Below are 144,179 nucleotides of genomic sequence, written 5' to 3' on the forward strand. Positions count from 1 at the left end.
TAGTTTTTCAAAGTATGCTCAAGCATATTATTTGAATTCCTTGGCATCAACGGAAATTGCTGACAACCTACTAAATTATTTTTCACATCATGGTATCCCTAAGCAAATTATAGTGGATAATGGTACAGAATTTAAGAATACAGTGATAACTGAACTTCTTACTTTACATAAAATCAAAATTCATTTTTGTTCGCCGCATCATCCTGAATCAAATGGAGTCGTTGAACGACTACATTCCACTTTAGCGGAACATATTCGATTATTAAACAATCAAGAATACGGCGATACCCCAATCAAAACAAAAATGATTTACGCTATTCTCGCTTACAACCATACCATCCATTCTGTTACCAATCTGAAACCTATTGACGTCATCCAAGGACACATTACTACCAACGACCCTTTTGATATTAAATTAGATCAAATTTTAATAAATGATTATGTCAATAATCACAAAGAAAAAACTAAAGCTTCATATTCCCAAATAAATGCTAATTTAGTCAAAAGAAAAGAAAATTTAGTTGAAAAATTAAATAAAAATAAAGATGATGTAAATGAAATTTTCAAACCAGATCAAAACGTGTACCTTAAAAAACACATCAGACAAAAACATACTGATAGATTTTCTAAACCTACTAAATTAGTTAGCATAAATACTAAGAAAAAGACAGGAAAAACAGAAAATCAAGAAAAGGTACACCTTTCTAACATTAGGCGACCGTTACAACAAAAGTATAGTTTCTAATAACAGTAATTTTATTCCAGATTTCTGCACATAGTAATTGCAGTGGCAATCGAAGAAAAAATAACTGTTAAGGAAATAACGGACAATCCTGGGTTAATTTCAATTAAATTGGGGCAAGCAAAATTGGAAGAATATTCATATACACTTTTGCACTACTACGACATGAATCCCATAATCGAAGAACTAAATAAACTGAATTATAAATCATTCAATCTGACTGAAACTATAACAAAACATCCAGAATATAAATTCGAAATAATAAATTATTTAAAAATACTAACTCTCACTCAAGATAGGGCGGAAACAAAACTTAAGGAAATAATTCCGCACCCCAGAGGTACAAGCGTGGCTTAATAAACGGTATAGGTTCAATTTTCAAAGCAGTCACTGGGAATCTAGACGCCTCAGATGGTGAGCGTTACGAAAACTTAATTAGAGAGCTACAATTAAGTCAAAATAAATTAACCTCAAACATTAGAAAAGAGAATTCCTTATCTCTCAACCTTTTAGAGAAATTTAACAACACAATTGAAACAGTCCAACACAATGAAAAGTTGCTAGAAAGTAAATTAAATCAACTCGGACTAATTGTTCAAAAAACCACACTACGGGAAAACACAGCATTTATAAAAGATGTTTTAAACCAAGTCATAAATCTGTATGAAATTATTGATGCAATATTAACAGATATAGAAAATGCAATTACTTTCTCAAAATTGAAAATTTTGCATCCAAGCATTATTAAAACATCTCTATTTTGAGCTATTAAACGTAAAAAAGGTGATTGATACAAATCGTATGCCACTGGAAGTAACATTGGAAAATACAATATTGTATGAGAAGCTTATTAAAGTAGAAAGCTACATTTTTAACAACAAAGTTAACTTTTTACTAAAAATACCAATAACTTATCCCGAAAAGTTAAATTACTATCATTTTTATTCAGCTCCAATCTATGCACAGAGTCTCTTTAAGGTTATTTTGCCAAAAAGTAAATATTTACTAAAAAACAAATTGCACTATTCATATCGTAACACTGAATGCACCAAAATAAAGGACCAGTATTACGTGTGCGACAAAATGGAGTTGCAGACCTTGGACGTAAACAGCTCATGTGAGGTACAGCTATTGGAAGCCAAGTCCCATCATCTGTCTACCTGTCGTCAAGTTCAACTAGAACTAAACCAACCGATAGTTAATCCACTAGACTATTCCAGTCAATGTCTAATAGTACTTCCACATATGGAGTCATTACAATTGACTTGTTTCAACCAAGAAGACCATTTGAAATTAATCGGGACGTATGTTGCTAAAATTCCAATGGAGTGTCAGATAACATTTGGAGGCAAAACGATAAACAATCTTCATTCCACCAATAGCCAGAATCAAATAGTGTTATTTCCTGACATCGCCGGTGACATCAAACTAATGCCCAAGTTGAACTTAAGTGTTCATCTCGACGATATTCGACTCGATGATTTATATAAACTTAAAAGGGGCATCATTGATAATGAACCCAGATTTGTGATTCCTGATAACATAAAAGTCCCAAGTATTTGGACTGTATTCATTTACGTATCACTAATAATAGCGCTGGTGTACTTTATCTTGAAAAAGATAAATCTCAGAAGAAAGCACAATCCTAGAAGACAAGGTGAAAGCATCCCTAGGGAATCTCTTCAAGACCAAGATATTCAACTACCCAGTCGGACCGTGTAGCTGAATCTACAGGGGGAGGAGTTATGAGGCCACCTATTCCGGGAATACTGCTAGCTAGCCATTATATTACTGACTAGACCTGGGAATCCGCCATAATTCGGTTTAATTCATTTTATTGTATTTTGTATTAAGACAGTCAGAGTCTAGCCTTCTAATTGTTAAGACGTATTTTAATCCTTTAATTTGTAGTTTACAATTTTTGTAATAAAACTTAGTTTTTAAAAACGGCTTCGTTCAATCACAAATCTTAAATCGTGCGATTCTTGGCCTTCAAAGATCCATTAATCTGCTTTTCCCAATATTTGAGGTTAGGAACGAGATTTAAAAAAACTGTTTTTACTAGCCTATTTGGATGTTACTTGGGTCCTTTTTCATAAAGAAAAAGTCATTACATTTAATTTTTTTGATTAATTTGGGATTTGGGTTATATGGTGTTAACTCTAGCCTCCTGGCGGCCCTGGCGGAGTAAGATTCAACTAAATGAACTATATTTTGGTTGATTCTTTTTGCCCAAAGAATGCTCGCTTCAACGATACCAAATTTGTTAAAATTAAAATATACTGCTCGCCACGTCAACCGGGACAGTGATAGACACGATTTGTATATTTTCGCGTTTCGTTTAATAAGCTTGTAAAAATTCCTTTTGAAATAAGTTTTTTGAGAAGCAAGAGTGTCATTCATCATTGATTAAAAATTACTAGTTGATTAAGTGTATTTATCACCTCTTGAATGCTTCGTGATACTGCTGATTGACTAACAGCAGTATGAATATTACAACCAATATCCATTGGATAACTACCACTTGCAAACTCTAGTAGGTCTTTGAATAAATTCAGACACTATATGTTTATCAGATCACGTACTAGGTACTTCGGTAATTTAACGATCTTTATAAATTTCTGATCAATCAAATTAAATGCATTTAATTTTGGATAAAAGTGACGAATTATAATAGAACTAAATAAATAGAATCTCGGGATGGTTATTTCAAAACCTTTTCTACGTTCCGGTCCAACATAGATAAACTCCATGGTAATACAGCTGCAGAAGTGAACACAGTTGACAGCACAGGTACCCACAACTCAGGTGTAAATGAAAATTGTACAGGTGGGCGTAAATTTAAGTTACCTCGAATAGAATTTAAACACTATGATGGGAGCATACGAGGCTGGCTGGCTTTTTGGGTCCAATTTCGGAAGGTACATGAGGATGAGTCAATTGACAATAACGATAAGATTGAATATTTACTTCAAGCGACAGTTCAGGGCAGTAGGGCTAGACAATTAGTCGAAAGTTACCCAGCCATGGGCGAAAATTATAACAAGATGGTGGAGAGTATGGAAAGTAGGTTTGGCAGAAAGGATCTGCAGATTGAGTATTATGTTAGGGAACTGTTAAGGCTCATTTTAAGCAATTCTGCATTTAAACAAAAAATAGAGATAGCCAGCTTGTACGATTCCATCGAGACCCAGCTACGAGCACTGGAAACCTTGGGCATTACCTCAAAGAACTGTTCAGCAATTTTGTTTCCTCTCATAGAATCGTGCTTACCATATGATCTGCTTACAGTTTGGCAACGGTCATCATCCTGTCATAGCCCTGAAAAAGATGCTGCTTGTCCTGTTTCTCCACTGGAAATTCGCCTCAAAAAACTGTTGCTCTTTCTTCAACATGAAGTGGAGAATGAACAACGAGTTTCATTGGCTACTGAGGGTTTTGGTTTGCAGAGACCCTCATCATATGGCGACACTGACCATAGAGGTCCTTCTAGGAACAAATCAACTCAGAAGAGGTTTTCAGATTGTCCTACTGCTATGGGACTGGTAAATTGTGAAGTCGTCTCAAAAATAACTACTTGTGTTTTTTGTTCTGGGTCCCACCTGGGTGGAGACACAAACGTTCTATTCTGTTATCAAAGAAAGTCTGTTTTCGATGCCTAAAAGGTGGACACCCAACTAATAACTGCAGGACACGTCTCAGTGCTGTTTGTAGTAAATCTCATGTTGTTATCATGTGCCCTGATATACCTTCAAACAAACAGACCGAAGGGGTTCCTGACAGCTTACATAACAGTCACTATAGCATTCCTCCGGATATTCCTAAAGATCAGAGTTTAGCTAATCAGACAAGCACCCATACTTTTTTGCAAACCCTTCAAGTGCCCTTGATAGGTGGGAATGGCTCTAAAACAGTCCGCGCTTTAATTGATAGCGGATCCCAGCGGTCCTACATTCTCAAAGACACGGCCATGGCGCTTGGTTTGCAGTCAAAAGTTCAGGAAAAGCTTATCCATTGTTTGTTTGGTGGTTCAGAGATATTCAACAGTCATCACTGCTATGATGTTACCATAAAGCATGGGAGGTTTAATTTTAAATTTGAAGTACTTGATCAACCTTCTATTTGTAGTGAAGTAGCATCAATTTTCCAAGGTCAGTGGACTAGTGAACTAAAAGATTTGGACATTGAACTTTCTGATGTTAACGGGACAGGCCCAATTGAACTTTTACTAGGAGTTGACGTGGTAGGGAATTTATACACCGGAAACCGTCGGCAACTGTCTTGTGGATTGGTTGCAATGGAGACGCAAGTTGGATGGACTCTCATGGGCAAAGTACCTGTCAGTTCCCCTCGTTCCGATGTGACTATGACAACGGTGAACCTTCTGATCAAGAATGCTTCCATCAGTGACTTATGGGAGCTAGAAGTCATTGGAATCAAAAATCCGACTGACCGACTATCCAAAGAAGACATGGCCTTGGCAGCAAAAGAACTTTTCTTGCAGACTGTAACTACAGACAGTCATGGGCGCTATGAAGTTCGACTTCCCTGGTTGGAAGGCCCACCCACCTCTCTCAAATAACTACACTTTGGCGCAAAAAAGGTTAAGTTCAGTCGTGCGCAAACTGAAAAATGATGGACTTTTTAATCAATATCAGGACATATTCAATGAATGGCTAGCAGAGGGAATAATTGAGGCTGTTCCACGCAGTGTCCTAGATCTGGAAAGTGGACATTTTCTTCCTCACCGTCCAGTCATTAAAGAAAGCAGCCTCACAACCAAGATTAGGCCCGTTTTCGATGCATCAGCCCACGAAAAAGACAGACCTTCCCTTAATCATTGTTTGGAAAAAGGACCCAACCTTATTGAGTTAATTCCGTCCTTCTCTCTTCGTACTTCTTAGATATCGTGAAAACAAAATAGGTGTTGTAGCAGACATCAAGAAGGCTTTTCTTCAAATTGGTGTCAACGAAAAGGACCGCAATTACCTAAAGTTTTTATGGATGGATACCCAAGGTCAAGAAGTCGTATTTCGGCATAAGTTGTTGTTTTTGGATTAATTAGCAGTCCATTCTTATTAGGGGCTTGCCTGGAATACCATTTAACTTGTGCACTGAATAGCTTGTGACAATAACTGTGTGACTGTGTGACAAGCCTAGGCAATGATGAATTTATTAAAGAGGCTCGTGCAGGTATGTCCGAAGGACAATTTGATTTACGAGGGTGGGAGCGAACCCAAAGTTCTGTTTCAGAAACGGGTCCCAATCCCTCTCCCCCTCTCCTCAAACTGACGTTTTGAGACTAAGTCAGCATTTTCTACACGATGACTGTTCAGTCGCGAAAGAAGAGGAGAAGAAAAGGGTGACAGCCGAGGAGCAAGTGGACGTGAACTTAACCAAACAAAAGTGACATTGTTTTTTAGAAGTGTTTTTCGACAGATTCTGGTCGGAGAGATATATTTTGTCTAAAAAGCATGTGGTTTGACCATTGTTGGTGTGTTGAATAAAATAATCAAAAAAAAGATATACAGTCCACTTTTATTTAACAACAACTATAAAGAAGAGAGAAAATACTGGGTCTAGCCTTTGGATTCATCAATGACGATGACAATCAGAACATGGTAGTCACAAAACGTTTGATCTTATCCATAACACAGAGGGTGTTTGATCCTATTGGTTATTTATGTCCAGCTCTTCTGGTGCCTAAACTTATCCTGCAAAAACTGTGGAGTGAAGAGCTTACCTGGGACCAACCGGTAGACAATAGTAGTTAATTAAATTAAATTAAATTAATGAAGCCAATGCTTTCATTAATTGGTACAAGGAGCTAAATTACCTGATGAAAATAGAAATTCCTCGTTGGATCATGGCAGGTGAAGCCGAATCAGAACACTACATACTGTTACGATTTTCCCGTGGGTTCACACAAAGTCAATTTAACTCAACGATTAATAAATTTATTACACTTCAAAACACTCCGTACAATAATTAACACAGCTACTAAAAACACTACTACAATTCCACAATTATTCCGCTATTTAAACTTATCCGCGTTCCCAAATTCACTAATCCACTACACTACTAACTAACTACGCCGTCGTCAACGCCGCTTCTTTTATATTCGCAAACCACGTTCTAGAATGACCGCGAAACGCTTCGCGGGTTGCCTTGACCATTCAAGAATATTCCAGGTAGCGCTTCCTAACTGTGGCCTACTTTAATACGCGCCCGGCCAGATATTGCGGCGCATCGGTTTCATCCCGAAGCGAGCGCCCGTTAAGAAGTATCGAGCATAGTAGGCCCAGACCGTAACACTGCCCCCCTCTTAAAGCTGATCGTCCCGATCCGCTTCATCTAGTCCCTGGTATTTCTTGAATCTGTCCAGATGGACAATTTTCATCTTGCCTTTGGGGCTGCGTTGGACTCTGTATGCGACGTCGTTTAACCTTTTTACCACATTGTAAGGTCCCTCCCAGTGTCGTTGCCATCTTTGACTTAATCCTTTGCTCCTCCTGGGTTGAAACATCCACACAGCATCACCTTCCTTATAATTGCCACCAGTTGGTCTGTGGTCCAGCGTCATCTTCATACGGTCGTTGTTTGGTTTCATCTTCTCTCTCTCAGGTTCCCGAATTGTGATGGATTCCTTCTGTAACGAACACTGGTCACACCGTTTACACCATTCCTCAACGTCCTTTCTGAAGTTAATCCAGTAAAACCGATCTCTTATTCTAGCCAAAGTCTGGTTTACTCCAAAGTGTCCTCCTCCGCGACTGTCATGTAGTTCTCGCAGCACATTCTCTTTGCAGGAATTGGGCACTATTGTTTGGTAAACAAAGCGTTTTCCGTCTGGACTTTCCCATTTGCGAGTAATTAAGTCATCTCGCAGTCGAAGCGAATTCCACTGCAACCAGTAACCCCTTACTGTTGGTCCATATCTGGAAATCTGTTGCCAATCCGGTTTCAAATCCTTCTCCAACCATCTTCTGATTACTTTCAAATCAGAGTCTGAGCGCTGTCCTTTCAATATGTCTTCCTTAGAAACGCTGCTCTTCATTCTTTTTGTAGCCTCTTTATCTGTCACCATCGCGATTTGACCAATCCTCCAACCATTATGAATTTGTCCTTTCCGGTACCTTAAATCACTATCCAAAGCTTGACGATCCTCTACATATCGCGGTAAATGTCTTTCTGGATTCTTCATTTCCTGCTCCTGGTTACGCCAGTTCTGCGGGGTCGGTAAACGAGACTGCTGTCTGCAATTCCATTGGTAATGTCCTTTACGTCCACAAATATAACATGTAATATTTCTTTTAACAGAAGAGTTCCGGTGATTTGTTCTAATGTCCTGATTTCGTCGGCACTGCGGGTTTGGGGAACAAGACCGCTGTCTGCAATTCCTTCTAATGTGTCCCGTACGTCCGCATCGATAACACTCCACTCTCGTAATCGGACGTGACCGTTCTAACTGTCTGGACTGACCATTTCCTAATGCTGCCATTCGTTGCACTAATTGGCCGAACATTGATTCAATTTTATTTATTGATGTAGCAACATGATCGGCTGGCGGTACTCCTTCCTCTTGAATAGGCTCTGGCTTTAAATCATTGCACGCAGCTTCAATTTCCAGCGCTCGAATCAGTAATTCGCTGTTGTTGCTCCCTTTGAACATCTTCAGCCATTTCTTTACCTCCAGATCTCGAATCCCATCTACAAAATACTGTGCCACAAGTTCTTCTTGGACTTCATCCGGGACGGCTGGGTAAGCCAGATACACAAGGCGACGAATTTCGGTTTCAAACTCTTCTAGATTTTCACCAGTTTTCTGCTGTCTTGCCATTAATTGCGTTCGATACAGTCCTTTCTTATGTTGATCCCCATAACGACGTTCTAATGCAGCTACTAATGCTTCATAGTTGCTTCGTTGGGCGATAGGCACCGTCTGTAACAGCTCCAATGCAGGTCCTCGTAATGCCACTACTAGTGCTACAGCCATTTCCTTGGTACTCCATCCATTTGCATTTGCAGCGGCCTCAAATTGGAGTTGGTACATTGCCCATGAAGTTTGACCGTCGTATGTGGGAGGCTTGATCTTGTTGAGCCCGTTTCCGGTGATCACTGTAGAGCTGACTCTTCTGCTGTCAATTTTCCGCTCTAAGTCGCGTAGCTTTATCTTGACATCATTCTGAATTTTATTAATGTCCTCCCGAACATCATTATGAATTTTATTAATGTCCTCCCGAACATCATTCTGAATTTTACTGAGACTATGGGTTACATACTCTTTGATTTCTGTCTTGGTCCCCGCTAGAACGTTCAATATTTCTACGTTACGCTTTTCATGCCGCTCTCTGTCTTCTTCTTTGTCTTGTTGTCGAATTCTTTCTTCTTCTTCTTTGTCTTGTTGTCGTATTCTTTCTTCTTGTTGTCGAATCCTTTCTTTTTCTTCCTTTTCTTGTTGACGAATTCTTTCTTCTCGTTGTCGAATCCTTTCTTGTTCTTCCTTTTCTTGTTGTCGAATTCTTTCTTCTTGTTGTCGAATCCTTTCTTGTTCTTCCTTTTCTTGTTGACGAATTCTTTCTTCTCGTTGTCGAATCCTTTCTTGTCCTTCCTTTTCTTGTTGTCGAATTCTTTCTTCTCGTTTTTCAAGCATTGCCATAATAGCTGCAAGTTGGGCCTCCATATTTGCACTTTGACGTCTTGTTATTGGCATAAAATAAATTTAACACACCACTGTTCCGAAAATCTCTAGTCCGGTTCTGAACACAAGTCTCTAACCCGAAGTTTAGTTCCAATTCACGTCGCACTAAAATCTGATCGCACTTCTGACACCAATTGTTACGATTTTCCCGTGGGTTCACACAAAGTCAATTTAACTCAACGATTAATAAATTTATTACACTTCAAAACACTCCGTACAATAATTAACACAGCTACTAAAAACACTACTACAATTCCACAATTATTCCGCTATTTAAACTTATCCGCGTTCCCAAATTCACTAATCCACTACACTACTAACTAACTACGCCGTCGTCAACGCCGCTTCTTTTATATTCGCAAACCACGTTCTAGAATGACCGCGAAACGCTTCGCGGGTTGCCTTGACCATTCAAGAATATTCCAGGTAGCGCTTCCTAACTGTGGCCTACTTTAATACGCGCCCGGCCAGATATTGCGGCGCATCGGTTTCATCCCGAAGCGAGCGCCCGTTAAGAAGTATCGAGCATAGTAGGCCCAGACCGTAACAATACGTTTTGTGATGCCAGTCAAGAAGCCTATGCGTGTGTTGTGTTCCTACGCGTACGCCGAGGAGACGAAGTTAAAATCTCCCTCGTAGCCGCCAAATCTAGAGTCGCCCCAATCAGAAAAGCTGACTCGAAGATGACCATTCCACGGTTAGAATTATTGGCTGCGACAATAGGAGCTAGATCAAACTAAAGAAAATTTGAGAGGCCCAATTGACTCTTTCTTTTGGAGTGATTTCTCCCTCTGATTACCGTGGTGTCCTGGATACAGCCGAAGGTAGAATGGGGCATTTTTGTCTGGAACCGTGTCTCGGAGATACGCAATTTGACGCCTGCGGAAAATTGGAGGCACTTACCAGGGGTCCACAATCCAGCTGATCTACCTTCACATGGCTGTAATCCCAAGCAGCTATCGCGTTCCAGATGGTGGGAGGGCCCGACATGGCTGTATAGTGAACCTAAAGACTGGCCTTTACCTCCTGAGTATAATGAACACGATATATCTGTTGAGAGTAAAAAAAGGTCTGGTTACCGTGCTTTCAAACACTCAAAAACACGGTTTCGACACATCATCAGATAGATGGAATCTATTGTATTTTTCCAAGTACAATAAGACAGTGAGAATGTTAGCATGGATGTTTCGCTTCCTTTACAATATGAGACATCCTAGTGAAAAACGTACTGGAGATTTATCCGCTCAAGAACATGACATTGCAGAGAAGTTTCTGCTAAAAATCGTACAAGAGAGGGTTTCTCTGAGAAGGAGGTCAGAACTCTTCATACTTTAAACCTTTTCTAAGGCGTAGATAAGCTTTTCCGTATCAAATCTAAGATCTCGGCGAGAGAGGACACCGAAAACTTCCGATTTCCTATAGTCTTGCCTTCAAAACACCATGTGGTTCGATGTCTCATTATGGATTTACACGTTCAATCATGCCATGTGGGAGACATAGTATTAATCGGCAGTGACAACAGGAAAAGATTAGACTGGCCACTTGGACGTGTAATTGAAACATTGCCGGGTCGAGATGGACAAATACGTCTTGCCAAAATTGCTACGGCCAAAGGGCAAATGTTGAGACCACTGCAACGGCTTTTTCCCCTGGAATGTTGCACTGTTCCGGAGTTCAAATCAAATGAAGGGACCAGTCTGCAGGAGTCAGAACGAGTACCAGACGTAACCGAGATTTTGGAAATGAAAGAGACTCCCAACAATGGCGCTTCTCGGTCAGAGACTGTTCTTCAAGAGAATGCAGAGTGTCTTAGTGCGGGAGTACCAAAAGTCAATGTTACTCGATCTGGACGTGCGGTAAAAGTGCCAAACCGTTTTTTATAGTTTAATATGTTTAGGTTTTAATGATTTTTCTATGGCGTTTTGCAATACTGAGTATTGCCTGTTTGTAAAATCTAAATTATAAGTTGAAGTTGTATTTTACGCCTCCTAACTTTGGTGAGGAATGTTCAATCTCTCTCGATGTTATCTTAGAACATCCCTCAGGTGGGAGAATGTCGGAGCCAGCAAATTATTTTTAAAATGAATAGATCGTTGTTTGTGGCAGCTCTCAGTTCATTTTTCATACGGTAGGCGGCGATTAGTAGACGGCGTGTGTATCGGGCGCAAAAGAGAGAGAGAGGTTAAGAAAAGAGGAGAGTAGTTGTTGATATAACCAAGAAAGGGGGATGTTTGGGGTTTTCCGAGTATTTTTAAGGACTCTTGCTATTAAACCAGTGTTCTTTTTGAAACGGGTTGTTTTATTGTGCCCACTCATCAAAGACTGGACAGTGATTACCAGGATCACCTTACGTACGTGGCTTCAGGAAGCGGTGTTTTCTTGAGATGGCGCGATAAAAATACTATATAATACTCACAATGCCTAATTATTTATTCATGTCCCCGGTGATGGACTTGTACCCCAGAAGGTTCATTAACCGTTCCTCCGTTGTATTTAGAGGTGGGGCAATAGCTGGACCTCCTCCAGTCTTATGGCACTGGCTTTGGCCTTAGTTTTTGATTTCCATCTTCCAACTGCCTGGAGAAAATTATATTTTATATTCGGTTAATCATCATTCTTATTCCCAGTCCCATTGAATTTAAGTGGGTTGCAAGGTTTTCCCACAATTTTTGGTGTTTCTCATAATCACCATCTGAAGATTGAAATTTGTTTTTTAATAGAATGGAATAGTCTTCTAGATATCCTACTATTATCTTCCATTGTTCTGGAGACGTTCTAAATTCCCTTTGTCTAGTTTGGTCCTCTGCAATGAGTTAGTGCAATGTAAAGTGATATTAATTTAATAATTTTAAGTGATGTTATCTACTACCTACCCATTTTGAAAAACTTTATTCACTTTGATAAAATTCAGTACGGATCAAACTTAACCAAAACTAAACACAAAGTCTAAAACAAAAACCACACAAAAACTAGTAAATAAAAAAACAAATTCTAAACACAATCAATAAATCAATATAGCCTATATAGGGCACAACTCACAACATTTATTATTAAGATGGGTACTTTAACCACACTTTTACGTCTAGGGAAAAGACAACGGAAAAGAAAGCTAGACATATGTAAAACTTCATGCCCCAAAAAGAGATAAAATCAATAAAATCATAGCAAGACCTTATTTGGTCATTCTATTTTGCACATCCCGAATAGCTACGTTAAGTGCCGATCGAAACATAGAGAGTGCCGTGTTTTACGATAGAGAAGAGTTTGCTATAATAGTGTCACGTTAAGGGTTGGTTGAGGGGGAAGAATACACAGGATTCCACAGGTAACCCACTTTTATTACGTTATAGTGCCTTATAGTCTAGATAGTTATCTCACCCCCAGATGGCCAAGATGGCTGGGAGCATGATGTGAAACTGGCTAGGCAGAAGATACACGGAGGGCAGCGCTTTAGCGGTGGTGAATGAACCCTAGACTTAGGTCCGAGGGCATTCACCGAGCCGGCAAAGACGTGAAGAACCTAACAAAGGGAGGTAAGTAGGAACGGCAACTTAAGCTGCTCGCCCACACTATTTCCTTTGCTAGGGCTGATCTAGGGTGTGGCACTTGGTCACCTACTGCTCCACGTTAAGTTCCACAATAGGCATACCCAGACTAACCCAGAGATCAGTCAGTGACCTCCCTCTGGGGAGACCCCAGAGTTCGGTAATCTGTACGTGCTTTTGGTGCAGTATTTATACCCACATCATGACCCCAATTCGCCAATATTGCTGACACAAACATTGTACTGGGGGAGACCGGGGCAACTTAGGGTAACGGCACCTAGTGTAATCTTTATGTTACAATAGCAAAGAAATTTCCTTGGTATTCGTTAAAGAGTTCGCCTGCAGTATTACTTGACATACTTTTAGGCAGATTATGATGAATACAGAGTGTTCCTAAATATCATGTACAAACGAAAGGGGGTGATTTCATGGCATATTTAATTGCTAAAATATCATATAAACATGTGTCCGCAAACGCTTGGTTTTCAAGATACAGGGTGTCAAAGGTTTTTTTAAAAAACAATTTTTTAATAATATTTCAAAGACCATTCGGCCGATTTTATTGAAATTTTGCAGTGTTTTGAGGTAATGATAAGATGTCAAGTTTTGCGTAATTGAATGATATTTATGCCTTCCAGTGGCGTCCCGAGAAGTCCCGATCACGAATAAAAAAGAGAAACAAAAAGTGCGCCACTGACTTTTTTTTAAATTATTTCTTTTTTTTTTTTTTTTTGATTAAGCAACTAAAAATACAACTTTTGTGTCTCTTGATATTTTTTCGTATCTTGCTTCGTTTTTGAGAAAAAAAATAAAAACCATTCCCTTGCATGCCCTTAAACAACATAAAAAATAAATAAAAACAAAGTAATTATCAAAAGCTGAAGCGAACTTGCTCTTTTTTTGCAAAAAAATGCAAATAAGCTATTAATATATGGCATGCAAGAGAATGGTTTTTATTTTTTTTCTCAAAAACGAAGCAAGATACGAAAAAATTACAAGACACAAAAGTTGTATATTTAGTTGCTGATTCCAAAAAAAAAATAATTTTTTCCACTACTAACATGATTAACATATCATTATTGACCGATTAGTAATTAGAGAAATTCGTTTTCTCTACCTGAATGGTCATTGTTGACCTAGGTAAAAAATAGAGTCTAATCTCTAGTTCTAGTCTGGCACAAACAACAAAAAAGGAAATATTATTGGCCTTGGTACATAATAATGTCATTGTCTATTAATACATATGAAATATACTTGACTTGACAGAGACATATAAATTAGGTTGACTTTTCATGTTGTTATCTTAAGTTTTTTAATTTTCAATAAAAGGGCCATCAAAAATATGGTAATAGTGGAAAAAACGCTATATTATCCACGGTTTAGACAGCTAGGTCAATAAAAGCTTCTGTCTAAACCTAAATAATATACTATTAAAAAAGGCAGTGGCGCACTTTTTTTTATCTTTTATATTCGTGGTACTGCCCCTCGGGACGCCACTAGAAGACATAAATATCATTCAATTACTGAAAACTTGACGGCAGAATGGTCTTTGAGTTATTATTAAAAAAAGGTTTTTTTAGAAAAAACTTTGACACCCTGTATCTTAAAAACCAAGCATTTGCGGACCATGTTTATATGAAACTTTACCAATTAAATATGCCAAGGAATCCCCCTTTCGTTTGTACATGATATTTAGGAACACCCTGTATAGGCACATAATATGTGTGTTTATTAAATTTTGCTCTATTCTGGGTCAATTATTCAACGCTTAGCAACGATTTAAACAATCTTTTATTAACTAGTGATTTAAAATTTTAAATTTAAGATTGTAAATCACTCTAAACAACATTCGCTTATTCATTTCTCGCTCACATCATTTAAAAGTAAAGCAAATAAGAAAACTTATTATTAAAACGTTTAATTTGTACAGTTTTTTATATAATAGATACACATTTTTTATTCCTTATACCGGGTGTAACATTTAACTTGAGACATCTCAATATCTCGAAAAATAAGCACTTTTCGAAAAAATGTTTAGTATCAAAGTTGTATTTTTCCGCGGGGGAAATACATTGATGACAAAATTTGTGTTCCTCTGCCCCTCCATGTGGGGGGAAAGGGGGGTAACTTTGATTTATTAAATGGCACCCCCAATTTTTTATTGCAGATTCAGATTCTGCGGCTAAAAACACGTGGAATTTGTTTAAAACATTTTTTTGTATTAACGATAGATGGCGCTATAAACGACAAAAATCTGCAATAAAAAATTGGGGGTGCCATTTAAAAAATGAAAGTTACCCCCCTTCCCCCCCACATGGAGGGGCAGAGGAATACAAATTTTGTCATCAATGTATTTCCCCCGCGGAATAATACAACTTTGATACTAAACATTTTTTCGAAAAGTGCTTATTTTTCGAGATATTGAGATGTCTCAAGTTAAATGTTACACCCGGTATGTAACATAGAAATTGCAATCTTTCAAATTATTAAACTGCAGTTGAACTCCACCACCTACTGGAAAAATAATATCTTTTTCCAAATGGGTTTCTTTAAGGTTTGTTTTTCCTCTAAATTTACTGCAGTTGATTCAGTTGTTTGTGGCGATGTTGAACATAATAATTCAACTTTGCTGTTAGCATCTTTTCTTTCCCCAGTTTCGCCTAGTATCTTATGGGAAATGTTAATTTGGTTGGCCATTGAGTCTTCCACGTAACCCTCTGCTACCGTATTTGATCGCCAACCCCTATGTCTCTTAAGAACTGACAAGTCGGCACCAGAGTCTGCTAATAGCGTGGCAGAAGAACGTCGAAAGCTATGCCCCGTGTACAGGGTGATTGATTGAATTTTGACCACCCCCTTAACTTTCTTAATTTTGATTTTAGCAAAAAACGTTAAATACAAAACCAGTAGATATTTAGGTCTACTTTATTTTTAGGTAAACAGTTATTATACAGGGTGTCCCAATTTTGAGTAATAAGCCAAACTTATGTTTTTTTAAATACGATGACCAACTTTTTATCCGATATTTGAATTCTACGTCAAATTCTAGGCCTAATTGATGTAAAATGTCTGTATCGATATTCAACTGTTTCCGCAGCAGCGTCGTTGATTGGTTGAATTTTGACCACCCCCTTAACTTCTTTAATTTTGATTTTAGCAAAAAACGTTAAATACAAAACTAGAAGATATTTAGGTCTACTTTATTCTTAGGTAAACAGTTATTATACAGGGTGTCCCAAATTTTAGTAACGAACCAAACTTATGTTTTTTTAAACACAATGACCAACTTTTTATCCGATATTTGCATTCTACGTCAAATTTTAGGAATTGATGTAAAATGTCTGTATCGATATTCAACTGTTTCCGCAGCATCTGTTACTTTAACAATGTTTCCTCGACTATGTGATTAAAGTTTAATTTAGTTACTCAAATTTGGGGCAGCCTGTATAATAACTGTTTATATAAGAGTAAAAGTAGACCCAAATATCTATAACTGTTGCTACAACTAGTTTTTTTACTAAAATCAAAAATACGAAAGTTAAGGGGGTGGTTAAAATTCAATCAATCAAGGACTCTGCTGCGAAAACATTTGAATATCGATACACACATTTTACATCAATTAGGCCTAGAATTTGACGTAGAATTAAAATATAGATTAAAAAGTTGGTCATTGTATTTAAAAAAAAACATGTTTGGTTTGCTACTTAAATTTGGGACACCCTGTATAATAACTCTTTATCTAAGAGTAAAGTAGACCTAAATATCTATTAGTTTTGTATTTAACGTTTTTTGCTAAAATCAAAATTAAAGAAGTTAAGGGGGTGGTCAAAATTCAACCAATCAACGACGCTGCTGCGGAAACAGTTGAATATCGATACAGACATTTTACATCAATTAGGCCTAGAATTTGACGTAGAATTCAAATATGGGATAAAAAGTTGGTCATCGTATTTAAAAAAACATAAGTTTGGTTTATTACTCAAATTTGGGACACCCTGTATAATAACTGTTTATCTAAAAATAAAGTAGACCTAAATATCTACTGGTTTTGTATTTAACGTTTTTTGCTAAAATCAAAATTAAGAAAGTTAAGGGGGTGGTCAAAATTTAATCAATCACCCTGTACTCTTCAGGATTTGATGATCCAAGGAATTTTGCTATCTTTTGTGGTATTTTTGAAAAAGTATAATAAGTATATAGTATAATTTAACTCAACAAGAAATCAATTTATTTACACTTCAAAACACTATGTACAATAATTAATTCAACTACCAAAAACACTACTACAATTCCACAATTATTCTACTATTTAAACTTCACCGCGTTCCCAAAACCACTACTCTTTACCGTCGAAACCGCTTCTTTTATATTCGGTAAACCACGTTTTAGAACGACCGCAAAACGCTTCGCAATTTGCGTCGAACATCGCTTTCAAATGGTGGATTCATCCCGAATCGAGTGCTCGTTCAGAAGTATCAAGCATAGTAGGCTCAAACCGTAACACTATTTAGACTCATATTTCCTTATTTAACATCTTATTCATTTCGTAGCTAAATGTAATTTAATACTTTTAGGAAATTTACCGTGCGATTCTTGGCCTTCAAAGATCCATTAATCTGCTTTTCCCAATATTTGAGGTTAGGAACGAGATTTAAAAAAACTGTATTTACTAGCCTATTTGGATGTTACTTGGGTCCTTTTTCATAAAGAAAAAGTCATCACATTTCATTTTTTTGATTAATTTGGGATTTGGGTTATATGGTGTTAACTCTAGCCTCCTGGCGGCCCTGGCGGAGTAAGATTCAACTAAATGAACTATATTTTGGTTGATTCTTTTTGCCCAAAGAATGCTCGTTTCAACGATACCAAATTTGTTAAAATTAAAATATACTGCTCGCCACGTCAACCGGGACAGTGATAGACACGATTTGTATGTTTTGGCGTTTCGTATAATAAGCTTGTAAAAATTCCTTTTGAAATAAGTTTTTTGAGAAGCAAGAGGGTCATTCATCATTGATTAAAAATTACTAGTTGATTAAGTGTATTTATCACCTCTTGAATGCTTCGTGATACTGCTGATTGACTAACAGCAGTATGAATATTACAACCAATATCCATTGGATAACTACCACTTGCAAAAAGTTATATCTACAGCCAAAACTCTAGTAGGTCTTTGAATAAATTCAGACACTATATGTTTATCAGATCACGTACTAGGTACTTCGGTAATCTAACGATCTTTATAAATTTCTGATCAATCAAATTAGATGCATTTAATTTTGGATAAAAGTGACGAATTGGTAGTTCCTCTTCTGCTCATCAAAATTTGCCATTATTACAAAGAAATAGAATTTACTTTGAAAAGTTATAGTAGTTTATAGTTTCTTGTTAAAATCACCTAAAACGAAACACGAGCTTACAGAACATATCCTATCAATTAAGTGTACTATAATTTCTTCTGATTTTTGAATGCGCTGTTGTTTATGCGCTTATATCGCAAGAGACTTTACATCTCGAATGGTCAACCACCGCTCGATTCTCACCGTTCGACAAATCTCGAATAAAAAGTTTCAAGAATACGGATATCGAACGAACACGGTCAAAATCGATATATGGTCGACGGCACTATTGGGAGCGATGCACGTCATCAGTGAGTTTGACGTTTTGAAAATGCATTCGTATTTCTTAGCGATTAGTTGCGACCTGTAGGGCTCTCTTTCTCACACGCGCTTATTAACTGAACGCAATTCTGATACAAACGTAACCTTCTCGATCTCGACGTTTAACGAGTTGTGTGCGTTGTTGCCAGATTGCTAGTTGACCGTTTCCTGTTTTTGTTTTTGTTGTTGATGACTTGACTAAAACTGCTTACAGAGAGAGACAAAAAAAACTCAATATTGACTAACATTGTTATTCAAAATTCTCTGTTAAAAAACTGCGTCGACTTCTAAATAAGAAGTAAATAAAAACAAAATTTATGTAAAGTTTGTGTTTTAATGAAAAAACTAAACATCTGGCAACGTGGCGCGTTAAACGTCAATGACGTGCATCGGCCGATATATTGCCGTCTACTGTATATCGCATGCGACATTGGTCGAGCGAACTCAAGAATACGGCCCCAGAGGCATTTTGACCTTCACCTCATTTTGAGGGTTTAATAAATATATTGTGGAGAAGGTTGCGTGCTTTTTAACCACTTTTACGATTTTACCTCCACTGTGACTCCAATAACCTGAAACCAGGGATGTAAAATTTCCGAAAAATTAATTTTATGGAAATTAATTTTACGGTAATTTTCCAGAAAAATTGGAAAAATTTATACTTCAAAAAGTTTGCATTTTTTAGGGTGTTGTAATTAAGTACAGAAATAGGTTATCAAATTATAACATTGCTATTGAAATAATTTCATCAAAAATTCTTAAATTAATCTGATTTATTAGGACTCAAAACCAAACATGAAATTATGTGAACATATAGGGTACTTAGGGACCTTAGGGTTAAGTAGATACATTTTATTATGGTAGTGATTAGAGAGAGTATTAGTGCTATTTCTTTGCCATTATTCTCCAATGATATATTTTTTTAAACTTGATTTGGCATATGCTTGTTTCTGAAAAACTTAATTACTTGCCGGGCCTGATGATACACATTATTAAAGAACTCTAAATGCATTATGTCCTTTGACAATAAATTAAGACTATGTGCCACACAACCATAGGTTAATATATGAGGGTATTTCTCCCTCACTTTTTTCCAGGACAGCTTAGCATTGTCAGTGCACAGTGCAAAGATCTTTTAATAATAATAATAATAATAATAATGATATTTATTTAGCCCAATGGCTACATAATTTCACAAATATATCATCAAAGAACAAAATAAAAGAACAATTTAAACACAATTATTACTAATTAAAAACAATGAGCTTGTATATGTCGACGAAGTTGTTTTTTAAAAACGTTCAAACTCTCACAGTCTTTGAGATGCGGCGGGAGATTATTGAAATCCAATAATCCTCTATACAATAACGAGTTTGAAACAATATTGGTCCCTGGTCTCACATTAATAATAAAATCAGTTTTATTCCGAGTATTGTATTCATGAGTATCACTAAAGGTATTTACCTTATTGCACACATAATCAGGCAAAATCCTATTCTTAATTTTAAAAATAAAAATAAAAGCGTTGAAAACTATTTTTTGCTTAACAGACAACAAATCAGTACAGCTCAACATGTTTCTAATAGGCGTATATCTGTCACACTTTATCATTATCCGCATCGCTTTGTTTTGAATCCGCTGGAATTCATCGATAATGTAGTTTGGCATGTTAAAAAGCAAAGTACTGCAAAACTCAAGATGTGGTTGAGCCAGGACATTATACAGCAGTCGCTTTGAATACATTGACAGAGATTTACCTATTCTTGCAATAAAACCTATCTTACGCGCAAATTTCTTCATACAGTATTCTGCATGGGCCCGGAATTTCAACTCTGCATTGAGCACTACTCCTAAATACTTTATTTCCTCACAGCCTTCTATCTTAAAGTTATTTATCTTAATCTCTATTTCACTTTTATTTAGCACCGATAGTTTACACTTTTTTCCGAAAACACAAAATTTGCATTTAGCAAGATTTACACTCAATTTGTTAACACAAAGCCAGTTAAATATCAATTTTAAATCCATATTCATGTTTTGACGTATTAACAACGTTTGCAATATCGTTGATATAAACAAGAAACAACAAGGGGCCCAAAATAGTACCTTGCGGTACACCATGTTCAACTATCATACACTTAGATACAGCCTCTCTAAACTTAACTACTTGAAATCTATCGTCTAAATATGACTTAAACCACTTTGATACAGAACCATTTAGACCTATTTGTTCTAATTTTATTAAATGAATGTCTCTATTTATTGTTTCGAAAGCACGTTTAAAATCCAAAAATACTGCCAGAACATAGTTACCATTATCAATCTCATTGGCAAACACACTACAGATATTCATAACAACTGATTCACAGGAATGATTCCGACGAAATCCAGATTGATTGGGCACTAGAATGTCATTCTTTTCACAGAAGTCAAGCAGTTGGTCCTTGACAGTCACCTCCAACAATTTCTCGTAAACAGGAACGGTATTGATTGGGCGAAACCCGTCATACTGAGCAGTATTGGTCACTTTCGGTATGGGTAAAACAACAGATGTTTTCCATGATTGGGGGAAGACTCCTTGGCTCAGTGATGCATTTATTATATCCAACATCCGGTTTCCCATCACGTAAAATGCATCTTTAAAAATTTTAGTAGAAACACCACTTGTTCCACCACTGACTGCTTTCAAATTGTTAACCGCTGTTTTTGGTAACTTTTTCATTTAAGAAAGTGATGTTTTCAGGTAAGTTAGCTTTTTTGTCAGGGAGTAGTATCTTCAAGCTTTTCCATAACTCTCGTAAATTACTTTTATTATCATCTATTTTTTGTCTGAAAAACGCTTCCTTACTTTTTCTCAATTCATTGACAACTATGTTTCTAACATTTTTGTATTGACTCCATAAACCCTCCCCCCCGTCAAATACTGCTCTCCTATAAAGTCTGCCCCGTTCCATCATCATACTCCTTATGTCTTGATTTATCCATTTTATCTCCAAATATTTTTTTTTCAATGTAATTGTATTTACTGGACAGAGTTGGTTTAATTTTTCGGTTAGTGTATTTAAAAACAAATCAGCCATTATATTAACATCACTTAAATTAGTGTCCCACTCAGTATTCATGAGCCGCTCCTGAAATACTTCTGTATTGTATGCTCTCATGTTTCTTCTAGCAATATTTATTACATTGTTAGAAGAATGGTATTTGTTGACAGCCACCGACAATATATTATGATCACTTATTTTGGGTGTCAAATGGTTTCTATAACAAAGATTTTTATCGTTTGTAATAATATAATCTATCCGAGTTTGACTCCTTTCTGTTATTCTTGTTGGTTCTCTAACAATTTGAAAAAAACCTTGACGATGAATACCTCTTACAATTTTATCACCATAAAAAGTAGGTTTCGACAAGTCGTAGTTGAAGTCTCCGTAAACTATATTTACACCCTCAAAGTCACTAATTCCGTCCAAGAACTCGTCAAAGTAATCCAAGAATCTTGCGTTCTCTTTGTCAGGCGGATGGTATAACACACTAATCAAACACTTAGTACCCATTAGATTTAATTCAACAGACAGCACCCATACAAATTCCTCCATTGATTGATTAACCAGTACCCGACAACTCAGACCCTCACGTAATAATGCTAGTACTCCTCCAGTTCTTCTATTGAGTGTCACACATTTTTCCAGCCTGTAGCCGTCAACATGCAACTCCTTCGGCTCAATTTCGGAAGTTACGTGTGTTTCCGCCAACAATACAATATTAGGTTTCCATTGTTGTATCAGCAAATCTATCTCATCCTTATTGTTCAGAAACCCCTGGCAATTAAAGTATACCAAGTTATTATTGTAGTCCATACTGCTATTTAGTTGCTATTTTTTAAATTTTTTCTGTTGTATTTGTTCCATTCTTCTATACGATGAGCATTTATTTACATCCCAGCAAACATGGTTTATGTCCAGAGACAAACCAAGTTTCTTATTCGAATCGTCGCAGTTACGGCATTTAAACATTACAGATTTACAGTCTTTTAAATCATGTTCTTCGGCACATTTAGGGCAGGTTTTCTTGTCCCGACAATCCTTTTGCATGTGACCATATCTACAGCATCCATAGCATCTAACGATACCAAAATCATTGAATATTTTGCATCTACTCCATCCTATATTTACTCTTTCGTTAGTCATCAATAAGTTGTGGGTGTCTGAATCAACCTCCAATATTAAGTTAAATCTCTTGTTAAACACATTTGTCCTTATAGTTGTGTGCAACATCTGGTGACATCTGTACTCAACTCTATGAGTTAGAAAGTACAGATGGCGTTCCAAAATCTAGGAACAGCACCATTAATGCCGCATCATTCGGTAAACACCGATCTGATTGGTTGAAAATGGTGAGGTTTTGTTTTTTGTTTATCAATCCCAATCCTCTGACCGGTTTCGCGGCTCATCAGAGAGGCTATAGGGCTTGATAACCAAAGAACAAAACCTTCGTTCCAGTATAGTCAACTGGATGCCAGAAATGATAGTTGTGTGCAACATCTGTTGACATCTGTACTCAACTCTATGAGTTAGAAAGTACAGAAAAAAGAAAAAACGCCAAAACGCCCCTTTGGAACGCCATCTGTACTTTCTAACTCATAGAGTTGAGTACAGATGTCACCAGATGTTGCACACAACTATCATTTCTGGCATCCAGTTGACTATACTGGAACGAAGGTTTTGTTCTTTGGTTATCAAGCCCTATAGCCTCTCTGATGAGCCGTAATACGGCGAAACCGGTCAGAGGATTGGGATTGATAAACAAAAAACAAAACCTCACCATTTTCACATTTGTCCTTCTTACAATCTTTACAATTATGTTATTTTTCTGACCCAAATCATCTTTATTAAATTCTTCCTCTCTTACTCCGACAATTTTTAACCTATTGCTCAGAGACTTCGGTCTTTCCACCTCATAGTCACCGCCCAATTTTGACTGGATTTCTTCTTGAACGTATTGAATATCTTTTTCCCTTCCACAGTTGACTATAATTCCCCCTTTTCTAGTCGAAGGTCCCATCAACAAACCGACAATCCCAAATAGCAATCAAAGAAGGGGACAAAAATCGTTCAGTATGGCGGCCGTAAACTGTCAGAAAATCAGTGACGCTAATCAATCTGCTGTTGCTCACTATTCTCACAAATCCACTCGTCAATATAATTCAACTAATTTAATTTTGCAAAAATTAACCTTTATCGGACCGAAAAGAAAAACAAACAAAAACAACAAATCTTTGCGGTTTTTAGCTGACTTCACATACCACCAAATATAAACAAAACCGGTTTACGTAGGCGAATGTGGGTGACAAAGATGACGACTTCCGTCTCGGTCGCTTAATGCACAAACGGGGTATTTGCTACCTTCTGATTCTTTTTGCTCGAAGATACTTGAATTTTGTATTTTTGATTTTTGCATGCTCTGTGATTATTGATTAGTGTGATTTTTGCCTTTGCATTGATCGTTCCCTACACAGGCGGCACAGGCCTCATATATTCAAAACTGTCTTCCAGAGTGTTTCCAGTTTCTTTTTAGCAAGTAAAATGACTGAGTTAAATGGTGGTGAAAACTTGTCAGACCTTGCTAGTTATTTTCATCAAATTTCACAAGTTAAGGGTATGTATATTTATTTATTAACCACACCTGTTGATTTTTGTAAGGTTAGGCTGCTATTCATAGTGAGGTTAGGGGTTATATAGGGGCTGACAACGCGCAATCGATTGAAGTGGAAGATATAATCTCGGATAAAATCGAAGAATTCAGTGATGATGATATGATTCCTCTTGCGGAATTGGCAATAAACCTCAATGTAAACAAATTTGTCTGGAAAACATGCGTTTCCAATTATTTGGCACCAGCTAATTTTTGTGAAGATTTTGGACCGACTTGTATACCACCAGAGGTCGAGACTCCTGTTGAAGTTTTTTCTTGTTTATTTCCAGATACCTTACTTGAACAGATTACTTTGAAACGAATTTATATGCTACACAGGCCAGTGCAAAATCTGGAAAACCATTCACACCCACTAACATTCAAGAAATCAAGTGTTTTTTTGCCATAAATATACTGATGGGCATAAAACGTTTGCCTAGTTACCGAGATTTCTGGTCAACAAAATTGGAGCTTAGAGACAGCTATGTATCAAAATTAATGCCAAGGACCAGGTTTGATTGGTTATTGGGTAATATACATTTGAATAACAATGCGCTGCAACCTAAGCATGGAGAAATTGGCTTTGACACGCTATACAAAGTTCGTCCACTTTTGAGTGTACTGACTGAAACTTATGCTAAATATTACAAGCCGTCCAGAAATATTTCCATAGACGAATCAATGATTCTTTTCAAGGGGCGCTCGACATTGCGCCAATACATGCCCAATAAGCCTATAAAGCGAGGATATAATGTATGGGTCCGGGCCTCAAAAAGTGGCTATATTGATCAATTCCAAATCTACACGGGAAAAATTGGTGATAAAGCAGAAGCACACTTAGGTGCTAGAGTGGTCACAGACTTATCCAGATCGCTAGTAAATAGACATCATATGGTCTATTTTGATAATTACTTTACCTCCCTACATCTCTTGAGACAATTAAATTCAGAAAAGATATACACTTGTGGTACAATCAGAGCGAAGCGTATAGGTGTGCCAGTTGATATAAAAACAGATAAGGAAATGAAACGAGGCGATGTTGATTGGCGAATAACTGACGATAGAATTAGTTTTATGAAATGGAAAGATATAAGCAATTTCCATAAGCCTGATGTCATAGGGACTGTTGAACGAAAACGAAAAGATGGAGAAAAGGAAACTGTACCATGTCCAAACATCGTCAAAGACTACAATGCCAACATGGGATACGTTGACAAATCAGATATGCTCAAGAGCACATATGAAATTGATAGAAAGAGTAGAAAATGGTGTCATAGAATTTTGTGGCATTTTGTTGATGTCTCCATTGTAAACTCTTTTATAATCTATATAGCAAGATGTGATGAATCCAAACTGTGCCTGAAAGATTTCCGGTTGTCTGTAGTAACCGGACTAGTAGGAGCAGGAACTGAATCGCCGCGAAAAGGTAGACCAAGTGGGGAAAAACCTGTCAGTCATTTCAAACCAAATGTTCCTCTGGAAAGAAGATGGGATAGTGCTGCTCACATGCCAAAACTTTCAAATTCAAGAAGATGCGCATTGTGTAGTTCCAGAGCAGAGCAACATCGAACCAAATGGTCCTGTTCTAGTTGTCAAGTAGGCCTTTGTCTGAATGACAAAAAAAACTGTTTCGAGAAATTCCATCAAAAAAATTATTAAATGTTCATTTTTCTTATATTTTCCTAGAACATTAATAAAAGCTTACTTTTCAAAGGATTGTGAGTTATTTGCCTGGTGGTATCATGGTGATACCACTTCCTAACACCAGTTTTTATAACTTGGAAAAAAATTAAGTTAGATTATTTAAATTTGACGCTAAATAAGCCTAGCTTTAAATTCAAACACAATTAATTTTTATTTTAAAAAAGTCTGCCTTGAAAGGGTTAATAAGTATTATTTAATAAGTATATTTTCGAATAGTAGGGTCTGATTTCACAGTTTCCATAGAATAAAAAAGTTATTCTGATGTGAAAGTACCGGCCCTTAGAATTGTTGTATATTACCTTATACATGAACGAAATCATTTATTCTCGCATTTAAATTGCGCAGCATAAAATAGCCTGACAACCTTGAATTTCTATAAAAATCTCTCGAAAGACTAACCGCGGTTGCCACTGTAAAATTTCAAACGTTTAAAGACGCGTCCCTGACAAAAACACATGTAACAGCATATAGGTTATGCATTTCACGTTTCAACCGGCAACTCGGTATCACTCGGTGTCTTGTACGCAAGCTCCAGACAACTGCGCGTAGAAACAGGGCATAAAATTTATTCAAAGCGCGGCAAAGCGGTCGTTTAAACTTTACAATAAAATGACAGAACGCAGCAACAAAAACTGAGAAACTGACAAACTACGTCCTGTTTCATCATGAATTCTAAGTCTTACCCCCAATCTCAATTCGAGAACTTTTGCCTTCAGACTGACCTACTGACCAACCCCTTGACGACTGACTTAGAAAGTACAAATGTTCAATGTATTCCTTGTGTAAATAAATTCTTACAATTTCAAAACGAGCGTCATTTTTGTTACCCAGCTGGCGCCAACAGTCTGGCGCCAACCCCAGATTTCAACGGAAACCTGGGTTCCTCTTATTCAAAAAAGTCTTTATAGGACAACCAAATCGTAATAATGCGCAACAGAATGTTAATTATATACAGGCCGTCCCATTTAAAAAGGATATTATATTTTTGATTATCGGGTATTTTGCAGATGTACTGAATTTTTGATCGTATTTCATGAAAACTTTAAAGTAAGTAAATAAAACCTAAATTTCTACGACCAATAATAATTTTGAAAAGGGTAGATAATCTTTATAATTACTAACCCTTTAACTTTTCGGTGGTTCTCCTATTATGTTAAAGATACAGAGGATGGCGGTTTATTCAAAATAGTGTGGGTACTCTTTCATGAAATTGAACATGGGTCAAGCAAAATCTTCGTAGTACTGTTGGTTCTTAAGATACAGAATAAATTTGAAAAACACCAAACTTTAGGCCCTTCCGTATCTTCGGTATCTTTACACATTTCTACAAGCTCAATCGTTTTCTTTTAGATTTTTCCGTAAAATTCAGTGACCCAGTTTGTTTATTTAGAGTCTTCTATTTTTTAATTATAACATAAAAGTACGTTCTTACATGGAACGCTCTAAATATTTTTTAATTTTTATTTGCTATAATTTTTTGCTTTACTCTTTTCAAATATTTCTTATAAATGCAGCCAATGGCAATATGTTAAAAGTTAATGTAGTATTTAATAATCCCATCACTGCGAATTGTCATCCTCTACGAGTATTGTTACGTTTCAATTATTTCGTTTGCTCTTCATACCGAACGACAGACTGCAGGGCTTCCGGAAAAATGCGTGTGAATACTGAACAGTTTCATGTTCTCAATCCACACCACAATCATGCCAGAAGGCACAATGCAGTAATTGCAGCAAATTTCAAGAAGGAACTAAATAGGGCTTGGGCTTCTGAAAGAGGAACTCTCAAAAATATTCATGAGAGAATGGCTATGAGGTAAAACCAACACCCTTAAATGTTCGATTCTACAGCAATTATATTCTTTTAACTATAGTATACAAAAAAAAATTATAGAAGCTATTTTTGTTTTCAGTTTCTATTAAAAGCTCCTTTTATACTTCCAATTGTTATATATATTATAACAATTTGCTATTATATTATATTGCATTCTTTTTTCAACCCAGAGACTTTGCTGCTGCAGTTCAAGTCCCCTTCATTTCCGTTCGGAGATCGATGTTGAGGTGGCGACAATCATCTACTCCGAACATTCCCAGTTCACTACCAGATTTAGGAAACTTGTTGTCTTCCGGTGATTGGCCCAGATTTAGTACCTGCAATTGTGGTCAGTTTTATTCTGGATCTGTGGAAGCAGATGGCAGCCATGCTCTCATATTTGGAAGCATAGACTTCACAGATTCCCAACACACATTTGTGGATGGGACTTTTAAGGTGGTACCGAGAGGACCAGGTTTCAACCAACTGTTAACAGTATTTGGAACTTGCATGGACCATGTAAGTTTTTTTAATGAAGGGTATTCACCATAATAATGATTACTGGTCGTTATAAAATTTAACAGTAATTTAAAAGCAAAAATTAAAATACACTTGCAAAAATGTTTAAATTCAACAGCACTTTTTTAAGAAGAACTTTTTTCTCAGGTAGGAAAGTACTTTAATAATATTGAAATATTTGTCCTACAAGGATTGTGATAATAATTAAAATTAGAAGGGTGTGATCATGGAAAAAAGGAAGTTGTTCTACAATAATTGGTAAAGCTCTGTCTTGAAGAAAAAGGATTTTTCATGTTGCGATTTCTAAAAAAAGAAATATTTCTTTATTTATGGAGCTTAAATCCATTGCACTATTCTGCCATAATAGAATTAGGGGGTTTCTAGAAATTATGTTTTTCTTACTGCTGGAAGTTCATTATAACAATGATCAGTCGGAGGAAGATTTTGAAGAATTAATTAACAATTTTTGTATAATACTATTGCTATTACGATAAATTTAAAAAGAATAAATAATTACAAAAACAACATCGATTGTTGTTATTAAAAACATTTTTTTTACATTAAATATTTATTGAAGCTTAATTAAATCCATGAGGCTTCGCTTCTCTGATGAGTAGTTCAATATCTTCAGAATAATATCTTTTAAAGAGTAAGTACCTATTATTCATAATTGTAATGGTTTTGGTTGGTTTCATGTTTTGGTTGCAATGTAATTTAATCAGTTTGTTTGTTCTCCTCATTATTTTCCTAATAACATTCTAATCTCTCCTATAACGAAATCATAATTAATATAACTTATGTATAAGAAACAGGTTAAAATTTAAGTTGGAAATGAATTTGAGTGTTGAGCCTATTTGGTTTTATCATAGCTGTTCTGCTAAAGTAATCATGCTTGTTAACGTATTGGGTTAAGTTTACGTAATTTTTTTTTATTTTTGTTATAATAAACTTATTTAGATATAACAACAATTAAACAACGCCGTGTAGACGCAGCAATGTAACAGACAAATAGATCATTTGTATAGACCAGGTGTCCAAGAGCACCCTGGACATAGGAGATTAACATGGGAAAACGGTTTTGATTTTTTTGCGCCTGTACGGTTGATTTGATTGAAAAACCGTATTAATGAAAGTTGTAGTACCTATCACGGACTAGTTTTCTGTATTTTTTTCAGATCTCTAACTTGACCCCTTTCTTCGTAAAACACGAACAAAAATGCAAAAATTTAAACTTTTTACCTGCACTGTAAAAGCGGTTGTAGAACAACCGTATCAGCAACAATGACCTGTTTACCCGTTGCCCGACAACCGCCTATACAGTGCAGGCCAAAAGTTTAATTTTTCTCATTTTTGTTCGTGTTTTACGACGAAAGGGCTCAAGTTAGAGATCCGAAAAAAATACAGAAAACTAGTCCGTGATAGGTACTACAACTTTCATTAATCCGATTTTTCAATCAAATCAGCCGTACAGGCGCAAAAAAAATCAAAACCGTTTTCCCATGTTAATCTCCTATGTCCAGGGTGCTCTTGGACACCTGGTATAGGTATAGTCAAAAGATAAATACTGAAATAAAATACCATTAATCAATATACCTATGTTTGTGTATTATTATTTGGACTATTGCAAGAGCAACAATAAACTAGTAGAAAGATAGATGATAAAACTAAATAAAAACATTAAAATAAAAAATAAACATACTACATTTTAATTATTTATTACATTTAAATCAGTTTCAAGTCTCATATCTAGTAAGTTTGTATTAAAAAATACATACCTATTTTGTTTGAACAAAATATGACTTCGAGCATGGTTATAAAGCTGGTCTATTCTAATGAACAATATGTTTTATTTCAATAATCATTAGCCACACTTAAAAGTCAAACAGTCTTATTTGAATAGTAATTCTGCTATATCTGTAATACTGTCTGTGGTAATACCTATATGTAGGTAAGGATTACACAATGTAAAAAAATATTTTTTTATTGTTTGGTTTAAAACAAATATAAAATTTTAAATTATGATACAATTTTTAAAGGAATTCTTGACTTGACTTTTTTTTGGAAACAATATTAGGTCTTATGTATTGTTGTAAATTCAATGCAAGTAGCGCTAAGTTGTAACTGCTTTTTTAAGAATTATTACTTTTCAGTAATAAGTAAGTAAGACTATTAAGAATGAAATAACTAAATAATAATGAAAGAAATTGTAAAATTCCGCAGGGATTTTTGATTACATCATTCAATGTATTTACAGTTTGTGTTGTGTATATGTATTTACAGTGTTTTCCAAAAGCGCCATCTGTGTGCGGCGAGTTGATTAAGTTGTATTATATGATGTATATGAAAACATGAAGCGTTATTTTTATAGACACTTGACAAGTTAAAGACAAAACAAAGAGAAGGAGAGAGGGAAAATAGTGATGAGTTGTTGAGTAAAATAATAATGTAGTATTTTCTGCGTCTGCGCGTAAAATGTCTCTACTTAATTTCTCTGATTTAATTATGCCAGATAAATGGTCCACATTTTCGTTTCAAATGGCGCTACGATCTCAACTTGAAACGCCAATTTAGAGCAAAAAATAGTTTTATTTTATTATGTGACACTTAAAGGGTGGTCCAAATTGATTGTAGAATACTTGAAGGGTAGAAAGTACATAAAAAATAAACTCCAAAGTGTCATATGGTTGAACAATGGTTGAAAAATGCCCCCTTTCGGAGCTAACGGGCCCTAAGTGTATGCCCTAAGAAAAAAATACTTTTATCTTAATTAATGAACTAAAATAAAACTCATATGAAATTTGGCATGCTTGTTCATCATTTATTTGAAGTAATCATTTGGCGTTTTTTTTTTCAATTTTTTTAAATAATCTGGACAAGTATTAATTTTTTCATTATGGATTAGCGTATAAAAATGACGGTATTTGAAAAACTATGCAAAATGAAAACAAATGTTCAGACAAACTTTTATTAGGAAAAAGTATGGGCTACTACATGTGCCTCATCATAGAACAGGAGAAATTTAAAGCTGTCAAACTTTTTGAACAGCACCCGTATTTGTCCACATTATTTTAAAAAACTAACAAAAATTTTAATTTTTAAAACTAAAAAAAATTCAAAATGACTACTTCAAAATGGTGAACATGCATGCCAAATGTCACTTAAGAAACTTTTTTCGTCTAGGAATAAAAAATAAAAAAACGTTTTGTGGTTCGCCTTTAAGGTGCTCTAACTCCGCGAGAGGGCACTTTTTGACTACAGTTTATATGACACTTTGGAGTTTATTTTTAATATACTTTTCACTCTTGAATTACAATCAATTTGAACCACTGTGTATATTTACGAAAAAGGTTTTTTAAACCTATATGGATATATGGGTTATCTTGAAACCATTTGACATTTTATTTGACATAATATATTGACACTTTATTCTGCTAACGATTTCAAGTATGTTTCATGAATAATAACTATATAATATTCTATTTTTATTCATAATATGTATATTTACCTGCAACGGTTTTCGAGATATTGACGTATAAAAAATGACCTTTTTACATTTTGGAATATCGCAGCTCCGAAGCAGAGCTCCTGAGTTAGAACAAAATGGCTTGCATGTTCCTATCTTAACTATTTCTGGTGTATACTGAAGGTCATACTGCAAAATTTGACAAATGTCAATTTTCATAAAAGTAAGATAGAAACATATGCAAGCCGTTTTGTGCTAATATCAACCGTTTACCTGCTACGGCCTTCCAAATACTAAAAATTTCAATTTTTAATGGTAAATATGTCAAAAACGACAAAATGTACGACAAATAAACTTTTTTGAAGAAAAATTATCGAGACCAAGTAGCAGAATCGGTTTTAGGAAGAAAAATGATGGTATCTTTTGCTTTATGTGACGGAGTATGAAACTTTAAATGCCAAGCGTAGCAAAACTGTGAATTAATAGTGAATAGTACAATAGCGACTATTTACTTTATTCCCTACTTGCCAAAGTATAATACGGCAGAAGAGTGACTATTATTTATTACATTACGTTCACGAAACGGCCACGATAAAGTTATAAGGTTAAAAATAAAAATATATGTATTTGCTGACGTCAAACAATGTGCACCGGCTAATCGCTAAAAGCACCCTCCAAACTTCAATTCCAACACCTAAAAAATGATCGGAGGGAAAGCGATTAGCGATACTAATTTCTTGCATGCTTGCATCCTTGTTTTTTAATTCTTCTTCTCTCGAATCTAATAGCATTTTCTATTGGTGATCGTTTAGAGTATTTCCGTCCTGCTCTATATAATTTCATTAAAACAGTGCAGCACAATACGAGTATCGCTATAAACATATTAATGGAAAACGTCATCAATTTCAAAAATTTAGAAAATTATGGGACAATTTTTAATACAAAAATCACTAATGGAAGCAAACTGTTTTTTTGCCTGATACCTGAAATCTTATTTTTCTATTGTTAGTTGATTTGGTTATGAATGCATATTCCCTTTTAAGGTAACATTTCCGGAAGTAACTAGCTTCAGGGTTTTCGCGCCAAGCATCCAGCAGACGTAGGAGAAAAAAGACCGACCTGCAGTCTGCAGTTTGAAGTAACGGATAGATCAAGATGGATAAAAAAGATGGCGCCGACTAAGGACGCGCTTGTAGTTCGCTCCAAAAGTGTAAGCGATATCCAGTGTAATTATTGTAATAAAACTGTGGTTAATACGGTAAAGTGTTCAAAGTGTCTGGAGGCTTTCCATCCTGCCTGCTTAATCCAGGCGGCATCTTTAAAAAAAGCTATTTGTAAACATACAGCTGTGGAATCCGATGAAGTTAAAAATGTTATTGGCAATGAAACATTCTATCTATTGAAAATTATTAAGGAATTAGAACAAAAGTATTCATTATTGGAAGAAAACTGCAATTTGTGGAAGGAGAAGGCCAATTACCTGGAAGGAAAATTGAAGAAATCAGATCCAATCACTATGGTAAGCAATCAAACACAACAATCACAAAAAACCGTTAGATTACGACCCGATGATAAGAACGGCCGTACAAATGCTGATAAATCCGAACGTTTGCCATCTCTAAGCGTCAACACTGAGAATAAACATAAACACAACGCCGCAAAGGAATCCCGTACATGTGAAAATAATTGGAATGACCAAAACACCGGTAAAACATCGAAAACACCCGAGATTGACGTTTTCAATGCTGATCAGGAAACGGGCGACTCTGAATTTGAATTTCCCCGGTACCGCGGACTAAAAACTAATCAGAAGCGGAAGAGAAATCCTTTCGTAGGTTCCAATACGGATGCAAGTGACTGCGAAACGTTTAACACATCACCTTCGAACAATAACAAAAAGATTTGGCTTTTTGTACACAAAATAAATGAGCATGTAGGGGATACTACAATAAAGGAATACATTGTAAAACGTACAAACTCAATCCCTGAGAATGTCGTAGTAAAAAAGTGTATTCCAAAAGAGTCAAAATCAAGAAAACAATGGGGACTTTATGGTAGGGGTACCACCGGAGTTCAAGGAGGCTATTTATGCAGAGCAGTTCTGGCCAGCAGGAGTTGCTTATGAAAGATTCAACTTTGGAAGGGGGAAGAATTTTTTAGACCAGCAACACAATCCAACAACCCAGATAGGACAGGTAATTTGAATGAAAATTCTCTAAAAATCTTTCACATAAACGCTCAAAGTATTAACAACAAAGTGTTGGAATTGGAAGTTCTTTTGTCTCAAGTAAAGCCTGATTTGCTCTGTTTATCTGAACACTGGCTTCAACATAGTGATATCGAAAAGCTCCATTTAAGTGATTATAACCTTATAAGCTACTCTTCTCGAACGGTGTAGAGAGGGTGTGGGACAGCTATATTTTGTCAGAATGTAGTTGCGTCTGAGGTATCCACTAGCGTTCAGTCAAAAGAAAGAGTATTCGAGTTTTGCATTTCTAAATTTAATATGTTGGATAGCGAGTGTATCCTTATCTGTGTATATAGGTCGCCTGCTGGCGACACAAATTACTTTCTCTCTGATTTGGACGAACTATTGCGTGGGGTATGCGTCGCACGTGGGCATGCAGTTGTTTGTGGCGATTTTAACATTGATTTTTTTCATAATTCGAAACTTACTGATACTTTACTGCTATCACTCATGCTATCTTACGGCTTGAAACCTCATGTCGTGGAGCCGACGAGGGTTAGTGCCGTCTCTTCTACCCTGATTGACAACATTTTTTCGAATATCGACGTTGAGTTGATGGAGTGCTCAGTGCTCAAAACTTGTATGTCTGACCACTATGGCCAGCTATTGGCGATAAATGTATCAGCGGGTAACTTTCCCGGATTGTGCAAGGTGAACAGAAGGGCATTTAAAGAAAAAAATATTGCATTATTTGTACAATATATGTCGGAAACTTCTTGGTCGGATGTTTTAGATCTGGATGGCGCGGACGCTAAATATGCGAGTTTTTTCGAAACAGTATTTTTCTGGTTTGATACGGCATTTCCCGTAGGTACCATAACAACTCTAATAAAAAGTCTAAAAGTTGGATTGGTCGAGAGATAAGTGACTACTCTGACTACATTAAAGATCTTTATGTATGGTACAAAGAAACAAAAAGCCCATTAGTCTACCAGCAATACAAAAGGGAGCGTAAACAATATAGACACTTCCTTTCTAATTATAAAAAGGCTCTTTTTGATAGTCAAGTCTCAAGCTCAACTAATAAAAGTAAATCAGCCTGGAATATTTTTAATAAACTTACTAATAAAGTAAAGCAACAGCGCGGGTTGACTCTCGTTGACAGTGGCAGCGTACTGTCAGACCCTGGACGAATATCTGAATTGTTCAACTCTCACTTCAGTGCCTCAAGTACAAACCTACAGTTTGTCCCGGTATCAGATTTGTTCCAATACCCTACAATATTTTTGGATCCCATAGATGAGCGTGAAGTATTTAGACTCTTGATGAGCCTGCCAAATAAATTTTCTGCAGGTCTGGACGAGATTCCCGTTAAAATCCTGAAACATGTAGCTCATTTTATATCAGAACCACTGGCTGACATAATCAACGAGAGTTTCACCACGGGTATCTTTCCAGATAGTTTAAAAGGGGCCAAAGTGGTTCCCATCTACAAGAACGGACAACCTACATCAGTTGAAAACTACAGACCCATCTCAATTTTACCCTCTCTCTCGAAAATATTCGAACGGGCACTGTACGACCGGTTGTATAAGTATTTTAGCTCTTTTAATATTTTTACTACTCATCAGTATGGTTTTCTACCAAAAAAGTCAACAGAATTGGCCATATATAATACAATAAATTATATTATGGAAAATCTAGATAATAAAAACAAGGTAGCTGGTATTTATTTCGATTTGTCAAAGGCTTTTGACAATATTAATCACGAACTTTTAATTCAAAAACTGGAGGGATACGGTGTTAGGGGAGTCTGTTCTAGATTGGTTCAGTCTTATCTACAAAACAGAAGTCAGTGTGTTTCAATAACGTCAAATGGCATTACACATATATCTCAGGCAAGAAAAATTACACAAGGAGTCCCGCAGGGATCCATTTTGGGTCCACTCTTATTCATAATTTATGTCAACGAATTGTCCAAACGAGTTGACGACGGAATGGTCTGTCAGTATGCTGACGATACTTCGGTCATATTGGCATGTTCAACTAACAAAACCCTATCATCTTTTTGCTCAAAAACGCTACAAACCATGAAAGAATGGTGCGCGGAAAACTGCTTGAGATTGAATGTTGAAAAGACTCGGTTGCTAAACTTTGATAAACAAAAGCAAAACTACTCCCTTTACGTTCCCTGTAAAGGTGGATCTATTCCAGTCGATAGCGGCACAAAATTTCTAGGAGTTTATCTGGAACCACAATTAAATTGGGAAATAAACAGCAAAGTCCTTGTTTCCAGACTAAGCAGCATCTGCGCTCTTTTGCGCCGACTCCGAGATGTTCTGACCTTAGATTCGATTAGAATGTATTACATTTCCTGTGTCCAACCATTAATCTCATATAGTATCCTGTTCTGGGGTTCTTCAGCCGGCGGCTCATCGTCGGTATTCATAGCGCAAAAACGCATCATTCGTACTATATTCAATTTAAAACCTACCACTAGTTGTAAATCCTATTTTAGTAGTTTTAACGTTTTAACTGCTCCGGCATTGTATTTCCTGGCACTGGTGGTTTTTGTGAAGAAAAACCCTGAGCTTTTTAATAGAAACTGTGATATTTATACCCCCGAAATGTCGATGGGCACCAGGTGTGCTACTGATCTTCGCGTACCCAGACATCAGTCAAGTTTCTTCGACAAAGGCCCTTTTTATAGAGCGATCAAAGCATACAACATGTTGCCACGTGATATTCGACGGGTTCGGGTTGCCGCCTCGTTCAGAGAGAGAGTCATCACTTTTCTTAAGGAAAAACAATATTATTGTTTGAATTTTACTAAGTGATTGTCATATTATTAAATGTTGTATTTTAAATATGTACTGTCACTTATACATCAATCTAGTTTTAAATTTTTAAAAAATGTTAACTCTACTTTTACTTTAGGTGTTTCAAACACCAACATGTGACGTTGCTTTGTGATCGTGGTATCATTTTGATGGCCAATAAATTTATTATTATTATTATTATTATTATTATTATCATTTCTTTCCGAATTGTCGAGCTTTATAGATGTGATAGATTTTTTATCCATTAGCATCCAAGCCACATTTTGTTGAAAGAGATTTTTTGCCCAACGATTTCGATCTGAAAGCGATTCCACACGATTTGCGATTATTATTTTTTTACAGAGTCTATTTAGTCGATTTTATTTTTATTTGTTAATAATTTGTTGTCTAGATTTTTTTCTGTTAGATTCAGAAATCCCCCCAGAGCCATGGAACCAGCAAGGAGGAAGCGACCAAGGTTTTGCAATAACGGCTACTTCTACAAATTACGAGCAAATCGTAATAGTAATCGGTGAGTATTCAAATATTGGTTCAGAATCATAGAACCCCCACAAACTAATATTAAATTAACCATTGTTTTCTTTGTATAGGTACTACACCTGTAGCCAATACCCTCACACTGGATGTTCAGCTTCAGGAAAAGTACAAGCCGAAGGAGAATTCCAGGATATCAATCCCCACCACAACCATCCAAGAGTCGACGGAGCAGCAGCAGCCCAACTTTTGAGGACTCAGCTAAGGAATGCCTGTACTGTGGAGAGAGGAAACCTCAAGAACATTTACGATAGAATTGCCTTAAAGTAGGTGTACATAAATTATATTTTTATATTATAAATAAAGAAAAAAAAATAGTAATAATCTGATTTTTATTGCAGCAATGTCGAAGGAACTGAATTGGTGACATTCAACTCCATCAGACGTTCAATGAGGAGATGGCGGCAGATTAACACACCACACATTCCCCAAGCGCTAGCGGACTTGTCCTAGATTTTGAATACAGGTGAGTGGCCTAGATACAGCAACTGTGCTAGTGGTTTGTTTTTTCAGGATCTGTGAGTGCTGGAGACGCTGAAGCTATTATCTTTGGAAACGCCGACTTTCTACAGAACTTCGTGGACTCCCAATACACCTTTATAGATGGCACCTTTAAAGCTGTACCGAGAAGACCAAGATTTTCCCAGATACTAACCATTTTTGGAACATGCATGGACCATGTAAGTTTCATTAAGTTTTTTAAATTGAATTATTTTTGTAAGTGTGTTTAATAATAATATTACTAAAATATTACACACCTTGCTTGAAATGTGACATAATTCTTAAAATTTAAAAAAAACATTTTCTGTATGAAATCAAAAATTACTTAACAGCATTCTGGTAAAAATAATAAAATAAATTTTTTTTTGTCACATTCTAAATGTTAATATCCCAACAAGGCTGAATAATATTGGGATATCAATTTCATGTAATATACACTGTATTACAAGACTCACAGATAAGCCCACTGGCATGTTATGTTGTCATTGTCATACAGGAAATTTTTCCTAGATACAAAATTCTTGGTTAAATATTTTATTTTTTATGATTGATTTTATGGATTATGAACAACTTACCATGAATATGATTTGTGTCGTCTGTTTGTGCCATGTTCATTGTTTTATCAAATAGCAACAAAGCCAGTGGTGGTACAAATTCTTAGTCAAACAACTGTCTGCCACACCACATCAAGTAAATATAATATGTTACTTTATTGCTTATATTTTTCCTTTACAGTACAGTAAATGTAATGTATTAGCACTTTTTTACACAGTGCAAGGTAACTGATGAATTGAACTGATTCACTTTTACTATTCCATATTATAACCTTTAATAACTTATTGAATTTTTTTTATCACTTTGATAGATTTAAAACTAATTTAAAGATTTTAAACAAAAAAATAATATTAATTTTGATATTGTGATTATAGAAAAGCAACTTTTAAATCCTTTAATTTCTGAAGTAAAATATAGGTCAAAACACTTTCACCTATCACAACATCACTGCCACTAGTACCATTATCTATAGTATAATTATTATAGCTGGATACACATACACATACATACACACATTCTATTTTAACAGTAAATTTGTCAATCGAAATTGGTGCATGTATGGTTTATAAATTAAGTTAAATTTAAAGCCAAAATTGGAAAACCTGTCCTTTAGGAGTACAATAATGGGAGTACCATTTATTGACTCTGTTGACAGGGGACACATGACAGTACGGTACTGACGGCAGTGACGGCCAGTACTTACTAGTGCTGTTTGGTTTTGGTTTTTGTATCTAACTGAACTATATGATTTTTATAGTATGTTGGTTTTGGGGTTTATAATATTAACACATTTTATTCTCTATAGTCTATATTGAGATCTTGGAAACACAGCAACTACAGAGGAGTTAATTATGAAAAGTTTTGGAGGCTTCAGGCTTAACAAAAACGAATTTTTGACAAGCCCTGGATAAAAATTTAATTATACTGTATTATCTGATGGCCTAGTGTATACTTCATAAACCTTTTATTATTGAGTATTTTCTGTTTTTTAAATAGGCATTTCCCTTGGTCCATGTATTCATGGCTAACCGGACCAGGACACTCTATGACGCAGTATTTGACTACATCGCGAGGACCTTTCCAACCTGCATCCGAGGGACTGTCGTTACGGACTATGAAGTGGGACTATACGAATCAGTGAAGGCAAGATATCCAGATGTGACTCTACAAGGTTGTTTTTTTATTATTGCCAGGTATGCATAAATGGTGTCATTATTTGCTGTTTGTAGAAAAATTAGGAACTAGGTGTAACCCGGCAATTCAAGAGGAGGCAGCCCATAAAGTTTACCTGAGGAAGCACTACGCGTTGACACTTCTACATGCGGACAGGATTATAGATGCATTTAATTTGTTACAGGTTCTGCCCATATAACGGATATTGATAAAGAGCTACTTACAATTTTATCTGTTATTAGGATCGGGAACGGGAACCAATTTTCGGCGAATTCAGGAACTACATCAGACGACAGTGGTTGAACGAGTCACCCCCCCAACATTTCAGCGTTTACGGACAGAGGCATCCGACGAACAAAGTGATGGAGGCTTACCACAGGCGGCTAAACAGTAAGCTGGTGAGACATCCTGGTGTCTGGGACTTGATAGGTATTTTTGAATACAATGTTTTTCACATTTCTGGTATACATTCAGCATATTTTTGAAATTTAGAAGTCCTAATCGATGTTCAAGATATCGCCACTTTGGAGCTAGGTCAATTGGAGCGACATCCGCAAGTTTTCAGGGTCTCCAGGACTTACTGTACTTTTCGACGCACGGATAAGGCAGGCATGGGACAAATTGGCCGATGGACGTTTTACAACTGGAGATTTTTTGAGGCTAGTACCTTTAGTTATATTTTAAAGGGAATAAAAATATTAAAAAATGCACTGTTTAGGCAAGCGGTACACTTTGTACAAGGCATGGAGGGACAGCTACAAATGTGGAATAACGTGGATGAAGCCGCTGACATCGAAGAAGCAGGACAGCAATTAGTGGATTTGTATCAACAATTATTTAATAACCCTATTCCTAATCAACTTCCTCTTCTTGTCCCTCTCCAACGCCCAAATGTCCCTCAAAACCGTTACCAAATCCTACATGATTCTCCGCCTCTCATCCCTTTCCAACGGCCAAATCTCCCTCAAATCCTAAATAATCCCCCTCCTCTTGCCCCCTTTTTGAATGAACCTCCCCCTCTAGCTCCTTTCCAACGGCCAAATCTCCCTCAAATCCTAAATAATCCCCCTCCTCTTGCCCTCTTTTTAAATGAACCTCCCCCTCCAGCTCCTTTCCAACGACCCGTCGTTCATCCTAATCCAGTTCCAGTTGAACCCCTAATACTTAATCCCGATCCCGACCTAAATCCTGATGAACCTTTAAGATCCCCATCTCCTTTTTATCTCCCCGATTCGCCTCATCGCGAGCTTCTTCCTCCCGACCCAATTATTCCTCCACCCAGTCCTCCTCCTGAAATACATAACGTAACTAAGGCACAATTTTAATTTTCCAGAAATACCCGCCGAAATTGGAAGACTTTTCGCCGCCTTAGGAGATGACGACCAACCGGATGAACTGCCTAGTGTTGACGGCCCATGGGTTCCAGCCTTAGAAGCCACACCCTACGACGACGAGGATATGACTCCGGAACTACAGTGTAAGGTATGCCTATCTAATAGAATCCAGTATGTCATTGAGTGTGGTCATGCACTTTCCTCAATGTGTACTGCGATTTTATTCAATGCTCAATCTCCACGAATTTGACTTTTTAGTTGTACATATGTTTTTGTAGTTTGGGTGGTTTCAAAAAATGTTTATGTGTCCCCTATGTACAACAATTTTTAAATTGACGTACATAGGAATGAGCCAAAGTAGTGTAATACATATAGTTATCAGTCAGCTTTCTTATTATTTTGGCACTGTAATTATTAATATCATTTAAATATTTAGATTATAATTGCAAAATTTTTAACTTAAAATTTAAGTGAACTGTTATTATGTATCGCAGTATTGGGTGAATAAATATGATCATTTGATCATATAGTGAGAAATTCGGACATTATGCCGTAAGGCATTTTTTTTTTCTTTGTTTTTTGTTTCATTTTTGTTAAATATTTATTATACATTATATTATGTCATACATGTTTTATTTGTTTATTTGCTCATCCATTTTAATTAATTTACACCACATCCTTCTCAACTATCTCCTAACGAAGAGAAAGATATAACTGACCTTCTAAATGGTCCCTGTGCAGCCGAACATGTGCGTCATCGGAAGTTCAAGATCGCTGACATAAAGCAAACAATTATGAACGAAATTAATACACAAAAAGCACTTGGTTTTGACCTAATATCTGGAAAAGTTTTACAAGAGTTGCCCGAAAATTGTTTTAAACTAATAACTTATATATTTAATGCCATATTGCGACTCAATCACGTTCCTTCCGCCTGGAAAGTTGCCCAAATCATCATGATTCCTAAACCAGGGAAAAAGCCTGAGGAAGTTTCGTCATACAGGCCCATAAGTTTACTACCGATGCTTTCTAAAGTCTTCGAAAAATTATTTGCCAAAAGACTAAACACTGTAATAGAAGAAAGAAAAATTATTCCAAATCACCAGTTCGGATTTCGTAACAAGCATGGAACAATAGAACAAGTACATCGTGTGGTATGTCATATCAACAGAGATCTAAACGCGAAACGGTACTGTTCCGCTGCGTTTCTTGATATATCACAGGCTTTTGACAAAGTGTGGCATACTGGGCTGCAGATAAAAATAAAGAAACTATTTCCTTATTGTTACTATCTGCTCTTAGAATCTTATTTATCGGAGAGGCACTTTCAAGTCAAGCATGGCAACGAATACACCAAGTTATATCCCATACATTCTGGTGTTCCCCAAGGTAGCGTGCTCGGCCCGATACTATATTTATTATACACTGCGGACCTACCCACAACAAGGACGACTTCGGTGGCGACATACGCTGACGACACTGTTGTCTTGGCCTCCCATACGGATCCTGTATCTGCTTCAAGAAACCTCCAACTGAACCTTAACAAGTTGCAAATCTGGCTAAAAAAATGGCGCATAAAAGCCAACGAAACGAAGTCCGTTCATGTCACATACACTCTACGGAAAGAAACCTGTCCGCCAGTAAAAATCAATAACTGTCAGCTCCCACAAGCAGAAGAAGCTAAGTATCTTGGCATGCATTTAGACAGGCGTCTTACATGGAAAAAACATATATTCACAAAACGCAAACAACTAGGACTGAAACTGAGTCAGATGTACTGGTTGATAGGCCGCAAATCGAAACTCTCTTTGGACAACAAACTGTTGCTCTACCAATCCATTCTTAAGCCCATCTGGACTTATGGTATTCAGTTATGGGGTACCGCTAGTGACTCTAACATCGCTATACTTCAGAGGTTCCAGAACAAAGTATTGCGTATGATTGTTGATGCGCCTTTCTACATTTCCAACGAAATAATATTACACGACATTCCATTGGAGTCCGTATTGGCAACTGTCCAACGATACAGTGTGAGATACAGCGAGAGACTGTCAGTGCATCCCAACGCATTAGCTAGACAAATAAAATCGGACGAGGCTAGGGAACAGCGCAGGCTGAAGCGTCTGTTGCCATCTGATCTGTCCAAACGGGTGGTCTAATCAACAATAAGTGTAATACTAAGACTCAAATAGTTTAATTAGTTAATTAGTTTTAAACATAGTTAGGTTGTAGCAATTGAATCTATTTATAAAGAGATCACTCACTGGAGTGAAACTCTACATGTCATTCATTAACTTTGTCAAATGTAAAGCTCATTGCCTTATTGGCAGATTGCTGATGTATCTAGGAGTAATAAAAAAAAAAAAAAATTTTAATTAATTTTATAGTTTATTTGTATGTGATAATAAAGTATTTTATAATATATTTAAATAATGTTTGAATTTTCTTGTAATATTTAAAAATTTTGCTTGATTAGTTGAGTCACTCACAGTAAAAATAACCCAAGCTTCAACTTAAGTACCTGGACTGTTAACTGAAAAAGAAAGATTGATATCTACTTATTTGCATAGGTAAAAAAGTGATAGGGCTTACTTCAAATTGTTATTAAAAAGCAAATTAGATAGAAAAAAAAACAAAGTCCTGGCATTTTTCATCTAAATTAGTGGGTTCCTCTGACATACCTAACAATCATGTAATGGAAAATGTATAGTTCAATTGTATCTATATACATGAAAAATAAGTTAGCACCAAGAATATACCTCAAACAATGCCTTTTGAGAGGTTTGGAACACTTCAACAAGAAATCCTTTAAGATAGTTTTTTCCTATGAGTGTGCCCCAGGATATGCATCAGTAATTATGTCTATAAAAATAACTTTAACGCCTTCCAAAATATGTTTATGTTATTTGGGTACAGCTTGTAGGTATATTGATTATGTATTTTTGGCCTAAAATATATCTACTAATATTCAAAATAATCGTTTTCTAGGTTTGCTCTCATAAACTTCCTAGTTATAGGTATATGTTTATAGTATCCCGTACTTATTTTGTAAAAATTAGTAAAATGAGCATTAGCCCATTTAGGACACAAAATTGCATAGTAAACCTTCCTGTCTACAATATTCGAATAGGTACTTGTTAAGAGCAAAAGTACGAAATCCACTCATACACATTTAAACTGGTTGACATAAGAGGTTAAACCGCACATATTAATTATCCCAATAAACAATTATATCACAATCAAAAATAGGCAAAAATCCAAATTATAAACATTATATTTGTTTTTGTTTACATTTATGTATGTCATGTCATACTGAAAAATGTGTGACCTATAACCTATAAAATTCATCTGTCGTCTGTGGTCTGTATAGCTAACCTCAACATCGTTCATATACTTCACATAATTAAGATAATGCAGAGGATAATACCATTGTTTTTATAATACGTAATACTCAGTCCATCACACCAAACATTAAACACTACATATCAATCTCATAATAGTAAACAAACAAAATAACTATTTTAAAGTACATATATGATTATATTTGCAATCTGTCCATTCAAGATAATATTTGAAAAAGCATTTGTCTTTATTTGCAGGAATGTTTATCATATGCACAGCAATAATTACCTAGCCCTACCTTTCATGCACCCTTAAATACACATATGATCAATAACTTGATTTTGTCAAAAATAATAAGATGTTGATTTTGAACCTATTATGTATGTCATTACAATAAATATATGCATATTTTTTAAAACGGTTTACTAAACTAAGTTTGCTTATTGGAAAATAATACAACCATTAATAAATAATAATTTATTTGTATTTGTACTTAATTTTTTAACAACAATAATATTAAGTAGACAATATAACATTTCAAATTACAAAGCAAGTATAATTTCTAATGTAAAGTTGTACAACCCCAGACATAAATTACATTTAAACCAACTTACAATACTGTGATACATGCCTACTTATTTCTAATGTGTAGGTAATAGAGACTATATATAATTTTCATAGATTCATTTAACTGTTAACTAAAATATTACATATTATAAGTCCTTATCACAGAAAAGTATGTATAGAATTGGAACGTATATACAAACCTACTATACCATAAAAGCAGGTAACATTGGTTGGTTCCACATTGGTATGACCTGTATGCAAATAAAAACAAATCATAAGTATTCACTAGAATAAAATGTAGCAACTTTACCTTGAAAACCATATTGAACCACTACCTAAGGTGTCCCCAAGGGTGTCCCTATATACCAAATACTTAAAGAGTATTATTTTTGGTATTATTCTTTATATCAGATACTGGTAAATCTCTGGGTAAGAGTTAACTAAATCTAGAAACAAAAAAATTAAATGTACACAGAGAATATGAGAAGTAGGTATTAACTATGTAACATATGTATACTTACCATATTAAAGCATTGTGTAACTAAATCAACTAGATTTATACCTCAACAGGTATATGCTGAAGCTGGATGCAGTTTTTTCAAATGTATTTGCCTCTCTGATGATTTAAAACTAGGTAGATTTCAAACACGGTTTCCATTTGGTTTTTATTAAATACTGTCTTTGATAACAATTGTGTTACTTAATAAAAGTTCCAGTATACTTCATGCACATTGGCTATATGAGCTGTGTGGGCAGATTATCAAAGATTTTCTGAAACAAAAACGAAAATGTTGAAATTATAAGTCCTACATAATACCATTCCACTTACCTGTTGCAACTTTCCTTAGGAAAACTCGGCTGATGATAAATATAACCATGCCCAACTATAAGTAATCGATTTAACTCTGATTTACCAGTCTAAAACTGTCCAGTAATAAAAATCAATCACAATTTGAGTAAATTTCCAATTAACATGTAAACAAAGCCGCCATTATTAAATATGACTTGTTGTCCGCATTCCACAAATTCCACAAAACCGCGGCCTGCCGAACGCCATTCGGATGACGTCGCGATCTCGCCCGAAGCGACTTCGGGTCGGTTCCGAACCGTCGCCCTTCTGGCCGGTCGCTGTTTTGCGCGTTTCCCCCTTCTGGCCGGTCGCAGTTTTGCGCGTTTCCCGGAGCCCCGGCCCGAACACGAGGAGACCCTTGATCTAGTAAAATAGTCGCCTTAAACTGTAATCCTGTATTTAGGATGAAAACAGAAACAGCGGATATTTATTAGCCCGACTTATTAACGTAGTTTGAGTCGAGACAAGGGCCGCATTCGTTTTCAAGCTTAATGGAGCGAGCAGAGCGTCTTTGACGTCACAATGACGTAATTTGACAATTGGTCCTTCGTTCGTCTGCTCGAGCCACTCGGCCTGCGTTTATTTCGCTTGCTGCAGCAGTTCTTGGAAGGCGCAAGGTCTCGACAGTTTCGATAGGCCTACTATGGAAAGTATCGGCCGTGTCTGAACTGTTGTGTTCATGTAATAATGAATTTATTGGTTTCGAACATATTCTACATGGTTGTTTGTAGCAATTTTCAAATGTTTTGGATTCAAACAGTTTAGATACAGTTTCAGCCTTACCGCTTCGTGCTTTCTTTTATTAGGATCAAATTTTAAAAATGAAGTGCATTTAAATTTATTCAGCATTTTAATATATTGCGATTTATTCAGCAAATATATATTGAATACAGGGAACTTGCCGGGGTATCATTTACTACCTTTACATGGCGATCCTGCTAATTTTTCGTGGACTTCTAATTAAATAGTAGAAAGTAAAAGTTAAAAGAAAAATGTAGTGCCATTGGTTGTGTTTCGTAATGTATCCGATGCCGACAAATCTGCTTAGGAGCTGAGCGTGGTATAAATGTGAGCTAAGATGGGGCAAACCAAGTCAAAAGATACCAAGCAAGAAGTAACGGCAAATGGCGTAGTTAACTCCAATTTTATAGTACAAGAAGCTGAGTACAACATCACTAAAGACGTCAAAGTGGTTCGGTATCTTATTTTCGCTATGTTGGCAATGCTCTTATTGTGGAGAATTATTCGGGCTGTCAAGAAAAATATGAAGAAGCAGATCCGCCGCGACATGGCAGCAGTCTCTTTAGCATCTATAAGAGAAACGTAATGTTGAGTAAGTAAACGTAAGAGCTGTTCCGGTAAGCGTGTGCGCGTATGTACGGTGATAGTGATGTGCTGTTTATTGTGCACAAACTCAACAAACTCAAGTGTCTTCAGTGTTAAGTTCTTATGTGTAACTGTGCAAAAGAAAAGTAAGCAATAATTAGTCGTAGTAAATAGTTTATTAAACTGGGTTTTATAATGGAACTTTTAAGTTGATTTCAATTCAGGCGTTTAAAAATTTTATTATAGGTATTATTGTCTATATGACTATTCTGTAGTTACTATCTTTAAACTGCAGTATTTGGATCAATTTTATTATTTTTGATAAATGACTAGTAAAGGGTTAACAGAAAATTTACGAAACTGCAAAAAGCTTTTCAAGTAATATCAATAAAGAATCTACCGAGAGACGCGGAAATTTAGACAGAGTAAATAAATTACTTGTACAGATAGGTTTAATCGAAAAAGAGTTAAGCAACTTTAAAACTCAAGTTTTAAAAGAGAGTCAGAGCCCAGAGGAACTATTGGCAGCAGCAGCGCCCTATATAAAAGAAACTGAAAAACTAAATTTTAATTCCAGACAAACACTGCTAGAACGTTTAAAAAGTATCGTTGAAATATCAAAAATGTCGACAAACACCGTAGAGTTTTTTAGTTTGGCTAGTAAATTAGTTCCAAGTCAATTCGATGGTAACTCCGAAAATTTACAGTCATTTTTAGAAGCATTAACTTTACTTAAAAACAACTGCGAAAATCAACTTGCTAACGCTGTAGCTTTCGTGAAAACTCGTTTGACCGGAAAAGCGCGAAGTCTTATTACGAATGAAAATACAATTGACGACATAATTTTTAAACTTCAAAATTCGATTAAAGGCGAAACTTCACAATTATTGACTGCAAAAATTTTACATCTGAAACAAAACGATAAAGAAGCCGCAAAATATGCTTCTGAAGTGGACGCATTAGCGCAAAAATTACAAACAGCCTATATTACAGAGGGCGTACCAGCGGAAGTTGCCCAACGGTACACGGTTGAAAATACTGTGCGAGCATTTAGCCAAAATGTCAGTAGTGAAAGAGTTCGATTAATAATGGAGGCTGGCACGTTTTCTTCGGTACAGGAAACTATTACTAAGTTTGTGAATGTTAGTTCGTTGGCACCGTCTTCGGCAAATATTTTTCAGTTTAGGCAAAACAATTTTCATAATGCGCGACGTCACTTTAGGGGCACAGGTCCACGTAATAATAGTTATAACCAGCATTTCGATAGGAGTTTCAATAGATATTCTAACAGTTACAATAGAAATTCTAATAATTTTGGAAACAATAGAGAACAATTTAGAGGCAGTAATAGAAGCAGAGGCGCATTTAATAGAGGTTTTAATCGTGGTAACACATCTGCTAGGTACTATAGAGGCTCTAGTCCTAATTTTGTTGGCTTTTCGGAGTCGGGAAACGGATTGGAGCACCAATCGAGCCAAGAAGCGACTCGGTTGGGCGATATGTAACCATATATAGTTTTAGTCTGACATTTTCAAATTTTGTGAAAGTTGAGTTAGAAATGACTGGTTCAGTTAGTACGCTACTAGTAGACACCGGAGCTGACATATCAATTTTTAAACGTTTATCAGTAAATCCTGATCAAATAGTTGATTTTTCTCGAGCCACTAGCATCAAAGGTATCACAGAAGACCTAACTAATTCATTAGGTGTTGCAAACACAAATATTTTTATCCAAGGGTGTACGTTACCTCACCAATTTCATATAGTTGATTCTAATGTTCCAATACCATGTGACGGAATATTGGGTAGAGATTTTTTAGTTGCTTACCAATCAATAATAGATTATTCTAACTGGAATATGACGGTACACTTAAAACACAAAAAGTTAACAATTCCAATTTTAAGCAGTCCTGAAAAGAATGTGTACCATATTCCTTCTAGATGTGAAGTTATTAGAGAGATTGACGTTTTGAAACATTTGACACACGACGTTGTGGTGTTAAATAAAGAATTAAAGCCTGGTGTATACTTAGCTCGTAGTATAGTATCTCAAAAACATCCGCTTGTAAAAATCTTAAACACAACATTTGAAAATGTAACTGTAGACATATCTAATCTTGAAACTATCAGTCTCGATAAATTTAACATTTACAACATAGAAACAGAAAATCAAGATAGACATGTTCAACTCTTAAAAGAACTTAATCAAGATGTCCCAGACTTTGTTAAAAAAGATCTGCTACAACTTTGCGAAGATTATTCAGACGTTTTTGGATTAGAAACAGATAAATTAACATTTAACAACTTTTACACACAAAAATTAAAAGTTATTGACAAAAAACCTATTTATATTAAAAATTATAGAGCTTCCAGAGCACTTAAAGATGAAACAAATCGACAAGTTGAAAAATTGTTACATAATAATATAATCGAACCATCTTGCTCAGCATACAATAGTCCGGTTCTATTGGTTCCTAAAAAATCGCAAACTGATCAGAAAGCGTGGAGATTATGTATTGACTTTAGAGCTGTAAATAAGGTACTTATAGGAGACAAGTTTCCGATTAATCGCATAGACGATATTTTAGATCAACTTGGTAGAGCAAAGTGGTTCTCAGTAGTCGATTTGTTATCAGGATTCCATCAGATACCTTTAGATGAAGAATCTCGAGATTTGACTTCATTTAGCAGCGATAAGGGTTCATATCGATTTACCAGATTGCCTTTTGGACTTTCAGTCAGTCCCAACAGTTTTCAAAGAATGATGTCTATTGATTTGCCGGAATAACTCCAGAAAAAGCTTTTTTATATATGGACGATTTAATAGTAATAGGCTGTTCAGAAAAACATCACTTGAATAATTTAAAAAGCGTTTTTGAAACTTGCAGAAAGTACAATTTGAAATTAAATCCCAAGAAATGCAATTTTTTTAGAAAAGAGGTCACTTTTCTAGGTCATAAAATAACAGACAAAGGTATTTTGCCCGATGAAACTAAGTACGATATTATAAACAAATATCCGACGCCGCGAGCTGCTGATGAGGTAAAAAGGTTCGTTGCCTCTTGTAACTATTATCGAAGGTTTATACCAAATTTTGCAACTATCACATTACCTTTAAATTCGCTAACTAAGAAAAATGCTGAGTTTGTATGGTCAAGCGAATGCGAAAGTTCATTTAACCGTTTAAAGCAAGCACTAATTAGTCCTCGCATTTTGCAATATCCGGATTTCTCAAAACAGTTTATTTTAGTTACTGACGCATCCCAACTTGCTTGTGGTGCAGTTCTTTCACAAAATTTTAATGGTCAGGAACTACCTATAGCTTATGCATCTCGTATGTTTACAAAAGGCGAGTCTCACAAACCAACTATTCTTAAAGAACTCACAGCTATTCACTGGGCAATAAAGTACTTTCGTTGTTATTTATATGGACAAAAATTTTTAGTAAAAACAGACCATAGACCTCTTGTTTACTTATTCTCTATGAAAGACCCGTCGTCCAAATTAACCAGAATACGATTGGATTTAGAAGACTTTGACTTTGATATAGAATATATCAAAGGAACAGATAATGTAGGCGCAGACGCCTTATCTCGAATAAATATTTCGGATTTGCAGGAAATCAGAAACACGGCTCAAATATTAGCAATTACCAGATCAATGACTAAGACAAACCAAAATTTTAATAAACACACTACTACTGGGGATAAACAATTATCACGTACTGAAGAACCTCAGATTTATGAAGCCCTTAATAATTATAATGTATTGAAATTTCCTTCCTTAAGATTTGAAATTGATAAAGAATGCATTCACATTATTATTAATTATCGCAAAAAGAGCGCTCGTTGTTGGCTTTCAATTACTAATGGCAATTTTTCATTACCGAAACTATTGTCTAAGCTGAATAACATGGCTGGTGATAGTAAGTTTACACATTTGCGATTGAATTTAAATGACAAGATTTTCACACGGTGCACCGTAAATGAATTAAAGGAAGTAGGGCATAAAATACTTTCAAAAGTTAAAATTGTTTTATGTAAAGAAAGAAAATTAATCAAAGACAATGACGAGAAACTTAACTTAATCAAACAATTTCATGATGATCCTATGTTAGGTGGACATTGTGGCCAGAAAAGAGTATTGGAAAAATTAAGGTCATTTTATCTTTGGAAAAATATGTCACGTGACATCGCTAAATATGTTAGGCAGTGTCATAAGTGTCAGGTAAATAAAGCCGCCGTTAAACACATAGAACCTTTAACTTTGACTCCAACTCCTCAAAAAGCTTTTGACATTGTCTGTATAGATACAATAGGACCACTTCAAAAATCAAATCACAATAACTGTTATGCAGTGACGCTTCAATGTGAACTAACTAAATACATCGTAATACTTCCAATACCCAATAAAGAAGCTTCCACAGTAGCACGAGCTATCTTTGAAAAATTTATCTTAGTATATGGACCTATAAAAGAAGTAAGAACTGATTTAGGAACAGAATACAAGAATAAAATTTTTGAAAGTTTAGCAAAAATGTTAAATACGCCGCATAAAACTAGCACTGCGTATCACAGTCAGTCCATAGGTGGATGCGAGAGAAACCATAGAGTTCTTAATGAATTTATGCGAATGTACATTGATCAAGCTCATACAGATTGGGATATATGGACAAATTATTACACTTTTTGTTATAATACGACTCCTAGTACTTATCATAACTACACACCTTTCGAGCTAGTATTTGGTAAAAGAGCAGACCTACCTGAAATATTTAATGGTTCTCGTGTAGATCCTTTATACAATTTAGAATCGTATGATCAAGAATTTCGATTTCGGTTGCAGTTAGCGCAAAATAAAGCTCGAGACTTTCTTGAAAAAACCAAACAAAAGCGTAAGTTGTATTATGATCAGCAAACTAGTCGACTACAAATAAGCCCGGGAGATTTTGTGCTTATAACCAACGAAGATCGTCAAAAACTAGATTCTTGGTTTGATGGTCCGTTTGAAGTCATATTAATTGAAGGTCCAAATTGCATTGTTAAAGACAATAACAACAAGCAGATTAAGGTTCATAAAAATAGAATTAAGAAATATAATGTCTCTTGATGATTAAGTTTAGTTCTAAGTTAGATAAACAGGCCTGTCTGTAAATATTGTAACTATTATAAATATCGAAAGTACGTACATTTAATTTATAGGTATATTATACTATTCTTAGCATTCATCGTGCCGGTAGTGTTCAACGAGCGAAGTGTTCAGTTATTAGTGTTCCTACTGTTTTTTTATTGTGGGCAGAATCTTAATGGGTCGTTGGTATTATTGTTGGTTTTTACTGTTTAAAACACATGAATTATACGCAAATTGGGATAGAAATATATTTAGGTTAGGTTAAGTTAAAGTACCACTGACTATACTTTATGTTATTGCTATAGTCAGAAAAGTAGTAGGTACAGAGAAAATTTTATCGTAAAAGTAACTATATTTTGAGAGTGTATAGCTTTAAGTACTAAAGATTGCAAATTTGTAATTAAATTAACTTAAAACAGTTTTAATTAACTTGGCATCAGTAACCTTTTTTTTTTAGTAAAGTGCCCTTTGCAAGTGGCCATAGCAAAGGTCATTCTCTAGGAAAAGGAGGTGTAACATAGTTAGTTGAAGTTGTAACAGTTCATTGACATGCATAGCTAAGTATTATTATTAATCGTAATGCATCAATCGGTTCGCTATTATAAGTATTTTATGTATACACAGCAACCTATATTATATTGTATGAGTAGGCATAATAGAGTACGATAAATATAAGCGATTTATTCAGCAAATATATATTGAATACAGGGAACTTGCCGGAGTATCATTTACTACCTTTACAAGACATCGGGGTATTCCTTCAACAGCCTGTTCCTGTGAGAACACTGCAAGACTGAATTAACGTTTAATGATATATTGAAAGCACTGAGAAAGTCCCGGCCTAACAAACAAGGTCCTATGCTATCAACTACATAAATCTTTATTGTTCTTACTTTGCTGAAGGCTCTTACATTTGTCACAAAGTATCCTCATGGCCTAATCATTGACCCTGTGTAACCACGCAGCAGTATGTGATCTACTTCAAGCTGAACATTTGGAAGACCCTTTTTAAACACTGACCTGCTTAGTGTGGTCACACATGATCCAGTATCAACTTGCATGCTGAACATTTTCCCCATAATTTCAACCTGAGCAACAAATCCCCCTGAACAACCCTTATGTGTATCTACCTTAAACATGTCCCTTGCGACCTCTGCTTATTCACTTGCCTCCATCAGAGCATTTTGTCCCCTCACTGTGGCTCTGCGACAAGCTCTCTCCAGATGGCCCTCTACGCCGCATCTTCTGCATCTGTAGTTTGCATAACGGCAGCTTCCTGGGTGGTTCCTGCCGCACACTCCGCACTTTGATGGATTTCCCATCTGTTTAGCACTTTTGTTATTGTTTTTCCACTTGTCGCCATTGCCGCCTCCATCTTAGAACTGGCTGCGCGCGCCCTCTGACATGCCCATCGCTATGCCTGCGCGAGCAGCAAATCTTCCTCGGTGACGGTCCGCCCTGTTGCCACTGTTCGCTCCGTTTCTAACCCAATTGACTTCCTCACGCTCGTGCTGGCTACTTTCTCCATTCTTTGCTTCCTTCTGTACCGCCAACTTTAAAAGACTCTCTAGGGTCCTATCTGAATCCTCTTCGCATAATCGGTCCAGTATTGAGCCCTTCCTCAATCCTGCCATAAACTTCTCCCTCAAAACGAAGGTCAAATTTCCTTCAAAAGCACAGTTAATGGAAAGTCCTCTCACCCGCACGTACCATTCTTGCGAGGTTTCGCCAGACATCTGAGTGGCCGCCCAAAATTTGCTTCTCTCGCGCCACACGGATACAATGGGGCTGAAGTGACCACAGAGTAGCTTGGTTAGTTCGGCATACCTTTTGTCTTTTGGTAATGCCGGATAAGTCAGTTCACGCAATATGGTATAGGTGGATGTTCCAATTAGGCTCACTAAGGTTGAAGTTTTTACAGGTTCTTCAATTATTTTGTTGGCGGCAAAGTACTGGTCCAATTTCTGTTGGTATATCTGCCAATCATCGGTGGCATGGTTGTATTCCGCCATGGATTCGATCAAGGCTGCCATCTTGATCATTGAATGAATGGTCGGTCCTTCTCCTCGTGGGATCCTAGCCCTTTACTAGTTTTCGGCTAAGTATCCCATCCTCGTCGCCATTTGTTGTGTCTTGGGCTCTTGGGATTTGAAGAAGACTCTTTCAATGGGCACTGCATACATTTATTGATCACATTAATATATATATATATATATGCATTTCGACATATACACCTCCGACTCGCATAGTTTAACATTCGCACACGCCTCCAAAACGGAGGCGAATTCGAAAAATCGGAGGCCAATACGAATCGACCTTAATAGTTTCTCAGGATGTCTCTCTGGCCTCCTGGAGGCCGTACGCAAAATTTATGTCGGAGGCCATTTTAGCAATACACATATACAGTTATACAATGCAGTTCACGAAAATTCCACCACGTGGCGTAGCGATCTCATACGTTTATACAAACGACACATGGCCTGTGCGGCATCAACTCCGCATAAAACACCGCTAACCCGACTCAAAAAAGCGGCAATACCGCAGCATTACTCACTGGAGGCCAGTTGATCGAGAGCATATACCAAATTTCGAAGTTGCATATAAGAGTGAGGGGGTTGGAGGCCAAACGATCGAGAGCACATAACCAATTTGAAGGCCACTTAACTTATATTAATATATACTGGGCGTTTTAACTAGTTTGCTATCTTATACAGAGTGTCGCACCAATATCGGCTTCATTAATTGAATGTGTGATCTTTTAAAAAGTTATGTCTCAAACTAAAGCTGAGTTGGCATACTCATTTAGAATATTTAGAGAGAGGCACTTTTATTCGTGTCGGAAGTAGAGATCAACTGGATGACTTAATTTTTTTAATTTTGTGCTATTCTGTCTATTATAAGTTTTCGATTTTGATTGATCTTGCGCTAACTTGGAAAATAACCAAAAATTTAAATATTTCCGACCTTCTTTTAAAACAGCAAAATTTCTAGTTATTTTGAACGACCTGAATTTCCAATTTTGGATTTTGGACGTTTAATAGCAAAGAGGTGTTCGAAAAACCGTTTCTTATAAGATGAGATGCACAGATTGATTTTCAATAAAAGTAATTCCTTTATTAATTACAGAATGCAGGGTAAGAAATATTGTACTAGACGTTTTTGCATACAACCTAGTTTATTTAATAGCTGGGAACATTTTAGAACTTTAGTTGTGTCATATACAATAATAGGCCTGAATGGTATCTCAAAACACACGTTTAGAGATTTTTAAAATTTAATTCACAAACTTGCAAGCGTAATGTCTATTTTAATATTACATTTTATGGTGTTGCACCTTAGTTCGAACACTTCCACCATTAGAAGAATTGACTAGTAGGAGTGCAGTTTTTGAAAAGTAACTTATAAGAATAACCAACTTAAACTTATCTAACTAATTAGCTTTTACTAATTTAAAGTCTTAGTTCAAGCTCTCTAAGGGTTGTGAAAAATGTCAGTATTTTGTTGTACAAAAATGTCAGCCAAAAATGTAAAAAATTTTAAATGGACAGAAGTCACTTTTTACATTTTTACGTTCATTTAATTTGACAGTAATTGTGTACTAGGTCAAGAGCCAGTAAAATAAAAGTATACCATTCTTGAATGGATTTCTATACAAATTTAAGACAATATTGTTTGAATACTATTTAGTAGCTAATATCAAAGAATAGCTATGTAACAAGAACAGACAGTTGAAAAGAGAAAGCGAATTAGAGAGAGATGGACTCTTCCTACCAAAGTTTAATTGACAAGCGACTGATATCGGCTTTAGCCGTTGAATATCAGGAGTTTTATTGGTTGTTTATTCAAGTTGTTGAAAAACGTTGCCGTATCTCAGACCACATCAAATATTTGTTTTGAAACATCGGTTAAGTATATATAATAATAGTTAATAAGGACTGATATTTTCCAATGATTAATAGGCGAACTTAAAACACTTTGACTCAAAAGAAGTAAACAATGATTATAAGAAATTAGTTTATATTATATTTGATTCTGATAATTGGAAGCCATTTTTATTTCAAAGAAAGGGACAACCGGCAACATGTTTCCTACCAAAGGGAACTCGAGGTCAGCCAAAAACATCACCCCAACATCAAAGGAATTATGTCCCTTCTCTATATGTTAAGCATTTCACATTTTTTTTGCATGTTGAATTTGTATTAGCGCCATCCGATGCAACAACAAATTACAATAAGCTACAAATAAAAACATTTTAAGACAGTTAATATACAGTGTGCTGTATATAAAATAAGTGTCGGTTGAAACAGGCTTTCCCAGAAAATTGTGGAATAGAAAATATTTGCTTTAAAATTGAACACCCTGTATACTAAAGTAATCATTCTTATATGTGGCACTCTGAAGATAAAATGTAAACATTTAATAATAAATACAGTTTTAAATTATTATGTTTTTGCCAATTTGCCATAGCTTTTTTTATCGACCTATGTAGCAGTTTTTTTTATAAAAGGTTCGACAACAAATTTATAACTTTTATTTATTTTGAAGTGTGTTTACCCCTTACATAAATATGCCCAATTTGCTAAAAGATGGCATGCGTTTTAAGCAATAGACAACATGCTCTACTAAAAGATGACATGGCCATCTTGCCAATAGATGACACTCGCAAAGTTACATTGGTACTCAGTTTCTTCCAAACATAGCTAATTCTCTCTCTCTCTCTTCACACTGATTTCCGGCTGCCATACTCTAAATAGTTTCATTGGGAATAACTTGTTTTTGGACAAACTATACTGATTTAAATTTCTCAAATATTTTGACCCTTTGGGGGTTCATTTTTAAGTTTTTCAGACTTTTTATAGGTCGTCATCTATTGGTAGTTTTACCTTATTACATTTTGTGAATAGTTTAATTTCTTTATAAGAAGGATTAGTTATATGCTGTATTAAATTTAAATTTAAAGCAGACATTTTATTCCAAACTTTGTTAAAACATTTTTTACCCGAAAAGGATCACAAAAGGCATTTTGATATGGTGCAAAAGGCATTTTGGACACGGTGCTCGCTAGATGTGTCATTCATTTAACAAATCGTTCATACAAACAATAGAATTACTTAAATAAATGTAATATAAGGCATTTAAAAAAATGCAACTTTACCACATCTTAATTTCTGCGGCACTCTGTAAAGTTGACCATGAATTCCACGGATTATAGTTATATGATGGTGTTTTTAGGCACAATGCCTGATATTAGACAGTAGGTTACGTTTTTAAACTTTTTCTTCATATTGGCACACAAATATAATGTATTAGACTCAGCAAATAGTTTTTGTCTACAAGCATCAAATAATAATGCATTTTTTTACTTTGGTATTAAGAAAATTACATTTGTGCCAAGTTAATTTTTTTGTGACCAATCAGTTGACAGACTGAAAATACGAATATTTTAGTTTATAGACTGAACAAATTATAGGCAAGGCTTTTTTACGGTAAAATTTAAGTGACTTGGTTGTCAAACAAAAATAACAGGCATTTTTAATATATAAGCGTTATAAGTTAGAACGTTCTTTAATTTGCCACCTTAAAAACTATAATTCGTTTCCCCCAGAAAACTAGAATTTAAAGTTTTAAACAAACAATAGCAAAATTTCCTTTTTAACGACCTATTGAAAAATTGATGTCACTGAAAAATGACCCAACTCAATAAACATTGTTAATCTAAGGAATTAATCACGTTTATAAAATAATAACAATATTGATTGTAAATACTCAACGACTCGTATTATAATTAAAATGAGATAGTCTAGAAATGCAAGTCAAAGTGAAAATTATAAATTAATAAACCATTTATAATTATATTGCAATGTTTGACTAAACTTGTTCAGCCATTTATTTTATCAATTTGCTTGAGTTAATGAAGTATTAAAAAAGAAACAAAAATATTGATGTCATTATATTCAGTTATTGTCAGACATGTGTCTAATATTAGAATGAATAACGCAGAAACTATACGATCAGTATATAATATAGAACACCAAAAACTGTCTAATGTGGCTCCTATAGCGATCGAAAAAGAACGAAAATACGGCTGGACTGAATATTAAAATAAGTTTCCTGTTCCAAGAAATCTATTTTTAGCTGTCAAGGCCAAATCAGTCGGCGAACCAGACAGATAAAATTGGCAACTGTGTCGGTGACGCCTGCGTCGGTTCCACATGGCGCTGTATATTGCGCGGAGGCCAGTAAACCGCCGCATCGTGGAGGCCGGTTACATTTAAACCCATACCGTATATACAACTTTTTTCCTTATAGTTTTTCCTTACCCCTCTGCTGTGCCCATGAAAGACCTTGAATTATGAAGTGTAATCATGCAAAATACACTCCTGTAACTATGGCGGTTATAGTGGAGGCTTGGGCGCCTGTGTTATGTATGGAGGCGACTAAGATAGAAATGCATGTATATATATATATATATATGTACAAAGACAATTTTTATTAAGACCAACATGTGCCCTCGTTCATGGTTGAGTAGCAAGAGAGATGGCGGCCTATCGGTCGTCCACCGGCTTCCCCCACTGTCCAGTGTTGCCGCTTTTCGAGGGAACGCAATATATAACATATATATATATATACCAGGTGTCCAAGAGCACCCTGGACATAGGAGATTAACATGGGAAAATGGTTTTGTTTTTTTTTGCGCCTGTACGGTTCATTTAATGGAAAAACGCTTTAGATAAAAGTTGTAGAGCACATTTTCGGCTATCTACTTGTAATTTTTTCAATACCGTAGATTTGACCATTAAGACGAAAAACGGATCTAAAATTCGGAAATTTTAAATCTCCCGCCAAGCGGTCGTTAAGGAAAGTTTATATCCGGTCGTGCTACCAACCTTTCAAATTTTCAAAATTATAACAAATCGTTGTCAGTCATTCTGTAACCAAAACATTCAAAACAAGTTTATTTAGTAATAATTTTGAGTTACTACCCACATACGGCGAAGAAAATACAAATAAATCATGATAAAAATACTTTATCAGGAGCCACAGTCCAAAAATCTGGTAAGTTGCGTTCATAACCTCATTCAATGTCTCTACTAAACTTATTTACTTTGTAGCAAAATTCTTTAAGAAAACACTGGTTTTGCTTGCAAATATTTAATGAGGATGACCGAATTACCTATCTCAAGCCTCTTCATAACACTACCAAACGATTTAAAGTGATAAAAACAATGGACTAGGAAGGCCTGCAGATGTTTGAAGATAAGTTGCTTTACTATACAGCGACCACAAAAGAGGGTAAATACTTCCCTCAAAAGTGGTGCAATTTAGTGACCTATGTGACTGATAGTTTTATTGTATCCTTCTGTTTTGTAGTGTTATCAACACACCATAGTGTTTAAGTGGTTTTACATTTTATGATGTTAATAAAAAGCCATTTTTTATAACTGATTGTCAATGTTTTTTCCCATCTCTACAGGGTAAGGTAAGTACTGATATTTAATTAGCTCCATTAGTTAACTTGAACATCATTCACCTACAAGGATACTTGTAAAATGTTTACTAACCAAAAATAGTTTATTTGCAAGTAATGTGTAACTCGAGTTCACATTTGATTAGTAAAGGTATGTCCTGTGACATGGTGTATTGAATTAGAAGCAAATTGTTTCTCTTTAGAAACTTTCAATTACTACATTTCACCTACCTTTGCTAATTTGGAACTCCACTATTATCCAAACAAACATTAGGTTAGTAAGACAAAGTTGTTTTTAGCATAGCTTGTATGGTGACAGGTTCACCCACTCACACTCAATCTGTGGAACAGTCACTGTTTATGTGGTAAGACCAGTTTTCTTTGCCACCTATTGTACTTAAGCTTTTCACTTGAAGAAAATGTATACTGTACCTTGAACTGTGAATAAATAATTAATACAAACGTTCAGTGTACAAAGTTTTATTTGGAACAATTGAGTGTGTGGAAAAAAGAACACAATTATAATGTTAAAACCTAAACCTAGAATAGAACAGCTCATGTAGATAGCTCAATTGAAAAGTTGGTTTTTCGACAATACCTACCCATATACAAAAAGTTTTGTCACCTGACTTGACTGTGTAAGTCCATATTCTCTTCTTAGAAGGGGTTTCATAGCCAGTTTAAGATTATTCACATTTCACAGGCACATCAAATTTTGAGATTTAAGTCAGATATCAACACTGAATCATTTTAAGTTTTAGTTGCAACACAGGTGAAGACCCTCGCTGATGATAGTCCATGAAGTTAAGCACATTGAAACTAAATCACACCACTTTTGAAGGAAGTATTTGGCCCCTTTGTTGTTGTCCCTGTACAGTAGGAAACTTATCTTCAAAGATCTGGCTTCATTGTCCACTGTTTTCATCACTTTAAATCGTTTGGTAGTGTTATGAAGAGGCTTGAGATAGGTGATTCGGTCATCCTCATTAAATATTTGCAAGCAAAACCAGTGTTTTCTTTAAGAATTTTGCTACAAAGTAAATAAGTTTAGTAGAGACATTGAATGAGGTTATGAATGCAACTTACCAGATTTTTGGGCTGTGGCTACTGATAAAGTGTTTTTATCACGATTTATTTGTATTTTCTTCGCAGTATGTGGGTAGTAACTCAAAATTATTACTAAATAAACTTGTTTTGAATGTTTTGATTACAGAATGACTGACAACGATTTGTTATGATTTTGAAAGGTTGGTAGCACGACCGGATATAAACTTTCCTTAACGACCGCTTGGCGGGAGATTTAAAATTTCCGAATTTTAGATCCGTTTTTCGTCTTAATGGTCAAATCTACGGTATTGAAAAAATTACAAGTAGATAGCCGAAAATGTGCTCTACAACTTTTATCTAAAGCGTTTTTCCATTAAATGAACCATACAGGCGCAAAAAAATCAAGACCGTTTTCCCATGTTAATCTCCTATGTCCAGGGTGCTCTTGGACACCTGGTATATATTTCTGAATATTTATCAGATGTAATGCCAAGGGTTTCCAATGCCCTCAATTGGCTCTCAATACTATCATATAAACAAGAGATATCACTTCGGTTTTTCGAGAGAGCATTGTTTAAGATTAATTTTAACAGCTCACGAACATAAACCTCAATCTGAAGGTCTTCACGACCAAATCGTGATTTTAAACTGTCAATAATTAATTTATAATTTTCTGCAGTAGCAGGAAAACTGTCTACTAAATTCCTAGCCCTACTACCAGGCGCTGTTTGCTTGCACAAGGTATTCTACTTTATCCGCCAGGTCAATACTCGATATAACTTAAATTTGCTCTTACCTGCTTGATCTGGAACTGAAGAACTACTTGACACTTGATCTGCTTGCTGTTTTAAACGCCATATTTTGTCACTTTTAATATTCAGCTGCTTAAATCTTCTACTGTAGTTATCGCACCCTTCAGTTTCTTCTTCCAAGTCTGCTTCAATAACATTTTGTTCCAATAATAGACTGAATATTTCAGCATTTAAATCTCTAAGTTCAGTGAACTTTTCCTCTAAAATTTGCATTGCAACATGAGTCTCTTCAACATCTGGTGAGGAATGTTGAAAAAGGGCTGTCAAATCATTGGCTACCTTGGTGTTGGGTTTTCTGAATCTTTTCTGAATGGTTTCTAAATCAGCCATCCCTCCAAGAAATTAGTAAACGGCAATACACAAATGAACAATGTTCGAGCTGGTTCAAAAACCGACCACACCGGGTAAAACTCGGGAAACTTTTAATGTCTTTACAGAAAAGAACCGGAAGAGGAAAAACACCAAATATAACCTGCCTAGTCCTGTCCACAGACAACCTAAAAATAGACACTAAATTGAGATAGAGTAGCCTGAACGTTCTTTGAGGAAAAAATTACCGCAAGAGGGCCAGTCGGATTTTACTTGTGTCAATACTGTCATGTCATACATCAACATCAACCTGTTTAATTGTTTTTTTTATAAATCCTAACCCTATTTCATATTTCTAACCTGCGTTTCTAGAGACAAGAAAACAATTGGTTGTAATTTCTGTGTTATTTTGTGCAACAATTTTTTTTCTGTTTTGTGAGTGTTTCCTTGATCGTTTTTTTTAAACATGGGAAAAGCTGGTTGTGTGATTCCTGGTTGCAAACCAGACAGCGGTGTTAGCCGCTTTACGTTTTCCAACCCTTCTAAAAATCCTCTCCGCTTTGCTCCATGGAAAAGGATTTTGAGCTTTTTGTTGATCTGGACAATGCGAACAAATATAGAAGTGTATGACACATAAGTCGGATTAGGAGTGCGCAAATTAAAGTATTTTCTCAATATTTATACAACATACCTAATTTAGGTGTTACTAAGATATTTTAAATTAAAACAAGTATATTAATCAAGATGTCAATATTATGTTGCAGTTTCCTCTGCTATCTTTATTTATTTCCTGTTATTTTACTAAATAAATGTATATCTAGGATCTTGAGTTGCTACATATGTGACAGAAAATGCAGTCAATATGTCCTCTGAAATGACACACTTACCTACTAAGTATGATTTTGTAACTTTTATACGTCGATGCTATAGATCTGTGTTGATTTACCTTATAGTTATTTAGCGCTAAGATCGACATCGACGTAAGAAAGTTGCAAAATTATACCATAAATGTAGCATCATAAATCATAAAGAGAACCGTTTAAATTTCCCGCCACATTATAATTCCGTTATCAGCCAGTAGATGGCTCTTCAATCAATATGTGTGGTGCTGACGCCATCTAGCGGCGATAAATTCTTCAAAGAACTGGCAAAACAGTGACTCACCCCTTAGTATTGCAGATTTAGTTCTTTTTATGTTAGGTTTTCTAAGCAGTGCTGTGAGGACCTTCGTTGTCTAAGCAGCTTTTCGTCGCTTCTGATAAGAAGGGGTTTTTCCTAGTATTAACAAGTGTTTTAGTGAAACCTAGCTGAAACAGTGAGTGGGCTTGTATTTCTGCATTGGTTTTCGTTTTATTTTGGCTTGCTTTTCGCACGTTTGCTTTCTTAATTATAATTATTGGCTTAGTGCATAGGCTTTTTGTTGAGTGGTTGTCCTAATGGATGACCAAGGAGGGGGAGGGGCCCGGAGGGCACCCCCCTGGACGAGTTTAGTGGAACAGGATGAAAACGATTTTAATAAATCCTTGGACTCTCAAAAAGTTAATACGGAGTCAAACCAACTTGTACTGCAAGAGAAAGTAAAAGTTAATAAACCTACAGTTTTTTACGATGATAAGGATTTCGGTCCGTTTTTTGTTTTTATAGAATCGCAAAATAGTAAGGACAATATCGGCAGGTTCTCGCATCTAAAAATAGCAAGAGATATATTTAATCTACAGTTGAAAAATGTTAAAACCATAAAAAATAAAGGTTTGAACCGTGTTTGCATCGAATTCATTTCTGCCCAAGCAGCTAACTCATAGTTAGCTCTATAGAGAACAAAAATCTTAAAGACAAAGAATATAACATTTTTATTCCTTTAAATTTCACCACATCTAAAGGATTAGTAAGGGAAATAGACTTGGATCTTTCGGAAGCAGAGCTTTTGGAAGCTTGTAGCTGTAGAAATGATATAATTGCTATTAAAAGTTAAATCGCAAAGAATTTAAAAATGATACAATTGAATATGTTCCAACCGGGACTTGTCTCTTTACTTTAAAGGGAACAATAATGCCTAAGGAAATTAAATTTTTCGGTCTTTCTCTGCCAGTTGCAGTTTACATTTCACCAGTGATACAATGTTATTCTTGTTTATTATACGGACATACTAAGAAGAATTGTAAAGGTTGTAACGCCTCCTTTACGTACCGGTCCTGGTACGGTTTTTGCCACACCTAGGGGTAGGTGCTTTGAAACTCGGGCGCCACCTTAGTTTTATTTGGAGAAGCGTAACTAAGGAACTCGCTTCGTATACCTGGGGAGCTTTTACACAGTCGAAGACAGAGTTCACGTTTATCTGTGAATGGATGAAGGGAGTGGGACAAAAATAAGGAAACAGAGGGTTGTCAGTAAAACTAAACAAGTCGTGTTAACCAGGAGAAATAACAGTTAACAATCATTCATATCCTTACTTAAAACTCTAGCACAAATGAACAAACATAGAACAACACAGCCTCGTGTTCAAATTAATAAACGGTACAGTCGGACCTGGAGATCCTAACTAAATTAATACGGTAACTTTGAAACGGAAAACAAACGGACAACACAACCTAGTGTTCAGAACGGGGAACGGTGCGGGAAACTAAGACGGTATCGAAACAGTTTTCCCAGCCAGGGTAAACAGACGGTTACGGTATGAATGACGGATTCGGACGGTATGAAAACTGTGCTCTGGGGGCACAGACGGGGTCAAAGAATCGGCCGGAGCTGACAGTCCGAAGAAATCAGTTCGGAATGACCTGGGTGAGATCAGGTTTGGTTACAGGATTTCGGAGCCGTGGCCTTCGAAGTTAACCGGCAGTGTTATAACATCCAGTACCGGCGGTCCGAAGGAAACGGTTCGGAAATACCTAGGTGATAGTGAGATTGTAGCCTCCGGAGTTGACCAGCAGTGTTATAACATCCGGTACTGGCAGTCCAGAGGAAACAACTCAAATCACCGAGTGGTTTTCGGAGTCGTGGCCCTCGAAGTTAACCAGCAGTGTTATAACATCCTGTACTGGCGGTCCGAAGGAAACGATTCCGAAATACCTTCCCCTTCAAAGCTTGCCCCCAGGAACAATAAAATTTACCGTTCAACTGGCTGAAGCGTCGGTCGGTAGTCACTAGTCGATGGTCCGGGATGAACTGACCAACTCACTGACGAACTGATCAATGTAGCGCGCGGCGCTTTACCTGGTTACCAGCTCGCGAGTCGCGACGGCGCGATGTTGCTTCGTTTACGCTACCGCGGCTGCGCGCTGAACCTTTATCAATCGCGACGGTGCGTTCACCATTCTGTCGCGAAGACGCATTGTACCTTAAGCGTGTGAGGCTGCGCATTGTTTTCTTAAATCTAATACTATATATTAACAAGAAAGTTAGTAACTTCGTTACATTTCCCCCTTTCTTACCAAAAAAAAATAAAACTTTGTGTTATTTTTTTTAAAAAAAAAAACCTTAAACCTACACTACTTATCCTAACACAAACACTAAACTACGATTTGTCTCTAATTTCTTCTTAGTCTGCATATCCTCCATATCCCATTGTCAGGAAACTACATCGGCAGTGGGGTAGTTTTCCCATATCACATTGAATACCACGGGACCTTTTTGCAGGCCTTTGGGTATGACTTGCGGAGCGCTTCTTCGGCGGTGATGAAGTTCTTCTATTGTCGGTGCGGTTTCTCGGCGGCGGTAAAGTTTTTGTCTTTAGTTGAGGCTCCTGTTGGTAGCAACTACAGTCCTTGGACAGTTGACCTATGCGTCCACATCTCGAGCAGAACAGAACTGGTGGCTTTGTACAAAAAGCTCGGTGGTGGCCTACTTCTCCACATCTCCAGCATAAACCTTGCTGAACGGACAGAAATCTCGGCTCTTGTATCCTCTTAGTCGTCGGTTCGGTAAAACCTGTGGAATCATGTTTGGCGGTATTAACCGCAAAAAGCAAATCGGGTAAACGGACATCCCATTTTCGGTGGTCGGTTTCACAAAATTGAGCAATCATGGTTTTTAAAGTTTTATTTGTTCTTTCGACAGGATTAGCCTGGGGTGTATACGGAGGTGTAAAACGATGTGTTACCCCTAGATCTGAGAGCAAATCTTTGAAAACATGACTAGTGAACTGGGTACCATTATCAGAAATGACTATGTTTGGACAGCCAAAACGAGTGACGATTTCCTCGTAGAAAGATTGACTTACTGCTCGCGCGGTTGCTTTCCTAATGGCCTTACATTGCACCCACTTGGTAAAACGATCCTGAAAGACTACCAGGTAATTATTACCTTTGGCGGACCGCGGTAACGGACCAACTAAATCAGTACTGACAGTTTCCCAAGGGCGGTTGTTTCGGGACGGTTGCATAAATCCAGGAGCGGCTTGTTGCGAACTCTTGAAACGTTGACATGACGAACAGTTTCGTATATACTTGGCAATCTCCCTAAACATGCCGGGCCAATAATATCGCTTGGCTACTCTAACGGTTGTTTTCGCTATTCCTAAATGTCCAGCAGTCGGTGCATCATGATTCTCTTCTAAAACGGTACGGCGTGCGGCTTTCGGAACACATAACTTCCAAGAATCAGTCGAGTCGGTATCGGACATATTATTCAGGTCCCAGAAATGTCGGTATAAACGTCCCTCTTTCACAACATAATCGGGAAAAGCAGAAGGATTTGCTTCAACGGCAGCTTTCTTAGCTTTGTACCAAGAGCATTCTTCAAAATCTTCCAGAAGGGTTACTTCTGCGCAAGATTGTTGCTCTAAATTTGTCGGTAACGGTTCTCGGGACAGCGCATCAGCTACTTTATTTAACACTCCTTTTCGGTACTTAATGTCAAAATCATATTGCTGAAGGTATATACTCCAACGTGCTAAACGGCCGGCAGGACTTTTAAGAGAGTGTAGCCAACATAGGGATTGATGGTCAGTAACAACGGTAAAATGATATCCTTCCAAATAAGGTCTCATTTTCTCAATGCCCCATACAATTGCTAAACACTCTTTTTCGGTAACGGAAAACTTCTTTTCGGTAGCGGTCAAACTTCGGCTTGCATAAGCTATGACGTGGTCACCATCTGAACTATGCTGAATCAAAGCAGCACCTAACCCATTATCTGAGGCATCTGTTTGCAACACAAACGGACGAGAAAAATCTGGACAAGCCAGAACTGGGGCTTCGGTTAGACAAGTTTTCAGCGTATCAAATGCTTGTTGCTGTTCAACAGTCCATGTCCATTTGACACCTTTCTTTAACAGTCGGTTCAAGGGAGCGGCGATTTTCGAAAAATCCTTGACAAAACGGCGGTACCAGGAAGCTACGCCAAGAAATCGACGTATCCCTTTAACATTGGTCGGTAAACTTTCGGTAAAGGACGGGACAGAAACGGACAGTGAATTTTCGGTGACAATTGAAACGGATGGTACGGTAACAGACGGTACAGAAACGGTCGGTAAACTTTCGGTAGTCAGCTTCGAGGATTGCTGGTCGGTTCGTCGTCTACTCCTCGGGGTAAAACGACGCCTATCTAGTTTCCCTGTTGGTGACAAGTACATTGTCGTGTCTGTACACCTTGTCGCCCACATCTGGAGCAGAATAACCTAGGTTGTCGTGTACATTCCGTGCGGTAATGACCTATTTCTCCACAGCGCCAACAGGTCGTGACACGGTTCTCAACGGGAAAATTTCTGGTTGCTTCGGTTGTTTCTTGACGGTTATTTCTTTCGGTCATTGAGAGTCTTTGTTCTCGAGACTCTCGGTGATGTCGTCGCGGTAACGGTCTGATCGGTCGCTCTGTTTCGGCTTCTCTTTGCAAAAATGATGAACGGGGCGGAACACTACAAGCTTGAGTATGTTGTAATTCGTTCAATAAACTTTCAGTCTCTCGAGCTTGTTGAGACAACGTGAAGACATCATAAAAATCCGTACGTCGGATCATTTGTCGGAACTGCGGTAACAGATTTCGGTATAACCATCTCACTTCTTGCTCTGGACTTATGTCTCCATGGCGTCGGATCAAAGTCTGAAGTTCTGTGATGTAATCATTAACGGTTTCATCAGAACGATGCAAACGGCGACTAATCTGGGCTTCCAAGTCATCGATATAATTCAACGGAAAATAAAATGAGCGAAAATCGGATGCAAATTGTTTCCATGTACTCCAACGGTGACGGTTGTTACGAAACCAAAGTGCAGGTTTACCTCGCAATAAAATCGGCAGTTGCGGCAACAGTATTTCAGGATTAATTCCTCGAGAATCACATATCTCTAAAAGTCGTTCCAGGAAGGCAACCGGGTCATCTTGTTCACTAAAGAAAATTTGCCAGTCCTCGACTTTTAAATACACCGGCTTATACGAGTGTTGACTCGGTTCTACGGCTGACTTGCAATTTGAAAATGGTAGCGGTGAATACCTCGGTACTTCGGTGTTATTTGCTTCAGGATAGAATGCGGTTTGAATAGCGGAGGGTTGCAATGTAGTTTGGAAAGCAGCGGTAGCGGAAGGGTTAACGGATAAGTTCGGTAAATAGGACCAAATTGACGGTATGCCACCAGAGGTTGTAAATGTCACGGTTGTGGTAGGAGGAAGCGTAAGAGAAGGGGTTGTCGGAGAGGTAGATACGGTGACGATACTAGGAAGTGCAGAAGTCAACTTAACGGTCTGTGGTACATCTTCATCTTTCAGATAAGCAATCAATCGCTTTCTCAAAGTATCAACGGTACCAGTTGTGCTTAAACCCATCTTCGAAAGTTCCACAATAAGCCCATCCTTCTTGAGCTGGTTTATGTACGTAATTTGAGAATCGAGAACGGAAAGGACGGACACAGGCAAGCCTGAAGTGGTGGTCGGCAATTCCTGTTCGGTATTCATCGTAGACAGAGATCGGCTTTCGGTACAAACGGAAAAACGGAAAATTCAGAAAAACGGTCACTCACTCAAATCAGAAAAACGGTCCGTCACTCAAATCAGAAAAACGGTCCCTGCTCTTGGGCGCCAATTTGTAACGCCTCCTTTACGTACCGGTCCTGGTACGGTTTTTGCCACACCTAGGGGTAGGTGCTTTGAAACTCGGGCGCCACCTTAGTTTTATTTGGAGAAGCGTAACTAAGGAACTCGCTTCGTATACCTGGGGAGCTTTTACACAGTCGAAGACAGAGTTCACGTTTATCTGTGAATGGATGAAGGGAGTGGGACAAAAATAAGGAAACAGAGGGTTGTCAGTAAAACTAAACAAGTCGTGTTAACCAGGAGAAATAACAGTTAACAATCATTCATATCCTTACTTAAAACTCTAGCACAAATGAACAAACATAGAACAACACAGCCTCGTGTTCAAATTAATAAACGGTACAGTCGGACCTGGAGATCCTAACTAAATTAATACGGTAACTTTGAAACGGAAAACAAACGGACAACACAACCTAGTGTTCAGAACGGGGAACGGTGCGGGAAACTAAGACGGTATCGAAACAGTTTTCCCAGCCAGGGTAAACAGACGGTTACGGTATGAATGACGGATTCGGACGGTATGAAAACTGTGCTCTGGGGGCACAGACGGGGTCAAAGAATCGGCCGGAGCTGACAGTCCGAAGAAATCAGTTCGGAATGACCTGGGTGAGATCAGGTTTGGTTACAGGATTTCGGAGCCGTGGCCTTCGAAGTTAACCGGCAGTGTTATAACATCCAGTACCGGCGGTCCGAAGGAAACGGTTCGGAAATACCTAGGTGATAGTGAGATTGTAGCCTCCGGAGTTGACCAGCAGTGTTATAACATCCGGTACTGGCAGTCCAGAGGAAACAACTCAAATCACCGAGTGGTTTTCGGAGTCGTGGCCCTCGAAGTTAACCAGCAGTGTTATAACATCCTGTACTGGCGGTCCGAAGGAAACGATTCCGAAATACCTTCCCCTTCAAAGCTTGCCCCCAGGAACAATAAAATTTACCGTTCAACTGGCTGAAGCGTCGGTCGGTAGTCACTAGTCGATGGTCCGGGATGAACTGATCAACTCACTGACGAACTAACACGGTAGCGCGCGGCGCTTTACCTGGTTACCAGCTCGCGAGTCGCGACGGCGCGATGTTGCTTCGTTTACGCTACCGCGGCTGCGCGCTGAACCTTTATCAATCGCGACGGTGCGTTCACCATTCTGTCGCGAAGACGCATTGTACCTTAAGCGTGTGAGGCTGCGCATTGTTTTCTTAAATCTAATACTATATATTAACAAGAAAGTTAGTAACTTCGTTACAAGGTCAAGAAAAATGCTTTAATTGCGGCGAGAAAAATGCTCAAAATCATAAAACCATGGATAATGGGAATGATAAACTCGAATAAACTAAATGCCATTTCTGCAAGGAGGCCCATAAAAGCTCTTACAAAAAATGCCCCGAATATCTAAGACAAACGGACATTAAAAAATTGATGGCTTATGAAAATATGACTTTTCACAATGCATCTTCGGCTTGCAAAAAACTTATCAGACTAGAGATGATTTCTTTTTTAACCCTTCGGAATTTCCCAAATTAATCCCTCGCATAAGCCTAACAATGAAAACATTATTACCCCAAATCAAAGGAGAACTGTACACTTTCATAACAATTAAAAAAAAGAACCTTTAGCCAAACGGTTATAAATGAGCCCACTCGAAAAAGAGTAATCCACCAATCAGGTTATGATAAAAAATCACATAACGATAGCTTAAATTTCCCTAATGGCAGAACCCAAAACGCTAACAGCTCTACTTCAATTTCTAATTCCATGCCTTCTACATCACGCAACTCTTACAATACAGATTCAGAATACTCACTATCATACCATAACATATCACAATCGCCTTCTAGTGCCGCTAAGAATAATTATGACACCACAAATTTACCGAAGTATACAGCCCCAGAGGAAGACACAATACAATTAATTGAAAAATTTTTTTTTACGTTTACCTAGCGCCAAAGAAGCGCTCCATGGATTTATGGAATGGAACAAGGAAACATATCGGGATCTAGACGATCAAAATTTTACAATGGAACATTAGAAGCGTCAATAAAAACAGGGCTAACTTAACTAAGTTTTCAGAAGGATTCGATTTAATTTTTTTAAATGAAACTTGGTTAAAAACCAATCATAATTTCTACTTTAAATCCTTTTGTACGATACGACAGGACAGAGAAGACGGGTACGGAGGAGTAGCCACATTAGTTAAAAATAATATCTCTTATGATATTATTGAACGCTTTAATAACGATCATATACAATTTATAACAATTAAAATAAAAAACATTTACCTAACAAATATTTATTGTAATTCAAATATCAACCTATCTCAGGAGATTCTAAAAAACATCTTAAAACTGGGCACCCCTATGATTCTCATGGGGGATTTTAATAGTCATCATCCCTTGTGGGATAAAGTTACACCCAACAAAGGTGGAAAAATTTTACAAGATTTTGTTTTTAACCACGATTTAATTGTACTACATGATGGTACGCCTACACTTCTCCAAAATCCAAGTCATAACAAGAGTGCAGTTGACTTGACAATGGTAAGCAGTGACTTAGCCGCATTTGTTAATTGGGAGGTGATGTCAGATTGTGGGGGTAGTGATCATTTTCCAACGTCATTAAAAATAGGTGATTTTTGTTGGGTTGTAATTAGCAACAGAGTATCTTTGAACTTCTAATAGTCCCTTTCTTAAACTCAGTTTTTCTTCTTTTTTTTTTGGACATTGTGTTGACACTCGAGCATCTTGTTGACCTGCTCTGGACATTTGTTCACCTGCTTCATCTCCCAGGTCTGCACGCATTATTTAGTGTTCAATTTTCTCCCCGATTTGGCCTTTTTTTTTACCTTTTTTTACAGTTTTTTCAATGTGTTCAGCCAGCTGATAGCCTTAACCTCACTTATGTTTGTTTATATCTCTTGGTCCCCTCCTTGATCTACGGTAGTTTGCGCTGTTGACGCTTTTGACATTAAGTCGTCGACTGTCGTTTTGTCGTCTGTCACTTGTGCGGGCGGTGTTGCCGGGTGCTGTCGCTGTGCCGCCTATGTTGTTCATTGCAACTATTTTCTGCGCCATCCCCCCGCCATCAAAATAACGGCTTCGCTTTGCGGATGTTGATACGAAAAAACTTTTTTGTAAATTCTAGAACGTTTATCGCCCATTTTGTTCTGCTAGCTTCGTGCAACCGGACATTAGTTAAGATTTAAGATGATTGAAATTTTAATCCTAAATTCTAAGGGTCGCCCCGACTTACTTAACACATAATGTTAATTACTTAGTTTTACTTTAGTTTTAGTGTTTTTCTCCATAATAAGGTAAAACATTTTGGTATTTTTCTATATTTTATATAACATTCTAATCTTAATTACAGATTTTTTTAAGCACAACAGTAATGTTTGGCCATACGGCATACTAATTTTTTAAAACTTGGGTCTTGCTGTCTCCCCTTTGAAGAAAGACAGCCTGCGTTTCACCTTGTCATATGGGGTATGTTTGATTCAACCATTTAGGGGTAATACATTGTAGACTTTCTAACTTTTACCTCCTGAAGATGGGTACCTATGTGCCCGAAACATATGTCGAGCGACCCCTCTAACATTTTTGGGGGGCTTGAATAAATTTTTTGTGGAGAAGGCTGTGTGTTCTTTCCCATCACTTTTACACTTACACCTCCACTTTGAGAAAAATGGACTACTACTTCACATTGAACTATGTATGTTTATTACAGAAGCATAACTTAGACAAACTTAACTGAGTACTATGGAATACTCACATATGTAAACCTACTAACCATTTATTATAATGTCTTCGTATGTACACAAATTACGTCTTCGAATATGGTAAGACCGTTTTTAAAAATACAAATTACAAACTAGTAGAGAAGTATATTGATAATGTTACATTAAAGCACTTAATAATAATAATAATGTAATACGCGATAACACTGGTTTTGTTCACGGAACTTCATACTCAGCATCTGTCCTGGTCTATGGAGGTGATACAACCTCGTGACTTAACTCCTCCATCCCTTAAATTCAACTGTACCATTGAGGGAAGTTGGATTGGCTGATGCTCAAGGGTGACTTCTATTTCTTGTTTCTTCTTGCAGAGGGCTTGGCCGAATTTCTTGTAGCCATAATACGCAATCCCTGCTACTGCAAAACATACATTAAAATAGTCCAGATAGATGGATTTTTGGAAATGTCAATAGGCATTATTTGGGCAGGTTTCGAAGATCGTATTTGACCTTGAAGATCTTGAAGTCCGTCTAACTTGATATCGTCTAGCTTGAAGTCAATTTCCATGGAGGGAATGAAACTTCGCAACTCATTATTGTCCGGGAAAAATATGGGCTGTATACTAGCGTATACTGCCTTCTGGTCGTTGAAAATTGTTCGGTCGTTCATCATTATCTGACAGCCCTTGGGAATTTCGGCGATTTAAGTACCAATCAAATTCAATGTTTCCATTTGTGTTGGGCATTGCAGTTTGATTAGTTGCTTTTTAGGACTTATCAGCTACCACTTGTCAGAATTCGATAGTTGATTGATATCGATTGGTTGACAGGCAGTACTTTCTTTAATTTGCGATAGTAGGCACACAGCGCAAGGACTCTTCATGGATTTCCTTTAAATCTTTGTTAGCACATAAATATAATTGTGCTGTGATCTCATGGCCAGCTTTATTTCGATATGTATAGTGCAATTTTGATTTAATTCTAAAAATCTATTTTGCGGTATTATTGCCGTGAACTGACTCTCTTTGAAAATTGGTGCAGAGTATAGATGGAAAAGTTCAAATTTTTCATTTAGAGTTATAGGAACATGCAACAAATACGTCAATTATTCAAGATAAAGCATTCTATATCTATGAAATTAAGGAATAAATTGATGTTATAGAGTTCCGGTTTTAACGGCATTTGATCGGCGCCTATGCGATTGTTTAATATTGAGGATGTTGAAGGTTTAGATTGGGTGGGTAGAGTTATTGAGAGTCTTGAGTGCCATTTCAATACTGATTTAATCCTACGCATGTAACTAACAATCTTACTAAACTATTAACCATACCAGTGGCTTAGAAACAATTAAACTCTATGGTTTTGACATGGTTGTTACAGTCATCATTTGTAAACAATATATAAACAGTTTGGTGGCTGCTGAACTATAATTATTGCAACCACTGTTAAATAATATAGAACGCTATGTTACGCTGTTTTGAATATAGTTAAACAATTATCGTTTTGCTTACTAATTGTAATTATGAAATGTTAAAAGATCTATAAACTATGATTGTCCTTAATTACCCTGATTATTTATATAACATTAAGATATATGTTTAGCTGAAGACTAAACATCTTGCCGGGCTCGACTGAATTTGGCGAGCTGAATTAGAGGTTGATGATTTCATATCAGGCCTCATTGTTGAGACTGTGTCGTCTTAGCGATGCCAGTTCTATCATCTCTGAAGATGTCTTATGTTTGGTTGTTGGTTGAGATCTGGCAGTAGTTAGTGCCTGACGGCATTTGTTGACTGCTACTATGACCGCCATGATAATAAGTACTACCGCTGCTGATGTCAGTGCACCTGTGAACATAGAATGTTTAGTTATGGATTTCCAGTGATGTTGTCCTAGCTCGGTTTCAATGTCTTCCTCCATTTCTTTTAGCTTTCGAAAATCATCTGAGGGATGAATGATGTTTTCTTCGTATTGGCTTTGAGGTGGTTGCTTTATTGACGTGGTCAAGTTTACCGCCACCTGCTTGATAAAACCTGCTAGAACCGGAAATACGTCGCTGCGCCTAGCTGCTATAGATATTTTATTAGTCGATATAATGCAATTTGATGAAATCGAAATGATTCCTGTTTTATTTAAGACTAAATCTTCTCTATTACCGTTACACGTTATTGCAACTTTTGATGAATCAGGTGACACAAAAATCCACGAATTTTTGGTGTAAAGTTGAATCCATTGCATTGCTTTAATTTTCACTCGCTTAACGGGACAGCTCGAATGTTCAGTTCGTTGATATATTTCATCTAACATGCAATTCGGGCTGTTTTCAATGTTCCTTATTAAAGGCGGTGAGCATACGAATAAATGTTTTCTGATTCCTATGCAATTCTTAAATTCTTCTTCACTTATGTGAAAATATTTTTGTTCATTGTAATCACTAGCTAGCAGTTCTTGAGGTAGGTCAATTGTTAAATACGTGTCGCCTTCCACTGCAGACGGTATCGCACTGACCTTGACTACGGTAAAATTGCTGAACTCAGTTACTATAAAATACACATAAACGTGTAGTTGTTTTTCTGTTTCCTCAAGTTCAGTTTTCAATATGGGTTGAGGTAAGATTTCAATGCTTGGTGGCATTTTGCGCTCTGCAGTTTGGATTATTTCCCTTATCTGCCCCGGTGTTAACATTGAGTATATGTTGCCTGTGTTGTATAAGATGTCAGACAGACTTTTATAATAGTCATATACTTCATCTAAATAATTGTTCCCAACTTGATATGAGCTCAGAAGGTGAATGCTAAGTCTGTTTTCGTCCACCGCTTGAAACCAGCTTTGCTTCATCTCAGTTATAGCGGCTTGGCTTCTGATAACCTTTTCTGGAAACTGCTTAAGCTTGCTGTAAATTCTGTTTTCGGTGTCGTTAAACTGAGATAGTGCCTGCAGCATAAATTTAGTTTGATGACTAGATGCATGTATTAATTGTTGTTGATTCTTTTCTAGATTGTTAATGTCGGTGTATACTTCGTCATTTACGCCAAAAATTGAAGTCATCAGTTTTCCAAGTAATCCTCGCCGTTTCCTTGACCTTGTAACGTCGTATATTCCTTTTATAACCCACTCTAGTCTAGTTTCTTTTAATTGCATATCGGAAATTAATGTGTTGCATTCAGTTTTTTCTGATATTTCTGCCACATTTTGGCATACGTTCTGAATCTGGGTTGTAACATTTTTTATGTTTTTTATGTGGTAGCTGATATCAGATTTATTCAGCTTTATGTCAATTCGAAAGATTCCCCTTTCTATTTTTGCTTGTCCAATATGTTCAATGTACAATCCTGGTTTTGGATATTCTATCTTATATTGAGCTTTTGCTGAATTTACTAAGCTTAATATGAATAAAATCGCAACAACGGCTTTCTTCCACAAATTCGCTGACCTTGTTTTGCCTTTAAATTGATTTCTCTCATTTCCATATTCTACTGCCTTTTTTTCTGATTCTCCACGTAACGGTATAAGCTTATGAATCGGCCGTTTGGTAATTACTCCCCCTGGCTTCTTTATTGACACTACTCGAACAATTCCGTCCTTATCCGCGTGCGCTTCGGTTATTCGAGCTAATGGCCATTGACTTGGTTTTACGTTATCTTCTTTTAAGATTACTTCTTCTCCCGTTTCTAAATTGTTTGATTTGGATGTCCATTTGTACCGCTGCTGAAGTTGATGTATGTACTCTTGCATCCATGTATTCCAAAATTCTTTACGCATTTTTTGTATCATTTTCCATCTTTGATTCATATTACTGATGATGTCTTCGCAGATTGGGGTAATCGGTGACAATAGTTCTCTTCCGATTAGAAAGTGACCTGGTGTGAGAACGGCAACATCGTTTATGTCTTCGGACAACGGACACAAAGGCCTTGAGTTCAATGATGCCTCAATAAGTGTTAACAACGTATATAACTCCTCGAAGGTCAATGTTGTATCTCCAATCACTCGTCTTAAATGATACTTTGTGGATTTGACGCCCGCTTCCCAAAGACCACCAAAATGAGGTGCTGAGGGAGGGATAAAGTGCCACTGTATGCCCAACGATGTGCTTCGATCCTCAATTTTCTCCTTTCTGAGTAACGCGATAACTTCTGACTCGATTAAGTTGTTTGCCCCTACAAAAGTTGTGCCATTGTCACTATAGATGTGTGCACATTTTCCTCGTCTAGATATGAACCGTTTTAACGCTGCTAAAAATGTTTCAGCTAGCATGTCACTTACTAGTTCAAGATGTTGTGCCTTAGTTGCTAAGCACACAAATACTACAATATAACCCTTATATGATTTATTTCCTCGTCCTTTTGTGGTTCGCACTTGAATTGGTCCTGCATAATCAATTCCAGTGTGTAAAAATGCCGCTGATTGAGTCACTCGAGGTGGTGGTAACTGTCCCATTAACTGTTGTGCTGTAGCAGCTTTATATCTGATACATTTTACACAATTGTTAATTATCTTTTTTACTGCCTTTTTTCCATTAATCAGCCAAAATTTTCTTCTAATGAAGGCTAAGTTTGTTAAATGACATCTTCCTGGTAAAATTATGGGATGTTTTTCTGTGTATTTTAATAGTGAATGTTTAAGTCTCCCTCCTACTCGTAGGATATTGTTTTTGTCGATAAACGGACTTAAATTGACTATTTTACTTTGTTTATCTATTGTTTTATTTGATTTTAGAGCTTGAATTTCCGCGTGAAATGCTCCAGCTTGTTCTAACCGAACAATTTTTTCTTCAGCGTTGCTAATTTCCTGAATTGTTAATGTACCTTTCCTGATGCCTGTTTTTTTGCAATTGTTAATGAATCTATAACAATAGGCAATTATGCGATTCATTGACAGCAATGATGAAATTTTTTCATGAATTTTGGGTTCACTTCTTTGCGCTACATTTACTTGTATGCTCTTTTTCCTTTCTTCTTCGGTCTCTGGAATTTTTGCGTTTACTGGGTATTTGTTTCCTTGCAGTCACGTTAGGCCTTGCCACCATGGAACAAAGTCTTTGATTTTAGAGGGATCAATGCCTCGTGATATTACATCTGCTACATTTTCTTCAGATTTCACATGATTCCAATGCTGAGATGGCACCAAGTTTTGTATCTCAGATACTCGATTTGCCACAAATGTTTTCCAATTATTGGGCGTTCCTTGGATCCATGATAATGCTATCATGGAATCAATCCAAGCGTATGTGGGTGTTTTATTCAAACGTAGAGCCGTTTTAACTCTAGTTAGTAATCTTGCTAACAATACTTGCACATAACTCAAGTTTTGGTAGTGTTGTTTTTGTTTTTATTGGTGCTACTTTTGACTTTGCAGTCAATAGTGTGATTTTGATGCTTTTGTCGTTATTTATAGTTTTTACGTAAACTACAGCTCCGTATGCCTTCTCTGAAGCATCGCTAAATCCGTGTAGTTCAATTTTGTTCTTGGTTGATTGATACGTCCAACGCGGAATGCTGATTTCTTCAACGGACTTTAACTGCTGCCGAAACTTATTCCAACAAGCTGCTATTTCTTGTGAGACTTCTTCATCCCAGCTAAGTTTTTCTAACCATAATGTTTGCATGATCAATTTTGCTTTGACTAATACTGGACTTAGCCATCCTAACGGATCGAATAGTTTCGCAATGTCCGCTAATATTGTTCTTTTCGATAGCTTTTGTGACGGTGCTAACGCCACCTTAAATCTTATGGAATCGTCACTTGGTGACCATAATAATCCTAATGATCTTCTGGTGTCATCTTCTTGAATGTTGACTGCGCTTTCGTCTCGCAATTCTACTGGTATTGCTTTTATGACTTCCCTGTTATTACTAGACCATTTTCTTAGTGTTATCCCGCTGGCCTTGAACATGCTTATTAGTTCATTCACCGTTTCAATTGCCTCTCTTTCGTCTTCTGCACCTGACATTAGATCGTCCACATAGAAGTCCTGTAAGCTGATTTTTGATGCTGTTGGATACGACATTTTCTCGTCTTCCGCTAACCTTTGAATTGTTTTTACAGCCAAGTATGGTGCTGCAGCCGTTCCATACGTTACGGTTAATAACTTGAATTCTTGAATTGGGTCGTTTGTCGAGAATCTCCATAAGATTCTGTGATAGTCCTGATCTTCTTCGGAAATTCGAATTTGTCTATACATCTTCTCTATGTCGGCTGTAAATTCTATTCTGTGACTTCTCCAACGTAATAAAATATCTATAAGGTCATCTTGAATTTTAGGACCTACGTGCATGATGTCATTTAAACTTTTTCCATTTGTCGTTTTTGATGATGCGTCAAACACTACTCTCAACTTTGTAGTCGTACTGGTTTCTTTGATAACTGGTTGATGAGGTATGTAATATTTTCCTTGGATTTGGTTACTCCACTGCACCTGTTTCATGTGACCTAGCTTAATGTATTCACTCATAAATTTTTTATATTCCAAATTCAACTTGTAATCATTAGATAATCGTTTCTCCAAGGACAGTAAACGTGCCAACGCTCTTGGCCTTGACTCACCTAATTGCGATGACTCAATTTCGTTTTTAAACGGAATTTGAACAGTGTACGTACCGCTCGAATTACGCAATGTTGTTTTATCGTAAAATGCCTCGCATGCATTTTCATCGCTTGTTAATTGTCGTTTTTCCGAAATTTCCTCTAATTCCCAGAACCGTGATAATTCTTTCTCTTCAGACTGTGTTATCATGCTTACTACTGCAATGTTGGTTTGTTTTAAGGATTGATGAATGCTTCCCCAAATTATCCAGCCTAACTCTGTATTTTGCGCTACAAGGCCGTCGTTTGACTTGTCCATTCCTTCTAACAAAATTTCGTGAAATTCTTGGGCTCCAAGAATCACATCAATTGGACCCGGCTTTCCGAAGCCTGGGTCAGCAAGAATTTTATTTTGCCATAATTCGGTGTTTACTTCAATTGGGTGTTCTGGGATATCTTTTGGTAATTTTTGTAAAATCAGCAGTTCAGTATTTAACGTAAATTTGCTAGTAATGCGTGGTTTGCATTGTACAGATATTTTGTATTTGCAGCTCTCATTGGTTGATCCCCCTATACCAGAAATTTCGGCATGAATTTTCTGTTTGGGTAATTGTAGTAAATTGGCAGCTTCCATAGTGATAAACGATGCTTGCGAACCTGAATCGATCAAGGCTGTCAAATTTTCGTTTTTTTCCATCTGAATCTTGAATTCTAATGATTGCTGTCGCTAATAATGTTTTACCTCCTTCATGCGCGACATGTGTTCCTACCCTGTTTGATTGATTGAAGTATGGTTTTGATTTCTGCTCGTTTGGCGTTTTCGTTTTGTTGTGGTTGTTTTCTTTGTGGATAAGCGTATGATGATTTTGAAAACAAATTCTGCATTTTTGAAATGACATTGTAGTTAAATCGTGGTTTAAGCAATTTAAACATAACCGTTTTTCTTTAGCAGCATTAAACCGTTGATAAGCTGTTAATGCTTTGAATTTTAAACATTGATAAATGGTATGGTTAGATAAATTGCAGTACTTACAGCTTTGACTTTGCTGTTTTCTCTGATGTGGTTGATAACTGCCCATGCTGCTATTGTTTTCGCGTCCGTCATGTCGATCGGTAGATATGGATTCGATGGCTCGAAACCGCTTAAGGATGAAGTTCAACATCTCGTCGAGTTCTGGCACTTGTAGTGGATTGATCAAACTAGCTTCAAATAGCTCTTGTGTTCTCTTATCGATTTTCCGCAGTAGGACGCAACCGATGATCGGGTCCCATTGAGATGTATTCATGTTCAGAGCTTGAATGGCTTTCAAGCATTCTTTTGTTGTGTTGTAAATTTCTTTTAGCTGCTCTGATGATTCTTGTTTGCTGTCAGGTAGATCCAGTATTTTGTTAATAAGCTTGTTGGTGATTAGGCGTTCGTTACTGTATCTCTCTTTGAGATGACCCCATGCAATATGGTAGTTCGCTGAACTGATTTGAAAATGTTGAATTGCTCTGCCAGCTTCCCCTGTGACATGAGCTTTTAGATAGTTCATTTTTTCGATTTCGCTGAGTGCCTCGTTGTTATGGATCACATTCTTGAACATGTCTTCAAATGGCGTCCACTCTTCGTAGTTTCCAGTAAACATTGGTATCTTTATTTGAGGTAGGCTGATGTTATTGGTTCTATTCGCTGACGTTTGTGGTTGTTGGTTTTCTACCTCGCTTTTCAGAGGTGATGATTTGCTGTTAGATTGTCCTTGAATTTTGGCAATCAAGGTACGAAGTTGCTTGAATTTGTTTTCCTCAAAATATTTTGAGACTTTATCAACGTCCAATTTTGAAATTTCCCAGTGTAAGGATGTTACGATGTTCCAGTTTTTCAAGATTGTTGAAAAAAGTCCACTTTTTACCTCGGGATCAAATGTTGCAGTGAATTCTTCAACCAGTTCATCCAAATCGCTCATTCGCAAGGTTTGTTCCTGCGTGAGTTGATTTAGAGTGGCACTTTTTTTCTGCTTATCTTGTTGCTTTAATTCTTGTTTTCTCTCTTCGTCTAGTAGTTTTTCCTTGCAGTTGTTTAACTCTTGTAGAGCATCGTTATAAATGGTTCTGATTTGTTCAAAGTAATTGCTAGCAAAGTACGTAGCGTGTTGCGTTTCTAATGTTTTCAGCTCTTTGAGCTGGGTGTCATTTACTTTAACTTCGTTCCATAGCTTCTGAACTTGAGTTCTCCTTTCTTCAACGAGAACTCCTTTCTTAACTAACAATCTTACTAAACTATTAACCATACCAGTGGCTTAGAAACAATTAAACTCTATGGTTTTGACATGGTTGTTACAGTCATCATTTGTAAACAATATATAAACAGTTTGGTGGCTGCTGAACTATAATTATTGCAACCACTGTTAAATAATATAGAACGCTATGTTACGCTGTTTTGAATATAGTTAAACAATTATCGTTTTGCTTACTAATTGTAATTATGAAATGTTAAAAGATCTATAAACTATGATTGTCCTTAATTACCCTGATTATTTATATAACATTAAGATATATGTTTAGCTGAAGACTAAACAGCGATTTTCTAGAGCTTTCTGCTCCTTAAACAAGTATTCGGTTTTTATTATGCTTGGATGTATTGTTCTTAGTTTGCAAAAAGTAATTGAATTCTCTATATCTTGTAATAATGAATCTACAAAAGTATGAAGTTCAATAATTTAAATTAAAGAATTCCTGATATAGTTAGAATTGTCCGTATAAGTAGTTTTTTTGCACAATCCAGGAGATTTGTTTGATTTTAGACTCTAAGACTTTTTCGTGTTTGGCAACCTGATTGATGGTCTCATTGAATTTAGAGACAATTTCCAGTTTAGACATACTTTCTGTTAAACTTTTTTGATTGGTTTGCATTTCTCTGATAATTTTGTCGTATCTTTCATCATCGGACGCGTCTAGATTACCGCTTATGGCTTTGAAGACTGAACCTAACATATTAGTTAAGCCTCTTTCCATCCTATTAGCATGAGGAATTATTTCCTTAATTTTGTCTTCAACTCTATTTTGAGTGATTGCCAATAACTGAATATAAATAGCGTTGTCAGCCAAATATTCACCGTGAACTTTTAGTATGTTCGTAATATTTGATGCTTTTAAATGCAGCTTATTCATTTCACTAATTAAAGGATGTCGGTCATAAACATGGATTAGAGTGTATTTGTAATCAATTAATTTTGCTTGTCCTAATTTTATAGGAATTAACCCAACATTGTCAGTTAATTCTCGTAGGGCAACCTTATCCTGTAATCCGATACTGCTATGATGCAAAATGCTGCTGGCGACCAGCCTGAAAGTAAAAATATAACTTCTGTACACCTATAATGATATTTTGTTAACTACTAAGTTAAAAACTTAATTATATACTAAAATCTAAGGTTAACTAATATTTGCAATGATAGTATTTAATCAAAGCTGTATGTGTTTCGTGAAGGTCTCTTTACGTTTGCCATATAGATTTTTCCATGGGCATTAGTCATAATAGTTTTACGTTTTTTGTTAACCCTGGTAATTTTTTCTGGCTTTGTAAATGCTTCAGCTAGTTTTTGTCTAGTATGCTTTTTTAAGTAGACATTTTGACCAGCTTCAAACAAAAAACAAAAAACAAAAGTCGGGGTCCTCACGGTTCTGATTAATTTTGCTGACACGTTTTTCCTTACTTTGTGCAAGTTTCTCATTAATAGTGGAATATAAGAGTTTTGTTTGTTCTTTATGGTTTGTAATATAATCCGATAGCAACAGTTGTTCTAAGTTTACATCAAACGGGTCATTGTCAGTAACATGACCGTTGATGATATCAATCGGTTTCATCTTGGTTGCGGAGTGAATTGAATGGTTATAAGCCATAATTGAATAAGTCATTTTTTGGTTAATACTTGAATTATTGAAATTTTGACCATTCAATAGCTTTATATGTTCGCTGATCGTTGAATTTAATCTTTCAATATTTCTATTAGATTGAGAATGGTGTGGCGAAATGAAATTAATTTTGACTTTGTGCAATTGCAGCAGTTCAGTGACAACAGAATTTTTAAACTCAGTCCCGTTATCCAAAATTATCTGTTTTGGAACTCCGTGATGAGAGAAAAACATTAATAAGTTATCAACAATATCTGTTGCCGCTAAAGATTTGAGAGGGTACGCTTGTGCGTATTTCGAAAAACTATCCAAAATGGTAAAAAATGTTCATTGTTCTAATGTGTACGTGTCCATATGTACTATTTCAAACGGCTTTGTCGCAGTTGGATTAGGTTAGGTTAAGTTAGGTTGTGGAATAATTCCATTCAGAATCATTTAATGTACGCGACGCGTACGCCACTGGAAGATCTCGGCCTGGAGGGTCTTGACTTAGAACTGCCCCTAGAGCTACGTTGCCAGCGTCAGTTGTTAAATTAAACGGTTTCGAAAAATCAGCGTACTGTAAGATTGGTTCGTTGATCAACAAATTTTTACAAGATTCAAAACAATCCAAAAATTCTTGATCATGCTCAATTTTTGCTCCTTTCTTTAGACACTTTGTGAGAGGTTTCGTAATTTTTGGAAAATTATTTATAAACCTTCTATAGTAACCTAACAATCCGAGAAAACCTTTAATTTGTTTTGTATTAGTCGGAATAGGATATTTCTTTATGGCTAAGATTTTGTCCGGGTTTGGTTTGACACCGTCAGGGGTGACGATATGTCCCAAATAAGCGACTTCGCGGCGTAAAAATTCGCTTTTGTCCAGTTGTACTTTAAAATTGGACTCACGTAGCCGTTTGAAGACTAATTTCAAGTTTGTTATATGCTCTTGTAAAGAAGTAGAAAAAATGATTATATCATCTAAATATACTAAGCATTTTTCATTTTGAATACCTCTCAAAATTGAGTCCATGACTCGTTGAAAAGTCGCCGGTGCGTGTCCACTTTCGGTAGTAAAGGCTGTTTTGGGAATATCTTCTTCTTTCATTTCGATTTAATGAAATCCTGAAGCCAGATCCAATGTCGTGAAATATTGACATTTACCTAATTTATCCAACAGATCCGTAATATTGTAGTATCCTTGAGTGAGAAGGATACTTAAGATGTCAGTCTTTTCCTTCTCACTCAAAAACACCATTTTACTTGCGAACCTCATTTCACCCTCACGTCATGCGCTGTTATTTACTTTAACAAGACGCAAATTTTGAGAAAAAATCAGCAGTTTTCGAGATATTTGCAATATTCCAGACTTTTTAGACACCCTGTAGTATACACAAATGGGTCTGCACAATACGGTCATAAACACACTAAAAGTTGACAATTTAACAATTGTACTTACATAGACTCATAAGCTAAGGACTTAGCATTTTCTGGCGGCTGGCTTGGTCACTTTCGTGTTGGAACAACTTTGGAGAACGGACTACTTAACTTGATCTTTTCTCGAGGAGAGTCGACATTTCGACTTCTTGGGTCAGCTGGTCGCACTACCGTCGATTGGTTCACACTCTTTTTTATACTGCTGCAATCGGTGTGTTTTATACCCGATTGATCGGCTGACGTAGTTTGTTATTGTTCGTCGCCTGTTTTTCATATTCCTGCAAAGCAGGTGGTGGCGAATCATCACCGATATGATGCACTCGGTGCATCATGGTGTGACCTTGCCTCGTGCGCTTAACATTTCGAAATCCTCGAATATTCTTATGTTTTTTAGTCAATAAGTCCATCTTTTGAATTAATGGATATTCCATTCGTGACATATGCCTCCGCCCCAGAAAAACTGGTCCCCAGTTTTAAAACAAAGGACACTATATACTCTCCTTAAAAACAACCATCTTGAAAAAAAAAATATCTAACTTGTAACAGTATTATACAATTAAACCAAAATTTCAGAATGACGTACATAAAAACCATTAGAACAATCGATAAGTTACGGTACTACTAAGTACATTATGATTAAAGCATAGTATTGCTTATGATTAACACAAATAACTTACTAACACTAATAAACCCAGAAAATGATAATGGAGTAGATTTATAGAGAAAGAAGTATCTAGGCTTTGAAAATACCAATTATTGAATGTGCGTAAAATACTTTACCAATACTCTCCATTTGCCTTACATCGCTTCCATTTAAATAATTTCTTAAATCTAACATAGTTTAATAGCGCAACACAGAGAACATTATTGTTAAGCCGAGAATAGTTCACTCTTACGACGAAGATGTTCACTGCGCATAACTAAATGCCAATATAATGTTACGTATTCCTTATTACTTGCATCAAATTGATGGATGTGACGTGGGTAAAAGTCCAATGACGTGTTGGTATTGCGTGTGGGCTATGTTGTATACCAACGTCAACAGTCGTGGAAGAAATTAAATGTCTTCAGCAGAGCAGGATCAACGTGTGGTATTATTTCGATCTGGCTTGTTGACTCTCACGTGTGCGTTTACATGAAATAAAAATAGGAACAAAGGTTAATATGTGTTCATTAAGGCTTAATATACTTATATCCAAAGTATACTCTGCATGCAGTGTTATGGAAAGTAGAACGTATTCGCCTGTTTCAAAAAAAATACAGAAACATCAACCGTTTCTAATTAACTTCAAATCCTTTTGGAAAAGTTTGTTTTATCAAAAAATTGTATGTAATACCCTCATTTTTGTAAATATAAAAATATGCCATTAGAATGTAAATGCAAGTAGGTATTAAATGATTAACTGACATAATTTCTGGCGTGTTAAAAATAAAACTCTGATTATTTTATAGATATTTTCTAAATAGTATAAAAATCAGCATAATAAGTAGTATCTTGACAACTTGACCGTGCAATACAGTCTATAATTGTCAATGTTTAATAAGTATTTACTATTTAGCCCAGTTTTGTTTAATAAAGTCTTCAATCAATCGATTTACTCATACAATGAAAAATCACGATATAAAACTCAAGTGTACACTTCTTAACTTTTATAATAACAATGGCCATTTTTCTTAATTATTCTCATATGCTAAAAATTTGCATGTCAAAATGAAATTACAATGATATTTATCCATACGCAGTTTTTTAGACGCGTCGTTACCACGATGACTTAAATAACAAAGTGATCACCATCTGCCGGCGGCATAAGAAAAGAATAATCTAATCAATTGGTTAGGTTACGTACCTATATATCGCATTTTTTCATGTGCACAAAATACAAAATATATCCTACTGTAGGATATTTCATTTAAGCAAGTAAAAGTAAATCATTCTTATAACTTAATTATGAGCATTTTGACTTTATCGGGCTTGTAACTCTGAATTGTTCAGCAATTCAATGTTTGTTTCAAAAAGTAGTCGTAGTCAGTCTGCTAGAAATTAGTACAACTTATTGTACCTCGTAATGAGACGATGCTATAAACGGAATTAAGGTAAACGATTAAAGCAACTAATACGCAAATTTCCAGTATAACGTATAACCGGTTGCTGTCAGGAATAGGAATCTCCGTTGCCTGAAAATATTGACAAATTTAGCTACTTTATATGGACCTTTTTATATCCGAGTTTAAAGAAGTCTAGTATCAATTTGCTTCAAAGACCCAATTTTCAAAACCTAATAAACGTATGTATATGGTTTAGCATACACACAATCATTTCAGCCTGCTACTAATTTCGCATTTAACGAGTATTTTTGGTTTGTTCCTTAAGAAAAATTCATGCACCGCCCTAACATCGATAACAGCAAACAGTATTGCTGTGTGGCACTAAAACAAATATTTCTCAACATGTACAGACCTTTCTGTATCAGAAACTTCTCAACTGAGAAGGGAAAAATCAGAAACAACTACTTTGAGAGCTAATACTCCTACCAACATTGAATTATACTGTTTTTTCTGTTGAATTCTTGAGTATTTAAATTACTCCTTTATAAAAGATACCAATATTTTTTCATTGGCAATTCAATATTTATTTCATTTAATTATGAATCCTGAGCTGGACATCTTCGTACAGATGCACCAAAAATAGTTCAACTGCATGTAAGTTGAAACTTTTGTACTCATAAAACTCATTACAATGGGTCGGTTAAACAAACAAACTCTATATGCCACTTACATAATAAGGTATTACGCTCAGCCAGCGTTTTTCACCTTAATTATTTAACATAATAAAATTTAGCTGAAATAAATTAAAAATAAAGTCACATTATCATGATGTGTGGGTCTGATCGTCTCATTCGAGTAGTATGTGTGTTGAATGTGTTAAATATCACTTCAAAAATACTTTATTACAAATGTATCATTTACCATTCGTATTAGAAAAAAAAAACTTGAGTCACTTTTTAAATCAGTTGTCATTGTTTCCATAGTAAAATCAAATTTAATTATTCTTAGCCAATACAATATTTCGACTTGTTATTCCATGTAGGTAAATTATCATGTGCATTTAGAAGAAAAAAAAAACATTAAAATTCATTAATCAGCAGTTTCTTTATCGACAAGACGAGTGCAATAAAGCAAGTCGATCACACCGGCACGCGGCGTAAAACAGAACTAAGTAATCTGCTTCCTTTTCCACTAATGTCGCGATTTTTGCAAGCAACTAAATAATAACCTTCGGTTTATTATGTACTGTTCGTTTTCAACGGTGGAAACATATCGCTATCCTGCTTGCTTGCTTTTATTTAAAGCGGGTACTACACATAATAAGTAAAAAACTATTTGTCGACAATTAGAAGTTTTATTGGAACATTTTTTGTTGTTATCGTTTTATATTTACAGTGTGGATTTAATTTTTAACTTCCGATTTAGAAGACATGTAAAAATTAATTTAATAGCATGCTGCAGTATGTAAAATTCATTTTTTTTCCCTCAAAATATTTGATTTTTCAGCTTAACTTTTACACAAATACTACCAAACAGAAATGCTAAAAGCATAAATTTTGCTTTTAGTATTGTAATCCATAAAGTTCGTATACTGGGAATGTTACATTTTTTAATTCAACTTGGTCAGCTGTATCTCTATTTTGGTGTGAAGTTTTACGAGTTGATTTAAACATCGATTTCATTTATGTTACTTGTCTGTAAATTAGGATGTAACATTTTCGATTGAATAGGAAAATCGAACTGAAACTTAGCATTTTTTTCACAGTGTTAGACACACATTTACACACATTATTTTCCTGAATCTGTATCATACCCCAAAAAATAAAATAAAAATAAAAACTCAACTATTGTTTTTCATCCATCCCAAAACAGACCGGCGCATCCACCAAATGTCACGTTTAATTTATGAGCCCTTTCGGATTCATTAATTAAACTGACTCACGACGTTAAACGTCTTGCCGGGATCTCAGTTTTAAGGATGGAATCAAACACTGAGTTTTCTATTAAACACTTCTAAATGAAATCTTCAAATCTATTAAATACGGTATACTCAAATGGGTCTGCACAATACGGTCATAAACACACTAAAAGTTGACAATTTAACAATTGTACTTACATAGATTCATAAGCTAAGGACTTAGCATTTTCTGGCGGCTGGCTTAGTTACTTTCGTGTTGGAACAGTTCTGGAGAATGGACTACTTAACTTGATCTTCTTGACCGAGGAGAGTCGACATCTCGACTTCCTGGTTCAGCTGGTCGCACTACTGTCGATTGGTTCACACTCTCTTTATACTGCTGAAATCGGCGTGTTTTATACCCGATTGATCGGCTGACGTAGTTTGTTATTGTTCGTCGCCTATTTTTCATATTCCTGCAAAGCAGGTGGTGTTGACTCATCACCGATATAATGCACTCGGTGCATCTTGGTGCGACCTTGCCTCGTGCGCTTAATATTTCGCAATCCACGAATATTCTTATGTTTTTAAGTCAATAAGTCCATCTTTTGAATTAATGGATTTTCCATTCTTGACAATATCACACTTACTCACTGTTGAAACATCTTTCACATCAGGATAGCAAAATGTGTATCTAATTTTTGTTAGTCTCATAAAATTTATTGTATATATATATTCACAGTCATCAATTTCTTCGATTACCCCAACGTAATGCAGTCTTGTTTTTTTAGTTGGATACACTACCAGGACATGATCACCTACTTGAAAGTTACGATCTGGGATTATGACGTCGTCTTCGTCGGGTTCGGCTTCACTGCCTTCAGGTTCATTCCATTCTGATGAGGATCCTGACAATATAAATTCATGTGTACTTTCACTAGAACTGGAACTTATTCTTCTTTTATTTTCCTTCCTAACAGTGGTTATACAGAGTTCCTTTGATAACTTTGGTATTTTAGCTTTTGCAACTTTACGCTTCTTTGCTGCAGCCTGTTCTTCTATTAAAAGTTTTTCCGGTGTACCTGTCATAATCCTAGATTTTGCTTTCTTCCGTTTGGCTGCAACGCCTTTCCGTGGTGGTGCTTTTGGAAAAGGTCTCACAATTTCTGGACTTAACGCAGTACTAAGTGTTTTCATTACAATTTCTTGTGTAGTATTTAGGACAGCAGAAGCTGATGATTTATTTATCTCTTCATTGGAAACATTGTTTGGCGGCTCATGAACACATGGATAATTCGTTGGTAGGGAGACTTGCTCATTTTGATCTTCAATTTCTGGAGGTCTGTCTGTGACATATGAACATGAAATATCTTCGTCAGTGAAAATTTCTGAGTTAAAAGGCCAAATTCCACTTTTCTTAAAACCGTGCTGTATATTTTTTGGAGTAAATGCTTGATTAAATGGCAAAGCTGACAGCTTAGCGTGCACGTTTTTCCAGGATTCATCGAAAGCCAATCTGTTAAAGCAATATTATAAAATCGCTTTAGTGGTCCGAAAACGATTAAATCCAATGGCTGGAGCTTGTGCCTACAATGTGGAGGAAACATTACCATCACTATCCCATTGTCCTTGCATATATTTAAAGCCTCTACAGAAATATGGCTTTCATGATTGTCAAGCACCACCAAAACAGGTGATTCCTTCGATGATTTAACAAATTTGATAAAATGTTTGAGGTACAAAACTAAATTTTGAGCAGTCATCCAGCCAGATGGGTAGGCTGTCCCATCAGATCCCACTGGAGCGCCGCTTACCATGTACTGCTTGAAGTTTACACGAGGAAAGACGTAAAAAGAAGGTATAGAATTTCCAAGTGCATTTATTGTACAGCACAATGTGACCAAAGTGCCCCTCTCGGCAGAAGTCATTTGTCCAACTTGCTTGCATCTTTTCGTCGCTAATACTTTCTGCGTGGATTGAACGGTGGTTAAGCCAGTTTCATCAACGTTATAAATAGCCTCTGGTCCAAATTTGTATCGGTCCAACACATTTTTGTAGTTAGCAAAAAATTCACCTACATTGTTACGATTAAAACTGGTAGCACGTGATAAGCTGGTAGCCTCAGGAGTACGTAACGACAAATTCTTGTTTCTCTCCATAAAACCCCTCATCCAGTCTTTCGAAGCATATTTATGTAAGCTCCAATTTTCAGGAACACGTTTGCCTAAGGCAACTGCACAATCAAATGCACGTTTTCTTGTAAAAACCCATAATGTAACTGTGAGCATCTGATTAAGTAATCTCCAAGAAGATTTTCTTCACTATTAGTGAAGATCTGACGAGTAATATATTTATTGGCTGGATTCTTTAGAGGTTGTTCTAATTTTAAGTAACTTTCAAGAGATGACCGTGCAATTCCATATTTCTTTGCTGTGGGTAAGATTTTTGGCTCCTGCTTTTACTTCTTCTACGGCTGTATTTATAATGTGGTATGGAACTGCTACGCGATCCGTATTTTTCTTATATCGAAAAGGCATCATATCCTGGAAATAAACAAAATGTGAGGGACCTATGTAGGGCTATATTTGTTTAAAGTATTATTGTGGCTTTGTTTCAATCAGTATAAATATGTTCTTTTTCTGCTTTATATATTTATAATGTAGGTATGCTATTGGTTTTTAAATGTATGATATGTCTAATATATGTATTTTGCTAGCCGCTTTGTCGATAAAGCTTATTAGTTTTGGACAATAAAGCCTATTTATCTATCTAATGTAGATAGAGAATCAAATAGTATTATCCAAAACCACAGCGAACGCCAGTAATCCTTTGGGTTATAGTGCATATTGTGCCCCCGAGCATCCACTGTGACGTCACCCGGCGGATTGCTTTGCGTAAACAAGTTACCTAACCTTAATAAACTATTGTTACGATTTTCCCGTGGGTTTACACAAAGTCAATTTAACTCAACAATTAATAAATTAATGTACACTTCAAAACACTCCGTACAATAATTAATTCAGCTACTAAAAACACTACTACAATTCCACAATTATTCCACCATTTAAACTTTACCGCGTTCCCAAATTCACTACTCCCGCCGTCTGAAACCGCTTCTTTTATATTCGCAAACCACGTTCTAGAATGACCGCAAAACGCTTCGCGATTTGCCTCGAATATCAAAGATTCTTCCAGGTGTGGCGCTTCCTAACTGTGGCCTACTTTAACACGCCCCCGGCCAGATATTGCGGCGCATCGGTTTCATCCCGAATCGAGTGCTCGTTCAGAAGTATCGAGCATAGTAGGCCCAAACCGTAACACTGCCCCCCTCTTAAAGCTGATCTTCCCGATCCGCTTCATCTAATCCCTGGTATTTCTTGAGTCTGTCCAGATGGACAATTTTCATCTTGCCTCTGGGGCTGCGTTGGACTCTGTACACGACGTCGTTTAGCCTTTTTACCACATTGTAAGGTCCCTCCCAAATAGGTGTTAATTTCGGTGATTTGCCTTACTTCCTTTGAGGGTTGAACAACCAAACTTTATCATCCTTCTGGAACCCTCCCGAATTGGCCCTCAGATCATAACGAGCTTTCATCTTGTCGCTAGCTAGATTCAAACTTTCCCTGACCAGATCATGGATGTTCAGTAATCTGTCTTGCAACTCGTCAACGTAGTTCTCAATGTTCGTGCTTTGGCCTGTTGGAGATCCGAACACCACATCACATGGAAGTCGAAGTTCTCGACCAAACAGAACTTTAGATGGTGACTATCCCGTTGAGTTGTGGACTGCTGCTCTATAAGCCATTAAGAAGAGCGGAATATGCTGGTCCCAATCTTTCTGATGCTGATCAACAACCTTTGAGAGATGTTGCTCTATGGTCTTATTAAATCTCTCGACCATTCGATCCGACTGAGGATGAAGCGGCGTTGTTCGGATCTTCCTAATGCCTAGCAGGTCACAGAGCCCCGGAAAGAGCTTGGACTCAAAGTTTCGTCCCTGATCAGAGTGTAACTCCAATGGCACACCAAATCTACTGAAGACATTTTCGACGAGAATATCAGCGACTGTGCTGGCTTCTTGATTTGGAATCGCAAACACCTCAGGCCATTTGCTAAAGTAATCCATGGCAACAAGAATGTACTTGTTGCCTCTGTTGGTCTCAGGAAAAGGCCCAGCAACGTCTATGGCTAAACGTTCGAACGGCAATCCTACGTTGTACTGCTTCATAGGTCCCCGGGATCTCGTCTGTGGTCCGTGGCTAGCTGCACAAATGGAACATTGTCGACACCATGATAACGTCTTGGCAGTAGTTCATCCAGTAAAAGCGTTGCCGGATTTTGTCGAAAGTCTTATTTACTCCCAAATGAGCACCAGACTTTCCATTGTGCATTTTCTCCAGTACGTTGTCGACCCTTCCTCTGGGAACTACCAGCTGCTTCCTTATCTCTTTTCCATCGGCACTCTCCCAAGCTCTTTTTAGCAAGCCGCCTTCAACCACAAGAGAGTCCCACTTAGCCCAACGTCAGCTTTGAACGTCAGGCCTTTGCTAGAGATTTCTTGCCATGTTGGTCTTGGCTCGCTTTGTTCCTTTCTCAACAACAATGGGTCTATGTCGCTGTCTTCTAGTTGATCCTTCCTAATCTCATCGGGACTCCATTCATCATCGGTCTTCAGCTGAACCATTCTGATGGACAAAACTCCTTCACGTGGTTCCGCTTTCTGGCAATGTTTGCATTCTTCGGCGCAAGGTCTTCTTGATAGAGCATCTGCGTTATTATGCAGCTTTCCGGGTCGATGCTTGATGTTGAAATTATACTGCTGGAGTTTTTCAAGCCATCTTGCTACTTGCCCTTCGGGTTGTTTCATTCCGAGGAGCCACTTAAGTGCCGCATGGTCAGTCCTTATCAAAAATTCCTGTCCGTACAAGTACTTGTGAAAGTGATCGACTGATTTTACTATTGCCAGTAGCTCTTTTCTCGTTACACAGTAGTTCCGTTCTGCTTTGGTAAGTTTCCTACTGAAGTATTCTATGACATGTTCTTCTCCGTTTTGGATTTGAGACAATACAGCTCCAATACCAGAATTACTCCCATCTGTGTCTAAAATGAACTTTCCTTTTGGTTGTGGATAACTGAGGATGGGACTGGAGCAGTGATGCCTTTAACCTTCTGAACGCCTGATCACATTGGGTATTCCAACAGTAGGGTGTTTTGTCCTCAGTAAGTTGATGTAGCGGAGCTGCGATGTTGGCAAATCCTTTCACAAACCGTCTGTAGTAGGTGGCAAGTCCTAGAAAGCTTCTGAGTTCGTGTTTATCCTTTGGTACTGGCCATTCTCTAATTGCTTGGATCTTCTTGTCCGTCTGAATTCCGTCGACCGACACCACATGCCCAAGAAATTCGACTTGCTTTTGGAAGAACCAACACTTTTTGGCGTTCAATCGAAGATGGGCACCACCTATTCTAGCAAATACTTCTTGCAAGTTGTTCAGATGTTCTTCAAAAGTTTTTCCCATCACCATGATATCGTCCAGATAAACCAAGCAAGTCTTCCAGTTAAGGCCACGAAGCACAATTTCCATTAGTCTTTCAAACGTAGCAGGAGCATTACAAAGTCCGAAGGGCATCACATTGAATTGGTACAGCCCATTTCCAACAGAAAAAGAAGTCTTCTCCTTATCTTGCTCCTCAATGCTGTGACGCGTTTTTAAAATCCTTCTATTTACCGGCTCTAAACTCGGGCGCCACCTACTGAGTCGTTACGTGCCAGTAGGAATACGATTGCCTTCGGGCGGCTTTTAAACAGTGGAGAACGAAGTTACTGGGTTTGTGAGCTCCGCAAGGATGAGTAAAACAAACTGGTAACAAAACAACTCTCTTTATTCGGGAAAGTTACCATACGGTGAAACTTAAAACAAATCTAAAACTCCGCACGGTGCAAGAAACTTAAAAAGTACCCCTAAACCTTAAACTCCCGGTCTTATCCTAGCGAGCGCATGCTTAACCTACGGTGCCTAAAACTAACGCGGCAATGTTCGGCGGCCGTCTCGCTTTGGTGAGAACTACCTTAAGAAAGAACAGGACGAACGTCTGCACGACACTACGCCATACTCGGTTCGGGACAGGACCACGTTCGACCATACGCCAAAACGTGTCACGGTGGGGGAAAATATGTCATGCGAACTACGCCAACATGACCAGGTAACCCTGCGACCCTACGCCAACAGGGGAACAGGAGGGGAGCGGATGTGTTCGACCATGCGCCAGAACACAGGGTAAAGGAGCGTCGTGCGACATGCGCCTGCACGACCAGGTATCCCTGCGACCCTACGCCAACAGGGGAACAGGAGGGGAGCGGATGTGTTCGACCATGCGCCAGAACACAGGGTAAAGGAGCGTCGTGCGACATGCGCCTGCACGACCAGGTATCCCTGCGACCCTACGCCAACAGGGGGAACAGGAGGGGAACGGATGTGTTCGACCATACGCCAGAACACAGGGAAAAGGGGCATCATGCGACATGCGCCTACATGACGAGCAAGCCCGGCGACGCTACGCCACCAAGCCACGGTACTTACGGTTACGGACGGACGGAACGGTTCGGTTCGGTATATCGGAGAGAGTCTTACGAAGGCGGTGCAAGACTGCCGGCTTAGTGCCACGGAGCTTCATTTATACTAATCGCCGGGCCCCCACTACAATGACGCGTCGGTGATGGGGGCCGCCGCCGCACAACACAGGAGCGCCACAGTTCCGATCGGTACGTTGCTCGAGGCTTACCCCTTCCACAATTTCGTCAAACCGCACACAGAAGCGTATTTACAATAATCCACGGTGCACAGGTCCACCCGTTCAGTGGAAATTAGTAACGAATTTAAACTAATCTAAAGTAGAAAACCAACAGGATCCTGCCAAAGTCGTCAGTGTGTCGTCGATACGGGGAAGTGGATAGCTGTCCTTTTTGGTCACGTCATTCAGTTTTCGGTAATCTACACAAAATCTGCTTGATCCATCTTTCTTAGTGACCAGAACAACAGGTGATGACCAAGGGCTGCAGGATTCTTCTATAACTCCGTCGTCAAGCATCCTGTCCACTAATTCCTGCACTTCCTGTTGTTTGGTTATTGGCAGTCTCCTAGGTGGTTGTCGAATCGGTTGTGCATTGCCGGTGTTAATTCGGTGTTTTACAATGGTAGTTTTTCCCATATTGTTCGGTGTTAAATATGCTAGCCTGGTCCAAAATCAGTTTCCGAGCCTTCTTCAGTTGTGGTGTTGACAGATGTTTCCAGGTCTTTTCAATTTCATTTAAGAGCTTGTTTTCCCCCAACTGTCCTGTTGTCCGGTGTCCTGTTGTGGTAACCCATCGCAATTGGTTACTTTGACTACAGGCTCAAATACCGCAATAATTTCGCCTTTGTTGATTTGACGTCGTCTGGAAAAATGTTTGTAAAGGCGGATTCACGTTCACACTTGAAACTTCTCTGTTGTAAAAAGTCGTATGCTACTTTAACGTAGATATGCTTAGAAGTTATTAAAAGTTATTAAGAAAGTCAAAAGTCAATCAAATTGACATTTAAAACTTCAAATAATTAATAAACCCATTATAACATTTATACCAACCAACAAACATTCAAACAATTTAAAAATTTAATTTAGTGATAATTTGATCGTTTTTGCTGTTCCTGATGACAAAAGTAGTGAGACTGCTTCTTCTGACAGCCGCAAGCTATTATTTCGGACTGCTTTCCATAAAACAAATTGGGAAAAAAAAAGAAATAAAAAAAGGTGGTTGGTCCGACCAGTCAACACATTTGTGAAGAAATCTGGACGATTTCTGCATACATTTCGCATTATTAAGATGCAAGACCCAGAGGAATTTTATAAATACACACGCCTATACCCTGAAGAGTTTGAATTTTTGGTTTCTTTGGTAAGAAAAAGATTGACCAAAAGAAGTAATATAAACACAATAACAGTTGAAGAACGAGTAGCAATTACCTTAAGGTAGATATTGTGATTTGTGATATTGATTTATTTACCTATCTAATAATAGCTATTTAGTAGATGTCTTTATAAAGTATTTTACTGTATTATGCTTCTACCTTTTCTTTAATAGTTATCTATCTCAAGGAAGTCAAATGTGTGAAGTAGCAAGATCTTATCTCAGAGGGCGTTCAACGGTTTGTAAAATAATTCGAGAAACTTGCAATGTTTTATGGGATGTTCTTCATCCACAATATCTAAAACTTCCAACCAAAGAAAAGTGGAAGGAAATATCAGAAGATTTTCTGGAAAGGTTGATTTACAAGAAGTATTCCTGATGAAGTCTGTAGTGTAACACTATAATTTTATAGATGGAATATGCCCAATTGCCTAGGTGCAATAGATGGCAAACATATAGCAATTCAATGCCCTTACAAATCGGGGTCCAAATTTTATAATTACAAACATTTTTATAGTATTATTTTAATGGCTATATGTGATGCTGATTACAAATTTACATTTGTAGACATTGGTGCCCAGGGTAAAGTACTTTCAGCTCTCTTTTCTGTGGCTCTAAGTATTGTACATTATATTACCGTTTCAGGAATGTGTGGAGATAGTGGAGTTTTTAAAAATTCAGACTTTGGGGCAGCCATATTAAATATCAAAATTGACACCCCAGATAGCAAAAACTTGCCATCAAGTAATAAGCCCTTACCCCACTTTTTTGTTGCTGATGAAGCTTTTCCTCTACGGAAAAATATCATGCGCCCTTACCCTAGAAAAAATGCAACTAAAGAACAGTTGGTTTTTAATTATCGCCTTAGCAGAGCTCGCCGTACCATTGAAAACTCTTTTGGGATATTAGCTTCTCGGTGGCGAATTCTACGTAGACCAATAATAGGACATCCCAAAACAGTAGATGCTATAGTGAAAGCCACCACAGTTCTTCATAATTTTTTGAGAACTCTGCGTCAAGATGATCCATTTATCAGATATACAGCTGATATTGAAAATAATTATGGAGAGGTTGGTTATGTACTAAATGGGTTATTCTTTATGCCTGCTATTACTGACAGGTAACACCTGGACGCTGGCGTAAGGAAGGACTTACATTAGCTAACATTACACCACAAGGATCACGCAATTTTTCACGGCAATCAATGGCAGTGCGAGATGAACTCTGCAAATAGTTTAATTCAGAAGTAGGTAAAGTGCCTTGGCAGACTTCAGAAATCAGTTCAGAAGAATGCCCAGGAGATTTAAAAAGTGTATAAAATGGTGTAGATCAGTGGACTCAGTGGAATAATTTATTACAAAAATTTCTCTAGCATTTTTTTTATTTACCTAATTAATAAGACAAATACAAGTATTAATTTTTTTTTTCAAATAAAACAACAGAAAATGCAGTTACGAAAGTTATTGGAATGATAAAACAAAATATCATATTGCACATAAGTAACTTTTAGGCTGAGTTGTACAATCCATGTTCAAAGATGGGTTCAGCTGAACTTGACTGGTATTTGAACCGGCCCATAAGAATAGCATAGCTGTCAAATTAATTTGGTTTGTGACAGCAATATTCTTCTTATAGGCAGGTTCAAGTACCAGTCGAGTTTAACTAAACCCGTCTTTAAACCCTGATTGTACAACTCAGCCTTAAAGTAATTAGTCTTCACTAAATTCATCCAACAATTCTTCTAAAAAATTGTTGATACGAAACCTGATTCTCCGCTGAACTGAGTTAGGTTTGTTTGTTAATAATTGAGTGATTTGCACTGATGTATATTTTACAAAAGTTGTAACTAAGGAACCTACTTCATCCTGTTCAGTTATTTTGTTGATTGCATTTATCAAACATTTTCCAACTTCATTGTCGTCTTCCCGTTTTCGTTTCTTTGGTCTTGAGTGTGCTTTATGAGTTGATGGTGTTGGAAGGGAGTTTTGTGTGATTTCTGCATTAATAGGACAGTCTTGATTTCTGCATTAATAGTAGAAACACTAGGTCCAGGGATTATAATTTGTGATGTTTCTGGAGAGAATGGAAATCGTGATGAAAAATTTTCTGTTGTTCCTTGCAAATTTAAAAGCTGGGAAGATTCTTCAAAATCATAAGTTTCCATGATTGCTGGTTGCAGTGAACCAGGAACTTCTTCACACTGACTTAGGGTTATAGCTTCCTGCAATGTTTCTTGTGTTGCAGTTGCATTGCTTGCTGTTCTGAAAAAAAAATAGCTATATTTATGGATTTCTCATAATTCATACCACTCAATTTGCTCATAAAATTTAGGAAATATATGATAATCAACTTTCACAGGTTGCAACAACAAAAAAATTAAACATGTGGGAATTATATGGCCCATAGAAGTATGAAAAATTCATACTCACTTTCTGCATATAATCACTCGGTCTAAAAACTGCATCAGTCTTGCTTTGTCCCATTCTCTCCTATCACCTTCTGAACCAGAGAGTGGCATTTGCCTTTTAGTTCTAGTGTACCTTTCCCGGAGCTTTTTCCATGTTGACATGCAATTTTCTACTGCAATATTAAAGGAAGTAATAAAAACTAATAGTTTTCTTTAGAAAAAGGAAGTTCAGTTCCAACCCAACACTTACCTGTGTCCCCAACCTCAACAGCAACAGAATTCCAGGCCTGTTGCTTCAATTTTTTGTCTCTAAACTGGATGGAATTTGAGTCCCATATTACGGGATTAGCATGGACCACTTCAATTAGTGTGAATTCGTTTAGAACCATATTAAAACGATTCAAAAAGGCACGAATTCTAAATTGTTAAAGACACAAACAACAAAAATATTTCAAATAATTTCCCGGCGAATCCAGTTGTCAGTCGACTGTCAACTTCATGTCTGTCAATCTGTCGGATCAAGAGTAGAAACGTACCGATTTCTACGTCAAAAGTTGAAATCGTACATACTTTTACGTCACGTAGAAGTACGCCGTATTACGAACTTCTATGTTGCGCCGTTCCACGCACTACTGAAAACTGCCTCATATAACTACATGCAATTTAACTTTTTACGTGTGCGACTTTTTACGACAATGACAAGTACGAACGTGAATCCGCCTTAACTGTTATTGGGACTTCACTTCCTCCATTTACAAGTGATTTCCCAATGAGGCATCTTCCTGGTCGGTCCGGGTTTCGTACAAGTCCAACACAGCTCCCAGAATTCTGCTCCAATTGTCCAATGATTATTTGCTCGGAATTGCCGCTTATTTTTACTGTCTGAGATGCCAAAACTAAAACATTAATGGGTGACTCATAGCGGTGATTGGTTGAGAGGATGAATTCTTCACCTCCAAACTTTAGGATATTTTTTCTCGGGATCAAAAGAAAATCCAAGTTGAAGAATCAGGTCCATTCCCAGAATAAATTCATCTTCAATATCTGCTACTAGCACTGTGTGGTAAAATGTAATCCTCCCAAGGCAAATCTTTACTGTTATTTCTCCTAAAACTTTAGCCGATTCTCCAGTCACAGTGCGCAGGAGAATACTTCTTCGTAAAGGCTTAATTTGACTGTTATCCACAAGGTTTGACCGGATCAAAGATACTGCCGCACCGGTGTCCAAAGTAAAAGTAACGTTCATCGCATCCACCTTTCCATCTACGTTCAGGCTTCCCATTGATCTACCCAGGCTTCTGATGGAGATTATTCTGGGGGCTTTGTCTTCGCTAGTCAACTTTCGCCCCGTAATGTTGACTAGTGGGAGTTTTCTTGGTCCCTTCTGGATGGTTGTACGTCCCGCGTTGGACAGCGAGACGGTATCCTTACTCGACAATCTCGTTTAATGTGTCCCGTACGTCCACATCGATAACACTCCACTCTAGTAATCGGGCGTGACCGTTCTAACTGTGTGGACTGACCATTTGCTGATGCTGCCATTTGTTGCAGTAATTGGCCGACCATTGATTTAATTTCATTTATTGATGTAGCAACATGATCGGCTGGCGGTTCTCTCTCCTCTTGAATAGTCACGGCCCTGACTTTTGGCTTTAAGTCATTGCACGCAGCTTCAACTTCCAGCGCTCGAACCAGTAATTCGCTGCTGTTGCTCCCTTTGAACATCTTCAGCATTTTCTTTACCTTCGGATCTCGAATCCCTTCTACAAAATGCTGTGCCACAAATTCTTCTTGGAATTCATCCGGGACGGCTGGGTAAGCCAGATGCACAAGGCGACGAATTTCGGCTTCAAACTCCTGTAGATTTTCACCAGTTTTCTGCTGTCTTGCCTTTAATTGGGTTTGGTACACTCCTTTCCTATGCTGATCCCCATAACGTCGCTCTAATGCAGCTACTAATGCTTCATAGTTGCTTTGTTGGGCGATAGGCAGAGTCTGTAACAGCTGGTCCTGCAGGTCCTCGTAATGCCACCACCAGTGCTACAGCCATTTCTTCGTGACTCCATCCATTTGCAGCGGCCTCAAATTGGAGTTGTACGTTGCCCATGAAGTTTGACCATCGTATGTGGGAGGCTTGATCTTGTTGAATCCGTTTCCGGTGATCATTGCAGAGCTGGCTCCTCTGCTGTCAATTTTCCGCTCTAAGTCGCGTAGCTTTATCTCAACATCATTCTGAATTTTATTAATGTCCTCCCGAACATCAATCTGAATTTTATTAATGTCCTCCCGAACATCCTTCTGATTTTTGTTAATGTCCTCCCGAGCATCATTTAATTTTACCTGAACGTCATACTCCATCTTTTTGAGACTATGGGTTACATACTTGGATGTCTGTCTTGGTCCCCGCTAGAACGTCCAATATTTCTACGTTACGCTTTTCTTGCCGCTCTCGAATTCTTTCTTCTTCTTCTTTGTCTTGTTGTCGAAATCTTTCTTCTTGTTGTCAAATCCTTTCTTGATCTTCCTTGTCTTGTTGTTGAATTCTTTCTTCTTGTTGTCGAATTCTTTCTTGTTCTTCCTTGTCTTGTTGTCGAATCCTTTCTTGTTCTTTCTTGTTTTGTTTAAGCATTTCCACAATAGCTGCAAGTGGGGCCTCCATGTTTGCACTTTGACGTCTTGTTATTGGCATAACATAAATTTAACACACCACTGTTCCGAAAATCTCTAGTCCGGTTCTGAAGACAAGTCTCTAACCCGAAGTTTAGTTCCAATTCACGTCGCACTAAAGTCTAATCGCACATCTGACACCAATTGTTACGGTTTTCCCGTGGGTTTACACAAAGTCAATTTAACTCAACAATTAATAAATTTATTTACACTTCAAAATACTCCCTACAATAATTAATTCAGCTACTAAAAAAACACTACTACAATTCCACAATTATTCCACTATTTAAACTTTACCGCGTTCCCAAATTCACTACTCCACTGTCTGAAACCCCTTCTTTTATATTCGCAAACCACGTTCTAGAATGACCGCAAAACGCTTTGCGATTTGCGTCGAACATTGAAGATGCTTCCAGGTGTGTCGGTTCCTTACTGTGGCCTACTTTAACACGCGCCCGGCCAGATATTGCGGCGAATCGATTTCATCCCGAATCGAGTGCTCGTTCAGAAGTATCGAGCATAGTAGGCCCAAACCGTAACAGTATTAATTATATTCAATTTTCAAAGTCCCTACGGCATGCAAGGACAAGTGATTGCTACCAAAATGTACCTACTAATAGTCACTATTATAGGCCAGAAAGACAATGTGGCAGGCGGGACAGTTTGTCCAGAAACCAAGAAAAACCAACAATATATGCTTAGTATTCGTATTCATTATGTTCAATTTTCAAAGTCCCTTCGGCATGCAAGGACAAGTGATTGGTACCAAAATATACCTACTAATAGTCACTATTGGAGGCCAGAAATACCAGGTGTCCAAGAGACCCTGGAGATAGGAGATTAACATGGGAAAATGGTTTTGATTTTTTTTGCGCCTGTACGGTTCATTTAATGGAAAAACGCGTTACATAAAAGTTGTAGAGCACATTTTCGGCTATCAAGTTGTTATTTTTTCAATACCGTAGATTTGATATTTTGACATTGGAAAAACGGATCTAAAATTCGGAAATTGTAAATCTCGCGCCAAGCGGTCGTTAAGGAAAGTTTATATCCGGTCGTGCTACCAACCTTTCAAAATCATAACCAATCGCTGTCAGTCATTCTGTAATCAAAACATTCAAAACAAGTCTATTTAGTAATAATTTTGAGTTGCTACCCACATTGTAACGGTTCATTTTTGGCCCATCTCTACTTTAATTGTCAATGTCGTGATCTTCATCTGGCCGTTGGTCTGTCATATGTCCGAGACTTAATTTTTGACCCGGCCATCCGGTGAGTTCTCTTCCATTGTGTCAGCCTGAAGTGCTGGCCGGATTTATTGAGTGCTCTGGCAAGTCGCTACCAAATCTTTTTTTATCCGCAAAATTAGCCATCATCATTGGGATTTATCGCGAGATGGATATTGATTTGTGTGCGTTAGCGTAGTGGGCTCGAGGCAGACGGCCATTTTCTTCACCAACTTGTGGTTTCTATTAGTGATGTTAGAAATTCCATCCGTAAGTGCATTTTACCTTGATAATTTTAGTTATTGATTTTGCTTTCCTTTAAATAGTAACAGACAGGGGAAAAAACCGAAGCAAAGCGAGCTACACGTCTCGGTCAGCTATCTAGCTATATCTTAACCCTGAATCCAACAGGTAATACTTTATTAATTTTTACTTAACTATTTCACTATTTCTAATCATTACATTCATTGCAAGAGGCCCAAATTGATAGTTTTTTTTCCTAATCAGATTAACGTTGTTTACTATAGTCTACACCATGCGTGTGTGTGTGGTTATGTCATATTTGTTTGAACTATTTTGTTAAGTACTAATCAAAAGCAGCCTTCTTGTGGATGTATATATTTTATTTGCGGTTTGTATATCAATTTTTTTCTAACAGGGTCCAACCTAGGGGTTAACAATCCAAACAACCGACCCTTAGTCACGCCAACAACGACGTTTTATAGTTGGGCGCCGGTTAGGCAGTTGACCTTATTGCGTAAGAATTAGCCTAAGTTAGCTGGATTTATAGTGTTGTGGCCGCAGATTTGCCTGAATAAATTGGCTATTATTTTATTTGTTGTTTGAATTCACAAGTCTCTATTATTAGTTGTTATCGTCATATAATCACTAAATCATTGCTGCAGAGTTTCTTTTTTTTTTAGCTTTTTTATTATTTTCATTAACTTTGGTTTTGATAACTAGCAGGACATCTGAAGGTTTCCAGTTTTCTTTACCAGTTGGATAAAACTGGTGGCTAATCGAATTAGTCATCAGAACCAAAGTATTTATTTCATTGTGTTCAATTAATTTTCCTTTGTTTTACATGCTTCAATAAATTCAAATATTAACTTTTAAAAGTCTCTGCTATTTGACGTGTTGCAACATAATGCAAAGAAAATAAAAATAAATCGTGATAAAAACACTTTATCAGTAGCCACAGCCCAAAAATCTGGTAAGTTGCGTTTATAACCTCATTCAATGTCTCTATTCAACTTATTTACTTTGTAGCAAAATTCTTTAAGAAAAGACTGGTTTTGTTTGCAAATATTTAATGAGGATGACCGAATCACCTATCTCAAGCCTCTTCATAACACACCAAACGATTTAAAGTGATAAAAACACTGGACTAGGAAGACCTGCAGATGTTTGAAGATAAGTTGCTTTACTGTACAGGAATCACAAAAGAGGGTAAATACTTCCCTCAAAAGTGATGCAATTTAATGACCAATGTGACTGCTAGTTTTATTGTATCCTTCTGTTTTGTAGTGTTATCAACACACCATAGTGTTTAAGTGGCTTTATATTGTATGATGTTAATAAAAAAGCATTTTTTATAACTGATTGTCAATGCTTTTTCCCTAGTTCTACAGGGTAAGGTAAGTACTGATATTTAATTAGCTCCATTAGTTAGTTTGTATAGTTTATTTGCAAGTAATGTGTAACTCGAGTTCACATTTGATTAGTAAAGGTATGTCCTGTGAAATGGTGTATTAAATTAGAAGCAAATTGTTTCTCTTTAGAGACTTTCAATCACTACATTTCACCTACCTTTGCTAATTTGGAACTCCACTATTATCCAAACAAACATTAGGTTAGTAAGAAAAAGTTGTTTTTATCATAGCTTGTATGGTGAAAGGTTCACCCACTCACACTCAATCTGTGAAACAATCACTGTTTATGTGGTAAGACCACTTTTCTTTGCCACGTATTGTACCTAAGCTTTTCACTTGAAGAAAATGTATACTACCTTACCTACCGTACTTTGAACTGTGAATAAATAATTAATACAAACGTTCAGTGTTCAAAGTTTTATTTGGAACAATTGAGTGTGTGGAAAAAAGAACACAATTATAATGTTAATACCTAAACCTAGAAAAGAACACCTCATGTAGATAGCTCAATTGAAAAGTTGTTTTTTTGACAATACCTACCCATATACAAAAACTTTTGTCACCTGACTGATAATTTCACTGTGTAAGTCCATATTCTGTTCCTAGAAGGGGTTTCTTAGAGGTCTTATAGCCAGTTTAAGATTATTCACATTTCACATTCACATCAAATTTTGAGATTTAAGTCAGATATCAACACTGAATCATTTTAAGTTTTAGTTGCAACACTGATGAAAACCCTCGCTGATGATAGTCCATGAGGTTAACCATATTGAAGCTAAATCACACCACTTTTGAAGGAAATATTTGGCCCCTTTGTTGTTGTCCCTGTACACCAGATATTCAAAGATCTGGCTTCATTGTCCACTGTATTCATCACTTTAAATCGTTTGGTAGTGTTATGAAGAGGCTTGAGATAAGTGATTCGGTCATCCTCATTAAATATTTGCAAGGAAAACCAGTGTTTTCTTTAAGAATTTTGCTACCAAGTAAATAAGTTTAGTAGAGACATTGAATGAGGTTATGAATGCAACTTACCAGATTTTTGGGCTGTGGCTAGTGATAAAGTGTTTTTATCACGATTTGATTGTATTTTCTTCGCATTATGTGGGTAGTAACTCAAAATTATTACTAAATAAACTTGTTTTGAATGTTTTGATTACAGAATGACTGACAACGATTTGTTATGATTTTGAAAGGTTGGTAGCACGACCGGATATAAACTTTCCTTAACGACCGCTTGGCGGGAGATTTAAAATTTCCGAATTTTAGACCCGTTTTACGTCTTAATGGTCAAATCTACGGTATTGAAAAAATTACAAGTTGATAGCCGAAAATGTGCACTACAACTTTTATCTAAAACGTTTTTCCATCAAATGAACCGTACAGGCGCAAAAAAATCAAAACCGTTTTCCCATGTTAATCTCCTATGTCCAGGGTGCTCTTGGACACCTGGTATAGGGTGTTCTATTTAAAATGAGAAAGTTGTGATCGACTTCCGGTATAAACGGAAGTGCAACTATCTTGAAAATATTTTAGTTAGATTGGGCATGCCCACATCAGTATCCTGCCAAATTTTCAAAACTCTCCTATTTATACTTTTTCCAATATCAATCGATGTCTTTCGTCGTGGGACACCCTGTATAGAAATAATTTACCTTTCACTATTTTGGCATATTGTCGAAATAACAAACGAATGTGCAAAAATTTTAAAATCGAAATCAAGAAAACTGTTCAGAACGAAATACTTGTCAAAGTTTTTAGCACGTCACTCAACTTTTGCCACCCATATAAATTGATCGACCAGGTAAAATATCGAGATAGATCTTTACTTAGGAATAAATTGAAAAGAATGCCCGCTTCTGAATATAGGCAGAAAGCAATAGCAATTGCCGATAAAGATGCAGTCAAAAGAGGCAATTTACAAGGAATCAAGAGGGAACCAGCCTTACAAGTCATGGTTATCTTATGATATTCCTGATTATTTGATAAACATTCCTGGCTATCAACTATATAGAACGGATAGGATTACTAGGGGTGGTGGTGTAGCGTTGTATGTGATAGGAACAATTAGGTGTAAGAAGATAGAAATTGAGATGTTTCGGCAGACGGAATCAGGCGATAGCTTAGAGACACTTTGGTGTGAATTGGTTGTGGCAGGAGTAAAATGTTTAATCGGAGTTTTTTATAAACCTCCGGCAGTGTCTTATAGAAATCTTGAAATGCTGGAAAATTTTCTGTCTTTGTTTTCAGCGTCTTATAGTTACACGTTCATATTGGGAGATCTTAACATAAATTTATTGGTCGACAGTGTTGAGTCGAAATACCTACTCTCAATTGCCCAATCATTTAACCTTAAACATGTTATTAGGGAGCCAACTCGCATTACGCGACAAAGTGATAGCTTGATTGATGTTATTTTTATAGACAGAGGCATAGAGGTAATTGATTCTGGAACGGTCGAAATGTACAATCTTACTGACCACAGATTAATTTACACTAAACTTTGCGTTGCTACCAATAAAAAAACTATTAGAAAAATCACTTACAGAAGCTTTAAAAATTTTAATAGAACTGATTTTGATAACGACCTTAGAAATATCAACTTTGAAGAGATGCTTGACCGATCAGATTCAATTGATACCGCTATTGACTCACTTAATAATACTCTAAATTTTGTTTTTGACAAACATGCCCCGTTTGTTTCCATTATGGCCAATCATAAAAGTAAACCATATATTACTGAAACTCTAAAAGAAATAATTAAATAAAAAAAAAAAGCTTACAAAAAGTACACTACTACCAGGAATCCTGGAGACAAAGACTATTATATGGATTTAAAAAATTATCTTGCAATTGCAATAAGAAATGAAAAAAAAGCTTATTTCACTTATGAACTTAATAGAATAAAAAACAATCCTAAAAATATGTGGTCAAAACTACGGGCTTGGAATGTGCACTCCAGGCCATCTTATGAAATTCCATCACATATGAGAGATGTTCATCTTATCAGCGACCATTTCAGGAACATTGTCCATTCTGATACTTTGTATGATGTTGAGATGCTCAATTATTTTAACAATACCAAGAGATTTGCCAGTGGCGGTGTTGAGCAGTTTGAGTTTGCTGAGATTAATGAATTGGACATCTATCAGGCATTTATAAAAATAAAATCTAAATCCATTGGTATAGATAAAATCTCATATGACATGCTGCTTTTTAGCCTTGATCATATAATAACAGCTCTGGCTCAATTATTTAATAAATGCCTAACAACGGGTCAATTTCCTGGTCAATGGAAGACATCAATAATAATACCCCTGCCTAAAAATAGTAAAATTGAATCGCTCAACGAACTGCGACCAATAAATAAGTTACCCATTTTAGCAAAAATTTTCGAAAAATTAGTGGCTGATAGATTGTGTGCTTTTATTGACAAGCGGCAGATTTTATCTCCTGTGCAGTCTGGTTTTAGGCCTAAGTTTAGTACCGCAACAACATTATGTAAGATAGCCACAGATGTATCTGCTTTTACAGACCAAGGTGTCTTGTTTGGTCTTGTTGGACTATAGCAAGGCTTTTGACTCAGTAGTGCATGACCTTCTGACAGCAAAACTGAGATTTTATGGTTTTGAAGGCGCAGTGTGCGGTTGGTTGGTGAGCTACTTGAGGGATAGAATGCAGTTAGTAGAGTTGGATGGGGCAAGATCTGATTTGACCACTTATAACAAGGGTGTACCACAGGGCAGTATTCTTGGACCTTTATTATTCAATATTTATACCGCGGATTTGCCGGGACATGTTTCACATGGTACTGTTCATCTATATGCTGATGATACTCAGCTGCTCACTGGCTTTTTGCCTCAACAAGCAAACGTGGCCATCCAGAAAATCAACGAAGACTTACATGAGATATATGAATGGTCAAATAAGAATGGTTTGGTGCTGAATGTGAGTAAATGCTTATACATGATCATGGGGTCTAAAACGGTTAGAGATTGGTTTAATTTCTATAATTTTAGCGTTATTAATGTAAATAATGTTGTACTACCGATGGTAGAGAACGCTAGGAATTTGGGAGTGGTCTTTGACAGCAGCATGGCATTTGAATATCACGTGAACAAAAAAGTGTCATCTGCTTTTGTTATTCTGAAAAGGTTGTATGAATTTAAATTCATACTTCCGCAGAATGTCAAGTTTAAACTAATTGACACGCTTGTTATCTCACAGTTTGATTATTGCGACGTAGTTTATTATAATTACCTAACTGTAGAACTGAAAAATAAAATTCAAAAAATACAGAATATGTGTATGCGGTTTGCATATAATTATAATAGATTCGATCATATAACTCCTTTATACATTCAAAAAGATGTTTTGAAAGTTAACTTGAGAGTTAGACTGCATTTTATATTATTTGTTCAAAAAGTTATTATTACCGCCATCCCAAAATATTTGTATGACATGTTTGTTCTTAGATCTGTCAGGTGTGAACGAAACATGAGAGGTATTGTTAAATATGATATCCCATACCATAGGACTGCTAAATTTGAGAATAGTTTTGAGTATGTGTCCATTCAAATAATGAACTCAGCACTCTATCAGCCACTAATAAATTATTCCAGAACGGTACTTAGAAATAGATTAAAAAACATATTTCTTGAAGAAATGCGCAATGTTTGATTGTACTTACAAAACTGTAATCATTAAGTCGGATTATATGTAGTGGTTTGGGATATGTTTTTTTTTCTGTATAGGAATTGTTATTGTAATGCTACTTGCGGGCTCCATGGAAGAACGCTATTGCGAATGGCAGCCTTTTGTGTAAGATGTAGATATATTTTGCACAATAAAGATTATTATTATTATTTTATTATTATTACAAAAATACGTTCTGAGGGAAAAAACATGTCAACGCGGCATAAAGACTGCACACTGCAGATCACAAAAACTGTATTCAGCAGGTTGCAAATCCATTAAATGTAAAGATTTTTAGTGCAGAGCAAAATACAATAGCTGTTTAATCTTCATTTAAACAATAGGTTATTGACATGACATGATTTAAGTGTTTAATTACTTTCAATATGGCTCAATCGAAAACCATTAAGAAATAGTAAACATCCGCATAATGTGTTTGTACAAGCTATATTATGTAGGACGATCAGTAGGCAGCATTTGCAACATCAGGTTTACAGCGACCACTAAACTGTTTTGTTTGTGAAACCAGTAAATATATTGTACCTTAGGTTTGTACAACAGTTTGAACATCACTGGTAATATTGGTTAGTTTTAAGTGATTGTAGAAGTAGATAGAAGAATAAAGTTAGTATTGGTTAAAGCACAGTCTTATCATTACTCAACTAAACATGGTCCTTCGAGCAAAAAAGGAATAAGTCATGGGTAACTGAAGAAAATAGCGTTCGGGATTTTCTTCATACGGTAATCGCGTTAAACCGGATTACGGACAGTAAAAGTGCGCGTTTTGTTAACAGGAAAAGGAAAAACGCGTAGTGACTAACAACCTAACCGCTGTGAAGTAAAGCAGTGAACCAAGTGACATTAATTAAACAAAACCAAACAACACTGTCAACACAAACTACAAAGAAATTACTACAGACATGGAACAATTGAACAAAATTGTAGAAAAACAGGAGCAGCTAGCAGAAGAACTTAACAAAAAGTTCATAAACATTAAAAAGGATCCAAGGTCCAGAAAAACGGAAGCTTACCTGCTGGAAAAATTGAAGGAGGTTGACGACATATGGCAAGAGTTTAGTTCTCAACATCAGGAGATCGCAAAAATGACTGGTAAGAGCACCGAGAACCCGTACATAAAAACAAACTACTTTAATCAAGTTGAGGTAATATACTTGAAAGCAAAGGCATACTTGAAAGAACAGCAAGAAATTCTAAGAGACAGAAGTAACGATGCACAAGTGCAGAAAATTTGTGACCAGGAAAGAAGAATTGATCTCCTAAGAGCTGACATAGAAAGCTCAAAAACGGCCACTGAAGGATATGAGCAATATCTGGAAGACATAAAAAAGCAATTTATGATAGTTGTAGACAAGGATATAGAGCTAAGCCGCATAAGGCACGAATATTCTGACCGTCAATACTATACGGAAAATACATTTCATAACATTAAAAGGGAGTATCGAACTGCAACAATAGCGCTAGACAGACAAATTAAACAGCAACGGTGTTTACCTACACACACCACCAACACTATGGCATTACTTAGGCTAACAATACCATTCTTCAATGGAAAATATGACGAATGGCCTACCTTCCAGGACATATTTGCAACAATGATCGACACGAACGTCAACATTAGCATGGTTGAAAAAATGCAATACCTTAAAACGTACGTGAAAGGAGAAGCAGAGAAAGCAATTCAACATTACGAGATAACAGAAACAAACTATACTAGTGCCTGGAATGAACTTAAAGAGAGATATGACAATAAAAGACGAATTGTCAATAAGCTCATTAACAAAATACTACATATTCCACATACGCAAAGAGAATCAGCCGAACATTTGAAAACCCTGTACAATACAGTAAAAGAGTGTTTGGAAGCGTTAAAAATGCAAAAAATTGACATAGCATCATGGGATCCTATTATAGTATGCATCGTCAGCAATAAATGGGATGCCAGAACCAACGACTTGTATGAGTCGACGGTTGACAACATCTTCAAAGTGCAATCATTGGAGAGTGTATTGAAATTTATACTGAGGCGATTTCAAACCATGGAGGCGTCAGAGACGAAATCAAGTGAGAAAAGAGGCGCACCCTCAGGCTACAGGGGCTTTGAGGAAAGAGGCGCACACTCAGGCTACAGAGGCTTTGAGGAGAGAGGAGGCTACAAGGGCACTTACGAACGAGGGCTCCAGGCAAACTCCAGAGATGTCGAGGACAAGAGAATAGCAGTAACTAATTGTAAGTATTGTAATCGATCGCACTCTATTTATTCATGTGTAGATTTTAAAGGGTTAGACAATGTACAGCGTCATGAATTTATAAAAAAACAAAAATTATGTTTTAACTGTTTAAATCATGATAGTAGTAAAAGATGCGTTTCTCGTTTTCAATGTAGAACTTGTAACAAAAACCATCATACGCTGATTCATATAGATAACTACAGAAATTTAAAAAATAGCCACAATTATAATTCAGACAAGGCAAAGGGCCAAGAATGAGTTGCACGGGTTGCAAACCACATGACTGTGCAAGGCGAAACGGTGTTATTAGCAACAGCTTTAATTAAAGTTAAAAACGTGAACAATACATGGGAATATTTTAGAGCGTTAATTGATCCTGGATCTCAGGCGGCATTTGTTACCGAAGAGGCAGCAGTACTGTTAGGTTTGCCACGCGAAAAAGTTCGAGCAGAAATTACCGGGTTAGGAGAAGAACAGCCTAAGTACAGCAATAATAAAATAAGAGTAGAATGTAAAGCGCGAGCTTCAAGTGCGTACTCGCTAAGTACAGAATTGTTAGTGTTACCAAAACTAACAAAAAGTTCACCGGAGCGTGAAATTGATTACGACGAGAATTATTGGAAAAACGTAATGTTAGCAGACCCACTATTTTACAAGCCAGGTCCGGTAGACATTCTCTTAGGGGCAAAGGAATATCAGGAAATTTTGTTGAATGGTATAAAGAAAACGGATGTTGGACTAACAGGACAAAATACTGAATTCGGATGGATTTTACTTGGGTGTAGCCCAGGAAAAACTAATGGCACCATAGAAATTGCTAGTATGATGACAAGAACACTGCAAGAAGAAGACATAACGAGATTTTGGGAGCTAGAAGAAGTAACGTCAAAACCAGCTGTAAATAACCAAGAACAAGAATGTGAACGTGACTATAATCAAAATACAATGAGAAACGACGATGGGACTTACACAGTCAGCATTCCATTTAAAAACACAGACCTGACCTTAGGTGAGTCAAGAACTAGGGCAATGGCACGGTTATTGCAACTAGAAAAAAGATTACGTCAACAAATGAACGAAAACATTGCATATAAAGAGTTTATGCAAACTTATATAACGTTAGGCCACATGAAACTTGTCAGCCAAGCAGACGAAAAGAAAGGAAAATATTACATACCACATCATTATGTAATAAAAGAAGACAGCACAACAACTAAATTAAGAGTTGTGTTTGATGCATCATGCAAATCGTCAAACGGAAAAAGCTTGAATGAGTTAATGCACACTGGACCACGCATCCAAGAAGAGCTTTGCGACATCTTAATTAGGTGGCGGAGTTACAAGATAGCGTTTACAGCTGACATTGAAAAAATGTACAGACAGATAAAGATTAAGGAGTCTGATCAAGAATACCACAGAATTCTTTGGAGGGGTACAGAAGATGAGCCAATTCGTGAATACAAATTAACGACAGTCACATATGGTACTGCGGCAGCACCATATTTAGCAGTAAAGACTATCCAAAGATTAGCTGAAGATGAACAAGATAATTTTCCTAATATGTTAGAGATCGTAAGAAAAAACTGCTACGTAGACGATGTTCTCGCTGGAGCTGACTCTGAGTTAGAAGCAACAAAACTGCAGCAAGATTTAATAAATATGTTTAAATTAGGAGGATTTAACTTGAGAAAATGGAGTAGTAATAATTTTGCGATACTTACGAATATCTCAGAAGAACTCCGAGAGATAAAACAAATAGATTTGAATGATAATGAACTTCAAAAAACATTAGGCATATTTTGGGCAACTAACAATGACTCAATTAAATTTAAAGTTAATTTAACGGACTTGAACAAATTAACAAAAAGAGGAATAATGTCAAGTGTAGCAAAGCTGTTTGATCCATTAGGACTTTTATCACCTGTTGTAATTACGGCAAAACTCATCATCCAAGAATTGTGGAGAGAACAAAATTCATGGGACAACGTTGTGTCAGAAGTGATTTCAACCAAGTGGAAGGAATTTTACAAAGAACTTAACCAGTTGGAAGAAATACAAATTCCGAGGTGGAGTTACACTTCAAACTCCAGAAGGACAGAAATACATGGATTTTGTGACGCGTCAGAAAAGGCGTTAGGAGCTGCAGTATATGTGAGAACCATGAACGAGTTAGGACAAATACAGATCTCGTTGTTGGTGTCCAGATCAAAGGTTGCACCAATAAGAACTAAACCTACACTACCTAGGTTAGAATTATGTGCAGCTGTGTTACTGAGTAAACTAATAAGGAGAGTCAAGGAAACACTTGGGTCACCAAGTTGGAATATTCACGCGTGGTCGGATTCGATGATCACCTTGTCATGGATTCAGAGCGACGCAAGACATTGGAAGACGTTTGTAGCAAACAGAGTTTCAGAAATTAAACAACTGTCTTCAGAAGTACAATGGCATCATGTTGGGTCTAAAGACAACCCAGCAGACCTAATAACAAGAGGAATTAAACCGTCAAAAATTAAGGACAATCTACTATGGTGGAATGGACCACATTGGCTAAACCAAAGTGAAGACCAATGGCCACAATACAACAAAAATTACAGCACTGAGGTGGAGCGTAAAAAATGCTTACATGTGGGAGTAAGCATAGAAGTCGACAAAATCAATGTTCTAGAGAAATTCTCATCTTTACATCGCGCAACACGTGTGATAGCTGTATGTTTTCGGTTTATTAACAATTGCAGTCCCAAAACCGGGAAACTAGTAGGTCCATTCACAGTTCAAGAGCTACAAGATGCGATGAATAGAATTATCAAATTAGATCAACAAGATTCATTTTCAGAGGATATACGCAAACTAAGACTCAAAAATAGAGTATCAAAAAAGAGCAAAATTCTAAATTTACATCCATTCGTAGATTACCATGGAGTACTTAGAGTGGGAGGCAGGCTTCAACACTCATTACTAAGTTACAGTGAAACACATCCGATCATAATTTCTTCGTCAGGTCACTTAGCAGGATTGATTGTAAGGAATGCACATGACAGAACCCTACACGGCGGAAATCAACAAACAATGGCCTTTGTAAGAAGAAAATATTGGATAATAAATGGAAAAAAGGTTACAAAGAAAATAATTAATAAATGTGCAAAGTGTATAAGATTCAAGGCTGAGACAGCTGGTCAATTGATGGGTCAACTACCACTAACAAGAGTTAATCCGGCGTCAGCGTTTTTAAATGTAGGAATTGACTACGCTGGGCCCATTCAAATAAAAACTACTAAAGGCAGGGGACATAAGTCCTACAAGGGCTACATTGCAATATTTGTATGTATGTGTACAAAGGCCATTCACTTAAAAGTGGTGAGCGACATGACGTCAGAAACCTTTATTGCCGCACTAAAACGATTTATGGCAAGAAGAGGGACGTGCGCAAATATATTCTCCGATAATGGTACGACATTTGTGGGGACAGCTAATGCATTAAATGTTGAGGTAGCAAACACGATAAAAACTTCCAGCATTGTGGACAAATTAGCAAACATTGGAACTCAATGGCATTTTATACCGCCGTCAGCACCACATTTTGGAGGGCTCTGGGAGGCAGGTGTGAAATCAACCAAACATCACCTAAAAAGGGTGATTGGAGAGTCAACCCTAACTTATGAAGAATTAACTACATTAACACACCAAATTGAAGCATGTTTGAATTCGAGGCCTTTGTGTAAACTAACAGAAGAAATAAATGACATTTCAGTACTAACGCCAGGGCATTTCTTGATAGGGAGAGAACTATTATCACCAAGTAGTCCAATTATTACCCATAATGATACAGGTTTAGAAGGCAGATGGAAAATAATACAAAAAATGAAAAAAGATTTTTGGAAAGTGTGGACAAATGAATATCTGCATGAACTTCAACAACGAAACAAATGGAAACTGGAACAAGAAAATCTAAAGGTGGGAGAATTAGTACTTATAAAGGATGATCGAATGTCACCAAGCAAATGGCCAATGGCAAAGGTGGAAGGAGTTCAAGTAGACGACAAAAATTTAGTGAGAGTCGTCACGTTGAAAAAAGCGGAAGGAGCAGAAATTAAAAGACCAATCCATAAACTAGTACCGCTATCGATAATCCACAATGAAAACAACTCAAAACCACGTAGAAAAACAAGTAACATTTGGAAAATTTGGACATTGGCAATTATTTTTGCACTCCAATTGTACAGCGGGAAAGCACATGCAGCCCACATAAAAACAAGTACAGCACAATATCACGTGGAATATCCAAAACCTGGATTCTACATAGAACATCTTGGAACAGCCAAAATTGATCGAGGATTTTTAAGAATCGAAGCTAAGATAGGAAAAGAAGATTTAGAGGCACACATAAAGTCTATACAGGATGTAATATCAAAGGTAGACAAGATGTGCAATGAGGTTAAAAAAACCACTATTCACGTGGATTGCCAACCACTGATTGATCATCTTCACGAAGAAGAAAGGCGAATCAAATGGATACATAAAGGTGTGTCAAAAATTGTTTTAAATAGGACAAGACGAGGTTTATGGGGGACCCTACTAACTTCAATTTTTGGCGTGAACGATGAAGTATACAGGGAAATCTATGATCTTGATAAAAATCAAAAAGAGTTGATTCAAGCGTCAAATCACCAAACCAAGTTTATGCTTAAAGCACTATTAAAGTTTAACGACACGGAGGAAAGAATATCTAAGAAGCTCAACCAATTTACAGTAAAAATTAAGAAAGGCATGGAGGTGATAGAACAAATGCAAAATTCGTACTCCGAAGTTGACAATAACAAATTGGAAATTGAATTACTAAATATGTACGATGTAGCAAAAGGGTACATCGACGAATTGATAGATTACTATCAGAATATATTAAATATACAAACCAGTAAAGAAAACATTTATGAGATAGTATCTCCAGTACATATAGAAGAAATTGTCAACGAAGCATCTATAAAATTACCTCATAACATAGAAATTCAGTCACAGCCTATAATTAAAACAGAATTAACACAAATTGGCAACGACACGTACATTTACGTTTACCTTGCAATGACGGAAGGTACACAGTTTGACCTAATTAAGGCAAATGTACTTCCACTAAAAATGAAAACAAACAACTACTGGATATATGATATAAGCACCGACATTATCGCAATAGACTATGATAATCAGCGATATTTTCAACTAAATGATGCGATGCTAAAAAACAGTGTAAAATTGAATAAAACAGTTTACATCTGTTCTCCATCTATCATAAGGAATATTGAGAACAACCCGAATTGTTTGATAGACGAATTATACCAGAGAACCGAAAATGTGACGTGTCCAGTGAAAGAAATGAGACTAACGAGTACTATCTGGAAAAAGGTATACACAAGCAATACGTGGATTTTTGTGGCACCTGCAAGGATTAAAGTGGCAATCACTTGCAGTGGGCATAGAGAGGAGGTAATGTTACATCAATGTGGCATTATTACAATATCACAGAATTGTGTGATAGTAACTAGAACAGCGACACTATCACCGGCGAGAATACAGAGCGTTCCAGTCATTGCCGGCTATATGAGGCCGGTGGAGGCAAATTTGACGTTGTCAAAAACACCCACACCTCACAGCAAACCATCTCACTCTACAACGGAGAATGAGGACATTATAGAACCCGACGAAGAAATTAATGATCTCTTTGAGGAACAAGAGAAGATCCAAGAAGAACTTCAACATACAGTTTGGAAAAACTTAAGACATCACGCATCAATATCAAGTGTGATTACTACACTAGTACTCACGGCAGTAGTAGCTATAGTAGTGTTTGGAGGTTGGCGACTTAGAAAGCATATCGTCGCTAAAAAAGGATTAAAACCAAAAACTCCTAGGGCACCAACTGAGGATGAAGAAGAAGAAATCGAACTACGCCCGTTAAGAACCACAAGACAACAACTGCCGTCCTAAGATCAAGGTCATAAAATAAATACGCCTAGTCATAGAATGTGGTCAACCATTTTATTAGCATATCATATAGGTCCGACTATAAATCTTGACTTATAATGTTGGCTTAATATACGAAAGTTTAGAGTTGCACTATTTAGTTAGATTTGTGCGTAAGGAACAAAATTCCTTTAGTTAGAATTATACTACATTAACCAGGGTAAATTAGGGGATAAGATATCTTTATAATTCAGTTATTAGTAGTCTATTGCACTGAAACGATTAAAACAACATTAAGCTGTATTTAGGATAAGATCCATGTGAGCATCAAACTGCTGCGGTTATACTGTTACAGAATCAATTTGCCGTCACTACAGTCATCAGGCAAACGACACCCATGATTAACACTGCAAAGCTGACCTAAGGAAAACACCTCGACCACTCACCTCTCAACTTGAGAGTTGCCAGCATGTTTAATCTTCATTTAAACAATAGGTTATTGACATGACATGATTTAAGTGTTTAATTACTTTCAATATGGCTCAATCGAAAACCATTAAGAAATAGTAAACATCCGCATAATGTGTTTGTACAAGCTATATTATGTAGGACGATCAGTAGGCAGCATTTGCAACATCAGGTTTACAGCGACCACTAAACTGTTTTGTTTGTGAAACCAGTAAATATATTGTACCTTAGGTTTGTACAACAGTTTGAACATCACTGGTAATATTGGTTAGTTTTAAGTGATTGTAGAAGTAGATAGAAGAATAAAGTTAGTATTGGTTAAAGCACAGTCTTATCATTACTCAACTAAACAGTGATAGTTGCAAAATTTGGTATAAACCTTCGATAATAGTTGCAAAAGGCAACGAACCTTTTTACCTCATCAGCAGCTCGCGGCGTCGGATATTTGTTTATAATATCGTACTTAGTTTCATCGGGCAAAATACCTTTGTCTGTTATTTTATGACCTAGAAAAGTGACCTCTTTTCTAAAAAAATTGCATTTCTTGGGATTTAATTTAAAATTGTACTTTCTGCAAGTTTCAAAAACACTTTTTAAATTATTCAAATGATGTTTTTCTGAACAGCCTATTACTATTAAATCGTCCATATATAAAAAAGCTTTTTCAGGAGTTATTCCGGCAAAAGCAATAGACATCATTCTTTGAAAACTGTTGGGACTGACTGAAAGTCCAAAAGGCAATCTGGTAAATCGATATGAACCCTTATCGCTGCTAAATGAAGTCAAATCTCGCGATTCTTCGTCTAAAGGTATCTGATGGAATCCTGATAACAAATCGACTACTGAGAACCACTTTGCTCTACCAAGTTGATCTAAAATATCGTCTATGCGATTAATCGGAAACTTGTCTCCTATAAGTACCTTATTTACAGCTCTAAAGTCAATACATAATCTCCACGCTTTCTGATCAGTTTGCGATTTTTTAGGAACCAATAGAACCGGACTATTGTATGCTGAGCAAGATGGTTCGATTATATTATTATGTAACAATTTTTCGACTTGTCGATTTGTTTCATCTTTAAGTGCTCTGGGAGCTCTATAATTTTTAATATAAATAGGTTTTTTGTCAATAACTTTTAATTTTTGTGTGTAAAAGTTGTTAAATGTTAATTTATCTGTTTCTAATCCAAAAACGTCTGAATAATCTTCGCAAAGTTGTAGCAGATCTTTTTTAACAAAGTCTGGGACATCTTGATTAAGTTCTTTTAAGAGTTGAACATGTCTATCTTGATTTTCTGTTTCTATGTTGTAAATGTTAAATTTATCGAGACTGATAGTTTCAAGATTAGACATGTCTACACTTACATTTTCAAATGTTGTGTTTAAGATTTTTACAAGCGGATGTTTTTGAGATACTATACTACGAGCTAAGTATACACCAGGCTTTAATTCTTTATTTAACACCACAACGTCGTGTGTCAAATGTTTCAAAACGTCAATCTCTCTAATAACTTCACATCTAGAAGGAATATGGAACACATTCTTTTCAGGACTGCTTAAAATTGGAATTGTTAACTTTTTGTGTTTTAGGTGTACCGTCATATTCCAGTTAGAATAATCTATTATTGATTGGTAAGCAACTAAAAAATCTCTACCCAATATTCCGTCACATGGTATTGGAACATTAGAATCAACTATATGAAATTTGTGAGGTAACGTACACCCTTGGATAAAAATATTTGTGTTTGCAACACCTAATGAATTAGTTAGGTCTTCTGTGATACCTCTGATGCTAGTGGCTCGAGAAAAATCAACTATTTGATCAGGATTTACTGATAAACGTTTAAAAATTGATATGTCAGCTCCGGTGTCTACTAGTAGCGTACTAACTGAACCAGTCATTTCTAACTCAACTTTCACAAAATTTGAAAATGTCAGACTAAAACTATATATGGTTACATATCGCCCAACCGAGCCGCTTCTTGGCTCGATTGGTGCTCCAATCCGTTTCCCGACTCCGAAAAGCCAACAAAATTAGGACTAGAGCCTCTATAGTACCTAGCAGATGTGTTACCACGATTAAAACCTCTATTAAATGCGCCTCTGCTTCTATTACTGCCTCTAAATTGTTCTCTATAATTATTAATATTGTTTCCAAAATTATTAGAATTTCTATTGTAACTGTTAGAATATCTATTGAAACTCCTATCGAAATGCTGGTTATAACTATTATTACGTGGACCTGTGCCCCTAAAGTGACGTCGCGCATTATGAAAATTGTTTTGCCTAAACTGAAAAATATTTGCCGAAGACGGTGCCAACGAACTAACATTCACAAACTTAGTAATAGTTTCCTGTACCGAAGAAAACGTGCCAGCCTCCATTATTAATCGAACTCTCTCACTACTGACATTTTGGCTAAATGCTCGCACAGTATTTTCAACCGTGTACCGTTGGGCAACTTCCGCTGGTACGCCCTCTGTAATATAGGCTGTTTGTAATTTTTGCGCTAATGCGTCCACTTCAGAAGCATATTTTGCGGCTTCTTTATCGTTTTGTTTCAGATGTAAAATTTTTGCAGTCAATAATTGTGAAGTTTCGCCTTTAATCGAATTTTGAAGTTTAAAAATTATGTCGTCAATTGTATTTTCATTCGTAATAAGACTTCGCGCTTTTCCGGTCAAACGAGTTTTCACGAAAGCTACAGCGTTAGCAAGTTGATTTTCGCAGTTGTTTTTAAGTAAAGTTAATGCATCTAAAAATGACTGTAAATTTTCGGAGTTACCATCGAATTGACTTGGAACTAATTTACTAGCCAAACTAAAAAATTCTACGGTGTTTGTCGACATTTTTGATATTTCAACGATACTTTTTAAACGTTCTAGCAGTGTTTGTCTGGAATTAAAATTTAGTTTTTCAGTTTCTTTTATATAGGGCGCTGCTGCTGCCAATAATTCCTCTGGGCTCTGACTCTCTTTTAAAACTTGAGTTTTAAAGTTGCTTAACTCTTTTCCGATTAAACCTATCTGTACAAGTAATTTATTTACTCTGTCTAAATTTTCGCGTCTCTCGGTAGATTCTTTATTGATATTACTTGAAAAGCTTTTTGCAGTTTCGTAAATTTTCTTAACTTCTGTTAATCCTTTACTAGTCATTTATCAAAAATAATAAAATTGATCCAAATACTGCAGTTTAAAGATAGTAACTACAGAATAGTCATATAGACAATAATACCTATAATAAAATTTTTAAACGATTGAAATCAACTTAAAAGTTCCATTATAAAACCCAGTTTAATAAACTATTTACTACGACTGATTATTTGCTTACTTTTCTTTTGCACAGTTACACATAAGAACTTAACACTGAAGACACTTGAGTTTGTTGAGTTTGTGCACAATAAACAGCATATCACTATCACTGTACATACGCGCACACGCTTACCGGAACAGCTCTTACGTTTACTTACTCAACATTACGTTTCTCTTATAGATGCTAAAGAGACTGCTGCCATGTCGCGGCGGATCTGCTTCTTCATATTTTTCTTGACAGCCCGAATAATTCTCCACAATAAGAGCATTGCCAACATAGCGAAAATAAGATACAGAATCACTTTGACGTCTTTAGTGATGTTGTACTCAGCTGCTTGTACTATAAAATTGGAGTTAACTACGCCATTTTCCGTTACTTCTTGCTTGGTATCTTTTGACTTGGTTTGCCCCATCTTAGCTCACATTTATACCACGCTCAGCTCCTAAGCAGATTTGTCGGCATCGGATACATTACGTAACACAACCAATGGCACTACACTTTTCTTTTAACTTTTACTTTTTACTATTTAATCAGAAGTCCACGAAAAATTAGCAGGATCGCCATGTAAAGGTAGTAAATGATACTCCGGCAAGTTCCCTGTATTCAATATATATATTTGCTGAATAAATCGCTTATATTTATCGTACTCTATTATGCCTACTCATACAATATAATATAGGTTGCTGTGTATACATAAAATACTTATAATAGCGAACCGATTGATGCAATACGATTAATAAGAATACTTAGCTATGCATGTCAATGAACTGTTACAACTTCAACTAACTATGTTACAATATTGGATAACAGATACTCTGATGTCAGTTGTCACTTCGCTTTACCAGAAAAAAGTTAGAGCCATTTAAAAGCAAACCATTTATTGTAGATGGCGCCCTCTATAAGCTAGCACCCTCAGAAACATTGGAATACCTAATTTTAGCGAAAAACTACAAGTGGATCGCGAGTTATTCAAAAAAGTGAATTTTAAAAAAATAACTTTGATCTCCTGTATTTCTGTTTCCGTTAACTTTTCATCTAAGGTAAGTTGTGCTAAATCGTATTATTTTGACCCAATAAATACATACCAGGTGTACAAGAGCTTCCCTGGGCATAGGAGATTAACATGGGAAAACGGATTTTTTTGCGCCTGTACGGTGGATTTGATTGAAAAATCGTATTAATGAAAGTTGTAGTACCTATCACGGACTAGTTTTCTGTATTTTTTTCAGATCTGTAACTTGAGCCTTTTCGTCGTAAAACACGAACAAAAATGCGAAAATTTTAACTTTTTACCTGCACTGTATAACCAGCATGTACCATACCACCTGTACCATACCAGCAACAATGACCTGTTTACCCGTTGCCCGACAACCGCCTATACAGTGCAGGCTAAAAGTTTAAAGTTTCTCATTTTTGTTCGTGTTTTACGACGAAAGGGCTCAAGTTAGAGATCTGAAAAAAAACAGAAAACTAGTCCGTGATAGGTACTACAACCTTTATTAATACGATTTTTCAATCAAATCAACCGTACAGGCGAAAAAAATTCAAGACCGTTTTCCGATGTTAATCTCCTATGTCCAGGGTGCTCTTGGACACCTGGTATATAATATTAATTTCTCTTGCTGTTGCTGTTGATTGTTTTGAGTTATTTTAATCGAAGCAATTGTTTTTTGAGCAAAAGAATTTACAACAAAACTGTCTAAAACACGCCAAAAACAGTAAAAAATATAATTTTTTAACACTCTAAAAGATTGTCTGAAAATTTTAGTTTAGTGTCCAAAAAATTAATTTTTTGCAAAAAATGTCCTAAAAATATAGGGTTATGTCAGTGTCCTAAAAAAATAATTTTAAACGAGAGTGTTAAAAAACTATTAGGTTAGGTTAGTGGCCAGAAAAACTGTCAAAAACAATTTTTAAAGGTAAAAAAAAAATTAAATATACAGAGTGAACCAAAAATTTATATATATCGAGTGGCTCAAGAAACAACAGTGCGGGCGGGCGCTTTAGCTACGGATGGCGGCCATTTTCTCCCTCTTCCTGGTATGCGTGTCCACGTGCTTGATCATGTGATCCTTCCTGATAAAGCCCTTGCCGCATATCTCGCACGCGTACGGTTTCCTGCCCGTGTGACAGCACAAGTGCCTTCTCAAATCCGCTTTGTAATTAAACGTTTTTGGGCACATATCGCACTTGTGCGGTTTATCGCCCGTGTGTTTCTTCGTATGTCGTTTGTAGGTTTCATCATCAGGAAACCGTTTACCGCACCGGGAACACTTGAACGGTTTATCACCACTATGGAAGGTGTTGTTGTGTTGAGTGAGATAACAGGGACGATTGAACACCTTATCACAGTCGTAACATTTGATTTTCCGCTCCTCCGAAGCACGAGGGGGAGAATTCTCCTTTTGTTCCTCCTCCAAATTGGTCAACAACACCTCCACCTCAATAATTCCTAAGGTGGTTAGTCCTCCAAATTCAGTTGTCAAATTGGTGGTGTAATTCTCCATTATTACAGGATGAGGGTATTCCTGAAGAGGACAGTAGTACTGTCCCATACCAGCCACGTTCGCATACCCATGTAGTTCCGCCAGAACCTGCGCAAAACTGGGCAAAGGCTGGCTCACATCCAAATCACCCGTAGTACTGCTGGGGGTAAACGTATCCTGCGTACCGTGGGAGGCCAACTCGTTTGGGTACTGCTCCGCCAAGATAGGCACCACATCCACCACGCTGTCGCTGCTCCTCGAATCCTCCTGACTATTATCCTTACTAGCCGAGGAATTCCTAGCTGGATGGTGATGGGCGCTGATGGGCATGATAGCTGGATCAGGCAGCCCACTAGATTTAACCGCTTTCTTGTGCAACGTGGTGTTGTAGTGTCTCTTTAAATGTCCGGAACTGGTGAACCACTTGTTGCACGCGGTGCAATTGTAGGTTTTCGGTCTGCGTGCTTTGTTACTCTTCCAGTTGGTACTCTTGGTGGGAGCAGGAGCTAGTGGTGGCGGTGCCGGAGCCTCATAACCACTAAAACACTCTGAAACACCCTCGCTAGAACCACCATCAACCTCAAACTCCCCTTGGTAACCTGTTGGTTGATTATTCCCCAAACTAATCATCCCCTGCACGGTATGTCCCTCCTTTTCCTTCTCCCACGTTTGACTGACCATTTTCTGACTATCCAAATCCAGTATCTCACTCTGACTCACCTCCTCCTCATTCATGGGTGTTTCATAATAATACTGGGGGTCGCCCAAATTGTTGTGCTCGATGTGGAGGGAAGCACTCTTGTACACCAAACCACACTTCTCGGACTGTTTGGGACTGGGTGAGGGTGTGGGTTGTAGTTGATAGTTCACACTGTACACCGGTCTGTTGTACGGATTATACCGAGCGTTCAAATATTTACTCTGAGTGCAATCCATATTAATTTTTCCAAAGAGAAAAAACAAAAAAAATACTGTCACTCGAAAATAACGTAGCGTCCGACTCCGACCGTTGACTGACTGAAACTGAAACTTGTGCATTGGCCCACTCTTGGTGGGGGGTTGGTGGAGGTGGTGAGGTGTGGTTTTGGAAATGTGGTTTTATTACACAAATTTTAACCACGTATTCTACGTCCCAAAATAATTCCAGTTTGCTCTATAAACTATATCCAGAAAATGCGACTTTTGGGAAAGAGAGGGTGTTGAAGTTTTTTAACAAAAAAAAAAAAGGTTGCCAATTTTACGAGCAGTTAATTCTTTAGTCCAACGTTGCAGAAAATGCATTGAAGTCAAAGGACACCATTTTGATCAATTATTATAATTTTTTATCAAATGTTTAGTTCTTTGTTGCTGACAATTAGTTTATTGCCTCGATAAGTTCGAATTTCGATTACTCGAAATCGGTGGGTCGGAAAAAAAAATTCCAAGAAACCTTTTTCCTTCAAAATTAAACATTCAACGGAAAATGGAAAAATCAATGATATTTTTATAACAAGCAGTACCGTACTTTTTTTTCTTAAAAATTATCAGGTGACTTATTAATACACGCGCCACTTGTGAAGATAAAACAATTTTTTAATTGGCGAATAATCGGCTTTTTTTGTTTATAAAAACCACAAAGTTTTATTAAAATATGTATAAGAGTTTTGAAAAAAAAATTAACTTTGTGTTTTTTTTTAAAAAACTTCAACACCCTGTAGTTCCTAAAAGACGCATTTCCGGGATATAGTTTATAGAACAAACTGGGATTATTTTTGGACGTAGAATACGTGGTTAAAATTTGTGTATTAAAACCTGAATCACCCTGTATACAGGGTGTTCTAAATTAAGTGCGCACCAATGCCAACTTTTTTATTATTGAAAATAGAAAATTGTTTAAATTAACAAACCTGTGGCATTTTTTGCATTCACTGAAACGGCGTTAGACGTTGCTAATGTCAAATAGTTAATTTCAAACGCATAATTTAATATTTATCCGTACATCCCGTATTTTAAGTCTGCTATTAAATGATAAAATACCATACGTTGATACCTTGGTTAGATCAAGTTTTATGACTTATGCTCGTAGGAAGTTTTTTATTGAGAGGTGAGATGGTTTTACTTTTGAAGCAAATTTCACCGTTAAAGAAATTAATAAATAAAAAAAAATGTCCAAGGAATTTACTGAGCTCCTCACACTCTCCCTAACCTTCTTTCAGAAGGGGGGTGAGAGGGTTTCTAAATTACAATCAAACCTAGTACAAAAATAAAAAATTATTTGTGAATGAACTTAAAAATCCATTAGAAAAGGAAAACATTTTAAGCAAATTTCACCCTTAAGGAAATTAATTTAAAAAAACCCTACCATCATTCTTCTGAATAACCTAACTTAAAGTAAAAATGCAAAAAAAAACAGTATTTTTGATATGTACAAACTTAATAGACTAGACTAGACAAGGTTGTAAATTAGCGTTTTGACAGGTAATTGGGGCAAAAATTGTCCGAAAAATGTCTTTGCCGGCTGGCGTGTAATAACATTTTTATATGCTCCTAAAAATGCTTAAGTGGCAAACAAAATAATGGTTTTTAAAAAACACAATTTTATTTAGTTAATTAATTTAATTTATTAATTTAATTATTTTATTTTTTATTTTTAGACGGTTTTGAAATATTTTGATGCTATGCTGCTTCAGGAGCATTTGGAAGCTTCTAGATGCTGTTTTGGAGCTTCTAAACTGTTTTGGAAGCTTTTGAAATCTTTTTAGACGACTTCAAGAGCATTTACAAGATTTTTTAGCATCAGTTTAAAAAGCGTATTGAAGGCTCTGAACCGCTTTGACAAAAATACAACTTGGATAAATTTATATGCTGTGATATACGGTCATCGATTGAATAGCAGATAATTTTGGTTTTTGGGAGTTGAAATTTAGTAGAAGTCAAACTTCACAGTTTAGCTGACGTTTTACATAATTTATTTTTGTATCCTCCGCACCTACGGATTTAAAAATCAAAGTCAAGAGAAAGCATAGCAAAAGCAGCTTTTTCAACCAATTAAACAATTCAATCATAAACTACGAACAGTGCTGCAATTTACGCAAATGCTGCCCATGTTGACTTATCATTTTGAGTTTATCACATAACATTTTTGACTGAAGCGATATTATTTCATTTGGCCACCTTGTATTTGCAGTCCAAGTTCTGCAAGACAAAACATTGTCTGGGATGTCTTCAAAAGGCGCCTAACAATTTATTAGGATAGAAAGTCATAAAAGTCGCTTTTGGTTAGACTAGAAACCTTATCTGCTTTCAATACTAAAACCAGGTGTCATTTCGGTTTAGCAAAGTATACCAGGGTGAAATAGAGCAATAAAACATTGCATTTATTTTTGCTAGTTATATTTACAACCAAATATAATGGTTTTTAAAAACCAGATTTATTTCAGACGAGTTACAAAGTGAGCTTAATAATATAGAACTGAACTCGAGCATTTTATTTCTAACAATTTTGTATAAAAATAGTTGCTTGACTTACTTGCACTACATGACTTAAGTATAAACATTGGGTATTCCTAATTAAAGGGTTAGGTATGCAATATAAAACTTGCTAGGTGAACTTTTGCCAGTACATACATATAACTTAACATTTTATGGAGGCTAAAAGCCCACACAACTCACACCTGTACTTTCCGGTATCTTTTTTTGAATGTGGTAATTGTAAAAGTTGGCTATAATACAATATATAAATTTTTATTCAAAAACATAGAAGCCTTTGAGCCAATTATCAACATTTTATAGGCAATTTCAAAGCTTCAAAACCATTTTTACCTGGAAATGTAAAAATCAAAAACAACAATCATGAAACTCGACTAAAAGGCTTAATTTTTGGCTTTTAAGATACATTTTAAACTATACTACCAACAAGAAATCTGGAACATTAATAGATGATAGACCAATTACAGATTTCTGAGCCATTTTCAACATTTTGAAGGCAATTACAACGCTGAAAAACTACTTTTTTATGTGGAAATGTAAAAATCAGTGACAACAATCATGAAACTTGACTCAAACCCTTAATTTTTGGCTTTAAAGGGTATCAATAAAGAAATGTTAGTCAAAACCTTGGAAATAGACTTGATAACTTATTTGCAATTTTTATTATTTAATATCCGACAGGGCTATGGTTTCATCAATAATGACACCTATTAAGATCAATTATCTACGAAATAATGTCTAGGGCGTTATTTTTTATAATGCCCTTAGACTCTTTATTTAAAGTAGATTTCCCCTACAATTTTTCTTAAAACTACCTAGATGAAACATATCCAAAAAGTTTTTTGACGCAAACAAAATTACAATAAGCATTTTTACATAGTTCATGAAAAGTTAAGATATTAACTATTCATTTATTCAGTTTATTGCCATACATTTTCGAATGTAAAAATTTTCATTTATTTTTAGTCGCAATTTTGTCGAAAACGGGGCATGCTACATTATGTCATTCATTATACAACCCTTTTTTATAATCAATACTTCTATCCAAGAATTAAATAAAATATAGAGTGTACCTCTTAAAAAACAGACCACTTTACCATGCCACATTTGTCTGCGACACCCTGTACAATCCTAATTTTACAATGTGCCTACATTAGCCCCAAGATTTCATTATAATCGAATAAAAAACCAACCCGAATCTTTCCGAAGGAGTAGAAAAACATACTGGCAAAAAATTAAAAAAACTATCACGGTACTAGAAAACAAATCCGCTAGGGACAATAATCGAAAATGGCACCGAACAATACACAGACCAAGACAAAGCTAACGCATTTGCCAGACATTTTCAGAAAGGTTTTCAAACATCTACTAACCCTAACTTTAATGATCAAAACTGGACCATAACTTATGGTACATCATCGTAATCAGAAAACTAGGCTCTATTACAATATGCCAAAATTCAATATGGCGCCCATAATAAAAATTAGTTGATGATGGTAACTAGAAAACGAAACGTCGGATATCAAAAATGATAATGCCTCGTTGTTTGGAGGAAAAGCGACAATGGTAGTCATGTGAAATAAGCTTTCCATTAACGTATAAAAGTTGATTACTTAAGTAGTATCGTTTGGCCCCCAAAGGCCGTCAACATTGACCACTTTTGTCGGTGTATCCTTTAGTTTAAGCCTCAACAACTCGTTTAAATGCACTAATTTTGGTAGAGTTTTATACGTATAGAGTTTAATAGGCTTTCTAAAAATATCTCAACTTGGGTTCATAGTACTGTGGTTTTGTTTTTGTTTATGTATGTTCCTTCTTCAAGTGAACTCTATTAATTTAACTGGTGGAAAAGTCAAACCCACAACTAATAATCTTAAAATTTTGCAGATCCGATATACTGGCTCATCCGTCCCTTATGCCACAGTAATCAGGTTCAGGTATCGACGTTAGTGGTCGTCCAACCAAAAAATTCCCAGGAATTAATGGCTGCATATCTTCGGGATCAGATGATAGCGGACTGATCAGTCTCAAATTTAAAATGGCCTCAATTTGTGTCACTATTGTCATAAAATTTTCATAGTCTAAATGTATAGTTCTAATAACATGCTTGAAATGAAATTTGAAGCTTTTAACCCCCGCCTCCCACAGACCACCAAAATTAGGGGCACGAGGAGGAATAAAATGCCAACTGACAACCTCATTAGCCAAATAATTTTGAAATTTAGGAGAATTTGATTTTCAAAAAGTGCTAATTTCATTATTGGCACCCAAAAATGTAGTTCCGTTATCCGAATACATGCTCTGGGGTTTTCCACGACGAGAGATTAATCACTTAAGCGCAGCAATGAATGACTCACTATCCAAACTAGTAATAAGTTATAGATGTATCGCCTTGATAGCCAAGCAAATGAAAACACACACATATGCTTTGACAAGCTTAAGTACCCTGCTCTTACGATCCTTAAGCAAAAAATATCCAGCGTAATCATAACTAGTATGAGCAAACGGATAGTGTTGAGTTCCCCTCTCTTTTGGTAGATTACACATTAAGTACCTAGTTACTAACTTGACGTTTACGTTTGACGTTTGACAAGACAATGACATCTGATTTTCCGCGTTTTTGTTTTTGACCGTTGACTTTTATTATTAGGTTTTAGCGGCTTGGTTGTTGAAAACTTTTGGTTTGTTTGTAAATGTGCCTGAGTGCATCCTTTTTTAATACAATAAACAAGTCAACAAATGCTAATAAATCGTGTCTACATTACTTTCACATTATTAACTTGGTCAATTTATTCTTATTGTGTAAAATAATAGCATGTTTTCTTGAAAAGGGCAAATTTTACTTAGTAAGTCTACCACCCACTCGGAGTATGCCTTCTTGATCAAGAAAAGGGTTTAAGGATAAAATGTGACTATTATTTGAGACGTTTACTTTTCATTAAGTCAGATAATTCTTTTTGAAATGATTGCTGTTGGAAAATTTGTACCAAAGTCTATAAGCTCTGATCAAGTTTATTTGTTGTGATTGCAGCTACTAATTTTTCATTTGGATGTTGTAAATTGAAAATAAATCTTTTGCATAAAGCTACCACTCTTTTTAATTTGGTTAAACTAGAAAATTTTGAAAATAAGTCTAGATCAGATACGTTTACTGCAAAATGCATATGTACTCGTTCTTCAGGAATGGTTTTAAGGTTTCCGGAATCTTTTAAATTTACAGGCCATTTTGAAACATCAGATTTCAACCAAGAAGGTTCCTCAAACCACAAAATACATTTTAGACGACTCTTCTGCAGATAAGCCCATTGAAATATGATCTGCTGGATTGTCTTGTGATTTAACATGAAACCATTCATCGATGTTACAGTTTTCCTGGATAAAAGACACTCTATTGGACACAAATGTTTTCCGTTTCTCAGGTAAATCTTTTATCCAACACAACGTGATCATGGAATCACTCAAAAAAAAAACATTTATTAAAATCAACATTTACTGATCGTTTTACTTTTTGCGTCAATTTGCATGCCAAAACCACACTGAGTAGTTCAGCAGAGTGACTGAACGAAGTGGTGCTACTTTACTTTTAGCAGTTAATAACTTGCCTGAATACTCTTCATTATCTATTTTGCTCCGAATGTAGATGCATGTTCCATATGCCCTTTCTGAAGCATCGGCGAACGCATATACTTCTACATATCGAGAATTGAAATAAAAAAAACTTGCCGTGGAATCTGCAATTTATTAGGATGAACAATGTCTTATATTGTAAATAAAATCCATTTTTCTAGTAATGATTCTGACATCCCAAGACAGTTTTTCTTTTCATAGCAACTGCAAAATAATTTTAGCTCAAATTCTTATTGGCCCTAAAAGACCTAAAATATCTAAAATCTGGCTAGTTATTGACAAACTCAATCGTTTTGTCACAGATTCAAATAAACGAAATTTCCTAATGTTGTACTGAATTTTATCACTTTGAGGTTTCCACTAAATGCCTAAAGTCTTGTTATTTTCAGCTTCACCAAGCACTAAAATACTGGCCTCTAAATCTCTGTTTACATTAAAATTCTCTAATAATTCTGATCGATTTGAAAGATACTTTTGTAAATCAAATCCTGAATTAGACAAAATCTCACTGACCTCGTTTTGAATCTTTAACAATTCCTCCTTTGAATGTGATTCAGTTAACATATCATCTATGTAACAACAGTTTTGTATTTCGTTGCTTGCTAAAGAGCGGGTATCTTCTAATGTGAGTTGGTAGAACCACCTAATGGCTAAGAATGGAGAGGATGCCAATCCATAGGTGATCACATTCAGTTCGTAACACTTAAGAACATCTGTGGGGTCGCTACGCCAAAATATTCTTTGATATTTTCTATCAGACTTATTAATCAAAACTTGTCTGTACATTTTTGATATGTCTGCGTTTAAGACATATTTGTGAATGGTGGGTCCTACCACTTGAGTGTCATTTAATGACAAATTATTATCAGTGATACCAGATCCGTTAAAAACTACTCTTAAACGGGTTGTTAAACTATCTTCACCAATTACTGCGTGGTGGCTCACAGAATAAGCATTACCACAGCTACCATCACCTAATTCATCTAAAATTGCACTCAAAAAAGTCATATGACCTAATCTTTCATACTCCTCCATAAAGCTATTGTACTCATTTCTTAACTTAGAAAATTTTGAAAGACGATTTTCTAAAGAATAATATCTTTTTAAGGCCATACCTTTTGAATTACATAGTTGAGCATTATGTTTAAAAGGAATTCTAACTACCAACCGTCCTTGAGAATTTCTGTAGTAATTATTTTAAAAATGGGATTCAGCAAAATTATCAACCACATTCTTTACATCACATTCTTCGATTGCCCAAACTTTGGTAAGATTTTCATTGTCACGTGATAAGCACTTCACTTTTACAAATGAAGACCACAGGCGAAAAAGGCGCTTTGTCAATTTTTGAAGGAATTGAGATAATGGTGCCATCTATTAGAGCATTTCGCAAACTTTCATTCCCTATTACCGAACTTGCAATAAACGCGCTAAGTCTGGAGATATTTATCATTCAAATATTTGGGTACAGAGGAAAAAGGCGCCATGTCCATGCGACACTGGCGAATAAGAGTTGCACTGAGTTGCACAGACATGTTTGGTTTTTTATTCTAGGTCTAGGATAATTTCGGCATTTTAGTCGTTGTTTTTGAAGGGTTATGTTGGTTGTTTAATCCGGTGAAAGCGTGAGATCTTTAAGACAACAAAAAGTTAATAAGTTTAGTAGTATACTTGCCTAGTTAAGTAAGTATGTCGAGTTCGAAAAATAGTGGGAGTGACGTGTCTAATAGAAAAATAGATAGAAAAACTAAAAAAAGGAAAAAATACGGGAAACTAACTGATGTGATGAAAACATTCAATTTAAGCAGCCATGAGATTGGCGAGGACTGTCTTTGTAGTCGATATAAATGTTTCCAGGCTGTTCCTGTAACAGCACGAAAAGAAATTATTCGAAAGTTTAATGAATTGAAATCAGTTAATGAACAAAATGTTTATCTATGCGGCCTAATGTCAGTTTTGCCAATAAAACAGAGAAGGCCCCGAAAAGCGGAACAACTTGCTCAATTTCACGATATTCTCTGCAGAATTTAATATAGGATTCGCATTTCCTAGATCGGACACTTGTAGTCAATACGACATAAACATCGCGAAAATGAAGGGTGGAGGGGTCAATTTAACAACTAGAGGAATGACTGAATCTTTACAGTTTAGACAAGTAGAGAGGAATATCAGAAATTTGAAAATAGAAATTAAGCTGCATAAATTAAAGGCTGACCAATTTTACAAGAGGAAGAGAGAAGCCAAAATAAGTAGTCAACGAGTTTTATCTACTGAAGCAATTTGCTTGGATTTCTCCAAAAACCTTCCACTTCCCAATATAACGACCAATGACGTCTATTACAAAAGACAGCTATCTCTATATTCGCTAAATATTCATGTACTTTCGACTTCTCAAGCAATATTTTATACATTTCCAGAAACTGTTGGAAATAAGGGAAGTGATTCGGTCAGTTCCTTGCTTCATCACTTTGTATTCAACTATCTCAACGAAGAAGTTCAACATTTAGCGGGGGGCAAAATAAGAACTATACTGTGTTCCGAATTCTTCACTATATAGTCCACGTTGAAAAGAGGCTACAATCGATAAAACTTACTTTTCCAATAAGAGGGCATTTCTATTTGGAGTGCGACAAAGACTTTGGTTTGATTAATCAAAAGAGCCGAGCTGAAGTACCGGAAGATTGGATTGAAGTATTCAAATCAGCTAGAGTTAAACCAATGCCCTTTGAAGTGGTTGAAGTTGAACAAAGCAATTTTAAGAACTGGACGTTCTTTTTTAAAGAGAGGTACAGAAGAAAATGTCTCTTTCCAACTCGACCGATTCGAGAACTAAAAATAGTTAAAGAGCATCCTCGCCTAATTTACTACAGGACTACATATAATGGGATGTGGGAATCCAGCCCTGTAACAGACCCAAAATTTAAACCTACTCAAAAGTGCAGAGACGGAGAATTTGAACTGCCCGATTATTTATACAATGGTACGTAAGTTTTCTACTGATAATATTACAATGGTATAATCATAATTTATTTAAAAATTTTAGAGCTTTTACCAATAAGTCCCATTAAGTGGAAAAATCTGCAAGATTTGAAAACATTTTGTGGGCCCGAGGCGCAGAATTATTTTTCCAATATTCCACATTCAATAAATTAAAATACCTGAAGCCTCTCTGACTCGAAATTAGTTTATAGTATCATGCAGGGTAAGTTTTCTATTTAAAAACAAAAAAAAATTAATAAAAAATCCTGTTTTTTAATAGATCAAGCATGCAAGTATTTTGCTGAAAACACCATTACTTGAGTGTTCACTTAATGACATGGCGCCTTCTTAGAATGTCGCGCATGGACATGGCGCGTTTTTCCATTTTTTTTTATGACGTCAGGTGAAAGAATGTTGTTTTTGTAAACCACGCTACATGCTACATTAAAATCTACCTAATAGGTGCTACTACAAATGCTGAGTCGTCATTTCTACCCTAGTTCAAAAATCTAGTTAAAATTTAAACAAGACTGTAAGGAATTAAAACCTTTAAACTGGTTTTTCTCGAAATCGATTTTTTTGACAAAGCGCCTTTTTCCCCTGTGGTCTTCAAATCGAAATATTAATGTCACCTCCTATTAGCCAGCCTAATTTGCTAAAGTGCCCAATTTTCCCAATTTAATTTGATTGGTTAGCAAAATGTCATAAAAAATACTTACACCACATAACATGTCAATATCTTTACTGATGTTAAAGTCAGGATCGGCTAGATTTACATGCTCCGGTATCGAAATGCAACTTGAATCAAATTATCTTATCGGCATCGCTTCAGTAATTTTCGGTAAACTAACCAATTTGCTTCTGTTTGGAAACTCCCGATGCGTGATTTTAATGTACACCTAGTTTTATATCTACCTTGCAAAAAGGTATTACTTCCAACACCCGAAACAGAATAATTAAGTTCTTTTTTATGGATACCAATTTTTTTACAAAAGCTCCCAGTAATGAAATTTGATTGTGAGCCTTGATCTAGTAAAACAGTCGCCTTAAACTGTAATCCTTTATTTAGGATGAAAACAGAAGCAGTAGACAACAGCGCATATTTATTAGCCCGACTTATTAACGTAGTTTGAGGCGAGACAAGGGCCGCATTCGTTTTCGCGCTCCATGGAGCGAGCAGAGCGTTTTTGACGTCACAATGACGTAATTTGACAAATGGTCAAATTATGGTTTTCCCAAATTACGTCATCGTTACGTCAAAAAAGCTCTGCTCGCTCCATGGAGCGCGAAAACAAATGCGGCCAAGGTGATCGTTGCGTTGAATACTGTTTCTATCTTCAACCGGGTCGTGATTATTCGCAATGTTTATGTGCGCCCTTCTCTCGTCTGCTCGAGCCGCTCGGCCTGCGTTTATTTCTCTTGCTGCAGCACATATTCTACAATTTTCAAATGCATGTTTTGGATTCAAACAGTTTAGATACAGTTTCAGCCTTACCGCTTTGTGCTTTCTTTTATTAGGATAAAATTTCTATTATTGTAAGTTTTATTTTGATTTTTATTGCTTTTTGTACGCACAGTTTCAAGATTCTCTAATAACTCACATTCTCTTTAACAAAATTGAGCAAGTCCTCAAAAGAGGGTAGATCAGGATTAAATTTTTTAGATTCCCAATCCTTACGAGTTGGGTGGTCAAGTTTTGTAACCATTAAATAAACAAGTAACACTGACCACTGATCTGTGGGTTGATTTAATGCTTTTAAACCTTAAACATTTTTATGAAATAAATCAAATAAGGTACGCAATTCAGTGTGTGATTCTTTGACTACTGAAGGCGCTTCAAATAAACCATTGACAAAATTAAAAATAATTAGTCTATTATTTTCGTATATGTGTTTTAACATGTTTAAGGCAATACTATAACTATCGTTATTTGTAGTTTTAATCGACTCTAACATTTTAAATGCATCACTTTCAAGATGTGCTTTTAAATAATAAAACTGGTGCAATTCATCCATTGATGAGTTTTGATCATTTATTGAATAAAATGCGTCTCGAAATTCCAACTTATGAATTATTATTAATGTCTGGTAATTTTATTGAAAACCCCGTAACATGTCGCTGGGAACTATGTGATTCCGGTAGGGAGATGTTATCAATTGGCTCTATTTTATGATGATTTGACAATATCAGTAAAGCACGCGCACTTATTTCATCAAATAAATCTTCAAATTATATATATTAAATATATACAGGGTGTCTAAAAAGTCTGGAATATTGCAAATATCTCGAAAACTGCTGATTTTATTTTTCTCAAAATTTGCGTCCTGTTAAAGTAAATAACAGCGCATGACGTGAGGGTGAAATGAGGTTCGCAAGTATACAGGGTCAGTCACAAAGTATACCAACTTTCTTATTTCAAACCTAACACACTGTATATTACTTCAGATTTTAAGAGTACTCATAAAGGCCAATTCAACGATCTACAGTATTACTTTATTCTTAGTATTAGTCAATTTTATTTGAGGAAATTATGAAAACACTTAAACGTTAAGTAAATTAATTAAAACTAGCCCAACATTAGAAATAAAACACAAACTACTTTATAAGATTTTTTTTTATTTATTTTTTTTTTCACTCAAAAACACCATTTTAAGTAATAGGAAAATTTTTTAATTTTAATTTAATTTGCCAATTAATTTAACATTATATTGACGTTAGCTGTCATTGTTACACCTATCATTGTTATAGGTAGGTACTAAAAAAAAATAAAAAAATAAAAAAAATCGTATATCGTTGAATTGGCCTTTATGAGTACTCTTAAAATCTGAAGTAATATAGAGTGTGTTAGGTTTGAGATAAGAAAGTTGGTATACTTTGTGACTGACCCTGTATACTTGCGAACCTCATTTCACCCTCACGTCATGCGCTGTTATTTACTATAACAAGACGCAAATTTTGAGAAAAATAAAATCAGCAGTTTTCGAGATATTTGCAATATTCCAGACTTTTTAGACACCCTGTATATATATTTTATTATATATTATTATTGATATCTTTCTTGTTTGTCTTGACTAATATTATCAGCTGATAATGCCAATTCATCATTTTCGGTGTCAATTAACAATTCTATTTCGTCCTGGTACTCCCTAAACTCATCACACAATGGTTGAGTGCGTGCTAAACGGCTATCTAATTGCATAAAAGCACTATTATCAACTTGGAAGGGATCAAACAACTCAACACATTCTTTGAAACGAGTTAAAGGTGGTTTAAAACTAGCTTTATTTTAAATTGCAAACGATTAAAATGGTCTCTAACGTCCGTCATTTTGTCTTGATTTTATAATTAAAATGTATTTATTTTTATAAGGCTTCGTCGTCGTTCGATTTATGTAAGTAAGTGTTATCAAATTGAGCCAAATTCAAGACTTACTGTTCTATCTGGTAGATTTTCCTTTTTGGTTTGCTTACTGTAACCAATGGTGATCGTCGTCACATTTCAATATACCAGCCGCTGCTGGAAATCCAGGTCTCCAGGTTTTAAATTCCACGAATGATGCGATATCAATGGTGCTGTTCCTAGATTTTGGGAGGCCATTTGAACATTCTAGCTCATAGAGTTGAGTACAGATGTCACCAGATGTGGCACAACAGCTATTGGGTTAATAGGTTGAACGGTTTGGCCGCTAGAGGGCGTCAAAGTTGACTCATTTTTTATGTCTTTTTTGGTGCATCTTTTCTTACAATTGTCAATAACTAGGTTATTTGCAACACTTTGTATAAACTTTTGTATGTCAATGAATAGCCAACGAAATAAGCTTTCTATTGACGTATAAAAGTTGATTGGTTAGTGCTACGGTTTCCAAGCTAGAGAGCGTCAAAATTTTAAAATGTATAATTCTTCGTTGTTTTCCAATGGATTTAATTTATGTTTAAATTTAAATGGAAGAAGTTTAAAAATTATTTATAATATAATTAGTACGAAATAGTATTTTTTTATTTGTTTACTTTTAATACTAATGCTAATAGTTCGGTAGCGGGTTAAAATTCAGGTTAGCTTAGTTAATTAGTTAGATTAGGTACTGAAAGTGTATATTTTATTTTTATTTTACATAAAATGGTAAATATCTCAGAAATGGATACAATTAGGTATAACCGGAAGTTTTGAATTTTTGTTTCTTATTTTAGCATATTGATTGAGTGACATAAGATAGAACAGGATACAAATACACTAGCTTCGCACAAGCTTGCCAATGGAAACCACGATTTCTGCCGTTAATAAAGTGAAAGAGTAAATAATTATTGCAAAAAGAGAAAATCAAATATATGTATTTTATCGTAAATGAACACCACAGTGAACACTACAAAAACAGTAACTAAAACAAAAAGCGATTATTAAACTTTCGAAACAACACCCAAACTGAAAGCAGAAAGCTAGCTAACAAAACTGATACCTGAGTTTAGCTGTTACCTTTATTTAAAAAAAGTATAGTTTACGATTTGGGTCGGTTTATGACCCAAATAGAAGAACATATTTTTTAGTCACGAAGCTGAAACTGTTAGAATAATAAAATTATATAAGGTATTGAGTCATCTTTCATTTTTCGGGACTCACCATGGTGATTTCGGTTATTTGAGAAGACCGGAATTTAGACATAGTTGAGCAATTCGAAGTTCAATGAAATGTTGCTTCTTCCTCTACAACATGGCAAAATTATATTTTAGATACGACGTATTGGTTTTTGGTTTCCATCGTCACTTTTATTAGTCTAATGGACGTCATATTCTATTTTTAACAATGTCCATTTAACAGCAGAAAGTAGTTATTTGCTGCTCTAGAGCGTTTTCGCTTTCTACTAACAATCTACTCACCAACACGCTGCATATATGTACTTTCCGCTCTTAATATAGAATATACTATTTTACAACGAGCGCCTTCAACACAATATCTCAGAAATGATTCTTTAGGTCAAATTACACTAGTCAACGTGATATTATTCCATTTTGCAACAGAGTGATCATGTGACACGAAGTGCGCTCTATAAGCTCTCGTCAAATAAGAACGTATCAAATTGACTCTCTCTCTTAAGAGAACTGTTGTGTGTTAACTGTAAACCAAGAATATTAGATAAGACGCAGTCAAAGGCTTTTGTTAGATCGCAAAGCAGTCCCCAACGTCGAAACTGGTATTAACTTATTCAACAAGTATATTGATACCCATAGTCGTAGATTATTCATTACGAAATCCAAACTGACATTCAGTGAAAAGCTTGAGAGTTTCAAAAAATTTGGTGATTCTGTTACTAAGTGCTTTTTCAAGCAGTTTAGACAATGGCATATAGCCTCTATTCCTGTTTGTTTAATACAATTAAAAAAAAATATTTGGGTGCCTATATTAAATTCGTAAGTAAAAGAATTGGTAAAGCATGCATTAATAGGACTCTTTACCAACTACATTATATCGCTACGACTTTCCACCTTATACACTGTTGGAATATTTTACCTAAAAAACGGACTAATTTTTATGTTAATTTTTGTATAGGTACAAATAATAGGTAGAACGTGAAACTAAGTATTTTCTTTTTGTACTCATATTTTACAAATATCTGATACCAATATAATTGTATTATATCACGGTCAGAAAAACCAAATGGTCGATAGCCCTTTTCATTATTAGGAAACATATATGCGATATATAAAATGGTAAATAATTTAATGGCGTATTTATTGGGTCAAAATAATCCGATTTACCACAACTTACCTCAGACCAATCGTCAACGAAAATAGATATACAGGGGGTCAAAGTAATTCTACGATATTTCGTATCCCCGACCAATTCAACGATTCGGAATATTTTTATTTAAGTTATTTCTCACTTGCAGTGAGACCACTTGCAAAACTACCTCATTATTACTATTACTTTAAACATGCTTTTAGATAACACTAAATATAATACATATTGATTCAACAAAGCAAGTTACTAAAGTGAATAATGATGATTATTGTGTTAACATAAAACAATAATGAAAACTGCAATGCTTTTCAAGTCATTTTGCAGTCAATTTCAGTAAAAATAGTTAACTAACATTAAAACTTGCTCTTTTATGCACTGTTCTAATGTAGTACTTCTTGGCGGGTAATTTGAGCCTTGTTTAAGTCAATTTCTTCATAAAAGTTATGTTTTCTCACATGAAAATGTTGTGAAGTATTCAGCATATACCAGATACATTTCTGAAAGAGAGGCCTAATTTGTTACTTGAACTATACTATAAAAAATCCAGACTAGAAAAATGTGTAGTAATGATGCATCAGTAGGGTTAAATACATAGGTTAAGTATGAAATTGGCATTGTAATCTTACCTGGACCAGCAGGCTCATTTACTTGATTCACATTTACTTGATTTTAGTGTATAATTTTCAACTCTTCTCGAAATATTGTATTAAAATTAAAAATATAACTATTTTAGCTGCATGGGAATCTGTTTGATATAACAAAATAAAAACAAAAGCAAAGTGTCAAATTCGAACTTTAGTTGACATAACAACAGATGCAAGATGGCTTAATCAGCTGAATTTGTTTCCTCAAAGTGATAAGCCGCGTGACGTCACAGTAGGGTGTTCGGGCTGCACAACATGCACTTAAAACCTTTTATATTATTTTTTACATTGAACAGTAGAAACTAGAAATCTATTTTCACAGAATGTACGCACTACTTTCCATCTGAGACATAATCAAAATATCAAAAAATTGAACTTCATTAAGTATTGAAAAAAAAAAAAAAAAACATTGTTGCTGCACAAATGCAGGGTGTTACAAATTAGATGCATTAGCATTGGTATCTCAGAAAGTATAGTTGATAGAGCTTTAGTTAAATGGAGGCAAAGTTGCGCATTTTATTGCTAAATAATTTGGTAAAAAAAAAATTTCATTACATCCGGAGATATCCAACAAAAACAATTAATCAAATTTCTATTTTATTTTTCTACCACTTTATTATTGATTATTTTGGAAAATCAAAGGCACCTTCTGGAGGCATTAATTTATGCTATTTAAGAAAATAATGTTTGTATTTAACTATAACGTTTTGTTTTTCAGTGCCACACTTGTCAAAAAATTATACCTAGTGTACTTAGGTATTTGTTTTTTTTCAAATATGCATTTGAAATTCATATGTTATCATAATGAGGAGTGTGTGAAACTAGTAAGTGTGAAACTAGTAAGTGTGACACATAATTTCAGAAGGTCTGTGGCTACTAAAAAATGAAATAAAAAGTTGAGGTCTGTATTTGAAAATTTGAAGTTGATGTTGGTATCTAAAAAAGTAATGTCATAGCTGAAAACTAAAACTATTTTCTTGAAGAGCATAAAAAAGTGCCTCCAGAAGGTGCCATTGATTAAAGTGGTAAAAAAATAAAATAAGTTTTATATCTACCTTGCAAAAAGTTGTTACTTCCAACACCCGAAACAGAATAGTTAACTTCTTTTTTATGGATACCAATTTTTTTACAAAAGCTCCTAGTAATGAAATTTGATTGTGAGCCTTGATCTAGTAAAATAGTCGCCTTAAACTGTAATCCTGTATTTAGGATGAAAACAGAAACAGCGCATATTTATTAGCCCGACTTATTAACGTAGTTTGAGTCGAGACAAGGGCCGCATTCGTTTTCAAGCTTAATGGAGCGAGCAGAGCGTCTTTGACGTCACAATGACGTAATTTGACAACTGGTCCTTCGTTCGTCTGCTCGAGCCACTCGGTCTGCGTTTATTTCGCTTGTTCTTGGAAGGCATATTCTACAATTTTCAAATGCATGTTTTGGATTCAAACAGTTTAGATACAGTTTCAGCCTTACCGCTTCGTGCTTTCTTTTATTAGGATCAAATTTTAAAAATGAATTGCATTTAAATATTGAATGACTTGATTTACAGTAAAAACAAGTAAATTTGTTATTGCTATTTGTTAGTAATGAGTACGATTTTTGAACTTTTAATTAAAATTTCTATTATTGTTTCATTTTGATTTTTATTACTTTTTGTACTCACAGTTTCACGTTTCTCTAAAAACTCACATTTCTCTTTAACAAAATTGAGCAAGTCCTCAAAAGTGGGTAGATCAGTATTACATTTTTTAGATTCCCAATCCTTACGAGCTGGGTGGTCAAGTTTTGTAACCATTAAATAAACAAGTAACACTGACCACTGATCTGTGGGTTGATTTAATGCTTTTAAACCTTAAACAATTTTATGAAATAACTCAAATAAGCTACGCAATTCAGTATGTGATTCTTTGACTACCGAAGGCGCTTTAAATAAACCATTGACAAAATTAAAAATAATTAGTCTATTATTTTCGTATCTGTCTTTTAACATGTTTAAGGCAATACTATAATTATCTTTTGTAGTTTTAATCTACTCTAACATCAAGGTGTGCTTTTAAATAATAAAACTTGTGCAATTCATCCATTGATGAGTTTTGATCAATTATTGAATAAAATGCGTCTCGAAATTCCAACTTATGAATTGTTTATAATGTTTGGTAATTTTATTGAAAACCCCGTAACACGTCGCTGGGAATTATGTGATTTCGGTAGGGAGATGTTATCAATTGACTCTATTTTATGATAATTTGACAATATCAGTGAAGCACGCGAACTTATTTCATAAAATAAATCTTAAAATTGATATCTTCCTGGTTTTTCTTGACTAATATTATCAGCTGATAATGCCAATTCATCATCGGTGTCAATAACAATTATATTTCGTCCTGGTGGTCCCCTAAACTCATCACACAATGGTTGAGCGCGTGCTAAACGACTATCTAATTGCATAATAGTTATTTACGTAACAAGTAGGATATGAATGTTATTAACGCACGCATGTGAAAATTTGCACGACGAGGCCGCAGGCCAAGTCGTGTAATCACACAGTGCGTTAATAACATATCCTACGTGTTACGTACAACATTTTATCTACAACGATTATTATTTTAATAATTAATTGAAAAAAAAAATAAAAAAAATAAAAATTAAAAAAATAAATAAAAATATTTTCAGCAACTTGTTAGGCATGTCAACATATGGCATTAATTTATCCAATTGTAAAGAGTTTACCATTAATATTTATCCTAATAATAATTGAGTTTTCATGTAATTGTATGTCATGTTTTTTAATTAAAAAATATCTAACTAAAAGTTGCTTTTAATATTAATATTAACAAGAAGCAAGATAGTGGAGGCAACAGAACTCCAGATGTACAAACAAATTGTTCACCGATATTAACGCACTAGTGCGGTAATAGATTCAAAAAAGCACTAGTGCGGTAATAAACGTCATTATGACACTGAAAATAGTGCGAAATTACGATATTATGTAACTGTTGTAGATAAAAGCACTATTATCAACTTGGAGGAGATCAAACAACTCAACACACTCTTTAAAACGAGTTAAAGATTGTTTAATAACTAGCTTTTTTTTTTAAATTGCGAACGATTAAAATGGTCTCTAAGGTCCTTCATTTTGTCTTGATTTTATAATTAAAATGTAATTTTTATAAGCCTTCGTCGAGTCAAGTTAATGTAAGTAAGTGTTATCAAATTGAGCCAAATTCAAGACTTACTGTTCTTTCTGGTAGATTTTCCCTTTTGGTTTGCTTACTGTAACCCACGGTGATCGTCGTCACATGTCAATTTACCAGCCGCTGCTGGAAATCCAGGTCTCCAAGTTTTCAATTCCACCCTTCAAGGTTATCGCCGAGGCTTGACGACACTCTAATCAAAGACTCTAATCTTTCAATAGCGTTTCGTCTTATGTCTGATCGCTATTCGGCTTTAAGGACCATGTTCTTTCTCCAAGTGGACTGTATTAATTAAACTGGTGGAAAAGTCAAATCCACAACTAATAATCTTAAAATTTAATTACGGTTTTAAACCAGAAAGAAATCAACTGTTGTGCGAGTCTTTCCATTCTCTCGCAGACTGCACATAACTTATCGCGGGCGAACCTCCGCGATGTTGCCGACTTTTTAAAGAGTTAGCAATCTAATAACGAAGGAATTTTTTTTGATAAACAAAACCTCACCAATTATATCGCTGTTTACCGAATGATGCGATATCAATGGTGCTGTTCCTAGACTTTGGGACGCCATTTGAACGTTCTAGCTTATATAGTTGAGTACAGATGTCACTATATGTGGTACAACAGCTATTGGGTTAATAGGTTGAACGGTTCGGCCGCTAGGGAGCGTCAAATTTGACTCGTTTTTTTTATGTCTTTTTTGGTGCATTTTTTCTTACAATCGTCAATAACTAGGTTATTTGCAACACTTTGTATAAACTTTTGTAAGTCAATGAATAGCCAATGAAATAAGCTTTCTATTGACGTACAAAAGTTGATTGGTTGCTACGGATTCGAAGCTAGAGAGAGTCAAAATTTTTAGAGTGAAATTATATAATTTATAATTCTTCGTTGTTTTCCAATGGATTTAATTTATGTTTAAATTTAAATGGAAGAAGTTTAAACATTATTTATAATATAATTAGTACGAAATAGTATTTTTTTATTTGTTTACTTTCAATACTAATGCTAATAGTTCGGTAGCGGGTTAAAATTCAGGTTAGCTTAGTTAATTAGTTAGATTAGGTACTGCAAGTGTATATTTTATTTTTATTTTACATAAAATGGTAAATATCTCAGAAATGGATAC

At 36.2% G+C, this 144,179-nt stretch overlaps 4 protein-coding genes and 3 long non-coding RNA genes across 7 annotated transcripts; 3 read left to right on the forward strand and 4 right to left on the reverse strand.

Moving 5' to 3' along the window:
• Positions 1–4,475: 4,475 nt before the first annotated feature.
• LOC145737501 (uncharacterized) lies at positions 4,476–5,324 on the forward strand. The gene has a single exon (XM_081992205.1). It carries the CDS (start codon positions 4,476–4,478, stop codon positions 5,322–5,324), a length of 849 nt encoding a protein of 282 aa, XP_081848331.1.
• Positions 5,325–44,895: 39,571 nt separating this feature from the next.
• Positions 44,896–46,499, reverse strand: LOC145737802 (uncharacterized). The gene is made up of 4 exons (XR_014180490.1): positions 45,704–46,499; positions 45,396–45,645; positions 45,185–45,320; positions 44,896–45,125 (listed from the first exon to the last, which is right to left on the reverse strand). It is a non-coding gene; the product is annotated as an uncharacterized LOC145737802 (long non-coding RNA).
• A 12,617-nt stretch (positions 46,500–59,116) lies between these two features.
• LOC145737830 (uncharacterized) lies at positions 59,117–59,622 on the forward strand. The gene is made up of 2 exons (XR_014180511.1): positions 59,117–59,236; positions 59,293–59,622. It is a non-coding gene; the product is annotated as an uncharacterized LOC145737830 (long non-coding RNA).
• Positions 59,623–73,878: 14,256 nt separating this feature from the next.
• Positions 73,879–75,811, reverse strand: LOC145737650 (uncharacterized). Its single transcript, XM_081992411.1, has 2 exons — positions 74,922–75,811; positions 73,879–74,866 (listed from the first exon to the last, which is right to left on the reverse strand). The coding sequence occupies exons 1-2, from the start codon at positions 75,705–75,707 to the stop codon at positions 74,816–74,818; spliced, it is 837 nt and encodes a 278-aa protein (XP_081848537.1). The 5' UTR covers positions 75,708–75,811; the 3' UTR covers positions 73,879–74,815.
• Positions 75,812–97,652: 21,841 nt separating this feature from the next.
• Positions 97,653–99,610, reverse strand: LOC145737509 (uncharacterized). Its single transcript, XM_081992215.1, has 3 exons — positions 98,947–99,610; positions 98,719–98,869; positions 97,653–98,550 (listed from the first exon to the last, which is right to left on the reverse strand). The coding sequence occupies exons 1-3, from the start codon at positions 99,083–99,085 to the stop codon at positions 98,184–98,186; spliced, it is 657 nt and encodes a 218-aa protein (XP_081848341.1). The 5' UTR covers positions 99,086–99,610; the 3' UTR covers positions 97,653–98,183.
• A 2,987-nt stretch (positions 99,611–102,597) lies between these two features.
• On the forward strand, positions 102,598–103,423 carry LOC145737831 (uncharacterized). The gene is made up of 3 exons (XR_014180512.1): positions 102,598–102,859; positions 102,916–103,000; positions 103,248–103,423. It is a non-coding gene; the product is annotated as an uncharacterized LOC145737831 (long non-coding RNA).
• Positions 103,424–130,861: 27,438 nt separating this feature from the next.
• On the reverse strand, positions 130,862–131,536 carry LOC145737503 (uncharacterized). Its single transcript, XM_081992206.1, has one exon. It carries the CDS (start codon positions 131,534–131,536, stop codon positions 130,862–130,864), a length of 675 nt encoding a protein of 224 aa, XP_081848332.1.
• Between the last annotated feature and the right edge of the window lie 12,643 nt (positions 131,537–144,179).

This window comes from Ips typographus, linkage group LG14, assembly GCF_016097725.1.
Source record: "Ips typographus isolate SLU linkage group LG14, UJ_Ityp_2.0, whole genome shotgun sequence".
Taxonomy (NCBI): Eukaryota; Metazoa; Arthropoda; class Insecta; order Coleoptera; family Curculionidae; genus Ips; species Ips typographus.

Coding starts and splice junctions, on each gene's coding strand:
- LOC145737503 (XM_081992206.1), bottom strand. CDS start 131,536: ATGGAGGAGTATGAAAGATTAGGTCATATGACTTTTTTGAGTGCAATT.
- LOC145737509 (XM_081992215.1), bottom strand. CDS start 99,085: ATGGTTCTAAACGAATTCACACTAATTGAAGTGGTCCATGCTAATCCC. Junction 98,870..98,946: donor TGTTGAGGTTGGGGACACAG/GTAAGTGTTGGG, acceptor TTAATATTGCAG/TAGAAAATTGCATGTCAACA. Junction 98,551..98,718: donor CGAGTGATTATATGCAGAAA/GTGAGTATGAAT, acceptor TTTTTTTTTCAG/AACAGCAAGCAATGCAACTG.
- LOC145737650 (XM_081992411.1), bottom strand. CDS start 75,707: ATGCAATTAAAAGAAACTAGACTAGAGTGGGTTATAAAAGGAATATAC. Junction 74,867..74,921: donor GAATCAGAAAACATTTATTC/GTATGCTCACCG, acceptor ATTGCATGTTAG/ATGAAATATATCAACGAACT.
- LOC145737501 (XM_081992205.1), top strand. CDS start 4,476: ATGTGCCCTGATATACCTTCAAACAAACAGACCGAAGGGGTTCCTGAC.